The sequence below is a fragment of the Saccopteryx bilineata genome, chromosome 8 (genome assembly GCF_036850765.1).
Source record: "Saccopteryx bilineata isolate mSacBil1 chromosome 8, mSacBil1_pri_phased_curated, whole genome shotgun sequence".
In the NCBI taxonomy this organism is placed as follows: Eukaryota; Metazoa; Chordata; class Mammalia; order Chiroptera; family Emballonuridae; genus Saccopteryx; species Saccopteryx bilineata.
This window is the reverse complement of record NC_089497.1, coordinates 36,853,038-36,997,216: the sequence shown is the minus strand read 5'-3', so window position 1 is coordinate 36,997,216 and position 144,179 is coordinate 36,853,038. Positions and strand designations below refer to the sequence as shown.

Here is a 144,179-nt window from a genome sequence, read left to right as displayed (position 1 = left end):
CGGAGATCAGCTAATTCAGTCTCTCCGAAGAAGTGGATACAGTTGGTTATAAATGTGTTTTGCTTCACAGACAAGAGTGCTGTGATGGAAAGGTTAGTCCATGAGTCTGAATAAATGAATAAATCACACACCTGTTAAATTGTGTGCTGTACATAGTGAGAGGGTTGTGATGTATGTGTGTTCAAAGCAAAATGTGGCTTCTCCCCATTTGCTTCTCTTAAATAATTTCTAAATGAAATGTCTCGTATATCTTCTCTTTTAAGGAAGCTCAGAGTACCTTATGGTGTTTGTACATATAAATTCTAACTCTACTTATTCTCCTTATCAATTCTTAGAATTGAAAATAAACACTGCAATTTGGCACATGAGAAAAAATTAAAATATATTAACATCTTGGACCAGTTCATGTTGTAAGTCAAATATGGAAAAAGAAGAACAATAGAGTATGAACTGGTGCCATGGGCATGCCACTCCCTAGGGTGGGTGCCCTGTAGAAGGGTATCAGGTGCACAGGATCCTGGAGGAACCCATCTAAGCCTTAGAGCCTCAGGCACAAGCTCAGGCACACTCACCATAGCTGAGCTCTCCGTGCCAGGGCTATGACCATTATGCCCACTAGCTCGGGCCAAAGGAAGAAGGAAAACTATGAAGCAGCTGGGTTCTTCTTGTGCGTGGATAGCTTCTGAGTCCTCACTTGGCCCCTGTAGCTTCGAAAGCTAGAGAGGGGAAATGTACTCCATTATGAATGAGCACATTACATCTTTATCCCAGCTAAACAATAATTACACCATTGATTTTGTTCTACTTTGTACCTATTATCTGCCAAAATAGGCAAGGGAAAAAGTACAAGCTTTGGAGCCAGACAATTCAGCTTTAAATTCATGATCCACATTCTATTTGTTATTAGCCAAGCTGCTTAACTTAGCTGAATTTGTTTACTCAACCAAAAAATGGACATACAATCATTATAGCGTAGGGATGATGGGGGGGTTCAATGAGATTGTGTGTGTGTGTGTATGTGTGTACATGTAACACATTCAGATTGAAATACACCAGTAGAAGTTAGATATTTATGCTGGGTTTGGTCATTTTATGTGCTAATTTATTTATTGGTCCACCTGATTCATTTATATTTTTCTGTTACATCAAAAGAGCTTAACTCAAAATATCATAAAGACAAAAGGAGATGTGTGTGTGTGTGTGTGTGTGTGAGAGAGAGAGAGAGAGAGAGAGAAGAAAAAAGAGAGAGAAAATAAAAGCATTAAAATGACCGAGTGCCATATTACTAAGAACTACATACAGTGGATTCAGTTGCATTGATATACTGCATGTTGTCAACAGTGCAGTTCCGATGGAACGCACAATTCTACCTCACAAAGAACTGAGGAAGAGACCCAGAGGAAAGATTAATAGCGCGGCCTCTGGTCTGGGAGTAAACTCTCCCTTGCTCCTTGTGTTAACCAGCTGAGCCTTGCTGGCATGCGTGCAGAGGCTCATTCTTCTGGCTGCCCATGTTCTCAGCGTTGTCTCTTTCACTTGCTCCGAGCTTGCGTTGCTCGGAAAACAGCTCTTATCACCGTGTAGCTAAGAAGGGTCTTAGACTCTAGTAACTGAGTCGAAATGCTAGCTAGCCACTCTTTCCTCGGAATATCCATTGAAATGCTTCTCTATTTAGTTTTGTTTCCCTGAAGGCACCTCTCTCCTTTTTATCTGAACATTCCATGTCCTACCATAGGGATGAGGAAATGTTCCTTTAGTTTCTCTTGTACTTCTCTGCTCCTGTTGGTGGGAGGAGTATTTTTCATATTGCTTTCAGCCTGAACAATAGATTCCCTCACTGAGTAAAACCTGCCTACCGCTGCTCTTTCTGTGTAATTTCTGTACATTAAAGGTTCTTGTGGCTGTAGTGTATCGGGGCTATACTCCTTAATTATTTATATCCACTGTTGAGTAGGTTTGTAAAGTATTGAAAGGGCTACTTAATTCTGTGTCTGTTATCTTCCAGGGGCATTTGCACCGGTGTGTCAGCAGGGCCTTCCAGCCTTATAAAATAACTAAGTAGGGGGGTCCTTTCATTAAAACCATCTGGCCTCCAAAATACTGCTTTCTTTTTCCTCATCCCATCGTTTTTCTATAGCTTCTGAAGTTCTCAGCGTTGTCCATTTCTTCTTCAACCCACACATATTTATTGAGGTCCTTTACGTATTCAATCACAGAGCCAGGTGGGGGAATGAAATATTTACACACACAGCCACGATCTTGTACACAGGCAGGGCTCACAGTCAGACCGGAGGGGGTGTGGCTTCGCAAGGCTGGGAGGAGCCTCCTGGATAAACTTGGAATCAGCCGCTGTATATGGAGGGCAAGGAGAAACCAACAAAGGAGCAGACCGCTCCAGATTAGCAGGAGGCAGTTTTAATAAACAAGGGAATTTACATGTGAGGTTTGTCCAGGGCGGCGATCAGATGGGTAGATCCCTGCAACCAACTGCAAGAATCTTATGATTTTTATACGAAGGCCTTAACAGGATTCAGACATGTATTCCATCCAGATGGCTCCAACAACACCTTCCTCTCTCAAGGCTGTGTCTTTTCTGTGGCTTACCGCGCAGGAAAATGGGCGGAACGTACATTTCAAAGACGAGGGGTTGAGAAAGGTACCTCTCTGATTGTCCGGGTCTAACCAGTGAGTCAATGAAAGGTGACATCCTGTTGATTGCCTGCTCCAAAAAGGGGTACAATTAAACAAGTGATCACAGGCCCTGGCCAGTTGGCTCAGTGATAGAGCGTCAGCCGGGCATGCAGGAGTCCCAGGCATGCATTCGATTCCTGGCCAGGGCACACAGGAGAAGCGCCCATCTGATTCTCCACCCCTCCCCCTCTGCTTCCTCTCTGTCTCTCTCTTCTCCTCCCGCAGCCAAGGCTCCACTGAAGCAAAAGATGGCCCGGGCGCTGAGGATGGCTACATGGCCTCTGCCTCAGGTGCTAGAATGGCTCTGGATGCAACAGAGCAACGCCCCAGATGGGCAGAGCATCGCCCCCTGGTGGGCATGCCGAGTGGATCCTGGTCGGGCGCATGCGGGAGTCTGTCTGACTGCCTCCCCATTTTCAACTTCAGAAAAATACAAAAAACAAAACAAAACAAACAAACAAACAAAAAAAACAAAAACAAGTGATCACAGTAATGGGTACTACGTACCATGAAAGAAAAAGTATACTTCACTTAGGAACCTTACTAGGAACTTCCGACTTGTAGCGGAACCAGAAGGCTGGATAGAGTAGGGTTTTAACAATCCCATGGTGCCAGTCTTTTGAACTAAAATGTTTATTTACCCCTGTTCAAATGCAAACCACTTATTTAGAAGAATAACACTTTTTGATTATAAGAACTGTGGTATTAGCACAGATAAATGCCCCCCCAATATTAGAATTATTAAATTTTAGATGGTGGCAAAAGGTAAATGAAGCTGTGGGCACTGTTTGAAGAGCAGAGAGTCACTGCTGTGGGCGATTTGGGGTGCCCAGGGGTGAGATTAGAATTTAAACTCAGGACACTGAAACAAAAGGCAGCCACAGCAATAACTTACCCCTGCATTACAGGGCTAGATTAAAGCCTATACTTCTCTTGAGCTAGACCTTACAAGTCCCACTCATCAAAGAAAATATCTCAACTTGGCTTCTGGATAGCAAAAGGGGGGTGTAAGAGGAAAACTATCATTATGAAACCTGGCAATATATCTAAGGTAGTTGTGAACCAACACAAGTTTGGCTGGGAAATTCCATATTGCTTTCATACAGGTCATCTCCACGTCCCCTCCTTCTGTGTGAATTATTTTATAACGTGCTTCTGCACTCAACATAAAAATAGGTCATTTAATATTTCGTTACATTATGTGAACATGTGCTGGCACCTATATGTCCTCATTCTTATAGCATTTCAGGCGTAAATATGACTTTAAAAAAGAAAATATATACACTAAAATATTAACAGTAGTTGAGAGATTATGGGAGAGTTTGGTTTCATGTTTACAACCAAAACACAAAATTTTGTCATTATTCTGTGAGAATGAATTGCTTTTACAGAACATGGAAATTTAATTGGAGATAATAAATGGTGGATGTTTTAATGTCAAAAAAAAAAAAAGAAGAAGAAGAAGAGAAAGAAAAAGTGCCAGGACATGAGCTTCCTGTTTATGATCTAGAAAAGCTCCACTAAACGTCACTGTAGCGTCACTTAGGCGGGTGCTCCAAGCCTTACGAAAAATCCTTAGTGCTAATTTCAACCTGGGTTATTGTTTAATCCAATTCAAAATATTTGTCAAGTGATCTGCTTCCTTATATGAAGCAAATAGTAGTGAGTGGTTCCTTGTGAAAATAGGGAGTTTACAAGTAATCAGCAGCCAGGAATTTTGTCCTGACTTGCGTGCTATGCTTGGAAGGAGGAGGAATTAAGCTTTAGTGGTCCTACCTTTGTTGTGGACAAAGATCTGTCCCTGGTGTTTCAACATGGAAGTGTGGGAAATGGGGACTGTTTCACGGAAATGAAAACCAAGATCTGAATAAGATTTTACAGTTTCACTTTCACTTTATTCCAACAGCACAGCTGTGAAGAAGGTAGGTTAGTTACAGTCACTCTTCTGCTTACTGACTTTCAACCCATGGGTGTGCATGATAGAAACAGAGCTCCCGGGGAAAACACGCTACGTGGTTCCAGCAGATGATGTTGGAATGTAAGCTGCTGCTTTTGTTCTCTTAACACTATATTGTTTGCCATCAGTGCATTTTGCTTTGTGTTTACTTAACGCCTTTTTCCAAGCATTATTAACCACATCAGGTCCAAGAAGTCCAAAAGCACCGAGTATTAAAAGTTCTTGTCAAGATATACAATTACGGTGGAAACAAAAAGATTTTTTAAAATGTTAAAGTGGTGATAAAAGGAGATGAATGTATTCTTCTCACAAAAATTAGGGGATATTTTATTGCTTCACATTCATCTTCAAATATCCCCTAATTTTTGTGAGCAGTATAGAATGAATTATTCAAGAGTAGAAATAATTCCGAAAGACAAAGAGCAAATCGTGTAATGTACAAAAATGTTGTGCCTGCACCAATGAACGTTATCAACAAGAGAATGGAAGAGACACACAATGGAGCAATTTTTAAGTGGGCAGCTAGACACTGGATGGGTAGGAACCTCATGTTAATTCTAGGCACTGGATACATTTAAGGATTAACAGAGGGGCCCTGCTGAAACTCTAGTCCAGGGGTCCCCAAACTACGGCCCGCGGGCCACATGAGGCCCCCTGAGGCCATTTATCCGGCCCCCACCGCACTTCCGGAAGGGGTACCTCTTTCATTGGTGGTCAGTGAGAGACACAAAGCATGGCATCGCTCACATACAGTACTACTTCCAGTGACATGGGATGCACGCCTCACGGCTCCGGAAGCATGTCACATCACTTGTTACATCTAGCAGTGACAAATATGGAACCAGACATTGACCATCTCATTAGCTAAAAGCAGGCCCGTAGTTCCCATTGAAATACTGGTCAGTTTATTGATTTAAATGTACTTGTTCTTTACTTTAAATATTGTATTTGTTCCTGTTTTGTTTTTTTTACTTTAAAATAAGATATGTGCAGTGTGCATAGGGATTTGTTCATAGTTTTTTTTATAGTCTGGCCCTCCAATGGTCTGAGGGACAGTGAACTGGCTCCCTGTGTAAAAAGTTTGGGGACCCCTGCTCTAGTCTCTAGCCAGAGAGAAAGCCTCCTCCAATCTGGCTTACGTCTACACGAAAGGTGAGGTGGTGAGACTGAAGACTGCCTGTTAAGGGACAGCACAGGACATCTGCAAGGAGGGCGGCTATCTGCCTCCACAGACCTCCAGTAGACGTAAACAAGGATAATTTGGGGGATAGATGTCGTTCACTTATTTAAAAAAATATATATTCAGTGTCTCCTACATGCCAAACATTATTGTCTCAGCTAGGCATATTAGCAGAGGACATGTATGAGCAAGAACACTGACCTTACTAAAAAGTTTGAGAAACTGACTCATGCCCTTATTCTTGGAAAAGTATTTGGTACGGCAAGCTTAGTCACTTTGGACTTTCCAACAAATAGATTCGCTCAAAACTTGATTATAAGTAGAGTTTCTGTGTTAGCATTTTTAGTCTAGTGATGAGGGGGAAAAAAGCTTTGAAGAGGTTAAGAAGTATGCCCATCAGAGGTGAAATAAAAATTTAAATCCACTGTTGACTTCAAAGCAGTGATCTCTTCTACTACATCATAATTCTTTGAAATGTAGTCTAACATATTATCCAAAAATAGACCAAAAAGTTATCCACAAACTTCTTTCTTTCAGTTCTTGGACGCAAATGCCTTAGGTTTTCTTATTTTACACATAATAAGCACTATTTTTTAGCAACCTGCAAAGTATGTTACTGAGGATTCCTAAAACATGGTGTCATCATCTAAAATTAACACATTAGAGTTTCAAAGATTTAATTCTCTATTCTACTAAGAAGATTGAAGAATACCAAAGGATTGTCGACCTTGGCATGTGACCTACTTAAAGACATGGAGATAGCTTGGAACTTCTGTAATTTTTAGTAAATATGTTGTGCCTTTTGTTTATTATCATTAGTGGGCTAGAGATCTCAACTTCTGCCATTCTTACCCTTAACTATAATTCATTGTTAATTTAGTTTTTAAATTCTCATCTTAGTTTATGATAACTTGTTGGGTTAATCCTACAGCGAATAGTAATATATTAACAGCATTTTGGCACAAAATTATCTGATGGCTAGATTTTAATACATAGGTCCTTTGAGGCTTAAAGTAGGCATTTATTTTGCTATATTATAGCACATACATATAGAGTCCACTTTCACCCAGCAAATGTGCTTGTACAATAACATTTTATTTTTTTATCTGGTAATTTTTTTATTGGAAAGTGAGCCCAAGGAGAAGAGTGAGCAGAGCATTTTCCACCTGTACTCTAACCATCTGAGACTCACTTTAACCTCTTACTACTATCCTTTGCGTGTAAGTGCCACTCACTACTGTTTAGCTATTTAGAGTTGCTCCCAATCCGTCTCCCCGCTGCCTCCCACCATAGAGGCTGGAAAGCAAAATCCACGTCTTTCCATTTTTCTTGAAGCTAGAAACAATCACATGACCTTGTCAGTCGGAGTAATGAGAGGAAATGGAAGTCTTCAGGGGGAGACCACTTAAAGACTTGGTCTTTCCTGATGAATAGGGACAACCCCACTTACAAACTCTTCAGGCATGGAAGGCAATGCCTGAAGCAACAACAGCCTTTCTATAAGGCGCAACAGAGTCACAGGATGCATTGTTGAAACCCAGAACCTCCGCTGACGGTTGCCTGTCTACAAATTTCTTATTAGGGGAGAAAAAATAAACCCTTACTCGACAAGCCCAGTGAGCACTGAGTTTTTTGTTAGGATACAAGAATGTTTTCATTTGAGGTGGTGGACACACAATACAATATGCAGATGACATATTACAGAATTGTACACCTGAAATCTCTATAACTCTAGTAACCAATGTCACCCCAATAAATTCGATACAAATTTTAAAGATAAATAAATAAAAAATAAATTTATAAATAGCATTTTTTCTAATACTTCTGTATGGGAAAGTAAGGATTTAGGTGCTGACCTTCATGTGTAATTCTTATTTATAACATTGTTTCCGTGGGGAGGAGCAGTGTTCCGGGTTCAAACAAACTTATACATTTTTTTAAAAATTTAAAAACATAATTCCCTAACTGATAAACAAGTTCAAGTGCTCAGTTTTTGTTACATCTCTCTCAACGTCGTGTTCTTGCTAGCACTCACACACAGATTTGTGTACACACACCTGTTCAAAGACCTATATTTGCCCCTATTATATTGTGCTGGGATGATAAATTGGTTTCATCGCAAGTGCCAACATTGATAGATGGGTAGTGGCTGTCTGGATCACTATGCTGACAATAATTTGAGGCAGACGACACACCTCATGAGGAAGAGTATTGTTATCAGTTGGCCAAGTCCACCATGAATGTAAAAAACGGGAGTGGCAGCACCTCTGTTTTTGTAACAATTGACCTATTCTAGCATCAAACTGTAATTACTCAACCTACTGTAATCTTTTCTCTTAACCCTGTAGATAGGAATTCTGTAATTTCAGACTGGGACATTTATTCTTGGCGTTGGCTAGAGTTTTTCTAACTAGAAAGTCAGGGTACACTAATAAAACAATATCCAGGTAGGGTACTTAGGTTGGAGAAAGTAGCATGTCTTAAGAAAAATTTCATATATGCTGTGCCGGCCCTGGGCACAGCATATATTGTCTCTCCCTTCAAGAAAGAGCTTGCTATTCAGCTGTAAGAAGAACAGTTAGCTGACAGCATCCAGGTGCTATGTCTGCAGAATCCACTTCAACTCTTAAGCCAAAGCTACATGCTTGCTAGGCAGACTCAGACATTGACTGAGCACGGTGAGGGGTCATGGCCTGGCCATTTCTATCTAATGCAGGGCTCCACTATAGGCAATCCTTGTTCTGGGGATTCCCGTTGTGGTGTTCGTTAAGACTTCGTCAGAGCTGCATCATGGTCTGAAGCACGCCAGCTTCGCTTCCTTCCACCTGTCCTCTCACAAGTGCCACGTCAGGCTCCTGGCATCCTCCTCTCTGTGTTTCACAGGTGGTACCTCTTCTCCTCACATACTCCTGACGGCATCAGTATCTGCTTCCCGTGGGACCCAAAGTGCTACCCGTACCTACTATGGATATGACCACTTAATTTACAAAGCATTTACATTAAATGCACAACATTTCATAAGAGACAATATGCTCTATTGGCTTTGGCATCTGAAAGCATGGATTAAAATCCCAGCCACTTATCACCGAGTGCCATTAAACTAGTGCCCTCATGTTTAAAGAGGATGCTAATGATGGTACTTGATGGGACAGTGTGAGGGTTAAATGAGACAATAGCCATGAAATTGATTTCTAACTATTAAACGCTGCATAAAATGTATGTATCGCTGTTATCATTCCAAGTAATATTAAATATAAAGTGCCAGTTGGACAATGAACATTCTTATACAAATCTTTATCTTGCTCTTACCAGGCTGCTGGTGCAGAGCTAGGAAACAGGGTGGGCAAAGTCCCTGCTCTAGTGAGGCTTGCATTTTCTAAATTAACCAAGTAAATGTGAGTTTAGTTTAAAAGATACTAAAGTAGCAGCAGTTCACTCACAGGGGAGGCCATTTCTCTGGCTCTCTTCAATTTTAATAGCAGTTTGGTCTTGTCCCAGGATTTGTCTCTGTTGATTTTTCCCACTGAACTGCCTTTCTTTCTTTTAGTTTCCCCATCGTGATGCTGTGAATCTGGCAGGGGGCTAACAGAGAGAGTGATAGCTTCTTCCTCCACCCGGGGCTCAGCCAGCCCAGCCACTTGCCTTACACACCTGCTATTTTTCTCTCTGCCTGTCTCTCCTTTCTGAACCTACCCCCTTTCCCTAAACACTTGCTACATTGTAACCTCTCCTCCACCCTCCACCCCCGCCCCATATCTCTTGTCGTCACTTTTGCATTTACGCGTCTGCTGTCATCCTCAGTGGGAGAGGCTCTCTCTTTCCTCAGATGGCCTTGCTGTTCTGGCAGAAAAGAACACACTTCCTGGCAGAGATAACAGGAAGACACACCTCTCAGGAAACAGACCACAGCTTCTCACACTTCCTGGGGCCTTATGGCCATAGAAATCAGCATGTCTCTCAGAGGTCTTTTCGCTTTAAATGAACTCAGGCCTCAGCAAGGCAGAGAGGGATGTAGTCATCAGGTATGGCTGTGGTCAGGGCAGCTAGTCACCAACATCCGAAAGGCTAGCTGGAATGTAGCTATGTGGGGTGCCGATGTCAAATGTCTGCGTGAAAGCAGAACTGTTGGTCTGGTCGAAAAGATAAATATTTCACTTTATTCTATACCCATTACTTTTTAAATTGGATTTTAAATTATTTCCCTTAATGTCTAGAAGCCTATAGAGAGATCAGCAGCTATCAAATTATTTGACCATGTTCTACTGTTAGAAATAAATATGTGTATGTATAAAAATATATATGCATACACATGTATCCATATGTGTATTTGTACAGACATACTTGTTTATCTAAAACAATAATTTCACAAAATAATATCCTTATTACATGCAGAGCTTAATTTTTTATATTTCTTTTAAATTTAGTCTATCATAATAACTTTTTTGTGTGTGACAGAGATAGATAGAGAAACAGAGAAAGGACAGACACACAGGAAGGGAGAGAGATGAAAAGCATCAATTCTTCATTGTGGCTTCTTAGTTGTTCATTGATTGCTTTCTCATATGTGCCTTGACCGGGGTCTACAGCAGAGCAAGGAACCCCTTTATCAAGCCAGCGACCTTGGGCTGAAGCCAGAGACCTTGGCTTCAAGCCAGCAACCTTTTGGGCTCAAGCCAGCGACCATGGGGTCATGTCTGTAATCCCACACTTAAGCCAGCGACCCCACGCTCAAGCTGGCGAGCCCATGCTCAAGCCAGATGAGCCCAAGCTCAAGCTGGCAACATTGGGGTTTCGAACCTGGGTCCTCTGCATCCCAGTCCAACACTCTATCCACTGCACCACTGCCTGGTCAGGCCATAATAACTTTTTTTTTTTAATTCTAGTCATGACCTAGGGATTTTTATCCTTTGTGTGTGTATGCCATTTCTATTCAGTGTGGTGAAGCTTATGGGTTCCTGCTTGGAGTGATGTTTTTAAATGCATTAAAAAGATTCATATGATTAAAGTCCTATGTTTTGAAATTCATAAAATAAAATTCATAGGATTATATTGAAACACGGTCCTACCTTTGGGCCTCTGGGGGGAAGGAGGCCATGTCCATGGACCCCAGATTAAGAACCCCTGCATGACTAAATTGATTTCACAACCAACTGCTGAGCCAGAACCTGCAGTTTGAAAAGTGTGTTTATAGACAAAGCCTCAGCACATTTTGTAGTAATTAAATATTTCAGGTGCTTATTATCCTGCCATGGTTTTAACGCTCTTTTCCCTGCCTTTCCCCATGCTTCCCCTCCTAGCCACACCTGCCCTGCCACCCCCCAACCCCACCCCCTATACATGCAGATTTTAGGTCGTATATTTAAAATGAGAGGAGGCACTTAACCACGGGGCCGGCCCCTTCCATCTCCCCAGTGCCCTGCATCCAGCCCCTCTGGCTTCTGCCTCAGAACCATTTTGGTGGCTCTTTATCTCTGCAGGCCAGTGCTCCCAGCTGTGGCTGTCTTGGTTTGCTTCCTGGCATTGTCATCCAATAGCTCTAGAATAAAAGTGGAGGCTGGTAGTGAAACAGCCCAGAGCCCTCAACCTTTATTTTCCTGTTTTGGCGAACCTTCCTTCTGTGACAAGCGTTTTGCTTGGACAGGCAGAGGCTTGGCATCTCCGCACCAGGCCGTTGCTCTGTGTCACACCCAGCCTGCAGCTGAAACCCTAACCTGGCCCACGGTAACCATGCTGAACACGCTGCATCCCCCACACAGAGCAGCGCAGCGAGGGAAGAAAAACAAACGTAGTTACTGCCACCCTGAATTATGCAGGTGCTTTCTCCAATGTGGTTTTTCACAGAAATGTGCACACTTCCACGGACAAAAAGGAAACGAAAGAGGAAGACGAGCCCACGATCACTTCTTTGTTCTAACAAAGTTCTGACAGGAGAACAAGTCAGACTGCTCTAGAATGATTCTAACGAACATTTTCACTAAGCCTAACGCTCATACTTCCAAAAATAGATTTTTCTGGATTTTATCCTAATGTCTAGCAGCCAAATAGACTAGTGACTAGAAAATGTTTGGTGTTTTTTTTTTTTAACCATGCTCTACAATTAGAAATACAAATTTATAGAATAGGGCATCACAGGCATTCAATCCAACTAACTTCATGCAGATATGAGGACCTTGGGGCCCTGAGAGGGGATGAGACTTGCCTAAGATCACACAGCGAGAAGGGATAGACTGCAGCCTTCAATTTTGCAGAGGTGTCCATGGTGCATCCCGCTGAGGAAGTTTCTACTATAAAATTCACAACATGAAAATTAAATGTTCTTACTACCCCTCCCTGCAAACAGCATTTAGAGGTTGAATGGTCACAAAGGCATCATAAAAGTAACCAGAATAATTAAAGAGAAGATGATCTCAGAGTAATGGCAATGTGAGAGATACTCCTGATCTCTCCCCTTGAAATTTCAACAGATTGAACAACTATAACACAGCAAAGAAACCCCACCTGGGCTTACAGATGTGCCTGAAAGATTTACTGAATGGACTAATGCCCACACTAGGCAGAGACAGAGAAAACCAAAGTGCAGCCCCCCAGGCTCTCAGATCCTGCTTCCCTCATCTCCTGAGTATGAAGAGTAGCAGAGACAGACCCCACGACTAGCTCTCCAAAGACACTCTCTCCCTGAAGAACAGAGGTGCTCTGCGTCTAGTTCCCTGGTCTGTTGAGATGTGGAGAGAAATGCCAGGGGGCCTGAAATTGCGATTGCTAAAGCCGTAAAGCTGTAAAGCCATCACTACTCGCCCTACCCACCACCATGACTCCAGTCCTGCCTACATCATTGTGACAGCAACATCTCAGCAGAAGACAGCCTATGAATTTCACAGAGCTAAAACTTGAAATACAGCAACACATACTGAAAGAAAACAGGAAAAACACAAAGCTGTCTACTCTCTTCACTCTTATTCAACATAGTTCTGAAAGCTTTAGCCAGAGCGATCAGGTAAGAGAAAGAAATAAAAGGCATCCATATCAGGAAAGAAGAAATAAAGGTATCACTTTTTGCAGATAACATGATTCTATATATAGAAAACCCAAAGACTCCACCAATAAACTATTAGAAATAATAAACCAATACAGTAAAGTCAATACAGTAAAGTCAACAGGATACAAAATCAATATACAAAAGTCTATTATTTTCCTATACACCAATGATGAAACTTCAGAAAATGAACTAAAACATTCCTTTTAAAATAAAATACCTAGGCAAAAACTTAACAAAGGATGTGAAGGACCTATATACTGAAAACTAAAAAGTGACATTGAAAGTAATTGAAAAAGACACAATGAAATGGAAAATACTCCATGTTCATGGATTGGAAGAATCAACATAGTTCAAATGATCATATTACCCACAGTAATATACAAATTCAATGCAATTCCTATCAAAATCCCAATGTCATTTTTTAAATAAACAGAACAAAGTCACTAGACTTGTATGGAAATGTAAAAACCCCCAAATAGCCAAAGCAATCCTGAGGAAAAAAATGAAGCAGAGGTATCACACTACCTGACTTTATTTATTATTTTGTTTTAATTTGTTTTGTTCTTCTGAAGTGAGAAGCAGAAAGGCAGAGAGACAGACTCACACATGCACCAGACCTGGCATGCCTACTAAGGGATATTACTCCGTTGTAACTGGAGCCACTCTAGTACCTGAGGCAGAGGCCATGGAGCCATTCTCAGCACATAGGCCAACTTTGCTTCAGTGGAGTCTTGGTTGCAGAAAAAGAAGAGAGAAATAGAGAGAAAGAAGAGGGGGAAGAATAGAGAAGCAAATGGGTACTTTTCCTGTGTGCTCAGGCCGGGAATCAAACCCAGGACTTCCACACACCAGGCTGACACTCTATCACTGAGCCAATCATCCAGGCAAGGGTCCCCAAACTTTTTACACAGGGGGCCAGTTCACTGTCCCTCAGACCATTGGAGGGCCAGACTATAAAAAAAAACTATGAACAAATCCTTATGCACACTGCACATATCTTATTTTAAAGTAAAAAAATAAAACGGGAACAAATACAATATTTAAAATAAAGAACAAGTAAATTTAAATCAACAAACTGACCAGTATTTCAATGGGAACTATGCTCCTCTCACTGACCACGAATGAAAGAGGTGCCCCTTCCAGAAGTGCGGTGGGGGCCAGATAAATGGCCTCAGGGCTGCATGCGGCCTGTGGGCCGTAGTTTGGGGACCCCTGATCCAGGGCCTACTACCTGACTTTAAATTATACTATAGAGCCATGATAATCAAAACAGCATGGTATTGGTAGAAAAACAGATACACAGACCACTGGAACAGAATCAAGAGCCCGGAAATAAAACCACATATATATGGACAAATCATCTTTGACAAAGGTGCCAAAAACACATAATGGAGAAAAGAAAACCTCTTCAATAAATGGTGCTGAAATAATTGAAAAGCCATATGCAAAAAAAGTGAAGCTTGACTACAGTTTGTCCCCTTACACAAATTTTAATTCAAAATGGATCAAAGCCCTAAATATAAGATCTGAAACAATAAATTACATAGAAGAAAACATAGGTACTAAACTCATGAACCTTGACCATAGAGAACAATTTATGGCTTTGGCTCCAAAGGCAAGGGAATCAAAGGCAAAAATAAATGAGTGGGACTAGATCAAACTAAAAAGCTTGTTCACAGCAAAAGAAACTGACAACAAAACAAATAGGCAGCCAACCAAATGGGAGATGACATTTGTAGAGAGCCACTGCGTCTGAATGCGTCCAGCCTACGTGCAGCTGAGAGCAGAGGAAGGGCCCTGCTCGGCCTTGAGGGACCTGGCAGGGCAGGACACTAAAACAACTTGAAGGCTGTTCATGGTATTGACACCAAAAGCAGGGTGGCAAGTTGGCCCTGGCCGGTTGGCTCAGCGGTAGAGCGTCGGCCTGGCGTGTGGGGGACCCGGGTTCGATTCCCGGCCAGGGCACATAGGAGAAGCGCCCATTTGCTTCTCCATCCCCCCCTTCCTCTCTGTCTCTCTCTTCCCCTCCCTCAGCCAAGGCTCCATTGGAGCAAAGATGGCCCGGGCGCTGGGGATGGCTCCTTGGCCTCTGCCCCAGGCGCTAGAGTGGCTCTGGTCGCGGCAGAGCAACGCCCCGGAGGGGCAGAGCATCACCCCCTGGTGGGCAGAGCATCACCCCTGGTGGGCGTGCAGGGTGGATCTCGGTCGGGGGCATGTGGGAGTCTGTCTGACTGTCTCTCCCCGTTTCCAGCTTCAGAAAAATACAAAAAAGAAAAAAAAGCAGGGTAGCAAGCAGGCAGTGCTACCACAGGCTCAGGATGTGCTGATATGCTTGTAGGACAGAGCGTCACAGAGTTATCACTTCTACCCCCCAGCACAATGCCCTCTTGTTTAAGCACATAAAATAAATGGGTTTTCCAGGCTCGGGGTCATTGTGTCTCCAGCAGAGCACAATGTACCACCTGTCCCAAACTCTGTCTATGTCTCTGTGTTTTCCTTCATCCTCCATCATCCCCACTCAGGTCTTCACTTCCACGCACTGGTCGCGGCAGGTGGTGCCCGAACAGGGACCTGAGTGGGGGGGGGGGCGGCGGGCACTGCAGACGTCAGGCGAGAGGACGCTCCTTGAGGAGGACGCGCGTTGGATACAAGTTGAGTTAAGGAGCGGATTTTCACCAGGTGTAAAATGTGGGCAGTTCTAATTCTCAAGAAAGAAATCTTTATGTGCAGAAGCTTAAGGCAATGTTAAGAACCTGTGGATGGACTGTCCGCGGAGTTGGCTTTCTGAATTTTTACATTTTGTACGGGAAACATGCCCCTGGTTCCCTGCAGAGGGGACTGCTAATGAGAAAACCTGGGAAAAGGTTGGTGAGCCACTGAAGGCTCATTATACAGCAGAAGACCCAGATGAGATTCCAGTTATGGCCTTCTTGTGGAATTTAATCAGAGATTGTGTTGATTCTACCTGAGAAGACAAGAGATTGCCGTCCGGCACTTTAGCTGACCATTTGAAAAACAGTGAGAAGTTATCAGGATCTTTGTACTCCCCCCCTCCTTCTGCACCCCCTCCTCCCGTTGCAGCTATAGCGGAGGAAAAGGAGGAGGAACTTCTCCTGGAGTAGAGTTAGAACAAGAGGGCATTGTGCTGGGGGTGGAAGTGATAGCTCTGTGACGCTCTGTCCTACAAGCACGTCAGCACATCCTGAGCCTGCGGTGGCCCTGCCTGCTGGCCACCCTGCTTTTGGCGTCAATACCACAAACAGCCTTCAGGTTGTTTTAGTGACCTGCCCTGCCAGGCCCCTCAAGGCCGAGCAGGGCCCTTCCTCTGCTCTCAGCTGCACGTAGGCCGGACGCATTCAGGTGCAGTCGCTCTCTACATCTCCCCCTTTTTTATTTCTTAAATGAGGGCATTTCTTTATCTACTTATCATAAAGTTTCAGTGCACGAGGTAATCATCGTCTAGTAAGCACATTATCTGGGGGAGATAGGAGGTGGCAAAGAGAGTACAGAAGCCTCCTGTGCAGATAATCATGTCAGGGACCCGGCGTCCCTGAGTCCGCGTGAATGACATCTGTTTACGGCAACATTCCATTCTCAGGCCACTCTCCTACAGATATTTGCAAACAATAGCTCTGGTAAGGGGTTAATATCCAAAATCTATAAAGAACTCACATAGCTCAGCAAGAAACAAGCTAATAATCCAATTAAAAATGGGGAGAAGCCCTGGCCGGTTGGCTCAGTGGTAGAGCGTCAGCCTGGTGTGCAGAACTCCCGGGTTCCTGGCCAGGGCACACAGGAGAAGCGCCCATTTGCTTCTCCACCCCTCCCCCTCTCCTTCCTCTCTGTCTCTCTCTTCCCCTCCTGCAGCCAAGGCTCCATTGGAGCAAAGATGGCCCAGGCACTGGGGATGGCTCCGTGGCCTCTGCCTCAGGCGCTAGAATGGCTCTGGTCAACAGAGCGACGCCCCGGATGGGCAGAGCATCGCCCCCTGGTGGGCGTGCCAGGTAGATCCCAGTCGGGTGCGTGTGGGTGTCTGTCTGACTGTCTCCCTGTTTCCAGCTTCAGAAAAGTACAAAAAAAAAAAATGGGGAGAAGACCTGAACAGACACTTCTCCCAAAAGGACATACAAATGGTCAACAGATATATGAAAAGATACTCATTTTCATTAGCTGTTAGGGAAATGCAAGTCAAAGCTACAGTGAGATATCACCTCACACCTGTTATATTAGCTATTATCAACAAAACAGGTAATAATAAGAGTTGGAGAGGCTGTGGAGAAAAAAGAACGTTTATTCACTGCTGGTAGGAATGCAAATTAGTACAACCATTATGGAAGAAAGTATGGTGGTTCCTCAAAAAAATTAATAGTACTACCATATGATCCAGCAATCCCTCTACTCTATATCTACCCCCAAAATTCAAAAACATTGGTAGTAAAGACACATGCAGCCCCATGTTCATGGCAGCATTGTTCACAGTGGCCAAGACATGGAAACAACCAAAGTTCCCTCAATAGAGGATTGGATAAAGAAGATGTGGTACATTTATACAACAGAATACTACTCAGCCATGAGAAAGGATGACATAGTGCCATTTATGACAACATGGAGGGACCTGCGAACATTATACTGAGTGAAATAAGTAAATCAGAAAAAGCTAAGAACTATGTGATTTCACACATAAGTGGGGTATAAAACTGAGATTCATGGACATAGATAAAAGTGAAGTTACCGGGGGAGAGAGTTGTGAGGGAGGGGTGTGTGGGGGAGTGGGTGGAGGTAAAGGTGTAAAGAGGGACAAATACACAATGATGGGAAATGATTTGCCTCTGGGTGATAGATATACAACATAATCAACAGTTCTAAAACTATAAAAACGTTTACCTGAAACCTAGGTACTCTTTCTTATTAATCAATGTCACCCTGTTAATTTTCTAATTAAAAATTAAAAAAAATTAAAAACATATTTGATAACAGCATTTCAAAATCTGGTTTTCATGAAGACGACATTTTTTCTCAGATAAAATTAATCCCCCCCAACACACACACAATATTCTTCTAATTGTGCCTGTGCCTTCCTTTTTAAAAAGTATTTGCAATAGTTTTTTCATTCTGTACATTAATGACCTTACAATGTTCCCTTGTTTTCAGCAAAGAAAATTCTAAAACTTTTTTAATACTCGTTTTTAACCCTTAGTTCTTCTTCCCACCCTGTTTAATAATCATACAATGAATTATTTGCTCAGCTTTCAAATGATTTACTATTGTGTATGTCCTAGTTTTCTTCTTGATAGAAAAAAACCTCTTATTTCACACAATAGTGCCATTGCTTTTATTCTTCTTCTTCCTGTCACTGCAAGGGGAAGAGATCAAGAACGAAACAATAAGACTTTTCTTTCCAGTCACTGCAGAGCTGTCCTAAAGGTCACGACAAGCCTCTGCCATTGTGTGTGCTCATCTTGGGAGAGTCATCGGAGATGCACAGAACGGCAGCAGTCCTCCAGACCAGGATTCGAATCCCTTTATTCCCCAGAAGAAGAAACTGAGGCGACCCAGGCCACAGGGCTATGTAGTGGCAGATCCAGAACCCGACCTCGGACCTCTGACTCCCAGTTCACTCGCTGTCTTTTCCACTGCCTGGGTAGTCCCAGGAATTCCTCCTGAACTCCTTGAATTCATCGCAAGTGAGGATGGCAATCAGTAGTGGGATTCAAGTAATTGAACATCCGGTTCTCTGCCCTACTGACTGTTTTAAGTATATATAAAAAAAGATATCCTGAAAGGTAGTTTAGTTCTCTCATGCATTTAAAACTTAAATAGGAACAATAAAAGAGGTACACAAAACTAGATTATGTTGAAAGGAAGTTTTAAAATATTGATGAAAAATATTAAATAACTGATAAAAACCAATAAAACTTATTTAAGATATTTCCATATTGCTTTTTTTTTAAAGTGATAGGCAGGGAGGCAGAGAGACAGACTGCCACAAGCACTCTGACAGGGATCCACCCGGCAAAACCCTTACTGGGTGATGCTCTGCCTGTCGGGGCGTTGCTTGACAACCGAGATATTTTAGTGCCTGAGGTAAGGCCATGGAGCTATCCTCAGCACCTGGGGCCAACTTGCTCCAACCAAGCCATGGATACAGGAATAGAAGAGAGAGGTAGAGAGAGAGAGAAGGGAGAGGAGGAGGGGTGGAGAAGCAGATGGTAGCTTCTCCCATGTGCTCTGACCAAGAATTGAACCCGGGATTTCCACATGCTGGGCCAATGCTCTACTGCTGAGCCAACTGGCTAGGGCAATCCCATATTGCTTATTGACTGTCATCCTCACTTGCAATTTTTTTTCACCTGTGGACGAAATGAACATTACTATGGACACTTAGAATACGCTGTTGCTTAGATGAACGTTAAAAAAGAGTAAGGAATGTAAATTTGTGATTTCCACATTGGGCAGCTGCCCAGGCTCCCACCTTAGAGAGAACCCTGATTACAAGTGCCATTGGAGCAACAGGTTTGCCAAACTCATTAAAAAATTGTTACCAGTTCTGCCGAACTGGTGTGAACCAGCTGAATCCCACCACTGACTGCTATCCATCTGTGTTCTCAGCAGTATGGAGGAAAGGGATTGTAATGGCTGCTGGCTCCACAACGTTAATTTACAAAATAATCTGCATAAACTTGTTGATTAGTTTCAAGTTGCTCCAACTCCAACTTTTAGTCTATCTTCAGAAGTTCTTTCATGTAGTCAGATTCAGGAGCTGTCTGCAAGATCCTACACACAACCTTGTGGGGGCCAGAAGATGGGCTCAAGCATCAAACCTGGACAGCTTATTAGCCACACCCTCTGGCTCAGTTTCCCCATATGCAAAATAAAGATATTGAAAGCACCTGCTCCCGCTGCTGTTGTTAAGGTTTAAATGAGATAATGCATCAAAAGGGCTTGATAGGCCCTGGCCGGTTGGCTCAGTGGTAGAGCGTCGGCCTGGAGTGCAGAAGTCCCGGGTTCGATTCCCGGCCAGGGCACACAGGAGAGGCGCCGATCTGCTTCTCCACCCCTCCCCCTCTCCTTCCTCTCTGTCTCTCTCTTCCCCTCCCGCAGCGAGGCTCCATTGGAGCAAGGATGGCCCGGGCGCTTGGCCTCTGCCCCAGGCGCTAGAGTGGCTCTGGTCACAAGAGAGCGATGCCCCCTGGTGGGCAGAGCGTCGCCCCCTGGTGGGCGTGCCGGGTGGATCCCAGTCGGGCGCATGCGGGAGTCTGTCTGACTGTCTCTCCCCGTTTCCAGCTTCGGAAAACTACAAAAAAAAAAAGGGGGGGCTTGATACTCACAACGACTCAATAAATATTGCTAATGACTTCTCTACCTACCCATAAGGACATACAACCTGACCATGTTTTAAGAAACACTTATAAAGAAATGTAAGAATAATTAGTGCAACTGCAGCAGTGCAGTGTGGTGGAGTGGAAATCATCCTGATTTGGGAAATCCGAGCACCAGATCCATATCTGCCACTGACAAGCTCCATGGCCAGCGAGAAGCAGGTTCATCTCCATGGGTCCCAACCCTTTAATCAGCAAGTCTAATTTTAATCTGTAAATGGGAGAACAACTTCCTGAGAAGGACAATTTAAGGCACTCCAAACCAGTCAAAGAAACCCCTTCTCAAACCAGCAGAAGATGAGCCTCTGCTAAGAGTTACTGCCGTCTCTAAGAGTGAGGAAGCCATTCTTGTGGTCGCCTACACGAGAAAAACAGTCGCTGGACATCACTGAAACACCCAGCCCAGCAGAGATCCAGGAATAATTCCCTCCTTGCCTTCACCCAGGCCACCTGCCTGAGCTCCAGCCCGAGAGGAGAGTGAGCGAACAACGAATGTCATAGCCATTAGTTTTGGCAATTAGGCAGGCAATTAGTCCCGCAGCATGCAGAGTGGGAGAAGAAAGTCAATCACTGCTGAGAGGTGATGGGGAAATGTGATTAGGACGTCAGGTTCAGGTGACACGGGGTGGGAAGGCGTGCCCAGACAAAGGAGGCCTTCGAGAACAGCCGCTTTAGGGGGAGGGGCTTTCAGCCCACTGTCCCAGTCTCTTTCTCAGGGTCACCTCACTTCTCCAGTGTGCACTCCAGACTAGTTTCTCAGCGGGAATTCTACTCACTGTGTTAAATAAAGGGACCAAGAGCTTCCTGGGGACCATCTTCTCTTAACTGAGAATGTTTGCTTTCTGGGGGGTTTATCTGTTTGTTTGTTTTATAATATTGGTAATTCTTCTCTAGGGAGAAATTAATTTCACCTTTTGCTTGGGTTGAAAGGGAGATATTATAAAATTGTATTCTATGGTGAAGGGACCGGAGTTTTAAGGTCACAGACCTAAACTTGGATTCCAGCTGTGCTGCTTGCCCTGAGCTTTAGTTTCCCCAGCTTCAACATGCATAATAACAGGCTTGCCAGGTAGTAACTCTTCTTCAAAGAGAAATTAATTTCACATGGCGGGGCATGTTTATATTAAAAAGTACTTGTTTTTATCTGAAATTCAAATTGAACTGGGCATTCTCTAGTTTATTTGCTATATCTGGTGACGCTAGGTAATAATAACATATAGCTCAGAGATTTACTGTGAAGATTAAAGCAAACACTGTATTTAAACCCCTTGTGCCACTCCGAGGAAGGAAGCAGAGGCATAGCTTGTTACCTTCTTCTCATTCACCTCTGCCATTGTCATCTGAAAGGTTAGGCTTGTACTGAGCCCATTAGCAGAGAGCAATGCCAATCTTGACTTCAGACAAGGAAAAACCTTCCTAATCGGTTGCCTCAGGCAGCGGGTTGAAGCCCGGGCCCCATGCTTTGAAGAAGAGGGGTGGCTGGACAGGACCTTCAGGGGGGTCCCTAACAAGCCTGCGAGTCTGCACTGGTATCTGAGCTGATTAAGAACTGAGAAGAGCTGAGGAGGAGACAGACATGGAGTCAGGAGGGTGGTGATGTATGAACCCCCAAGAAAACAGCAGTTTGTCTAACGTTTTCACAACAGTTCTGGGAGAAAATCAGGACTGGGACTCAGTGGTAGGTTTCACCCTTCACATTGCTCCGTTGGTGTTCTGTGACCCACCCCATCAAGGGCACCTTTAGATTTTGCGAAATATTATACGAAGCTGTACAATTATGAGAGCCCTCTTTAAGAAAAAAGAATGCAGATTTAAAGAGACAAAATTAAACATGAAGTGACTATTTACTTGGAATAAAAAAAATAGACCATGACAAATTAGAGGAGTGCTGAAGAATTGGGTCCCTTTCTCCTGAGATCTCTTCAAGGGGTGTACCAGAAAGGCTGACATAGACATGTTTCTGAGGATAACTCCGCTCCTCTCTCCACCTGGAAAGCGCTACACCTGTTAGCTCCTCGGGCGCGCACGGGGCCATGCAAGTGAGGGGACCTGTAGCTTACATGTTATTAATTTCATGGTATATCTTCTCCTGCACCTAACTAGATAGTTTCCAGCTATGCTTATTACACAACAATTTGAGAAAAGTGTTAATGAAAAACTAAAAAAAAACAAAAACGAAAAACTGGGAGGACTATTATAATCCAACAATTTTAACCCACCTTCTGTTTCCTCTTTCAATCTGTTTTAATATATGCATAATTTATGTACTTAAAATCATGGTATGAATACAACTTCATTTTCTTTTTCACTCAACATGTCGTCATTTCTCTAGTGTGCTTCATTCTTAATCAGCGTGATATTTCAAGGTTACATAGTAATCCACTATCCTAACATTGTTAAAAATTTGTATTATACAAATGAGAATTGTGAAGATGGGAACAGAATTTTAGCCTGACTATGGAAAATTCTAATCTCCAAATTTTTTTTTTAAGGAAGAAAGACCTTAGCAGCCTTGAAATTGATAGAAGCACAATCTGTCGATTTAAAAGAACAATCAATCAACCTAATTATTAGGTATGGGTAGATAAAGAAACTATCAGCAGGTTGAATTTCCACTTTTCAGCTAATTTCTTCAGTGAAGCAATTAAAAATCCAGTGTGCATGGCCCTTCTCATGGGGTCACTGAATAGAATAAACAGAGATTGCCACGTGACAAGGATACCAAGTAGACATTTTTTTTTTCCTAAGGAACATTTCTTAATGGAGAGTATTCCTACTGGAGTCATACCATGCCAATTTCATAGCAATAATTTAATTATGCCAATTAGAATACAAATAATTCCACTAAACACTGTGAGGACCTCCTCAAACTTCTGAACAAAACATTTTAATAGTGCTCAGTAGTGTTGCCTTCCCGGGTGGAACTTAGGAGTCGATTATAATATGATTCATAGCTTCGTGGAGCGGTTACTGTGGGTGGACTCCTGTCACTCACATCCCCCTTTACACCCATGGCTACACCTCCTTACCTTTCACTTTCTCAGCTTCTTAGTGGGATGTGACAACCCAACCACCCTGCAGAGGGCTGACTTATTTAAACTCCAGTGGAAAAAAAACACACAAAACTTGGTGGTAAAGATGTGGCAAGAAAAACAAAAGTTCCTGTTCTAAGTTCTTTGAGCGACATCTCAGGTGGCAAGTTCAGGTTTGAAGTGCCTTTTCTGTGGTTCGGATCTGTCTCCATAGCCCACTCAGTTCATAAGTAAGCATGATTACAGCTCAATACAGTTCATGTATAGCATTATCTCAAAACAGGCATAAGCTACCAAAATTATGGCTAAGTCATAGTTAGAATGAACCTTCATTTTAATCGGCATGACTCACTTTATTTTGAGATTCCTACTCTATCAAGGGTTGTTGCAAAGTTCCCTTATGGGGTTTTACATCTGCTTCTCTCATGTTCTCATATGTAGGGCAGGATGAGGGATCTGAGGGCATCTAAGATGCTGATGGTGTCTTGAATTCGATGACGGTGTGATAACATCGAGGCTTAGAGCCTCAGCGCGCGTCAACCCGTAACCTCCCCGCAGATGTTATGGCTTTGCCGCCTTGTCATGAGAAGGAAGAGCTGGGTGGTAACTACAAAGAACTGATTTCATAGCGTCTCTTATGGTATTGACCTTCCTTCTGCATCAGTGACTCATCTAATGTCACAGGGATGGTGACCATCAAAGGGTTTTCTGTCTGGCAAAGACAAAAATATGTACATTTATTATTATTATTTTTTAATTTCATACAAGCCAACATCTATGTGAACCAAAAACAGGGAATGACATTCTGACCGGCCAATTTTCTCACTGAAGCTTTTGTGAAATGAAATTTTCTTTGCTTCCTATTTTTATGCTGTCTTCTAGTGCTGCTGGCACGGGTAACAATCACACTTGGCGCTTCTGTCATGCTTTTCATCCGAAGATTTCAAAGTGCTCCACACAGGATTTCATCCTCGCCGCAGGGCAGGGAGGAAGGTCAGCTCTGTTATGCCTAGTGAGCAGATGGGATGCGGGAGGTGACGCGACTGCCATGCACCGTGCAAAGCTGCAGGGGCAGAACCAGGTGAGAGAGCCCTAGCTTCCCAATTCCTGACTCAGGCTGCTGTTCACTGGTTCAGGCTGGTGTGGCCTCTCCTTTGAAGGGCTGAACATCAGGCTCAGCAGGACCCATTATGAACAGCTTGTTAAGTGTTTTACTGGAAAGCCACCATGCCATGGGCACTGACCTCAAGGAGAACAAGAGGCCCAAATCAAAAGAGGTTCCATTTGTTTCTGAGAACTGTTTTTCAGTCTTTAAGAACCTGGACAAATAAGTCTCAAAAATTAGTGCAAATCTCCTAAGTAAAAAATAACAACCAGATTTCAATACTTGAAAATATCAAATTATTGGCAAGGAAGGCTAGCCAAAAATCTTATCCTCTTATCTGCCGTTGGGGATGTAATTAGTACAACCACTCAGGAAAACAATTTAGCGATAACTTGTAAAATCGAACATGCTCAAATAGTTTAGCTCAGTAATTTTATCCCCGCACATATACAAGTAGGTATCCATATACATTAAATCTATATGTTCATTAAATGAAATATTATCCAGGGTTGAAAATGAATTATATCTTCACATAAATGTGGCTATATCTTATATATAGTACTTAATAAGAATTTTAAAAAAAAAGCAAGACTGAGATGAGGTAAAAGATAAATCTATTTTTGTAAAGCTCAAAAATATGAAAACTAAACATATGTTTAGAGGCATAAACATATACAAGATAACACTTTTTTTAAAAGCAAGGGGATGATAATGGCAAAAAGCAGGATGGTAGCTATATCTTAAGAAAGGCAGGGATCTGAGATTGGGGGTGTATTAGTCGTATTAGTCAGGGTTCTGCAGAGAAGCCAAGCCAATGGTATATGTACAGGAAGAGATTTCTTTTTAAGAATTTGCTCATGCAATGATGGAGGCTGGGAAGTCCTGGGTTCTGCCATCTTGCAAACTAGAGACCCCGGAGAGCCAGTGGTATAATCCAGTCCAAGGGCCTAAAACCAGGGAACCAGGGGATAAATCCCAGTGCAAAGACCAATACGTTAGCTCAAGTAAAAGGCAGGGAGCAAAAGAAGTGAGTTTTTCCTTCCTCTGCCTTTTGATTGTATCCAGGCGTCCAACACATTGGATGCTAGCCACCCACAGTGAGGGAGGCAATATACTTTACTGAGTCTCCCAGTTTAAATGTTACTCTGATACAGAAACACCTCCAGAGACACACTCAGAGCTACTGTTTCATCTGGGGCACTTCACAGCACAGTCAAGGTGGCACATAAAATTAGTCAGCTCAGGGAGGAAGACAGGGTAGTCGGTATATGTTCTCAGGTTCGGGGGTGATGTTTTACCCTTTTTTTTCCAAAATTACGTAGATGTTATCCATATTCTTTTCAAATATTACAGAATAATTTTAAGTCTGACAAGCTAAGGGTAAAAAGAAAGAATTAAGGGTAAAAAAAGGGAATTATAAGCCTCCCCCAAGAGTTGTGTGTGTGCATATGTGCAGAGTTTAACATACTGTTTGAAGATCATAAACATCTAAGATTTTTCAGAGTCAATATTTTTAAAACAGCTATCTAACAATAGATCACAAAAAGTATTTGAAGATTAAAAAAAGCATTTGAAACAAAGTGTGACATAAAAAGAGTTATTATAGTTAGTTTGTAGTTCATACACAGGGGGTCCTCGGGTGACGACAGTCTCAACATAGGACATTTTGAGTTTACGACGTTCACTTCCATAAACACTTTAAAAAACTGATATGTGAGAGTTTCAGCTTAGGCCGTTAGCATTGTACTTTTTTCACACTCATTTTTTTCTGTACAGTGTGCAGGATAGTATATTTATTTTATGTCCTTTTCTTTTTTCTGTGGCTTAGCTGTGTTTTATGTTCTAGATTATGATTTTATAACTGTTAGGATAGATAAATGACTTAGGCTAGGGTGTGCTTCGACTTACACCGAAATTCAGGTTACTTCACTGTTGTAGGTAGGAACGGAACTGTGTCACAACCCGAGGACCTCCTGTAAATTGTGAAGACATTAAAACTAAATATAAAAATTTGGGAAAAATAGATGAACAAAATTTACAGGAAAGTTCAAATGGGAAAGATATGAAAGAGGTTTGAATTTCATAAATAAACAAAGGAATCAGGTAATTTAGGTTCTTTTAAATCTAAACTCTTTCATTGAAAACATTGCGGAAGGCTGAAAACACACTCCGTGTGTGGCAGGAATTCAGCGGGGCAGGCATGAACACCGCCGACGAGATAGGACTCAGTAGCTTTAACTAAGCCCATAACTTTTCACCCAATAAAGTCCTGGAAACATTTCTAAAAGAAATCATTAGAAAGCCAAAGATTTGCAGCGTAACACTATCTTTAACAGCGAAAATTAGCCTAAATGTTGAACAACAGGAGAATAGTTAAGTAAAGTATCCCCAGTGAAAATTATGCCGCCATTAGCAATGTTGTTTCCAAAAAATATTTGTTGAAATGGGAGAATTGCTCATGCTGAGTGGAAATCAGGATACAGAATAGTTTGTACTACACAATTTTGGTTGTAAAAATAGATGTAAACACACAGAGAGAAAAGGTCATTGGTGTCAAAAGGTTTATGTAGGGATCTTGGCATAATGAGTTCATGTATAATTTTTAGTTTCTCCTCATTTCCTTCCATTGTTTCTCCCTTTTAGTTTAATAATAAAATATAAGTATTTTTTGAGATAATAGAAAGCATCTATAATAGAGGGGCAGGTGTTTCTTGTAACATAACCATACTGGGTCACAAAGTGTCCATTATAGGATGATCAACTCTCCCAGTTAACCTGGGACTCTCCCAGTTACGGCAAAGGAAGTGTCATACTCTGGTACTGTCTCAGCCCCAGGAAAAACCAGGACAGCTGGTCATCTTACCATTTGGCCCGAAAAGCTCATAGGAGGGGAACGATATCCTAACTGTAAATCGCACCAGAAGTCTTGATTGTTTCTTCAGTCTCCCTACGGAGGTGTCTATTTTGAACTTGCAGATTTATGAAGATGGCTAAATAAGCCACATCTTTAAAGAGCTTGTTGAAAGCACAGCAGATTGCATAAATGCTGGATAGGCTGGTTAAGCTACATTATACAAGCTCTGTGTGTGTACTCAAATAGGTCAGGAACAAGAACTTCCTCTTGGCTTAGGGAAGAGAAGCCCATTGAGCTCTCCTCTCTCTCTCTCTCTCTCTCTCCCTCCCTCTCTCTCTCTCTTTGTTTTGTTTAGTTTTGTGCATATTCTTTCCTTTTGCAAGAGTGGGAGTGGCAGCTGTATCATGTCACCAGAGGAAAACTGAGCTCTGGGGTAGAGAGGGCGAAGTGAACTCCCTGGTTAAGGCTAAAGCCTAATAAAAGAACAAAGATTCAAGTTACAACTGTTTTTACCTGTCCTTCTTACACTATTACAACAAATCTTCTCCCATGCTCAATCTCCGGGAAATTTGTCTGCATCTTTGCTTAGAGAAGCATCTTGAACATACTATAGATATGATAGAACTAAGAGATTGCTGAGAGCAAGCTCTGTGTCACAGAGAAGAGCCATGTGTTGGCAGGTCAGGGGTGGCAGGGACTGTGAGATGCCTGTATTTGAGTCAAGACTCGCCACATCCCAGCTGCATGAGTACCTCCGGGCAGTGACTTAGCCATAGTCTGTGCCTCAGGTTGCTCACATACAGAAGGGGATGCTAATAGCACCTATCATACAGTGTTGTAAGGATTACATTATTTACAGGTAATAAGAGCACAGTGCTTGGAGCTGGGCACATGGGCAGGTTATGAGGAGTACTCCTAAAATCAGCATCAGGTGTAGCTAAAGGAAGGAAATAGAATTAAGCAGAGAGAGAGGTGGAGCTCTGTGTGACAGAGGCTCCATGTGGACCCTTCAGATCTGTCCTGAATTAAGGAGAGTTACTCAGCCTTAACACCCCTGCAATCGCTCAGATGAGGACCACCTAGAGAAGGAAGGGGGTGTGATCTTGGTGTGACAGCCCACGAGTCACCTCTCAGGACTCTGCCAGCAGTCCTCGGAGCTGGGATCGGAAATCCACTGCTGCGTTCTGCTCGCGGGGAGGCTCTCCCGGGAGGCCGGGGACTGATCCGATGGCTGATTTCATCGAGAGAAATCCCTGACAGCCTTGCTGAAACCTTCTTAGTTTTCACAGCATTCTAGGATGATCACACCCAGCCTTCTGTTGCTCTCTCTTCTAGCATCTGATTTCTTAAAATCTGTAGTGAACACTGTGACGTTCCGCCCCAATCCCCCTTTAGGAACACATTTTAGTTTGGTATCTTTTAGTTCTTGTTAATTTTATCTTGTATTTTGAACATGTAAAACTTTGTGATTCAAAAGCCAAACTAAAAATACTAAACAAACAAATGAAAACAAGACGTACACTCAGATAATACAGATGCCCACTCTGAGAGGCAGAAAACAGGGAAAGAAATTGTTCTAGACGAAGAGTCTGAAGAAACATGGTGACCAACTGGTTCAGAGGGGGAAAATCTATCTAGCTGTAGCTAGATACAAAAATAGGGCAGAATGCTAATAATTGTTGAATACAAACATTGCTTTATTCTTTGAGTCTTTTTGTGGATTTTGAAAGTTTTCAAAAATATTAACAGGAGAAAGTAAAACATTTCTCGGGGTTGAAGTACCTAGCACTTATTTATCCACAAACATGTTAAAACAGAAAAGACAACTTGTCCTGAAGGGGGCAAATGAGTCAGACACTTACAACCTAATTTCTTATAAATTAAGCAGGAATTAGTAGAGGGAGGTATCTGGGTTTTTATATTAAACATCCTTTAACTCTCAATGAACTTCTAGACAGAGGAATTAAACACAATCTGGGAGCACTTAGAAAAGAAAGTAACAATCACTAGAAGACAAGCTATGTTTATGAAGAACAGGTCATACAAAATACACCTTTCCCAGAGGGGAACATCAAAGATACGATATAATTTACTCATAACAAAGTATTTGAAAAAGTCGGTCATACTGACTATGTGATTAAAATGGAAAAATATGAGCTGGTTATTAGGTGGAGGCTTTTCTTCCCATCCTTCGCTTCTTTATCCCTTCATTTATTCAGTATATTTTTTTTCTTAAGTAAGAAGCAGGGAGGCAGAGAGACAGACTCCTTCAGCTACTCTGACCGGGATCCATCTGGCAAGCCCCCTATGGGGTGATGCTCTGCCCATCTGGGAACATTGCTCTGTTGCTTGGCAACTGAGCTGCTTTAGTACCTGAGGCAAGGTCATGGAGCCATCGTCAGCACCCAGGGCCAACTTGTTCCAGCTAAGCCATGACTGTGGGAAGGGAAGAGAGAGATAGAAAGAGAGAAGTGAGAGGGGAAGGGGTGGAGAAACAAATGGTCACTTCCTCTGTGTGCCCTGACTGGGAATCAAATCTGGAATACCCGCAAGCCTGGGCCAATGCTCTGCCACTGAGCCAGCCGGCCAGGACCTCATTCAGTATTAATTATGTGTCCAGCATTATGCTAGACAATCACCCTGTCATAATTAATAAACACATTACTGTCAACTTAGACTTAAAAAAAAATTTCTAAAGATATTTCTCAAGTGTGACCTAGAACCAAAAACATCAGAATCACATGTGCTTGTTACAAATACACATTCCTGGATTCCCATTCCACACTTACTGAATCAGAATTTCTGAAAATGAGACTCAGAAATCTGCTAATGTTTAACAAATGTTCAGTATAATTCTTTTTTACACTAAAGTTTGAGACCCACACTAAAGGTCTCTGCTCTCTGTCCTGGATTCTTAAAACATATTCATTAGTGAATTAGGCGAATTCCAGAATAAACATTGCCTAAAAAATTTGGAGATGACTAAAAGTTGGAGGAAAAGCTTATAAACCATATTAAAAGATCAAACTTGAAAAAGACCTTGACAAAGGAGAAGGATAGAATGAAATTAACAATATACAACTTAATAAGGTTAAATGTTAAGTTCTGCATCTGAGTTCAAAGAATCAACTACTTAAATACAAGGTAGGAAAGCCCTGAACTGACAGCAGTTCACTTGAAAAAAGATTCAAGTTCACTGAGAGTCAAAAGTGTGGTCTTCTTTTTAAAAAAACAAATTTAATGATGAACTAATAGAAACTGAAATTAAGGAAGGCAGGGGAGAGTTACACCCACCATATTTTGCATTGCATGAACACATCTATTTTTAGATATTTAAGTTACTATCTTTTAAAAAGACATTGTCAAATTAGAGTGTGTCCAAGGGAAGGTGATTAGATAGTAAAGTATCTTAAGCCCACATTTTGAGAATTAATTAAGGAGTAGAATGTTTTACAGAAAAAGGTGAAGGTTCACATGTCATTATAGCTAACTTTATGAGATTGGAAGGCTATCTAGTTGAGAAAGGAATTTATTTTTTTCTGTATGGTTTCACAGAAAATACCTGGAAATTTTGGGGTAAAGTTATAAGGAAAGTCATTTTTGGTTTAATGCAAGAAGGAATTATCTAAGAATGAGAGGGTTCTATATACGGCACAGGCTGTTTCCTTGAGCAATAGTTTCAGCTATAGGTTAAAATATCCATCAGAGATGTTGAGGAGAAGATTCCAATTAATCAATAAGTCAATCAAGGGCCAATAGTGATGGTGGGCTAGGAGCTAAGAAATATGTTTAACTCAATCCTCTGTAACTGCAATACAAAACATTGATTTTAAGAAAAAGAAAAATAAGAAAGGACACCTTCATTACATAGGTGGTCCCTTCAAATAAAGATCCAGTCTTTAAATTTCTATTTAAGTTTACTCAGAATTTCAGTTTCAAGAAAACTTTTCAGATCCTTATCTGGTTATATCCATTGTTTATCTTTCCAAAGGAATTCATTGCTGGCATTTTAGGAAGGATTGTTTTGGACAAGACAAGAGTCAGAATGGCCATGACACATGTTATTCTGCAGAAGAAGTCTGACCACAATGAATCCTTAAGCTCAGTGGTCCCCAACCTTTTCTGGGCCATGGACCAGTTTAATGTCAGAAAATATAATTATATTTTCACGGACCGGCCTTTAGGGTGGGATGGATAAATGTATCATGTGACCGAGACAAGCGTCAAGAGTGAGTCTTAGACGGATGTAACAGAGGGAATCTGGTCATTTTTTAAAACTAAAACATCGTTCAGAATTAAATATAAATAAAACAGAAATAATGTAAGTTATTTATTCTTTCTCTGTGGACCGGTACCAAATGGCCCACGGACCGATACCGGTCCGTGACCCGGGGGTTGGGGACCACTGCTTAAGCTGACATACCATATTTCCCCATGTATAAGACGCACACTTTTTTGAAAAACTTGGGAGTCTAAAAACTGGGTGCATCTTATATAGTGGTTGGTTGGGTTTTTTTACTTGCATTTCCCACTTTTCACGCAGGTGAGGAGTTGTATAAATTTTTTGATGAATAAAACTTGAGTTCAATAACTTTATGTAATACATTCTTTTTTAAAATTTCGGGCCCCAAAATTAAGGTGCGTCTTATACATGGGAGCATCTTATACTTGGGGAAATACAGTCATTTTAATCCTTAAACTGTATTTCCTCTCCTGACACAACAGCAGCCAACCTCACCAGAAGTGGGAACTGAACTCGATGGCAAACAAGACACAGGCTGACTGGTGCTCTATGAGGCAGCCCGGCACAAAGTCTATGTCAAAATAGGGATAATGGTGATTAATGAAGGAATTATATTCCCTCGTTTGGAAAGGTTTGCATTTAACACACAAATTGGCTTGGACGTTTGAAAGATGGAGCAGCAGCAAAAGCTCCCAAGTAAGAAAGTAGGAAGTAGAGGCTATTTAGAACCACGGGATATACTGAAATTATTGGTAGGCAAAAGACAAAACAGAAAACCAAAGATACACAGAGGAGTGGGGAGGGTGGTTGGTGGTGGGAGTAAGTACTGTCGAGGCAGTCGTACAGACCCGTGGCCAGATTTATCTCAAAGGCACAGGATAAAACATTCAGCTGCTGAAGTGATGTGAAGATAGCTCATTTACCAGAGCCATCTTGGATTTTTTAGCTAACAACTGTTTGAACGATATCCCAATCTCTAACAGGAGCCTTTGTGTGGCTCTTGCTATTTATTGCCTTTATTTCTATGTGAGTCCTGTACAATCTTTCTCTGACTTTTCCACTTACCCAAAGAAAAGAAATGAATGTGTACTACTAGCAATCTGGGACTTGGCCCAAGCAGCTTATCACAAGTTCAACATTTCTTTGCAGTTTCATGTTATTTTTATCTTGAAAATTTCATGAGGAATTTGCATTTTCCTTGTTAAGAGATCTGTACTAATTTTTGTATAAAAATTCATGTTTAATCCATTGATTAAAGTGAACATCCTAGGGAGATATGACACATTTTTTTTTCTAGTTGTTTCCCATAACTCCTGGCTGATAACTCATGTAATTCTCTGAGGTATGGCCTACATTTAAGAAACATGGGCTTACAATAAACTCATATTACTTGACGTTATCTGAATGACTGTTTCCTGAAGATTCCAACGAACGCAGAGGTTTTAGGGAGATAAAAATGTGTGTGTGTGTTTGTGTGTGTAACCCATTCTAGAACCTCTTCTTAAACACAAAAGCCAAGAAAGCATTCTACATGTTTTAAGTACTTGATAATTCATAGTAAAATTAATCATATGCTACAGAAAAATGGAATTTAATGTTCAAACTCAAACATGCTTGTAGACATTTTAATATCTTCTTGTACATTAAAAGAATATTTTCTTTGTTTTTATTAAGTCTGTTAATTTCACTTGCTTTACTGTGATTTATCTTCTTTCACTTAAACCTCAATAAAGAAACGATAGGGGGGGGAAAAAAAAAGAATGCTGCTGACAAGAGCAATACCAAAACACAGGATGAGAATTGGAACTAAAATTCGGTTAAGGTATAGAGTTGCTAAAAATTAAGTGTTTTTATGCTGAGATGTCATGCTGGTTATTAAAGGTTATTACTTATTAAGAACCTAATAAGAATTAGATTTTTAAATTAAATATTGACTCCCAATAAGTTTAAATAATTAAGCCTAATATTAGTGGTGAGGTATTATAGAAGAAGAGAAAGTCCATTGTGAAGCTACTTTTTAAAAATTTTTTATCTATAAATAATGTGTTTAAAAATTATGATTTTCCAACACCTCTCCTTTTTTTGGCCCATCGCAGCATGCATACTTTCTTTAAAGATTGTTTATACTTCCCAGGCACCATTACATGTAGTAAAATTTACTGAGAACCCACTGATGCCTGTACGCACTTGTTCAAAGGCTTTATTGCGCAGTAATCTGTACCCGACACAGTGAAGGAAGAGCATGAAGAGATGGCCCTTCCCTTCAGGGACCTGCAGTCTGGAGAGAGGGATGGCCAGGTAAACACAATGACAGTGCAGCACGGTACCTGCAAGGTGGGAAATGTGTACAGGGCATCGAGTCAGGAGGTCATGGGTAGAACTTTGACAGTTGAAGATCAGAGAGGAGGACTCCAGGCAGAAGCAGTCAGTAGGTGCAGAGGTGTGAAGCAGCAGGGGGTGCTCAGAGGGACAGCTGTTATTTCAGTATGACTGGGAGAAGTTACAGGAAATGAATTGTAGTGTGAGAAAAGAAAGGAGGTCAAGGCTAGATATATCATTTCTTCTCTTTCTGTGACCTTAGGCAAATTACCTGACCTCTATAAGCTTCAGTTTTCTCATTTATAACATTTCTTTAGAGTTATTGTGAAAATTGAATGTGATAAAGCAGTTTAATATTACGAATAAGGATTGGCCCTTACCACTCAATGAAGACTAGCTGCTCATAATAATCATGGAGTTTGAAACAATTAAATAGAGAAATGGGACTCTAGGCCCATAACCTCACAGGACCACCTCAAATTCACTGCCATGCCAACATCTGTAAACTGGGAGTAGAGCAAAGTAAGTGTGTGTGTGTATGTGTGTGTGTGTGTGTATGTGTGTGTGTGAGAGAGAGAGAGAGAGAGAAACCTTAGAAAGCAGGAAATTCATTCCACCTGTGTCTTCTACTGACACCCAGGTGATTATAACATTTAATCCACTTTCTATAATAAAATAAGTATGTTAGTACATCACCTCGTCTGGATAAGCACGGAGCTTGTAGGGACTGCAGATGTTCCTGTTCCCTACCCTTGGAAATCCCCTAGAGTATGGCAAATGAACACGCTTGTATGAATGATGCCTGTTAGACTGAAATACATTAGACATTTTTAAAAAATTACTTTACTGAAGTATGACTGGCATACAAAAAGTTTCACGTAATTAATGTACATGTCTTGATGAGTTTAGAGATAAGTATACGTCTCTAAAACCGTTACCACAATATATGCTATAAGCCTATCTATCACTTCCAGAAGCTTCCTTCCACCCTCTTATTTATTATTATTTTTGTGATAAGAAATGTTTACATAAGATCTAGCCTCTGAGCAAATTCTTAAGTATACAATACAGTATTGTTAACTACAAACACTTTGCTATATAGCAGATCTCTAGGACTTACTTATTTAAAATCCTTTCAGGGTGCTCTGCTCTCTACAAAGTGAAGTCTGAACAGGGTGGACAAGGTCCTGCTTGCTCTGACCCTGCCTCCTTCTCTAAGCTCATCTCTCACCAAAATACACCTTGCACTTTGTGACCTGATTATACCAAGTGACCAGTTGTTTCCCAGAAAACTCTTCCAGGACTCCGTATCTTCACTCATGCGACTCCCTACAGGGGTCACCAAACTTTTTACACAGGGGGCCAGTTCACTGTCCCTCAGACCGTTGGAGGGCCGGACTATAAAAAAAACCATGAACAAATCCCTATGCACACTGCACATATCTTATTCTAAAGTAAAAAAACAAAATGAGAACAAATACAATATTTAAAATAAAGAACAAGTAAATTTAAACCAATAAACTGACCGGTATTTCAATGGGAACTATGGGCCTGCTCTTGGCCAATGAGATGGTCAATGTCCGCTTCCATATTTGTCACTGCTAGCCGTAACAAGTGATATGACGCACTTCCGGAGCCATGACGCATGCGTCCCGCGTCACCGGAAGTAGTACTTACTGTATGTGAGCGACACCGCCACATACAGTGCTCCTCTCACTAACCACCAATGAAAGAGGTGCCCCTTCCGGAAGTGCTGCGGGGGCAGATAAATGGCCTCAGGGGGCCGCAAGCAGCCTGCGGACCATAGTTTGGGGACCCCTGGTCTAGAACTTTGCTACTGAATGTGTGGTCCACAGACCAGGAACATCAGCTCTCCTATGAGCTTGTTAGAAATGTAGGCTCTCAGTCTTCACCCCAGACATAATAACTCAAAACCCACATTTTAACAAAATCCTCAGGCGATTCTTGCACACATTCAAATTTTAAAGTGCAGTAAGTCTTCACATAATGTCATTGATAGGTTCTGAGACTTTAAGCAAAATCATGTATAACAAAACCAATTTTACCGTAGGCTAATTGATATAAACAAGAGTTAAGTCTGTACTGTATCTCCTCAAAGTTATAATAGAATGGTGTTCATTGAGGACCTGCAGCTATAATGCCTAGAATGTTCTTCCCACCCACTCTGCTCATCTCACTGGTTCTCAGCCTTAGAGATTTAATGCCCTCATTTTAAATATTAAAAAAATATGACCTACCCTTTACTCTCTTGAAATAAATGTATTGGATAACATATCTATACTCATAATGTAAAAAATCATTATAATATTTTAACTGTAATCATTAAAAAGGCAAGTAATATGAAACAAAATGTGTATTTCTGTATGTAAATGCTAAGAGACAACAATTCTCAAAGACATAAAGTAATGAAATGTTTACCTACAATCATTGGGGATTGACAGATGTAAATGAAGATCTATCTATTCAGGTGTATTGTATTGGTGACACAAATACCTCGGGCAATAAGACAGTCAGTGATAATGACCTTTCAAGATGGTGAACAACTCCTGACAAAGTTCCAGATAGAACAAAACACAATCTTCCTTGGGCTCATAAGGGAGTCCTATTCCTGGAAAATGCAGGTTTTATTACAACTGTGCAAAGCATACTTGTGTTTACATATTATAGGAGTTTGAGGCTCAGATAATTCTAATAACCAGAATTTCACCTATGGAAATGTCGGAGGGGGGACACTCAAATATCATCTTGGATTCAGGAGGCTCTTTGTTATATAGGGCTAACCCATGCATAGCAGTACATCTAGCATCTCTGACCTTCATCCACTAAATGCCAGAGCTGCCCTCTCAACAACCACCACCAGTAACAAGGTTTCCAAACTCCCAGAAGGGGCAGTACCTCTCCTGCTGAGAACTGCTGGTCTGTTTGATCCACTTAAGCTTCCTTCAAACCTCACTTCACACAGCCACCCCTCCGTCCCCAGTGTTTCTCTGTATCTCTTGGTCCACAGCGCTCTCTTAGTTTCCTGAACCTCATTCTGGTCTGCTCCCTTCTGGTGCCAGGGGGCAGGTTTGTAGGGAAGGACCGTCTCTTAATCCCCTTCCTACCTCCCAGGGGAAGCACAGTCTGAAACTAAGTGAGTCTTCAACAAGGATTGTTGAATAATGACTTTAAAATAATAATAATTAATAAATAAAACAACTCTGAGAGCTTGTAGATGAGCAGTACTGTCTGTCATTCATATTGAACGAATGTTTTCTAATGTATCTACCTTACCCTGAAGATAACATGATAAATATGGACAACATTTGGTAATCTTTCTTTTTTTTCTTTTTTATAACTGCAAGTATTTATATTTCTGCACAGTCTTTATTCTTTCATTTGATGCATTCAGTGCCAATAGTGTGGGGCACTGAGCTGCACACTCCTTTGAGGAATTCTCGGTGTATCAGGAGAAGGAGCAAAGTACATAACTTGGTATATTTAAATCTGATGCTGCACCTCCCTGGTGGCATGGAGGAAAGGAGTGATGAATTCTGACCAGGCGATTTGGGACCACATCTTCTACATATACTAGAGCAACAGATCACGTATTAGGACTCTCATATAAAGGCAATTATGAGGAAATATGTGATTTATTCATTGATGGCACTTTTAAAAATCTCTCTTTGAAAAAAAAAAAAAAACAAGAAGAAAAAGAAACCCAGAAGGCAAGCATTTTCCCAAAGGTTCATTGTTATGAGTAAACTATTTGCTCTTTGTTGCATGACTTGGGGACCTTCTACAGACCTCAGGTCAACGTTTAAAACTGGCCTTCTAAATGGGATGGTAGTCTCCCCAGCAAAGGCTCCTGCTCAGCCTGCTGCTGCAGGTCTGTCCCTGGCTATGGGCAACGTCTACTGTCTGGGGCCACCCTGGTGCTTTGGGGCTGTCTGGCTGGCACACCTACGTTCTGCAGCTTTAACTTAGGAAAAGGCTCATGTGCCCCAGACAAGGGTGCCCTGTGTGGGGGACACGGGTGGAATAGAAAGGGGACTCTTCATCTTCCTCACTCATTTTCTCTGTGCTACAGCCCTGAGTCCCGCAGGTGGGGCAGCACACAGTGTGTACTCCCTCTTGGGAGAGGCCACCCCAACCACAATAGGATTCATCTCCTCGGCCAGGGTCCTGACCCACACTGTTTTTCTCCAAAAACCCAGACTCTGTCTATCTCTCAGCACACTCAAATGTAAAATAAATAAACAAACAAACAAACAAACAAATAAATAAATCCACTTAAAAATGGACTCAGAGCTGCCATCCCAGAGGGACTACCTTGCATGTCTTATGCCTCAAACTTTTGAAGTGTTAAGACCCAGCAAAATAACCCGGGGACTGGGCCGAAGGTAACATTGTGTCCCAAAGAACTGTGTGCAATGATAACAAGAACGCTGATTTTATGACTACCAGGCTGAAAATCAGAAACGTTATGCAGAAGTTGCTCACTGTTATACTTCCTGTATGGATAGGAATGCCTTCCTTCTGTGGGGAGAATTGTTCCCCTTCCCTTTCTCATCAAAACCCCTTGCCTTTATCTCCCAGTCAGAACACTATTTGGGCTTCTGCCTGAATCAGTGCTTCCTGAATAATCTTCTTTTTTTAAAAATCTCAAATAAGTGCTTGTTGCCTCTCAATAGATACATAGAGAGAGAGAGAGAGATGGGATGACACTATTGTAGTACTCTTGTCAAATATGCAATTTGAAATTAATGTCATTGGTATTTTCCCCCACTAATATACTGAGTTTAGTACTTGTGCTATAAAAAAAAAATTACCACTAAAAATATACTTTTAGTTCAAAAAGTATATAAAAATATACTCTTGCCTGACCAGGTAATAATGCAGTGGATAGAGCTTCAGCTTGAGGCTGAGGACCCAGGTTCAAGACCCTGATGTTGCTGGTTTGAGTACAGGCTCGCCAGCTTGAGCATGGTGTTGTTGGCTTGAATTTGGGAATATAGACATGAACTCATTGTCCCTGGTTTGAACCCAAGGTCACTAGCTTGAGCAAGGGGTCACTGGCTCAGCTGGAGACCCTGGTCAAGGCATGTATGAGAAAGCAATCAATGAACTAAAGTGCCTCAACTATAAGTTGATGCTTCTCATCTCTCTCCCTTCCTATTCGTCTGTCCTTGTCTCTATCTCTCACTAAAAAAAAAAAGTATGTATATATAATATTGATATATACACTCTTTAGTTCAATAATAAATTGAATAGGGCTGGGTTTTGAAATGGCGGTAAAAAATTAAAACAAAAATACTTTTGACATTTCTAACATTTAAGAATGACAACATATATATCTGCCTGGTCCTTCTCTGTCCCAAAGTGTTCCTCGGCTCCTGACATGTCTGAAGCATAGAACAAATATTTGTCAAATGAATCAATCCATGCCTACATCAATGATATAGTCTGTGTTTCTGTTCGTTCTGAGCTTCAACATTTTTATTAAACTTACTAAGCTTTAGGGAAGTGAAAATGTTAAGGAAAGGGACAGCGGAAGGGTTTCCTTCTCACCGGGCATGAATGCAGCCTTTGAGGCATTGAGGCCTCTCTCGGTCAGGGAACGCTGTGACCTCCCAAACCTAGCACAGAGGTGGCCTTTTTTTGTTTTCCTCCCTCTCTTCAGCGGTTGCATGAGCTGGTGCCAGCTGAGTCTAGATGGTGCAGGCTTTACACTTGAATGAAACACTCCCTGCCCTCGGTTCTGGGAGCTCCACTCTGCTGCCTCCATCTGCTGCTTCTGATAAATGCTCACATTTTAAATATATTCCTATCAGCTCACTCACAAAGTGGTTTGCCAGCTCTGCGCACAGCAAACAACCCCACTGGCACGGAGCCCCTTCTTGGGAGGAAAAAAAAATTGGGGCAGAGAGAGAAGACCTATCTCCCAGTGAGGAGAGACGAGAGAGAAGAGGGAGGAAACGGGCTAGAGAAGCTGGTGACAAAGACCCCGTGCGTGCCCCGCGGGTGGCAAGGGGCCGTGGGGATGAACGAACACGGGGCCGCGGGCTCTCTATGCCGAGGGTGAGTGGGTCTGATGTGTGGCCGTTTCCAGAGTGAACGGGCTGGAGGTGAAGTGGAAGGAGATGCTTTTTCTTGAAAAAAGAGTTGAACCTTGAATGTTCTTAGCCTGCTTGGCTGACAACCCCCCATGGTGAGTGGCCTCCAGGAAACAGAGACGCAGGGGAATTCGCCTGCAGCCCTCCAAGCCCCCTCGGGCACACAGCACCACCGTGAGCGAGCGGCCGTCCAAGTCCCCTGCTCGTTTCCGCTGGCAGCGCCTCCCCGTCAGTGTCTCTCCCTTCCAGCACCCGCTCTCTCGCCAGCATAATCGCCGACCGCCTTCGGGAAAGATGAAGGGAGGCGGCGTGGAAGGTCTCCCCGAAGAGCGCGCTCGCGGCAGAAGCCAGCAGGGCGCGTGTTGATTCTCTCGCCCTCGTGGAGACAGAGAACAGGAGCGCCAGAAGCGCGGGGTCAGGGAACAGCTAATCCTTTTCCTTTATCCGAAAGGCATCTGAAACTTTCAAGCCTGAAACTGACTTCTAATATTTCTCCCCTCCCACTTCCCCAACACACCTCACCTCTCAGTTTGTCTGCCCTGTCCGTAACCGGGACTTTATTTCTCCGGTTGCTCAGAATAAAAACCTTGAAGTCATCCTTGGTTTCTCTCACAGCCCACATCTGGTCTGACCGCCAATCCCGCAGGCTCTACCTTCAAAATATAGCCACTCTCTGACCCCTCCTGCCATCTCCTCGGCTGCCACCCTGTCCCAGCCTCCCTCACCTCTCCTCTGGATTGTAACAGCCCAAGGATCAGCACGGGCCAACCTGGCCTGCCGCCTGGTTTTGTAAATAAAGCTTTATTGGAACACAGCCATGCTCATTAGTTTACCTTATGCTGCAAGACCTCATGGCCGGCAAAAAATATTTACCGTCTCTAGCCAACCCCTTCAATAGACTATTGAATTGCATGTTGAATAAAATATCACTGCGCTGCTCAAACCCTCTCACTTTCAGAGTAAAAAATTAATTATTATACCGTTCTGAGTGAAATGGATCCCCCCACGATCACTTGACCTTATCCCCCCCACCACCCGGCGCATGCTCCCTGGCCTCACTGTGCTCTTCCCCCTCCCAGGTCCCTCTGCCTCCACCCACCCCTGTCCTTCCCCAGATAAGCCAGGCATGTTCCTGATAATACGCCACCGCTGTCCCCTCTGCTGCAGATGATTTCCACACTGACATCTGCCTGGCTTGCTCACTTCTTATTCTCTTTTTACGGTTTAGTGAGCCTTCTCTGACCCCCTTATTTAAAATGGCGCTTTCTCCCCTCTCCCTGCATCGCTTTATTTTTCTCCGTGGCTTCTATCACCATTTAATACAGGTACCACATTTCCCCTATGTATTGTGTCTGTTGTCTCTCCCCACCTCCCCACTAAAATGCAAGTTCCGTGAGGGTAGGGGTTTTGTCTGTGCCTCTCTCGCCGCCGTGTACTAGGTAGGTGTTGAATGACTCTTTGAATAAATAAATGTGTTTTTGGAAGTAGTGATGCTACAGCAAATATGAAATATATCAGCGAGTCAGGAAGAATTTCTACAAACACTCTTGCTTAGGAAAGAATTGTCGGAAGCTCCAGGCATAAATGGCCCGTGGATTTGAGAAGGCACCTCATTTTCATTTTCCCACGTATCTTTATCCATCTTTTTTTTTTTTTTTTTTTTCCTGAAGCTGGAAACGGGGAAAGACAGTCAGACAGACTCCCGCATGCGCCCGACCGGGATCCACCCGGCACGCCCACCAGGGGCGACGCTCTGCCCACCAGGGGGCGATGCTCTGCCCCTCCGGGGCGTTGCTCTGCTGCAACCAGAGCCACTCTAGCACCTGGGGCAGAGGCCAAGGAGCCATCCCCAGCGCCCGGGCCATCTTTGCTCCAATGGAGCCTTGGCTGCAGGAGGGGAAGAGAGAGACAGAGAGGAAGGAGGGGGGGGGGGGGGTGGAGAAGCAAATGGGCGCTTCTCCTATGTGCCCTGGCCGGGAATCGAACCCGGGTCCCCCGCAAGCCAGGCCGACGCTCTACCGGTTGGCCAGGGCTCTTTATCCACCTTATTTCTTACCATGTAATCAGTGCCCTTGTGCTATTCCTTGAGTCTATGGCTATAGTTTTTGTAGCATTGCAGATCTTGCTCTTTCTTTTCTACCTATCATTATTAAAACATATCACTCTGGCTTCTGTTACCCAAAGACTCTGGCCCATTTCCTTCTAAGCTGATAAACTCATTAATGTCCAAATATTAATGAATAATAATGTTTCTACCGCCTAGAAAATAATTTGCATTTAAACAACTTTCAGTGTCTGAATCCAAACAGGCCAGTGATGTAGGAATTCCCAGCAGACAAATGGCCTGGGCCAGATGGAGTGGCCATGGAGAGGTCCCTGCAGCAAGATCAAATCATAGCCCCTCGGCAGCTGTCCACTTCGCCTCTACAGGGTGGGTCCAGCCATGTGGATTTCCATCAGATTGTGTGAGCCCACAGATACACAGGGCGTCAATTAGAGGCACTGAGAACATCTTAACTTGCATGGAATGAGCCTGTCACTTATGATCTATGTACTTGCTTACATATATTACTATTGATTCCTTCCTTTCGTGCTTTGATAGCTTTTCATCTAGTTTACAGTCCCACCATATAAAGCCACTTCTTGGGAAGGAAGAGGAAGCTAGATACAAATGGGAATCATCCCCCAAAGAGGTGAGAGAGGGAAAGGGGGGTGACTATTGCTGCATGAATAATCACAAGCATGTCCCATTGGCCTGCAGGGGCCATACAGACTCCGCTCTAAAACACAGTGAGGGTTCTGAGGAAGAATATACTAAGGAGTGCAACCTTTTCTCCAAAAAGAATTAAAAAACAAAAACAAACAAACAAAAAAAAAACCCTGGCTTACAAGATTTTGTGCTATGCAAGGAGATAGCACAAAAAAGTAGACTTTTCCAGGCAAAATTAAGAGAATCGCCTGAACACCTGAAGAAGAGGAATATATCCATGAGCCTATTGGATTGATTGTCTATCAAGAGCTGTTCTTATATCTCCAGAGAAAGAGGCACTCATGCGTACCCCATGGACAAGGATACCACTTGCCTTTTGAGGACAGTGCCAGTTAAGGCAAGCCCTTTACCTGAATTTACCAAACACAGCTCTGGGAGGTCTGTCTAATCCACATGGTTGCTGTAAATGAATAAATCACTTTCTTTTGAATCAGGGTAGAGTATAAGGCGTTTCTCCCCTACTCCAGGTACTGCCACCGAGGTGCCTCTGAATTTGTCATGTGGTGAAATGGATATTGATCTATCATTCCTTCAGAGAATCTCCTGGTTTCTTTACTTCATTCTCTAGACAAAGAGATGCAATTATGTAACCATGTGAGAGATTTGTGCATTTTATCAAAATGGCAACTTGTAAGTGGAAACTCACAAGAGATCAGCACAGATCTCAGATACTAAGTGCCTTGATGGACACACAAAAAAGGTAGTTTGTAAACTACAGTAAAACCGGTTTCTTACACCACTTCGACACTCACTAAATACAGGGGGTCCTTGGGCTACAACACAGTTCTGTTACTACGATAGTAATGTAACCCGAATTTTAGTGTAAGTCAAACCATACCCTAGCCGAAGTCACTTACCTATCTTAACACAGTTGTAAACTCATAGTCTAGAATGTAAAAACACAACTAAGCCACACAAAAAGGAAAAGGACACAAATATACTGTACTCTGTATTCTTCCACGACATGCTACCAAATTCGTTCGCCCACGTAATTCATAAGAACGAGGCTAACGGCATAAACTGAAACAAACACTCAGATCTCAATTTTTAAAATTTTTTATAGGAGTGAGCATCATAAACTCAAAATGTCATATGTCAAGACTGTCGTAACCCAAGGAACCCCAGTATAGGACTAAAGAGATCCTTAAGCCACTGGGAAGTGCACATTGGTTTCTATCAGAAGAGAAGTCAGATATGTGTTCCTACACTGTGAGATGTTACAGCATTTCTGCTCCACATGAGAGCTCCTCTTGGAGACGACAAGTTTCTGTCTTCTGGGCAGTGCCACCACCGGGTGAGCACTTGTGACCACAGCTGATACAAAGTGCCTGGTAGTCCAGGAGACAGCCAAGCTTCCCAGGAACTGTCCATTGTACTATTAATATATATAGGTGCGCCTTTCCCGCCGTATCGAAGGGGATAGAACTGTTGATTATATTTTCAACAAAATGGATCACCTCCTCAACAGGGCATCTGACCCCAAGGCAGTGGCTCTCAAACTTCAGTGTGCACCAGGGTCGCCTGGAAGACTCCTAAACCACAGATTGCAAGGCTCCACTCCAGAGCTTCTGGTTTAAGGGATTTGAGATAGGGCCAGGAGTGTGCATTTCTAATCCATTCCCAGGTGCTGTGGATGCTGCAGATCCAAGTATCACACTGTGGGAACCGTCCCTCTGAGCCCGTGTCTCTGACCTTTTCCTTTCCTCACACTGCCGTGGTTCTTGGAGCCTATGTTTTGGGGAAGAGAAGGTGGAAGTGGCAGCAGCTGGCATGTGGGGACCTTAAAGTCCAGGCTGCCCATTCAAGACAGACAGATAAGTGAGGCTCCAGGGACAAGGAATCAGGCAACCTTTCTCATGATCCCAAATATGCACCTCTGTCTTGCCTGGCAGTTTGATACTAGCTTATCCACTTCACTTTGAAAGTCCATTTATGATCGTTGGAGTCTGTTGGCCCACACCCATAGCAATTAGACTGGTGTTAGAGAAAAGTAGATTGGCAGATGTAGCCAGAGAACTATGTAGCATCTATGAACAAACCTCACGAGGCAAGCTTTTGCACAAGTGACCCTGGCAGGGCAGAGAGGAACACACCTGGAGAGCCCTGGTTCAGGCAAAGAACAAGGGTTTCTCAGCAAACATTCCTGGCTGCTGCAGGTGGGGAACTCTTCTGAACCCCGGGATGAGGCCGTCAGCCTGAAGAGCAGAAAGCTGCCCTGTAGCTAATTTCAAAGAACACCCATGCACTCATATTCATTCTTCTTTTTTCCTAAAAATTTGCTCCTCTAAAAATACAAAAATCTGTCTTTAAAATCTATTTCTTTCCACACCTTGTCCCCAAAAAGGAAATATCATGCAGTGAAATATTGCCAATGGAGTTGGGGCTAAAAGGGAACAGTAAGCCTGCAGACTGGGTTTGGTTGATGCGAAAGGAAGGAAGTGGGAGCTGTCTTAGCTTCCGGGACTATCTCCGAAGGGCTGGACGATGGCTGGTGAATACCGTCCACGATATCTGTCAGGAGAGACAACACACTTGTTTCTGTACTTGTTGCACTTCCTGTGTAGGGCAGCTCGGGCTCTGCTATGCTTCCTTCTCACCGCAGGACCCAGGCTGAGGAGCGCGGCTGCTTGCGGGGGGGGGGGGGGGGGGGGGGGGGAAAGAGTGGCAAATTGCATGCTAGGTCTTGATGTTTTTGCCCAGAAGTAACAGAGTTACTGGCTGTAGTAGGTTGAACAGCATCCTCCCAAAATTTGTGTCCCTGCCAGAATCTCAGAATGTGACCTTATTCAGAAATAGGGTCTTTGCAGATGGATTTACTTAAGGATTTGGAGATTGTGTTAGACTGGATTTACTATGTCCGTATAAGAAAAAGAGAGGACATGGGCACAGAGAAGAGGGCCCCGTGAAGATGGAGACAAAGGTCGGAGTGTTGCAGCTCAAGCTAAGGAATCCAGGGATTGTCAAGATTTTCCAGAAGCTGGAATATTGCTCCACTGACATCATTTTTGTTTGTTTATTTGTTTGTTTATTTTGTGACACAGAAAGAGAGAGACACACACACACACAGAGAGAGAGAGAGATAAAGACAGACAGAAAGGGAGAGAGATGAGAAGCATCAATTCTTTGTTGAGGCTCCTTAGTCTCCTTAGTTGCTCATTGGTTGTTTTCTCATATGTGCCCTGACCGGGAGGCTACAGCAGAGCGAGTGACCCTTGCTCAAGCCAGCGACCTTGGGCTCATGTTTATGATCCCACGCTCAAGCCAGTAACCCCATGCTCAAACTGGTGAGCCTCTGCTCAAGCCAGATGAGCCCACACTCAAGCCGGCAACCTTGGGGCTTCGAACTTAGGTCCTCTGCATCCCAGTCTAATGTTAGAATCTATCCACTGCACCACCACGTGGTCAGGCATTCCGCTGATATCTTAATTTCAGAGGTCTAGCCTCCAGAACTATGAGAAAATAAATCTCTCTTATTTTAAGCCCCGTCTTCCTGGTAATTTCTTAGGGCAGCCCTAGGAAAGTAATATACTGGGTTGCGCAAGTGACATTATCATACCCGATTTCAAGGGGGTCGGGAGGGACAGTCCCGCTGTACTGAATAGTCTCCCTCAGTTTCACTCCCTACTTCCCTATTCTGAGTCTGGAAAGCCAAACTTCAAGAACTGCATAAACAGACTCCTTCCCATCTAGCTTCTGGTCGAGATTTGCCCCAAGTAGGGTTCAGAAGGTGGGAGGAGTTTGAAGTCAGAGTACTTACTTGGCCGCCTTCCTTTCCGCCAGGCCGGCGGTGGCTGTTTCTCTCGCAAAGGACACAGGCCCTGCCAGGCTGCCCTCGTTCAGTTTCTCCTTTCTCTCAGGGTCCTTGTAACCGTTCTTCTCCTTGCCCCCCCCCAGAACTAGAGACCAGGGGATGACAGGTGTTTGGAAGCTAATACACTTCTCCGTTCCTTGTCATTCTCCCCTTGCCCTGCCCACACCCTTGTGAACGGTTCCTTTATTAATCTCCTCTCAGTATCTTCATTTGAGCATACCATCTGTCTGCTGCTGAGACCCAGTGGATGCACATATCACGTAATCAGGAGGGGAGCTGGAAGTTCGGTGGACATGACGGGGACGCCCTCACTGAGTTGAGAAGCCGTACTAATGAAGCAAAAGTGGGACCTGCCGAGAGAGTGACAGATCACACAACTGCTTCCACCGTCCCTTCCTTCTAGCAGAGGACAGAGCCTGAGCTCAGAAGCAAGACAAACCCCACCATTTATTATCTGTGACAGGAACCTCTCTGGACCTGAGATTTTTCAAAATGCACAGTGAATATAACAAGGCTTCCCTCATTGGGCTGTTTAAGGATCATCCAGGGAGATAAATAACTGTGGTAGGTAGAATAATGCCTATCAAAGACTTCCAAGCCCTCATCCCTGGGAATTTTTACTTTACATGGCAAAGGAGAGTTGTGGATGTGATTAAGGTTACAGACTTTAAAATGAGGAGATTACCCTGCATTCCCTGAGAGACCCAATCTAATCACTTGAGTACTTAAAAGTAGAAGGGGAAGCAGAAAGGGAGGCAGAACAGGAGACAGCTCTGATGTATTATTGCAACTGCTGTGCTTACAATTACCCAAAGCAAGCCTGTAGATGCTAATCCCCACCAAGATGGCAACCAGAAAGGAAATGGGGACCTCAATCCCACAGACACTGAATTCTGCCAACCTTTGCCTGAATGAACCTGACACTGGATTCTCCCCTAGAGCCTTCAGAAGGGACAGCAGCCCTGCCAACGCCTTGATTTCGGTTGGCCTAAGAGACCAGAAGCAGAAAAACCACCGGACTTCTGACCCACAGAACTGTCAGATAATAATTGGATATTGCTTTAAGCCCCTCAATTTGTGGTAATTTGTTCTGGCAGCAAAAGACAATAAATACGCTAGCATGGTAAGGTCTTGGTGGATAGTATGCACCTACTACATGTATGTTATCTTGTCCTCAAAGAGGAGAGTTAGTCAAGGTACAAAGATGCATTCCCAGGACCCCAAACAAATATGCCTGCTGCGATCTTACAACTAACCTGGAAGCTGGCCTTCTCTAGTGCATTCCGGCTGTCACGAGTATGAGCCCCTCCCTAAGTAGCCTCCAGCAACAGCGGCAGGAGGAGGGGAAGGAAATGCTGTGCTTCTCCCTGACTCAGGCGAAACAAGCCTGGCATAAGGACATCTAGATGGAAATTCATGCCAGATCAGACTGTCATCTCTCTGGTAGGATATCCCCTACTTGAAACCCTCAGTCTTACCATCCTCCTACTTAAAGGCAGTTTCTGTTTCCAGTATTTTCCCCGAAATTAAAGCACAGTCTAGGAAGAAGATCATTTCCTGTTGCGGGAGCCTTCCTTCTGTTTCCCTAAGCCAAATTCAGCTCTATAGGCACCGGTCAATATCTTCCAGCTGCGTAACCACCTAAAACCAGCCCTTGTCTACTAAACACAGATACTCATTGGTATACTGCTTCGTTTGATGATTGGGGCAACTATGCTTTAATAAGTAGGTCAAGTTGAAATAACACCCTAGGACACTGGGCCCTGAGCCAGTTATCAGAGACGTGGGGCCCTCAGCGTTCAATCGCCAACAAAGTGTAGAAGAACATGTGGATTAAGGGCTGCTCACTGGGCTCAGACTTGTGCCTCTAGCTTGAATCAAAGTTGTAGACACTGCCAACTCACAGCGCCTCTTTATGGTTTCAGACCAGCAACTGGGGATCCTTTAGATCAGTGGTCCCCAAACTCTGGGCCGCGGACCAGTACCAGTTCGTGGGCCATTTGGTACCGGTCCGCAGAAAAAGAATAAATAACTTACATTATTTCTGTTTTATTTATATTTAAGTATGAACAATGTTTTATTTTTTTTAAATGACCAGATTCCCTCTGTTACATCCGTCTAAGACTCACTCTTGACGCTTGTCTCGGTCACGTGATACATTTATCCGTCCCACCCTAAAGGCCGGCCCGTGAAAATATTTTCTCACATTAAACTGGTCTGTGGCCCAAAAAAGGTTGGGGGCCACTGCTTTAGATAATATTCTCTGTTCTAGGAGACTCACTGTACAGAAGACTGTGATAATAGGAGTTAATATTTATGATGTGCTTACTGTGCACCAAGCACTCCTCTGTGTAGCTGTAAGCGTGTTAATGTTAAATTCTCAAGGCAATTTAAAGAGTTAATTTCTATTATTTTTATAATATAGCTTTATAAATAAGAAAACCAGGGCTCCAAAGGGTCAAGTAACTTGTCCAAGGTTAACCATAGTACGTGGCTTTAAGCTGGAACTCAAACCTGGGCTGAAGTGTTTCTGCACACTACATGTCACAGTGGTTTTCAGCCTTTCTACAGCTGGGGACCAGTGAAGATAGGAGAATTATTAGGGGAACTGCTAAGGCAGAAATCACCCTGAGCATAAGCGAATTTGACTAAGATCATTGGGTCTGTAATCTTCATACAGCATCACGGTGGTTAACTCTTTCACAGACAGGCATGAAATTTCTGGCAGACTGGCTCTGATCCAGACTGGCGGTTGAAAAACACTGTCATATATCACACAGATGTTCTTAGTTGATTCAACCCACACAGAGCCTTTAGGTCTCAATCACTTTGACAGAGACTCTGGAAATACATATATATATATATATATATATATATATATATATATATATCTCCAGAAAATTTTCACTTTCTCCTAGCTAACATGACAGGAGACAGATGTGCAAAGAAGTATACAGTATAGATACATTTTATTAGCAGCATAAACAAAATACAATGGAAGAGGTAATTAGATGTTCCAGGGTGAAAAGAGAAAAGTAAGAAAAAGAGAACAGGAAGATAGACACACAGAGAGACACACAGAGAGATGCATCACATATAATCACAGGCAAAGTGCTCATTATCCCTCTTTCTCTTTGTTTCTCATCACTAAAATGGAGATCATAATACCCGTTCCAAAGGCAGTTATGAAGATTAATTTCGGTAATAAATCGAATGTGTATTCTCTCTGTTCAAACCATTCTAATACGAATTACTCTTACACCTTCTACCCAAGAAACCCCTTATATAAAGATAAGATGAGCTCAAAATCCAAATAAAAATGCTTATAAATGTTAAAAGGGAAACAGACATGAAAGTAGTAAGTGAAAGAAGGAACACAAGGTTACCTCAGCAAGGGAACCATCAAATCATCAAATCTAGGCAGCTTGCTTTGGATTCTGTCTCCTAGAATAGGCTTCCTTTTGCCCCACTGACAGCCCCACCATCAAAACACGTCCCAGCTAGATTCCCGAGAGCAGAGGTGGTCAACCGCATAGCCTCAGTCTCCTGACTTAAGACTACCTTTTCTGCACAAAGTTACAGTAAGTAGATAGCATCAGCAGCTCCCAGTATAAACAGCATTATTCCAACTCTACTTTTCAAAGTTGGTTGGTCTCAGGGACAGATGACAGCCTTAATTGGCCAACCAGCTGCTCTGTGATACACAATATCCCGGATGCTCCGAGTCTGGTGGATGATTCTTTTGTATCCATATAAGCAGCAGTTTGAAGAGAATCTATCAGTCCTCTTGGTAGACTCAGGGTGTTAAAACTGCATTCAAATCATGACCACCATAATTATTAACCGTTGTTTTAGTGAGATATGTTTTCCTTTCTTTTTTTTTTTAATCATTAAAAAACAATCAAATTTCACTGGAGCTACATCAACACATTTATTTAACCCTTCTGTTTGCCCCTGTGAATGGGAGCGCTTAGAGGAGGAAATATTCAAATACCCTCTCTGATTTTAAAGAATTGATAATGCTGAGAGAGAGAGGTTTACACAAGAAAACCGTTACGCAAGAAAACCATTAAAAAGTTACATAATGTATATAATGCACTGCTACAAAATGTCAGAGGGTGAAAATGTTATTTCCTGGGTTTTATTACTATGGGGATGGGGTGCCATAGACATGCCAACGGTAGAGGATTTGAAGCGGGATGTTGTGGGAAACTGCTTTCTTTCCAGCAGGTAAGAGAAAAACAACTAAAGGAGCGGACAGGACGTGCAGCCCATTAGAGTAGCCACCGAGCCCGACTTCATGACGAGAGAGTTCATCATTTAGAATAAATGTCACAGGTAGTTTTAAAAAGGCTTTTGCTTCAGTTTGAATGATGTGGTTTATGCCATTCCGTGAGACATCCACAGGCCTTGTTCATGCTGTGGCTTGGGGCCACATTTTGAATCCATTTTTCAAGCTGAAGAGGACAGCGGAGGGAGGAGAGCAGTGGGGCCCAGGGCGGTGCGGGAAGCAGGAAGGGCACCGCGGAGAGGAGCGGGGGCAGTGAAGTCCCCAGGGAGCGTGGGAACACTTGCCCGGGCTCCTGTGGCGGGCAGGGACACGGACCAGGGAGTGGCGGAGGGTGCGGCGTGGCGTGTCCCGGAAAGCCCGGCCTTCGCCACCTACAGGGAGCCGGCTCTGGGTCTCAGCGGAGTCGGCGGGAGCTCGGGCAGGAGTCCACGAATGGGGAGGATCCGCGTCAGCAGCCACCGCGGCGGCGGGGCGGGGGCGAGTGCGCGTGCGCGTGCGCGGCTCTCGCGGGCCGGGGATCGGGCGCGCAGCGGCGGGAGCTCGCGTGCGCGCGGCCGAGCTGTCTGGGCGGTGGGTCCTGCTTGTGACGGGCGGCGGCGCCGGGTCCCGACTGTGACGGCGGTGGCTGCTCCCAGACCCGGGCGGCGGCGGCCCCGCAGCGGGCGCCGAGATGTGGCCCCTGGTGGTGCTGCTGTTGCTGAGCTCGGCGCGCTGCGGTGAGTGGCCCCTCGGTCCCGGTTCTGCAGCTCGCGTCTCTCCGCCTCCGCGGCGCCCCCGCGGGCGAGAGCGCTGTGCCCGGCCGGCCCCGCGGCGCCCGGGGAGGGTGGCCGGGGTGCGGGGCGCTCTGCACGCTCCGGTGCGGACGGGGGAGGGCCCCGCGGGTAATCGGGCGCCCCCTTCCTCCCCTCCCCTGCTCTCCATCTTCCCCGGGTGACAGCGGGGCTCATCTTCCCCCGTTCTCCGCCCCCAGAAGCACACCCGGACCAAGGCTGCAAACCGTGCGCCTCGCGCGGAAATTGATTATCGAGAGAAAGGGCGCGATCGGACGCGAAGGGGTGGCCGTTGTGAGGGTCGCCCCCGCCCTCGCACCCCTTTTCCTCTTCAGTGCTTAGAGGCGTCGGGATGAAGGAGGGAGAGGGGGCGAGTCCGGGCCTCCTGCGATGGAAGTGCGCATTTTGCCGAAGTCTGCAAGACAGGTTTTTTTGTTTTTGTTTTGTTTTTTTTGCCTTGTTTGCCCTCCCACATGAGCATAGGTGTTAGGGGGACAAAACGGATACAATAACTTTTATTTTCAACCCACCGTTTAATCAGAAGACTCTTCTGGCCGCTTTTTTTTTGAAATTTATTAAACCCTAGAAATAAGCTTCCTGAAAACTCTCGCTACCCCCCACGCCCCACTCTCCACTTGAATACAGTCCATATTTTACATTCAAGTTTCCCCACTTTATTTGGGGAGCCCTTTGACAGGAATACAGATTTCGCTAGAAATATGAAGACTAGAAGCCCCCAAGCTTTTGGAACCTATTTTTTTTTTTAAACGTGTTTGTAGTAGAAACTGAGGAAGGAATAGGATTTTTTGTGGCTCTGTAAGCAATGCCTGGCACACTTCACATTTACCGAGCCTTTTGTGAGCTTTTTGTACGATGAAATGTGAGTTTGAGTAACAGCAATAAGCAATTGTTATATTTAATCCTAAGAATGCTAGATTACTTTTAAAACATTATTAGCTTCACTGTGCCGTTCACAAAGGCTCGTGACCAGCTATTTTCAAGATGCTCTTTTAAGATCCTGCTTACTTACCGCTTTCCCCATTCTCCACGTCCTGGGATGTTGGAGCTGTTAATAATCACTGTATCTATTATATAAAGAGTTGATATTAGATAAAGTAGCGTTTCCTGTCATTATCTTTAATGGCTTGTTGTGATTGCTATCATAATAGCTAAAATAATACTGCTTTCAGAAACCTGTTTTCTGATCAGAAGGCATATTGAACCGGATTATAAATTTGTGATACTATATCCCTAATTCAGACTGAAAGTATCAAAAGCTAGTCTGAAGAATAAAAACTATAAGTCATGTACTGTTTTTAAAACAGAGGTCCTGATTTCAAGGAGATTAGAAAGAACTGCTAGAATGATATTTTGGGAGACAAGAATTCTGTTAGGCCTCCTTTAGTAATAGTTAAGCTCATGTATAATTAGCACTCATTTACATATAATATTAATGTTCTCAAGTCTCTAGCAAGTTATAGAATCCAAAATTTATGGTATTTTATTGTACTTAGTTAATAACCTGGAAAAAATACCAGAATAGAGACATTATGCATTTGAGTCAGTTAAGTGTTGAATATAAAGAGAAAGTGATAGTATTTGTCATAAAATACGATGGATTTTTGTGTGTGTGTTTAATATTTAGTTTTAATAGGACATGTGTGAAGAGATGTTGACAGTCTCACAAAATAATTAGTTATAAACTAAGGTATTTGAGAGACTGAATTTAGAATCTAGAATGAGAAGAAAGCCCATGGATTTGTATGTTCATTTGTACTTGAACTTCGATTTTGCTATCAGTTTCACTTATAAATGACTGGTAATCAAAGGCCATTTCCTTGTAGCCACTACAGTTTCAGTTGACCTTTATAATAAAATAAGTTATCTAAAATGCCCATTCTATCTAATTACAAGCAAACTGTAACTCCCTGGGTTGGTTTACAAGGTGCAGAATGAATTATTATGTTCCTTTTCTTCCCCTGCCCCAATATGTCCAATTATACTTTGTTTAAAAGCACGTCAACATTTTCAGTGGTATTCACAAACTGGTAAATAAAACCTTACCCAGATAGTGACAGTATTTGAACTGTCAGTAGTTAAATGATTCTTCAAAGTGAATTTTTAAAATCATGATTAAAAAAACCATGTTTATTGTCTAAGTCTAGTACTAATTTGGCTTGCTTAAGAAAATGTTTTTTTTTCTTTCTTCCTAACAAACATATTACTTTTAAACACAAGTTGCCATTTTAAGGAACTAAATGCCTATTTAAAAGTACTTATTTATGGGGCCGCCCCAGCAGTCTAGAGGGAGTGTGTTCAAGCATTACACTAAATGCCTGCCATTAGGACATTTGCTCATGCTGTCATCTGTATTTTGGCAGATGTTTTATCTTTGCCACTGAGTTGTTAATGGAGATTTGAAAGGCCAGGTTCTAAAGATGAAAAATAGATGTTTTTGTTCTGAAATGGATAAAGAATCTAAATCCAAAATTATCACATTTATTAAAGCTAAGTTTGTATTCCTTAATGTCAATTCAACTATTGTTATTACAGGCATTGTTTTTAATATATTAATATTATTTTCGTGACAATTTTCATAAAGCCATGTATCCATCTTTTAGGTTTTTGTTATCATGGCCTGTTTTATACAAGATAAACAATTCTATATTTTTATATTTTGTGTCTTCTGCCTGATATAATGCACTCCTGGGTTGTCCTGAAGCTACTTTTACTTGTACTAGTGCAGATATTTATTTTCTATGATAAAAGAACAAGAGTAATGTAGAATCAATTTTACTGAACTCATTGTAATACTAAAGGAAAAAAAATAGAGAGCACCCAGGAAATTGGATTCTGACAGACCCAGACTAAAACAATGGAGCCTGGATTTCTTCTCTCCGTGGAACGTGGAGGTGAAACAGGCTTTAGAAGCTACACCCTCTATCGCATTCTACATCCATACCGCAGTTGTGGATGACTCAGAAGCTCATCCATCCCAGGGTTGGAGAATATTTGTATACATTTAAATACATGTCACACTTCTAGGTTAAAAGACAAGGCAGGGACTTTGACAAGTGCAGGGTCTTTTCTATTCAAGCCAAGTATGAGCCCTTGCTATGCTCCAAGCACCTTTGCAAGTTGCTTTTTGGACATACGGACAAATTTCAGTTTCTGCCTCTTAATGTAAAAATGTAGTTTGTGGATAGTAGGGATTTTTCGTTTTTTATTCTTCAGTGATACTTAATATTTATTTTTAGTGCTTGATAAGGCCTTAATTCTGAATGTTGCTGACTTCAAACTGCCCTTCCTCTATAATTCTAGGTCAACCGCTTCAGTTCTTACAAGGCCACGTTAGAATTTAGTGGGGAGTTCGGGTACTTTGAGTCAGAACTAAACGCTTTGTGGACACCCCCACTTTACCACAGACCTTATTTAATTTCTATTGAGGAAAGATCTGACTAAATCTCTGTGTTGTCCCTAATTCTAACCCAGTTCAGTTTGTGGCTCCAGTTTTTCATAGCAGGTGCAAGGTCTGATGGCAAAAAGCATTCATTTCTAGCAGGTATCTTTACTTATGAGCTTTGCCTCATTTACCTTAGTGACTTCAGGGGCCTATTACCCCATTCCTGAATAACCATTCCAAGCAGATAATTAACTTCCTATTCTGCTGGAAAAAAAAAAATAGCGATGTGTGGCTTAGACTCTCTCAACTTCCCTCCTGCCATTTCTAAAGTTCTCTTAGGCAATCGTCTCTTTCTCCTTTCTCACCCAGTTTCGCAAGTATACCTATTCACCTTTTTAAGGAAAAGATCACTTGTCTACACTCTTTCACTTCCACCATCTTGGAGACCTACCTTCTGGGTTTAAGTCTTTCGTCTTGTATCTTAGAGCTTTCCTTCTCTATTGGTTCTTTTGCCTTTGTTCGCAGACATGCTCAAGTTTCACGCCATATTAAAAGCAAACAAATAGTAACTAAATAAAAACAAACAAACAAGAAGAAACGAAAGACCTTGCCTTTGTTCCTGTCTCCACACTCTTCCATTATCACCACCTTTATCTGCGCTTAGACTGCCAACTGTTGAAAGAGTAACTGCCTCTACTTTCTCCCCTCACATTTACTTCCCAAATGCAGACAGCTCTTGAGTCCACAAGTCTGTTGACATTGCTGCAGATAAAGAAGCTGAGGATGTAATTTTTACTCTAGAAACTATTTGTACTGACCCACGTCACATCTGTTTTGTCCTTATCAAGACCCTTTTCTGGTGTCTGCAGTGGAGTTCTTTGCTGCCTCACCTACTTCTCCCACTACTTCTCAGTTCCTTAGTTTTTTCCTTTTTAACTCTGCTCCATAAACATCGCTATTCCCCAACATTTAATTCTCTGGTACCTGTTCTGTTGTTTGTCAAGGACTCTGGGCGGTCTTGTTTATGTTCACAATTTGAATTATCAGCTATACTCTTGGTGATTCCTAAGTCTTTGTTGCTTCAACCTTTCTTCTTAAATCTATTTCCTATATCCTGGGATCTACTGGACAGCTCCATTTCATTGTACCCCAAGTACTTTAATACTCAGCCTATTAAATAGTAAAATAATGTTTCCCCCTAAATCTCCTACATCTCTGTTTTCTGTAGTTAATCCACAATTGAACTGGTTACACATACTGTTTAGGTTACTTTAATTCTTTCCTCTTCTTTCCCCTCGCCACATCTGACTTAACGTCGATTTTACTTTTTTGTTTGTCACTGTAATTTTTGGCCCTCTCTCCTGTTGTCATTTATCTGGGCTGTCACAGTGATCTCTTAACGGGCCTTCTGTTCTTATCTTCCTTCCTGCCCTTAATTCACCCTTCATATACTAGATCTTTATTATTATTATTATTATTATTTTTCTATTTTTCTGAAGTTGGAAACAGGGAGGCAGTCAGACTCCTGCATGCACCTGACTGGAATCCACCTGGCATGCCCACCAGGGGGCGATGCTCTGCCCATCTGGGGCATTGCTCTGTTGCAACCAGAACCATTCTAGCGCCTGAGGCAGAGGCCATAGAGCCATCCTCAGCACCCGGGCCAACTTTGCTCCACTGGAGCCTTGGCTGCGGGAGGGGAAGAGAGAGACAGAGAGGAAGGAGAGGGGGAGGGGTGGAGAAGCAGATGGGCGCTTCTCCTGTGTGCCCTGGCCGGGAATCAAACCCGGGACTCCTGCATGCCAGGCCGACGCTCTACCACTGAGCCAACCAGCCAGGGCCTTTATTATTATTGTTTAAGTGCAAAGCTTATTTTTTCAAGTCCAAACTTGTCATAGTTATATCCAAGGAAGCCTTTCAGTGTTTGTTAACCATCTTTTCCAGAGCGCGCCTCAATGGTCTGCTTCCAGTTACTCATTTTCGTCACTCCTCTGTATATGTTGTTACTCTGCCTAGAAAGCCCTTCCTTTTCAATAACATTCCCACTCGTCCTTCAAGACCCACATCGCCCTCTAGGAAGATCATTCCAAGGTACATTCAAGTAATTGAGATTCTCCATTGAAATGTATAGCTTCACGATTCCATAATCAGGTCTATAGAAGTGAGAAAAAGCAGAGGATTCTCTTGAAAAATAGAAGAAAAGTGAGTCCTCTCTGTTATGATTTTTGGATTTTCCTTTCTTGGCATTCATACTTTAAATGTTTTACATTCTTAAGGAATATATCGAGTCCTACTTGAAGGACCCTGGGTTAAATCCATAGGGAGCAAATTGACAGTGTCCGGACTTCTCTACCTTTGAACCTTACGGGCAGATCAGTTAAGTCAAGCGTTAATTACAAGTTACAGTAATAGGGGGAGTGACAGCACTTGAGTAGGGGATGATGAGAGCAATAAGGAGAGGATGAACACAGTTGAGTAGAGGTAGGGAGGGAAAACAGGATTAAACATCTCGACTGTGCTCTAGCAGGAAGAGCGAGGTTTGTCAACTCTAGCTGCTGTTTATTGAGCATTTGCTATGTATGTGAAAGACACCGCAATAAGAACTTATCAAATCTTAACAAAATCTCTATGAGGTATATACTGTCATTTTTCGCATTGTATACATGAGGAAACCAAGGTGCAGAGGTAAGCCGATTTGCCCAAGGTTATATCTCAAGTAAGGACTAAGCCCTGAGCCAAGGTCTGACTCCCAAGTGTGTGCTCTTACGTGTACCCCCAGTGAAGGATACACGCCCCTTCAGGATGGGGGAACGTGTGCAGCGCAGGGACAGGAGAGTGCGGATGCATATTCATAGCATTTCAAGAGGCCGTTATGATTGGACCTTAGTTTGGAAACGAGGAAGGACAGAAGGTGAGGCTGGACAGGACCCTGAAGGCCTAGGTTTGTATTCCATGCTAATACACTGAGAATTTGGCCTGAAAGAAGGAAGAGTGTTGTTAAAGTGTATTAAGGAAAATAATTCACATTTGCATCTGAAACACTTATTTCGGGAACTATGAGAAATGTATTGGGTCTGGGATGGGGAAATACTGAGGCTAGGATCAAGGAGCTACTTAAAAGGCAGTAATTCAAAGGAGAAATAATGAATTTCCAATTCATTCATACAACAGACATTAGTTTTAGGAACTGTTAAATAAACTGAGTCTACCAAAAATTCTCCATGGCTAGAAAGAGAGAAGAATCCAGCGTGATTCTTAGGCCCTGGTCTGGTTGATTGGTAGATAATAGAAAATACTAAAGGGGAGGTGAGGATTTGGAAGAAGAGTAGAGAGAGGGTAAAGTGATTTTTAGATTTGTTGACTTTGAAGTAACAATAGTCCAAGTGGAAATGCACAGCAGATGGTTGGCTTTCCCAAGTTTTAAGGACGCTGGGATGAGTGAACAAAGCAGTAGAAGAAATTCCGAGTCCAGAGGGATCATAGAGGTCAAGAGACAAGCCCACTGGCTAAAGAACCGTAGAGAAGTTAAGATAGGAAGTGAACCATGCATATATAACTTTGCACAAGGGTTTATTGGTGACACTGACAAGAGAGATGGCAGCCAGGTGGCAGACATTTAAGATGAAATGGAGGCCCTGGCCTGTTGGCTCAGTGGTAGAGCGTCGGCCTGGCGTGCAGAAGTCCCGGGTTCGATTCCCGGCCAGGGCACACAGGAGAAGCGCCCATCTGCTTCTCTACCCCTCCCCCTCTCTTTCCTCTCTGTCTCTCTCTTCCCCTCCCGCAGCGGAGGCTCCATTGGAGTAAAGATGGCCCAGGCGCTGGGGATGGCTCCTTGGCCTCTGCCCCAGGCGCTAGAGTGGCTCTGGTCCCGACAGAGCGACGCCCCCTGGTGGGCAGAGCATCGCCCCTGGTGGGCGTGCCGGGTGGATCCTGGTCGGGTGCATGTGGGAGTCTGTCTGACTGTCTCTTCCTGTTTCCAGCTTCAGAAAAATACAAAAACAAAAACAACAAAAAAAGAAATGAAATGGAAGTGAAGAAATGCTTTTAGATTATTATTTCAGGATGTTATGAAAGAGAGACATAAATATGAGAGATTTCTTAGAGTTGGTGAACAGTCAAATATTTTTTTCAATGTTAGAAAACAAAAACCTATGTAAATGGAACAGGGGGATGTGAAAGGCCAATATCAACTGGGAAAGGTCCTTGAGGAGACTGATGGGTGTGGAGGCAGAAGTGGAAACTAGATCTCACTTGAAGTGATACATTTCTGAAGAGAAGTGTAGGTAGAGAGGTGTGGATTGTTGGGGTTGTAGGTAAATTTATAGATGGGTTGTATTTGAAGCTTCCGGCTTCTCATCTGAAGGTATAGAATTAAGAATTAAGAAATAAGAGAGGGCCCTGGCTGGTTGGTTCAGTGGATAGAGCACCTGCCCAGCATGTGAACATTCCAGGTTTCATTCCCAGTCAGGGCACCCAAGAGAAGTGACCCTCTGCTTCTTTTCCCCTCCCTCTTCCCCTTTTCTCCCTCTTCCCGCCTGCAGACAGTGGCTCGATTGGTTTGAGCACTGCCCGGGACCCTGAGGATAGCTCAGTTAATTTGAACATCGGCCCCAGACAGGGGTTGCTGGGTGGATCCCAGTTGGGACGCATGTGGGAGTTTGTCTATCTCCCCTCCTCTCACTTAAAAACAAAGAAAAGAAAAGAAGTAAGAGAAGACTGCTTTGGAGAGTATAGGATAAGCTCTTGCAGAAGGACAGTGATTTCAGAGCTGTTACAAAGGAGAGAAAATTTACCTGGAATGTGTTAAAAAAGGTTGACAGCCACCCAAGTGGGTAGGGGACTATGACAATTTAGAACTCTTTAAGACTCATTACTCCGCTGCCCTTCCTTAGCACTTCGTTCATACGGGAAGGATATCACTTATATGACCTTGTGTTAAAAAGTACATTTCAGCCTGGCCTGTGGTGGCGAAGTGGATGGGGCGCTGACCTGGAGTGCTGAGATCCTGGGGTTGAAACCCCAGTCTAGCCTCCTCAAGGCACATACATATGAGAATACTACGAGTTGGTGGTTCCCGCTCATCCCCCTTTCTCTCTCCTCTTTTTAAAATCAATAAGTAATATCTTTAAAAACAGGGGGAAAAAAAGGTACATATGATTCTCCAAAGTGAGAATTAAGGTTTGAAAACAATTCATACATTTCTTTTCATCATTATACCTACACATTCTATCACAATGTTTCAGATCAGGTAATTCTCCGTAAATGTTTGCTGCAATTTTTAAATTCTGAGCTGGACCGTGACTTCCATGTATCGAGTCTTCTCTGCAACTCCATATTGGCTGTTTTCAGGATGTGGAAAGAGATGGTTTAGGTTGGTGGTCTGTAGTCACAGAGAATGTAAAATCCAATATTTTTGGCATTCAATATAAAATAACTTTCCCATTCTTTAAAACTTACTGTTAACCCTGGCATGATTATATTTCTATTTATCTGATTTAGACTGCTTTAATAAGGGAACATCTTTATTATTCAGAATTTTCTTATTCATGTTAATTGTCTATGTTCCTTTATTTGCTCTCTCTATATTTCAAATCTTTTCTTCACTTTGTTGTTCCATCTGAATGCAGTAGGCAAAAGAAAGAAAATCCAAATCAGATAATTTTACTACTTAACACTTTTTTAAGAAGTGTTTATAGAAGATGAAGTTGTGGTTAATAGCTGGTAGAGTGACATTTTTGGACTACTCTTATTTAGTAATTATTAGTGCATAGGTTATTCCAGTTATGGTTTATCCAGGTCAATTTTATTTTCATTTTATTGACAACATAAATTCTACTTAAATTGCTTCAGTTATAAGATTTTTTAAATTGCCACAAATAATGTAGTGCAATCAGTACTTACTCTATTCTGTAGAAAATTCATTCTGTAAGCGAAGTTATGAAATTGTGGAGTGTTTGCCGACCACTTTTAACTTACCTAGAGCCTTCTAAAAATGTTCCCTAGATTAACTGAGCTCTTCACTTGTATCTCTTTTATTAAAGGATAATTTTTAGAAAGTAATATTTTGACTCAAATATAAAATGAGTATGTGTCAAAGATTTTATTTCACTCATTTATAAGCAAACCACCAAGATGGTAAGACCATCTTGGTTTTTAAAGAAAATTGGAAGAACAGACGCATATATAGGCAATCAGGAATGCTGAAATGCATTTGTGAATATATGCAAATTGGTCAACATCCTTAGGGCAATAAAATGTAATTTTTAAAAATTCTCTCTTCCACCAGGCAGAAATCAATTGCAGAACAAAGTTTATTTATCTCTCTATGGGCATGAATCATTTGCATTACCATCAGTTTTCTACAAATTAACAAAATTGTAAAGTAGCTCAATAAAACACAGTGAAAGGCACAGGCTCTGATAGAATCAGATGTTCCCCAAAGATCTGTCAGACAGTACCCAGAGCCCCACTGAAAGGACACTCCATAGTTCTTTTGTTTGTTTCAAAATTGTTCACCATATTTACCGACACTTTTCTTCTTTTCCAATTTCAACATCGCAGCCCCTTTCTTCTCTCCTTCTTACATACTATAGCCTTCCCCTCAGTGCTTCTTTCTCAGGGGAAATAATTCAGAACCTCAAGGTTTTGAAAACTGCAATTGGAAGTCCAGGTTTTGCCTGGGGCTTCCTACTATTTGAATGGCCAGAAATGTAGAGAAATGGGAAGAAGTGAGCTGTGGATGCCCACAAGCTTGGTTCAGACTGCAGATTCCCAGAAATATAACAATTTGCACCTGCTAGCCAGAATGTCTAGACTATTACATTAAAAAAAAAAAAACAAAACAGTTTTGCCTACTTTTTATAGTCTTACCCTGCTTATCTACAGCACGGTATTGTTTTTAGAGGGCCCTGGCCCATATATTTTCTCCTTTGTTGCTTCCCACAATTCTGTGAAATAGTTCGGCATTCATTTTTGATCCTCTTAATTAGAGTATATACCAAGGCATAAAAAAGTTAAGTGAATTGCTTAAGGTCACAACTGAAAAGTGGCAGAAAGGATTTGTACTTTGGCTTTCTCAACATTGTCCAGTTCATACTTCACTATGCATCCTAGCATTCAGTACAGTGGGTATTTAGTTAGTTAGTTAGTTAGTTAGAAGCGGGAGGCAGAGAGACAGACTTCCACATGCTGCCTGACTGGGATCCATCCAGCAAGCCCCCTAGTGTTCTGCCCATCTGGGGCCTTTGCCCCATTGCTTGGCAACCAAGCTATTTTAGCACCTAAGACAAGGCCATGGAGCCATCCTCATAGCCCCGGGGCCAATTTGCTCCAACAGGGCCATGGCTGCAGGAGAGGAAGAGAGAGATACAAAGAAGGGAGAGGGCGAGGAGAGAGAAGCAGAAGGTTGCTTCTCCTGTGTGCCCTGACCAGGAAATGAACCTGGGACATCTACACACTGGGCCAATGCTATACCACTGAGCCAACTTGTCAGGGTCAGTGGGCATTAAATAATATGTTCCTAGAGTAATACTATTCTATTTTATTTTTATTCCAAATTTATATAGAAGAAAGAAATTGTAAGAATGAACTATTAAATTTGATATTTTATTTATATTTGTTAGTGCTTTGATTTTTCAGGTAAAAGCCAAACACTTAGACAAAATTTGATAAAAAGCTGAAAAACATGGAAGACAGCTACAGTTTCTCCACTCTTCCATATTTTAGAAGATGGGTAATTACATTTACCTTCACAATCCCTATTTCATAAGACAACTGGTAGTTTATTCTGTTGAGAAGAATTTGATAGAATACACTCTACTCATAAGCAGTATCTGTTCTTGTTTTCAACCTGTTAGTTAGCTTTATTTTGAATGATTTATGGTTTTTAAGAGGAAGGAATACCTGTAATATACATTTGGAAATTGTTGTTCTGTAGTTTCATTGAAATGTGGGGGGTTAGAAAATGCCTTTCAGTTGTATATAATCCTCTATAATACTTGCATACAAAATGTCTATTACTGTCTGTATTTTGCAATGGGAAAATAGCCACAGAGAATATTTTTTCTCCTTAGCGTTCTAAGACTTTCCATCTTAGTAGAAAGATGTGAGGTGATTCGTATGATTTACTTTTTATATTAAAGTACAGTATAGCTCACGACGTTTCTTGGAAATGCAACAGAAGATGGAGATAAAAACTTCATATCATATTGGTTTAGGAACTTCTATTTGGAGGAAGTATATAGAAGTTGAGGCTGAATATGATATTTGGTTTGATTTTCTGTTCAAATATTTTCCCATGGTAAGGACAATATTTTTCTACATACATCAGTAAATAATAGTGGTTACTTCAAAGCTTCCAAAGCCAGATACTGTACTCTGTATGCCTGTATGTTCCAACCAAGGTGGCTGAGTTCTTTTCCAAGACACCTAGTAATGGGGTAAAGCATATTTTGTATTACTGAGAATGAATGAGGAAAAGGTGGTGGTGTCTACCAGCTGTGCATGTTAATATTAAAATTGTTTCTCTTTTTCACCTTGCCTGTCTTCTCTCAGTAGCTGCGCTGCTTATTTAAAGCGAACAATTGAAGCATGGCTCTTTTATCTTAAAGAATTGTAACATACCTAAGATCTTATAGTATAGAATTCTATAATGAAATTAAACTATTTTTTTTCTTTTCTAGGTTCAGCTCAGATAACATTTAATTTGACCAAATCTGCAGAATACACCGCTTGCAATAAAACTGTTGTCATCCCCTGCTTTGCTAATAATGTGGAGGCAACTACCCTTTCAGACATGTATTTAAAGTGGAAATTTCGAGGAAAAGAAATCGTCAACTACGATGGAGATAAGAAGGCGTTCAGTGCCAGCGATAACTTCCAGAGTGCAAAAATCGAACCAGAGGCATTACTAAGGGGCATTGCCTCTCTGCAGCTGGATAAGAAGGATGCCATTCCTGGAAACTACACTTGTGAAGTAACAGAACTAAGCAGAGAGGGTGAAATCATCGTAGAACTGAAATACCGTACTGGTAAGAATTCTCTAAAAGTTTTTGTATTTGTCCTGCAGTAACCAGATCCTTTCAATGGAGCAAAATGGGGCTGGAAACTCCTTTGAACCCCAAACTGGGCTCTTAGTAATAAATATTTGTGTAATGTTGAGCAGCTGTAAGATCGTGAGTTTTATTTGATCTTCTACTGTTCACAGCACAACTCCTTTGCTGTTTGTTATTTGTGTATTGGTTGGTTCTCAGACTTTTGGTCTGGGAGCTGTTCTATTGGCCGGAGTCGCTCTGGGGCCATCCACTCTGCATTTCTGTTTGCTGCTATCAGAAGTACTCTCCTTCCTGTGATTAATTTTCCATGCTCTTTCCAATTATTTAGCTGTTTTGTTTTTGTTGTTGTTGTTGTTTTTGTTTTTTATTACCTACATTTTGGTGAAGGGTTGACAAGTCCCAGCCATGCTCCAGCTGGAAAGAACAGACTAGAAGGAGAATCAAGAGATTAAACGTCAGGTTATAATGAGGTTTCCCGTGCTTCGCCATGTTGCGATGTTCCTTTTCTCGGCTAAGATGTGGTGGCAGAGCTAGGGATCCAGCTTAACTTAATTTGAATTCAGCCTTAGTTGTAGCACCACGTTTCTGCCCTTTCTTCACAAACTTCGGTTGGTGAGGTACATAGAGCAGTAAAGTTAGCTGAAGTAAACAATCTGCTTTCTTTTCTGTTCCTTGCTACAGCAGCTGATTACTGTTGTACCACATACAAGTGCGTGCTGACTTTCTATTTTGAAAGCTTTTTTCAGAACCACTAGACATGTTACTGATCTCAGGATTAGACAGTCCTTAAGAACCACTGCTTTACTGTCTGTCCGTCCCTGTCTCTCTCTCTTGCTAAAAAACAAGAACTGCTGCTTTAGATGGGACTGGACAGTTCAGTTGGATCAACTGTTTGCCTTCTGTTCTTCTGCAGCCTAACCCTTTGCCTGTATTGAACTTGAAAAGTTCAATTGGCTGCGTCCAAGTTACCTCATCTCTAAAATGGGGATGAAAATAGATTCTTGCTTTTATGTATTCTATAGTCTAAGGGGCATCAAATGATATCCCTCGTGTACAAGTTCTTTGCAAATCAAAGTTCTTTGCAAATCAAAGTACTTTGCAAATGTTAGTTGTGTTCCTCGGATGTTTATTTTACACCAGGGGTCTCAAACTCAACTCAGCATGTGGGCCGCAGAGCAAGATCACAGCCCTTCAGCGGGCCGCACTAGGTCTACAAAAGGCAACTGTTACGCAACACTTTTCTCACTGCAGTTGAAAACAAAAAAAAAATCAGTACAACAAGCACAATCGTACATGCAGTTTACTCAGTGTCACAAAACGACCAGAAACTGTAGTTCGCATCACAACTGCTGTTAACTAAGCTAATATCTAGCTAGGATGCTAGAGAAATGAAAAATACAAGTAGGCCCCTAGGCTTACTTAATTTTATCCAAAATATTTTGAACTTCGTGGATTAGTCTGCGGGCCACACAAAATTGTTCGGCGGGCCGCATGCAGCCCGTGGGCTGCGAGTTTGAGACCCCTGTTTTACACAGTAAGGTATGGAGTTGTTGACGCTAGGTGTTACAAGAGGCATGTCTGTGGAGTTAAGAATGCAGGGGATGGCTTAGAGCAGTCTAGCAGAACTTGGAAGGCTTTAATGCTCAAAAGTCTCTCTTACATTATAAACTTCATTAATTTGATATTGGGCTCAGGAACTTTTTTTTAAGTGTACTTTCCTTTTTTTTTTTTTTTTTTTTTTTTTTTTTTTTTGTATTTTTCCAAAGCCAGAAACGGGGAAGCAGTCAGACAGACTACAACATGCGCCCGACCCGGATCCACCCGGCACATCCACAAGGGGGTGTTGCTCTGCCCATCCGAGCATCGCTCTGTTGCGACCAGAACCACTCTAGCGCCTGGGGCAGAGGCCACAGAGCCATCCTGAGTGCCCGGGCCAACTTTGCTCCAATGGAGCCTTGGCCGCGGGAGGGGAAGAGAGAGACAGAGAGGAAGGAGAGGGGGAGGGGTGGAGAAGCAGATGGGCGCTTCTCCTGTGTGCCCTGGCCGGGAATAGAACCCGGGACTCCGGCACGCCAGGTCGACGCTCTACCACTGAGCCAACCAGCCAGGGTTTAAGTATACTTTTTAGCAGTGGTCTAATTGTTCAGTCGTATTCCCTTTGAATGACTAGAATTAGATAACTTAATATCTAGTTGAAATTTTCCTGAGGGGATGTAAAGTTTCATGGGAATAAAAAGGAATAAAAAAAGACCTGGGGGAGTAGTAGTTCTGGGGTCTAGTTCAGGTCCCTGACAGGAACATTGTAGACTTCAACGACTTACAAAGCAGAAGATGGGATGAAGATGGATGGGAAAGGAATACCCATATCTGAGATACAGATGTTTATAATTTTTATATGTGATTGCTTTATCCTTATTTTCAGTGTACTATTTAAAAATATGAGCCATGCTTACTTTTGGGGCCATTGAAAGGAGAAGGCGTTGTTTTGTGGTTGAGAATGTAGAAAATTCTACCAGAGGTCTCAGACATTCAGCTTTGTTTTCTGAAATAATTATAGAGTCACAGGAAGTTTCAAAGATAGAACTGAGAGGTGCTGTGTACTCTTCATTGGGCTTCCCCCAGTGACCACAGTTTATGTGACAGTAGGTAAATGTCAAACCCAGCAAGTTCACGGTGGCACAGTGTGTATATATTTCTTTGTCGGTTTATCACATGTGTATGTTTATGTAATTACCTCTGCAATCAGGATGTAGAACTATTTCATTAACACAAATATTTCCTCCTGCAACCTCTTTATAGTCACCTCCCTTTCTAGCCTTAACTTGGCAAGCATAATTTGTTCTCCATTTCTATGCTTCCGTCATTTCAAAAATGTTGTATAAAAGTATATAACCTTTTGAGATTTGCTTTTTTTTTTACACTGCCCTTGACATCTGTCCATGCTGCAGCATCATGGTTTATTCTCTCTCATGCTTATGCATTTCTGCTGAGCTGTATTTCGTGGTATAGATGTATCACAGCATGTGTAACCATTCACGTACTATGGGGCAATTTTCGTTATTTCTTGTTTTGGGCTATTACAAATGAAATTGCTATGAACAATTATGTAGAGGTTTTTATGTGGACATAGGCTTCATTTCTCTAAATAAATGGGGCAGAAGTGCCATTACTAGGTTGTACATAACTATAGGTTTAGTTTTTAAAGAGACTTCCAAACTCTGTTCCAGAGTGGTGTTCTGTTTTCACATCCCCATCAGCGACCTGTGAGTGATCTAGTTCCCCCACATCCTTGCCAGCATCTGGTGGTGTCACTATTTTGTCCAAAAAAAAAAGCCCCCAAAACAAAAACTCCTCTGCACAAAAAGGTTAACTGAAGCAGGGCTCTTGCAAATTCATTGTAATAAATTTACTTACCCATTGTGTGAACATTGGAAATTTAGGCAATAGAGTCCATTTTTACTGTGTTGTGCTTTTTTTGCAAATATAGGCATAAATGAGAACTAGAAATTGCTTAATAGAGAATTATTTTTAGAATGTGGATTATTGGTAGCCATTTTTATTCCCTTTTGGGGAGCACAAGGGCTGAATATGTGAAATTATCATCAATGAGATACAGTTTTCTGTACCTCTGGTGCCTGTGTAGAGTATAGTACCATGGGAGGAGCACCGAACTTGAATATTAGGAAGCTTTTTTCTGTACTTCACCACTTTCTCATTTAAGAAAACTTAGATAAGAAATTCGACCTATCTTGCCATCAGTTTATATTTGTAAAATGAGGATACCATCCTCATCACAGAATTGTCTGAGATGTAAATATATTCATCTGCCTTACTTTAAAAAGATTTATTGAGTGCCTGCTGTGTACCAGGCATTTTGGATTTAGTGGTGACAGACACCATCTCTGCTTTCAGTGAGGTGATAACAGTACAAATAAAAACAGTAAAATAGCCTCACATTTATTTGAGCACATGCCAGATATTTTATGTCTATTGTGTCCTATGATCTCAGGAACTCTAGGAGATAGATATAGGTCTTACCATTTAACAGATGAGAGATTAAGGTGCTTGTTCAAAATTAGTCATAGCCAGGATTTTAGCCTAGATCTGTCTTCAAAACCCAGTATATTTTTTATCCCGAAAGTATAGAATTTCTGTTACAATACCTTGTAAACAACCAAATACTAAATATAAATAAGTTATAAAATTAGTTATTAAGGTCTATATTTATATTATTAATTATACAAAAACTTCAAAGGTTAAGATTTTACGTTTTTCCAAGTAAGTGATTAGGATTTTTTTTAAAAAAGGTCACTTCAGCCTGACCAGGAGGTGGCGCAGTGGATAGAGCATCGGACTGGGATGAGGAAGGACCCAGGTTCGAGACCCCGAGGTCGCCAGCTTGAGTGCAGACTCATCTGGTTTGAGCAAAGCTCACAAGCTTGGACCCAAGGTCGCTGGCTCAAGCAAGAGGTTACTCAGTCTGCTGAAGGCCCACGGTCAAGGCACATATGAGAAAGCAATCAATGAACAACTAAGGTGTTGCAACGTGCAATGAAAAACTAATGATGATGCTTCTCATCTCTCTCCATTCCTGTCTGTCTGTCCCTGTCTATCCCTCTCTCTGACTCACTCTCTGTCTCTGTAAAAAAAAAAAAAAAAAAAAAAAAGGTCACTTCAGGTTCAGCAGTTACTACCTCTGTTATTGTCAACAAGATATGCATGATGTTGATAATGTTGACAGGAACACATTGCAAGAGCTTTTATTAGTGTTCTAGTGCTGTGTAATAACCACAAATGTAGCAGCTTAGACAGCGCTCGTTTATTAGCTCACACATTTAGTCATGGTGTGACTAGGTTCTAAACTCAAGGCACTGGATAGGCTGTATTCTTATATGGAGTTTGGGGTCCTGTTCCACGCTCACGTGATTGTGACAGAATTCAGTTCCTTGTGGTTGTAGTACTGAGGTCCCTGTTTCTCAGGTGGATGTCTGCTAAGGACTGGACTGTTGGGAGCCGATCAACAACTGCTGGCTGACAAGGTCACAGCAGGAGAAGACCCACAACTGCTGGCTGACAAGGTCACAGCAGGAGAAGACCCACAACTGCTGGCTGACAAGGTCACAGCAGGAGAAAATCAAAAACTGCTGATTGACAAAGTCACCGCAAAGGAAAGGCACAACGATACTTCCCCCTTTGACTTTTTGAATTAATCTGGCCTTATATCCCCCCTTTTTTGGGTGTGTGCTATTATTTATAGCACAGGGATAATAGTACCGTGCTTTCCCTGTAGATTCGTAGTAATTTCTTTGGAAATGAGACAGAGGGTGTGAGTTCCACAGAAAAGCCTGTAAGCCCCTTGAACTGGGCTCATAAACATAAGAGGCTGGCTATGATATCCCTCGTAAAGGGTTAAGTTTGTAGGAGAATTTCTTCTTACTAATCATGTTAGAAAGAATAGATTGTGACTTGTGAATGGGTAGGAGGCAGTGGCTGTGCACAGAGCACCTTTCGGCCTTCACTTAATTCATCATTTTTCCTCCCTAGCCTTTTCATGTGGTAGAGTAGAGAAACTTTCCTTTCTTCTTGCTTACCTGACCTGCAGATGGTAGAACACTCTGAGAAGAATATAGTTAGAACTTAACTAGTGTGTGAATATAGTAAATAAATAAAATTTGACTAGACAAAAGAATCTTAGGAAAGGAGTAATGGAATGGCCCGTTGCGTGGCCTTGGATGGGAGTGCAGTCGGCAAGAAAAGAATGTTTTGCTAAGAGACTTGTTTTATGACTGAAGGCAGTTGCTGGGCTTTCTCAGTGAGACACTCTCATGAGGTTTGTATACTCCCCAAGATTCTTTCTTCAGATAGATAATGAGAGGAATGTGGGGACATCCATAGAAGCAATAGCAATTAATGTCTTCTGAAATTATGTTGCTACTAAGCTATCTTGCGAGTGCACTCTATATATCTTTAAGTAAAAGTTACTCTTAATGTTATGTCAATTTCTTAATGGGCAAGCCTTCTGTTATCTTGTGAGAAAAGTCAGGACACTGCATAACCTCAAGGCCATTTGCCTGAGCAAGCGGTGGTCCTTTGCTAGTCCTTAATGATTTCGTCTGCTAATCTCTCTCTGCCCCTTGACTCACAACAACAGTAAAGTTGAGTTATTAGTTAGTACTAATCCTTTAAAAACTTTTACCAATGTTGTTATCGCTATTCAAGTTATTTTTTAATTGTACTTTGAATGATTTGCCACCTGATTTGTAGTTTATAGATATAAATTAATTATTATCTGGAAACATGTAAACATAGTGAAACAAAAGCAATGATTAATACCATGTAATTGTAACGTGGTGTGTGTGTATAAAAAAGAAGCTGTACTAGCATTTGGCAGAGATGCCTGGCAGTAAATGCTAACTAGAGAATAAAGAGAAAGAAAAGAATTCGGCTCTCTCACTCGATTTCGCCGACGCCGTCTCCTCCTGGGGGACCCCTGGATTCCCCCCCGGGGCTGGACCCCGGCACTGGACTCGGGTCCTAGAGGTTGACCCTGTTTCTCACTGCGCAGCCTCTTCCATACTGAAAGCCAGCAGAGAAAAATCTTCCTCTTGTTGAACCCCTCTCACATGTGGGAACTCTTTTGCCAGGAACAACACAGACCATTTTTAGGGCTCGTTGGATTGGGTTAGCCCTCTCCCAAAGGCACTCTCTTTTCTTAAAGTCAGCTGATTGAGGCTTTTAATTACACCAGCAAAGTCCCTTTGTCATATGACACAACAATCATGGGAATGAAATCCACCCTGTTCACAGTCCCACCTCTCCTCCAAGGGGAAGAAATTATAAAAGACTGATGACAGGGGCAGAGATTTGGGGAGCCACCTTAGAACTCTAGATTTGATTAAAGAACTGGGGCTGTAGCCAAGTCAGTACCTCAAAAAAGCCATCACAATCCTAAAACATCAAAAAATTTGGCTTGAATTTTAGTGTTGTGAATTCTATGGTGATCTTTCTCCAGTTTCTAACAACATTAATGAAGCAAAATGAGCCAAGCACAGTAAAACAAGGTCTGCCTGTATGTGTCTGAAGGACGGGCACATTCAATTGATTGGAGTCACTTCTTTGCTTTTTTGGGGTTCTCCCATTTTGTACACAATGATAAGAAAAATGAAGTACTGAGTTGTTAGGATACTTAGGCTTGGGAGCAAAATAAACTCATCCATATACCTGCCACACTTTCTTCATATAACTTCCTTGCCTTTTCCCTAGTACGGTTTTCTTTCTGGGAGCTGCGCTGCCTGACCAGGATGGCGAGACGGTGGCACCGCTGTTAGCGCAGCTGGAGTGCGATGAGAGCAGGGATAGATACCTCTCTGGCTTAGGTCTTTAATCCTGAGCTGGGGAAACATATGATACTGTTCTTAGTTCATGTGAAACAATTTATTTTCTTAGTGCCATAGAAATTTAGAGCTGAAGGGAACCTTCGAGAAGTATCTTGTCTCTTCCCCTTAGGAAACAAGAGTTAAAGTCATCTGACAGTACTGCCATACCAAATCAATAGCTTAATAGGCATATAAGTGGTTTTATAGAAAACATTGGGTTTCTCTCTGTCATCTCATTTGGTTCTTGAATGTCCAATTCAATGATCCTTCAACTCTACCCCCCTTAACAAATTAGAGGGACAGTGAGAGAAGGTAACACATCCATATAAATTCCAGCAGAGGTCTGCAGCAGTGATTTTAAACTGAGAGAGTCATGGACAACAACCCCCCACACACACACACACCCACACACATATACACACTTATTGCAGGGAACAATCTAAAATCTTGGGGTCAGAGCTGAGAGAGGAGAGTCTATGAAGTTGGAATAAACCCCGATGATTCTGCTAAGTTTTATTTATTTATTTTTCTTTCTGAAGCTGGAAACGGGGAGAGACAGTCAGACAGACTCCCGCAGGCGCCCGACCGGGATCCACCCGGCACGCCCACCAGGGGCGATGCTCTGCCCACCAGGGGGCGATGCTCTGCCCCTCCAGGGCGTCGCTCTGCCATGACCAGAGCCACTCTAGTGCCTGGGGCAGAGGCCAAGGAGCCATCCCCAGCGCCCGGGCCATCTTTGCTCCAATGGAGCCTTGGCTGCGGGAGGGGAAGTGAGAGACAGAGAGGAAGGAGGGGGTGGGGGTAGAGAAGCAAATGGGCGCTTCTCCTATGTGCCCTGGCCGGGAATCGAACCTGGGTCCCCCGCATGCCAGGCCGACGCTCTACCGCTGAGCCAACCGGCCAGGGCCTCGCTAAGTTTTATTTAAGAATCACTTTAGACAATAATATTTTGTGTTCTATAATCTCACCCTCTTCTGTTATTGAAACATCTCTTAAACTTATTATTTCTGCACAGAGGCTTGTAGTCATCTAGTCTGTTTTGTTATATAATTCAACAATTACTTCAGTCACATCCCAGGTAATCGGTCATTCAGACTTTTTACCTAAATGTTTGACGTGATGAGATGGTTACTTCCTAAAGGTCTATTATGAGGCATTTCTAGTTCTTCTGTAGGTCAGGCTAAAGTTTTCAACCCTGCAATTTCTCTCTCTCCAGGAGGGCTCTAGTATTTCTCTCCCAAGTTTATTCTCTAAGGGAGGAATCCCCAGTTTCAACCATTGCTCATGGTTCCATAATCCCTATTCTGGTCACCTTTCTTTAGAATGATTCCCTGTTTATTTTTACACGTGACGAGTAAAACTGAAGTCGGGACTGCATTTGTTTGCATGTCCTGCTTCCTGCCTCTACCTGATTGCTGCAGTTACTTTTTCTGATAGGTCCTGCTTCTCTAGAGATTCTCCATATGGCTTCCAAAGAAGATTTTAAATAATTCAGGTTATTTTTCTTCCCCGTTTAAGGCTTTCCAGCCACTTGTCATTGCTGTTAGAATAAAATACAAACTCTCCTAACAAGCGGTTAGGCCCCAGCATGATCTGGCCTCAGCAAAGTCTTCCCATCTTAATCTTGTTTCACTAAATTCTGGCCACATTTCATTGCTCAGTGTCTGTTCCTTAGGAGTCTCTTCTTCCCTGTCTTCTCATGGCCATCTCCTTCCCACCCGGGGCTCAGATCCACTTCCTCTCCCCAGAGGCTTTTCCTTACTACGCACCACCAGGCTCTGTCTTCAACCACTTCCATTCCTCATGCTCATAGCCCCACCTGCTTTGTTCACTGCTGGACCTCAAATACCCAGAAGAGTATGCTACCCGTGGCAGGCTTTCAATAAATGTTTGTGTAATACGTACAAAATGAGTGTTCAGACCAGGGTCAAACATCCCTCCAATTTTCCCTAGTAGATCCTAAGGTTCTGGAAGACTGTTCTGTTGTGTAGAGAGAGGGGCCAGGGAAAGAACATTTCATTGTCAGCTCATGTTGAACAGATGATCAGATACTGGCCGTCTTTTGAAGGTAGAGCCCAGAGATCGACTGTTGGACCAGAGATAAGGTATGAGAGAAACAAGGAGCCGAGGATGACCAGATTTTTTACCTGAGCACCTGAACAAATGGAGTTGCCATTGTTGAAGTGGTAAAAACCAAAAGCAGGGTTTGGTAGGGAGGGGAAGTGGGGGTGTCAAGAATCAGTTTGGGACATGCAAATTTAAGATCCTTAATTCACTGTGCCTCAATTTTCTCAGTGATAAGGAAGATTCGTTAATAATTCCTCATGTCATAATTGTAAGAATTTGAGGAGTTCATGTGCCCAACTCAAAAGAAAATAATGGAAAAAGTGGATAGAGAAAAATAAGTTGGTTAAGAATAGTCATTAGATCACAGAGCTTTCACCAAATCCTTCAGGCATATGAAAACCTAAGCATAATTCACAAAGGTTTTTCCTGCAGGATTTTAGGCAGAATTGAAAATGGGTTTTCTTTGGAATAGGAAGATATTCGATAATTCAGTTGGAAATTAAGACTGTATTGATTCAGAGTACCTGGAAACATCAGCCTCCTGGTGGAGGTCTGCAACCGTCTGGGCATCAACCACCTGTCTTCTATTCACTCACTGAACTACCTACCTCATGACATACTGCAACCATCAACAGCAAACCTATTGAGTCTCTGCTATGGACAGGGCAAACAGCAGACTCTGGAAAGCTAATATCTCAAAGATAAGAATTTATAGTTTTGTTATATTCTGGGGGTTGCTGTGAACATTCACCAGAGTTTATAAGCTTAACACGAGAGTTGTGTGGCTAGCATTATGATTTGAAAGCCCACAAGGTCCCTCACACACTGATACAGTGGAGGATTTGAACATTCTGCAGTACTCAGAAGTGTTCTTCACTCAGCAAGAACCCATGTAGGCAAACTCTGAAATGCTTTCATTGCATTTACTTGGTGTTACTCTAACAGGAGAAATTTCATAGATAAAAGTATGGTCTTTAGAGTTGATAAGATACAATTAAACTTAATTTTTAGAAGTTCTTGACAAATATCATTTGAAGTCTTAATGTAACAATTACCTTTATATAGAATGGGTGGCTATATTTTTACTCTTTAGGTAACATGTGACCCACTTAATAGACGCTTCCTTAATACCTAAAGCTCCTCATGTTACTTTTTATGTAAACAGTCAGTTTAAGCCAAATTATTTACAAATACATCTTCAGTTCCAGAGTAAATTTCAGAAAAGCTTGGGCTCACATCTGTCTCAGTCCTAAGTCATAGTAAGGAGAGGGTCCCCAGTGTGCAACTTCCTCACTTTTGTCCCCTGAGTCAGTCTTTACAGGAAGACTTAACCCTTGCTTTAGGTAAATTCTTGGCAGGCATTCACTATAGAAGCACATAATAATCACTGCAGTTAATGTTTACTGAGCACTTTAAGTGCCAAGCTTTGTTTTAAGCCCTTTTTGTATCTTAACTTTGTTAACAGTTGCAACAGCCCTTCAAGCTGTAGGTATTGGGTTGAATTGAGTGCAGCTATTGAAGAACAAAGAGGTGTTAAGACTGTGCAAAGTGAGAAGACTGTGAGAACTGGGTTTCGAATCCAGGCAGCTCCTGAGGTGTAGTCCCTTCTTCCAGAAATCACAGGGTAGGGGGAATGTGGTGGAAAAGGCTGTCATTAGTTCTTTATTTCGGAAATACTTGTTATATAAGTAAATGACATGTATAATTATATATTTATTTAAGGCCAGAGTTTCAATTAATTATTTTTATTTTCCATCTCCATAATAAAATATATTGTGCATGCCTTAGCAGGACTTAAAGTTCTTATCGTAATATTAACTGTGATTCTGTTTTCTTTCTTCCCCAGTTACATGGTTTTCTCCGAAAGAAAATATCCTTACTATCATTTTCCCAATGCTGGCTATACTTCTCTTCTGGGGACAGTTTGGTATTGTGAGTAAGTACTTCTTTCTGCTTTTCATTTAGCTTTAGTGATAAAATTGTTATTTCTAGGAGGCAATATTAGTGGAATATTCTAGTTAAGTCATATTAGGAAGTGTAATAATGTTATACATAAGAATATACAGCCTTAACAGTAATGTTCTCCTTGACACATATATTGTCCCCCATAATTTGCTGCAGTTCCTAAGAAGTATTTTTTAAAGAATGAATAACGGGAATCCTAATAATAACATAGCTAAAATTTATGCTGATTTTAGCGTTTTCAGAGAGTTTATACTCACAGTATTTTCTTGGGTGAGGAGATGATCACAGCGTACACTATGGTGTTAAGATAGGATTTTGCTCTTCTGAGCATTAAGACTTCCCTCTGTTTTCCCAGTTTGCACCTCTCTGTATACGGGTGTTCATCCTTGGAAAAGCCCAGTGTGAACCATGTTTGTCGTCCTTACTGTGCAATTCTGCAGCCCCCAAGGAAGTAGCCACGGGGGAGTTGTGTTCTTTGCTCATGTTTTGCTGGAATAAGCATGTGACCAAACTTCTCAGGGCAGATCTTGGTGCTGCATCAGATTTCTTACCAACAGCCTAGAATTGTCACTGCTAAGTAGAAAGTTTATGTGCGTTCTGGTTGATGGTTATATTCAACCACACAGTTGACCCTTAAACAACACAAGGTTAGACTGTGTGTGTCCATTCATTTGTGGGGGGTTTTCTTCAGTAAATACTGTACATGTATTTTCCTTACACTTTTCTTAATAACACTCTCTATTCTCTAGCTTACTTTATTGTAAGAATACAGTATATAATACATATAACATACAATATATGGGTTAATCACATGTTAATTTTACCTGTAAGGCTTCTGGTCAACAGTTGGTTATTAATAGTGAAGTTTTGGGGGAGTTTAAGGTTATATGTGGATTTTTGACTGTGTGGGATGGGGTTGTCAGCTCTCCTAACCCCTGTGTTATTCAAGGGTCAACTATATTTTCATACACCAATTTGGTAAAGGAAATTGACTGAATTAGTTAAGTTTTGAGGTGACAGTCTCAACTTTCAACATGGAAGATTTATTCCTTCTCTCTCAGTAGTGCACTGAAATAGTTGTTGGAGGCCAGTTAACATTTAGGCAAGGCAAGAAATGAATAACACTGATTTTATTTATTTATTGCATTCGGCAACTCTGAAAAAAAGTGGAAACTAGTAAAATATTGTAGTGGATCGGCCTGTTGTATGTTTCATGAATTTTACTTTTACTCAGAAGTTTAAGGTGTGTAAATCTTAAATGATTGTATAAAAATGGAGAGAGAGATGACTGGTTCTATATTTTAAGGGTTCTTCTCAATGTATGGCACTCTGTAAATGCTTGTGATTCTAAAGCTGTTCTCAACATTGTCTAAAAGGCAGAAAGGGGGAAGGAAAGGGCTAACAGTGACAACTGTCAAGACATTTCACAACTCTCACTTTCAAAACCGCGTCTGAAATTCCTGTGGAGATTTTCTTAGAATTTCGAGGAGCTTTTCTATCAAGCAGAAGACTGATGGAGTATCAAGCCGCCATCAGTCTGCCCTGATATTAGGGAAGGTCTGGGACCCTATTGGCGGACCCAGGTGTTAAGATTTACATCATATAATTTAGGTAGGAAATTGCCTTTTTTTTTAAGATCATGAAATTATTTCACAGAGTGTGATTTGTTGCTTTTGGATTGATTGCAGTTTGCTGATCATGGCGTTCTCATTAGTAACGTTTTTAATGAACTGAACCAGAAGTGAGTCTGTTCCTGTCAGTTGTGTTTTGACAAAAGAAGATTTATAGACTTGTGCAGCCTGAGTTCCTCGTGTTTTCAGAAATCTTTTCGTAGATGCCTGTGTTCTGCTTTCATGGATGGACTGTAATTTACTTCACTCTCATCTTGCTGGATATTAAAGATGTTTCCGGTATTTTTTTTTCTTTTTAGACTATGAAAGTAACTCTGCTAAAGATAGGTAAGACTGGAAATGGCAGAGCTATCTTAAGGTTTTTGATACATACCCCCAAGTGTTTCCTGGAAACATTGTATCAGTTACTATTACCGATGAGAATACCTGCCTTTTACCTCACAATGTTGACATCATTATAATTCTAAAATCTTTGCTAATTTGTTGGGTGAACAAAAATCTTGTTTTAACTTTAATTTTTCTGTTAGTGAGGTAACTGCTCTTTTTTTTATGTTTATTCTATTGGTCCTATTTTAAGGAAGGTGGTTATAAACCTAAATATTTTGGTAGTAATGTTTTATTTAGGCTCATCTTAGAACAAATAACCGTGGTGTGCGTGTGTTTATAGAAGACACCTACACATTTGATTCACTCAGTCTGGCCTCACAATTAAAGGTGTTTATAAAAATAGCACCAAACCGTTTGTGGAGCTCTCACGCTGTACGACAGGCAGTGTGCCAAGGACGATCCACCTGGAACCGCGCTTTCCTCTCCTCGGAGCTCGGTGGGGGGAGGTGCTGCTGTTATCAGGGCCATTTGATAGGTTAGAATCCGAAGCACACGCAGGTTAGGCAGTTTGCCTACTCTCACCCTGCTGTTTCTTGGTATTACTAGAGTTTTAAGCCAGCGTTATTGACCACTATTTTGTACTGTATCCCTGTCTTGAATTTACTTTGAGATTATTTTGAGACTGTATTTTTCCATGGAGAGTGAACCTATATCTGGGTACACAGACAAAGTGAAACTGTTATTGATAGAACAGAATGTGGACCTGCTTTGTTTATATATTCAACAAATGTCTGTTGACGAGACGCCTGCTAATTGCTAGGATCGGGCTGTATGCACAAGATGCGGAAGTGAAATGCATATTGTCCCTGGCTTTGTAGCACTCACAATTCTGTTGAGGAGACAAGTGAGCGTACATGTTCTGTGCCTTCTGTCACATCTTTGGCATAGACATAAATCTAAATCTACTATTATTTTTTCTTCTTTTGGTACCCTTTGTAAAAGGCCTTCTGTTAATAGCCTGGGGATTCAACCAGCAGGATAGTCCCTCTTTTTCCATTTGCTGCTTGATTATACACTTTTTTATAAAGTCCTAGCATAAAATAGTACCTTTTTTTAAAAAATGATTGTTTACAGAGCTATTAAGCCACATAAAAATAAACGTTTTACTAAATTTGTCTCACCTTTTATTACTTGTCTGTTGATTGTCTTTGTCTTTATTGGGATTTTAATATTTAGTTCCATCATTGTCAACTCCAGGAGGCCAGGCAGCTATGTTTATAATCTAGAGGTGGAACACTTTTTCTTTTTTTTAATAATATTTTTTATTTTTCTATTCCAGTTGATATATAGTATTTTTTTTATAGATCTCACATCTGGCATTTGTCTTTCTCTGTCTGACTTACTTCGCTCAGCACAATAACTCCTGTGGTTGCGCAGCTGCAGATTTCATTCTTTATCACCCAGTGATAGTCCACTGTATATATGCACCACTTCTTTATCCGTTCATCTGTTGATGGACACCTAGGTTGCTTTCATATCTTGGCTATTGTAAATAATGCTGCAATTAATATATGGGGTAGATGTCTTTTCAATTTAAATTTCTTGGGTTTCTTCAGATAAACACCCAGAAGTGAAATAGCTGGGTCCTCTTTGTCTTTTGTTATAGCCCTTGTTTAAAAGTCTGTTTTGTCTGATACAATTATTGCTACCGCAGTTGTTTTTTTTTCCATTTTCATGAAATAATCTTTTCACATCCCTTTACTTACAGTCTGTGTATGTCTTTGGATCTGAAGTGAGTCTCTTATAGACAGCATAGATAAGGGCTTTGTTTTGCTGTCCTTTCAGCCACAATATGTCTTCTGATTGGAGCATTTAATTCATTTGTGTTAAAAGTGATGGTTGATAGATAAGTATTTATTCCACTTTATTATTCATATTTCTCCTCCTCTTCTTCCTCCTTCTTTTTCTTCTTCTCTTCTTCTTCTTCTCCTCCTCACCCATTCCCCCCTCATCCTCCTCACCCCTCTCCACCCCCTCCCCTTCTTCCTCCTCTTTCTCCTTCTTAAAGAAGACCCTTTAACTTTTCTTGTAATACTGGTTTGGTTGTAATAAACCTCTTAAACTTTTTCTTGTCTGGGAAGTTCTTTATCTGACCTTCAATTCTAAGTGATAGCTTTGCTGGGTAGAGTAATCTTGGTTGTAAGTCCTTGCTTTTTCATCACTGAATATTTCTTGCCAGTTCCTTCTGGCCTGAAAAGTTTCTGTTGAGAAATCAGCTGACAGTCTGATGGGAGCTCCCTTGTAGGTAATTAATTACTTTTCTCTTGCTGCTTTTAAGATTTTCTCTTTGTACTTAACCTTTTGCATTTTAATTATGATGTGTTTTGCTGTGGGCCTCTTTGGGTTTGTCTTGTTTGAGAATTTCTGCCTTCCTGAACTTGAGTGTCTATTTCCTTCATCAGGTTAGGGACCTTTTTCATTATTAATTTTTCAAATAAATTTTCAATTCCTTGTGCTCTCTCTTCTCTTTCTAGCACCCCCATGCTGCAAATGTTGATATACTTGAAGTTGTCCCAGAGGCTCTGTACACTGTCCTTATTTTTTTGGATTAGTTTTCTTTTTACTGTTCTACTTGGGTATTTTCTGCTTTCTTATCTTCCAAATCACTGACTTGATCCTCTGCTTTATCCACTCTATCATGAATTCCCTATAATGTAGTTTTCATTTCATTACTGTATTCTTCATTTCAGACTGGCTCTTTATGTTTCCTATTTCTGTGTTTATGTTTCCTATCTCTTTGTTAAAGTTTTCACTGAATCATTGAGCATCCTTATAATCAGTGTTTTAAACTCGGCATCTAATAGATTTTTGCCTCTGTTTTGTTTAGGTTTTTTTTCCCTGGAGTTTTGTTCTGTTCTTTCATTTGGGACATATTTCTTTGTCTCCTCATTTGGTAGCCTCCCTGTCTTTGTTTCTATGTATTAGGTAGAGCTGCTATGTCTCACAGGCTTGGTAGAGTGGCCTGATGTAGTAGGTGTCCTTTAGGACTGAGTCACACAACCTCCCCACTCACCCAAGCGGAGTATTCCAGGTGCACCCCTCATGTGGGCTGTGTGCAACCTCCTGTTGTAGTGGAGACTTGGTTCCTGTTAGCACATCAGTGGGAGGGATGTACCTCTAGGCCAGCTGGCTGTGAGGGCTGACTGTGAACATGTGGAGGATCTGCTCTGTAGGGCCAACCCCACAGAACAGGACTCACTTCAGCGGGGCTCTGGTGCTCGATGAGTCTGCCCCTTGAGTGTGTCTCTGGTGGAGGTGGTTAGGTGGTACTCTGGTATGGTCTGAAGCTGGTCACAGGGCACACTGGCCCTGGGGTCTCCTGTGAGGTACAGGCCAAGATCAGCTTCTACCTGTATGCCTGGGGTCACCCAGCATGAACTACAAAGCAATTTGCAGATGGCTGCTACTTGTGTTGGGCTTGGAGGTGCCCAGAAGAGGCTAAGCTGCTGAGGCCAGCTACCACTTGTGCCAGAACTGGGGCTATTTAACAAGAGGTGTGGGGCATACTGAGGCCAGATGCTGCTTGTTTGGAGTTTGTGAACCCTTGAAAGATTTAGGAAAGTCTGGAGTATGAGCTAAGAGAGGCGGTTTGTATGGGAAAGCCACTGGAAAGGGCTTAGGTGGACCCACAGGTTGGGTGGGCTGGTGCCTCAGGCAGTTACCAGGTCATGACTAACAACGTGATGGAGACTCAGGCGTGGTGCCTGCTTGCTGGTTCTGTGAAAGGAGGTCTCAGCAGAGAGACAGTGGCCTCTTCCAGCACTTCTGTCCGGAGAACACTGGCCCTTCAGCCCTTTCCTCTAAAGCCAGACAGTTTATAGTAGTTCCTCCTCGTATGTCCCTGACACACTCTTCAAGCTACTGCCCTGTGCTGGAGCTCAGAGCCGGTACGTCCATGTGCTGACCGTTTAAGAGGGGCCCCTAGGACTCCAGTCGTCCTCTGTCTCGCTCAGCCACAATCCCTGTTGGTTTTCACAGCCAGAAGTTATGAAAACTTCTCTTCCTGGCTCTGGAATCCTGGGCTGGGGGTCTGGTGTGGGGCTGGGACCCCTCACTCCTCAGGGGGCCTCCACAGCAGGGATCTTTTGCCCAAATTTAACCACCACACGTGTGTGGGACCAGTCCTATCAATGTCGATGTGGCTGCTGCTTTACGTCCTTAGTTATCAGACTTCCGTTGGCCTGGATCTCAGGTGGTTCTCGATAATGGCTGTTCTGTGCTGTCGTTGCAGTTTTGATCTGGTTGTAGAATCTTATCACCTCTAAGATGTGAATAGTAACTCTGACTCATGACTTTCTAGATTTCTAGTTCTCCGTAACCTTTTCTGATTACCATTCGTGGTCTGTACCTGACCACAGGGGTTCCCCTCAGTACTTTTTCTATCTCTGCATGCCGGGCTTCTAGAGGAAGAAGCTTGAAAAGACTTCTGAACTCCTAAAGCCAAGCCAGGGGCTCTCAGACGTGCTGAGTCCTAGACTACCTTATGCAGACAAAGTCTTACAGGAAAATGTCCTCAGCTATCTTTGCCTTGAGCTTTAACTTAACTTTTAAGCAGACTCTTGATGCTTAACAAACAGCCCCAGAATTACTGGAATCAGACACTGAGCTTTAACAAAGTAACCAGTCTCTGATAGTATTGCCTTTCAGACACCTGTTTTGTTCTGACTCACAGCTTCCCATTCCACTGACTGATTTTCAGGGTTCTTCTTCCTCATTCTTTGGTAATCTAACAGGTACTTTCCACCATTGAGATGTTTGATAAATGATTCAGCGCTGCCTACCAAGATCTCTTGTTCCTATAAAGTTAAAATTTAACTCCATGTCAAGAACTGGCTAACGTTTGAAATTCTTTAAGCTAGAGCTATCCAGGTTTACTTTTCCCTTCTTGGAATTCTTTGTATTCAAGGAGTCTTCGCCTTACACAGACCTGAGAGGCCATAAGGATGACCTTGTCAGTTGAAACTCTGTAACGCAGTCTAATAATAAAGTATGAAATATTATTATTGCTCCATGGCCTCTCAAATTTTTTATCAAAACATTAAAAACTCTACTGTGCATCTGAAACTAATGTAATATTGTATGTCAGCTGTCATTGAAAAAATAATTTTAAACTCTCTGTCAGTAATAACTGTATTAGGAAATGAAAAAAAAAACTAATATTTAGTACATGGTAAATTAAAACTTTACAAACCTTGAAAATGAAAGAGTTTTTATCAAGAATAGTTTTAATAGTGCTTGCTTTTTTGTCGTGTAACTTTGCGTACAGAGCAAGCATCTTTGCTGTGCTTTGGTGAGTTGTCATACTCCTTCTGAGTTTAGATCAGCTTCCAGCATTTTATGCTTTGCATTTTCAGTGTCATGGACTATCTGTAAGAGTTCTTTCCTGTGATCTTTTTTTTGCTGGAGTCACTTCTTATGGGGCATCTTTATTCCTTGTGTCACAACCTCCTCACTGCCCTAAATTATGCCAATAAGCTCACTTTTACTAAGTTCCTGTGGCTGCATATCGAGCGTGTCTTGAATAGCAGCAGTGTTGACATTCCCATAGTCAGCTCTTTCTTCTATAATGTCATTTATGTTCCATTCGAATTTCACTTCCCGCATTATCACTTTTCATTTCTTTGCTCTTTCATCTTTATTGCTCAGTTTCCTCTTTTGATTAGCCATTGTAAAATGTCACCATGGTTTATCACTGGGAAACAGGAGGTAACGGCACATGCTTTGCTGTCTGTGCGTGAGGTGAATAACAGATGTGCGGTGACCAATCCCCAGCAGTCTTTGAAAGAAATGACATGATTAGTCACTAATCATGATGCACATCTGTTATTTATGTAGTGATTTGTGGATGGAAGAGATGGCGGTGAAGTTTGCACTGTATGCAATTACTCAGTTAATATTAATATATTGTGGTACTGAAATTTGAACTGTGATTTTAGGAGACTTGTATTATTTAAATCCTGGTAACTGAAATTCATGTATTTAAGAACTGTGCAAAGGCAGGACTGCTATAATTTATTTCAAACTTGTGCGTTCTAGGCATCTTTCATTTTATTTCCTAACTTTCTAATTCCTGCACTAAATTATTCCACAAGGACTGCATGCTAGCCCTGCCTGGATAGCAATTGGTTGGTATGTCATCCCAAAGCACAGAGGTTGCCAGTTCGATCCGTGGTCAGGGCACATACAAGTAGGAACGGCTTGGTGCTCCTGTCTCTGTTTCTCTCTCCCTTCTTCTCTCTTGGAAGGAAGGGAGGGAGGGAGGGAGGGAGGGAGGAGGGAAAGAGGGAGGGAGGGAGGGAGGGAGGGAGGGGGGAGGGAGGGAGGGAGGGGGGGAGGGAGGATTTTGGTTGCTACTCAGAAGTCTTCGGTTACCTGTCCCTGTAGAAAGCATGGTTGGGAAATTCGAAGGAAAACATTCTCTGTCACAACAGCCTTGCGAGCCTGCTAAGTCCTTGAGTTCAATCTTGAGGACTAACTTAATATTGAAAGTAATTAGGCCATGAACGCACATTTTAAAATAGTAGAACAGAGAATTTCTTTGTATATTAAAAAAAAGCATTCTGAAGAAGTGAGGACATGCACTAACCTGCACTAAGAAATTTCTTTCCAAGACGGCAAAATATCGTCACAATCAATATTATTACAAAGAATCATTCTTTGACCTGAATGATGGCTCCTATCATAGGACTTTGTTATTAAGTTTACTCTGGGTTATATTAAATAATATTGAACTCCCAGTGCTTTTCCTTGGTCCTGTCCACATAATTTTCACATTCTGTTCTTAACCCTTTGAGTATCACAAACGTTCATGTACGTCCTCGTGCCTCCTGACCATCCAGAGTATGATCGTACAGAAATTTTTATTTTAAAAATGTGTAAAGCAACATTAAAAAAGGCAAATATATGATCTTGTTTCTATAAATTGGTTATTAAACAGGCATGATTTTAAGTTAATAAAACTGGAACTGGAACTAATTTCATTTTTTGAAAAAATACTCCCGGGGGTCAGCAAGCATGAAAAAAACTCACTACCCAAAGGGTTAGATAGCCTGACCAGGGGGTGGCACAGTGGATAGAGGGTCAGACTGGGATGCAGAGGACCCAGGTTCGAGACCCCAAGGTTGCCAGCTTAAGCGTGGGCTCATCTGGTTTGAGCAAAAGCTCACCAGCTTAGACCCAAGGTTGCTGGCTTGAGCAAGGGGTTACTCGGTCTGCTGTAGCCCCACAGTCAAGGCACATATGAGAAAGTAATCAATGAACAACTAAGGTGTCACAACGAAAAACTGATGGTTGATGCTTCTCATCTCTTCTCTGTTCCTGTCTGTCTGTCCCTCTCTCTGACTCTCTCTTTCTGTCTCTGTAAAAAAAAAAAAAGGGTTAGATAATGTTTTATGCACTAATATTATCGTGGGAGGAACTAAATAAAACCATATCTCAACAATACACTCTTGTAGAAATGTAGTTGCTATTCCATTGACTCTTTCCAAATTCAGACATCCCAACTTCCTGCATCCGCTTGAGATTACGGCATCATCCACAAGACCAGGGACGCTTGGAACCAAGAAAAGTAAATGAGTTTGTTGGACAGCCTCCTTAATCTTTTACATTCAAAGTACTTGCTGTACAAAGCCTGGGCTCTTTTATTTCTGGGTCCAGTAGACAGAATATGATTTCCAGTTATTATTTATTCTGACAAAATTGTGTCATCAAAGCAAGTTGGATGGTGTATGGAGTTTATTATGACATTATTTTACTTGCCTTCTGGCAAATAATCAGTTTATCATTGGTATTAACACTCCTTTTCCCCAGCACCAGTGTCACAAAGCACTCTTTGTTGTTGTTGTTTTTCTTAATGAGTATTTTAACTATTTTTTAAGAGGAATTTAAATTTAACTAAAGAATTAAAAATTTTAAAATTATAATTTTAATTTTTTAAAGATTTTATTTTTTGAGTTTAGAGAGAGGAGAGAGAGAAAGGCAGGGGGAAGGGAGGAGCAGGAAGCATCAACTCACAGTTGCTTCTCATATATGCAGTGACCAGGCAAGCCCAGGGTCTTGAACTAGCAACCTCAGCATCCAGGTTGACACCTTATGCACTGTGCCACCACAGGTCAGGCTGTGATTTATTTTAAAAGTTATATGTGCTTTATCCTGCATTGAAGACAATATTAATTTTCAGCTCAACAGATACTAAAAAGATCCTAAAATTACTTTCCTAGAATTATCAGAAAATAGCAGTATAATAATAAAATCAAACATATCAACCTTTTATGATTTATTCTTAATCTGATATGCATTATACCTCACTGGTTAGTCTTCATGATCATAACTAAGCCACTGGCCCTGGCCGGTTGGCTCAGCGGTAGAGCGTCGGCCTAGCGTGCGGAGGACCCGGGTTCGATTCCCGGCCAGGGCACATAGGAGAAGCGCCCATTTGCTTCTCCACCCCTCCGCCGCGCCTTCCTCTCTGTCTCTCTCTTCCCCTCCCGCAGCCAAGGCTCCATTGGAGCAAAAGATGGCCCGGGCGCTGGGGATGGCTCTGTGGCCTCTGCCCCAGGCGCTAGAGTGGCTCTGGTCGCAATATGGCGACACCCAGGAGGGTCGCAACATGGCGACGCCCAGGATGGGCAGAGCATCGCCCCCTGGTGGGCAGAGCGTCGCCCCCTGGTGGGCGTGCCGGGTGGATCCCGGTCGGGCGCATGCGGGAGTCTGTCTGACTGTCTCTCCCTGTTTCCAGCTTCAGAAAAATGAAAAAAAATAAAAATAAAAAAATAACTAAGCCACTAGTCACTTAGTAAGGGACCATCTGAAGGTCATGTCTTTGAGCAGGCATTCAAGTCTTGGATTTTGGGTTTTTGTTCTTAGACTGTGGTCTGTATGGGCTATCTGGGTTTATCAGTTCTGTCTTTGAAGTAGTGTGAAAACTAAGATGATGGATATTATTGATCTCTGAATTGACCTGCTAATAGCACTAGAGTTCATCAACCACCACCTGCATTCTGTCTTGTATGTGCTTCCTGTCAGTGACAAGGAAACAAGAAACCCCTACTGGAGTATCTGTTTCTGACATGACTGTTTCTTCAGGTGGCTAGAGGGATGTGCCATTTCTTCATTCACCTGAATCTGAAAGATTACATTAAGGGACTTTCTCAGGCTAAGGTAGACCCACACCTTTTACTTACCTGGGGAAGAAGATCTGGGGGGACACCTCCCACTCCTTCCCTACCCCACGCACAGATTCTCACTTAGAACGTACGGGTCTGGAGGCAGCGCTTGGAGTAGTGATTGTCATCATTCAATTCTTAAGTAATCTACTTATACCTTGATTTGGTCTAGATCAGTGGTCCCCAACCCCCGGGCCACGGACCGATACCGGTCCTTGGGCCATTTGGTACCGGTCCGCAGAGAAAGAATAAATAACTTATATTATTTCAGTTTTATTTATATTTAAGTCTGAACGATGTTTTATTTTTTAAAAATGACCAGATTCCCTCTGTTACATCCGTCTAAGACTCACTCTTGACGCTTGTCTCGGTCACGTGATACATTTATCCATCCCACCCTAAAGGCCGGTCCGTGAAAATATTTTCTGACATTAAACTGGTCCGTGGCCCAAAAAAGATTGGGGACCACTAGTCTAGATGGAATAATAAAAGGACCTGCTACATTGTAGCTGCACAGTAAATATTTGTAGGACAAATAAAGCAGCCTAACTCATTTCTGACAAGTAGCCAGCTAGGTTTTCATTATTTTATTGATGGTGTAAAGGGAAAACTTTAGAATCCTGAATTTTCTGGCAAAAATGAAATGCTTGTCTCCCAGGATTTTTGTTATTCCTGTGTCAGGTAGCACTCAACGTATAAGTTTTGTTTAAAAACGTAAATGCTGACACCACCTCATGCCAGTGAGGACGTGGACAACAGGAACTCTCGTACGTGGCGGGTGGGGATGCAGAGTGGTACAGCCACTAGGGAGACAGTTTGGCCACTTGTTACAAAATTCAGCATGCTCTTTATGGGATGATCTAGCAGTTGGTCTCCTTGGTATTTATCCAAATAGAGTTGAAAACTTATGTCCAAATAGAAGCCTGCACATGGATATTTATAGCAGCTTATACATGACTGGCAAAACTTGGAAGCACGAAGATACTCTTCAGGAGGTGAGCGGATAAATGCACGGTGATATAGCCAGATAGAAAGAAATGAGCTATCGGAGCCAAGGAAAGACATGGAGAAACCTTAAGTGCATATTACTAAGTGAAAGGAGCCAGTCTGCGAAGGCTGCGTGCTGTATGATTCCAACTACAAGACGTTCTGGAAAAGGCGAAACTGTGAAAACAGTGAAAAGATCAGCTGTTGTTGCTAGAAGCAGGGGCGGGGAGAGATGCACAGGCAGAGCTCAGAGGGTCTGGATGGTGCTGGAGTGCTGGGCACGGGTCATTTTACATGTATCCAACCCCGTAGAACGCACCACACCTAAGGCAGACTGGATGTGGGCAATCATGATGTGTCGATGTAGGTTCATCCTTTTTCGGAATTGTACCGTTCTGGTGAGTGATGGTGATACTGGGGAGCTGTCCATGTGTGGGGCAGGGGCTCTAGGGGAGTTCTCTGTACCTCCCTCTGCCTTTGGTTGTTAAATGTAAAACAGTGCTTTAAATGTATTTTAAAATATACATGCTGTTATTTCTCATATTTTATTTTTTGTATTGATTTCAGTACTTTTTGGTGGGGGAAGTACTTTAAAGCATGCAGGTTTGTAAAATTTCATAGATTGCCTTACCAAGCAGCCAGAAAATTTTACCAGAAAGTTTGGTAAGAGCCTGCTGTTAACACAGTAAATTACCTTAATGTGTTTGTAGAGTTACTTGAATTTGTTTTCTTTGTTTATATTTAAAATGTTTATAGATCTGCTAAATAAGGATAAATCTACCTTATTAGAGGACAAGAAAAGATCCCCAAAAACAGACCCTTGTGATTATTGACTTCTGTACCATCTAGATAGGATTCCAGGTCCTTTAGCTTCACTGAAAAAGACAACGGGCTGCTAAGTGCCTTCTCCCCACTTGCTGTGCTAAAATGTGGCTGTTGTGAACAGAGAAAGTGAGTGAAAAGAACCTCTTTTTAAAAAAAGATTCACTGAAGAAAACATGGAGATAGATACTCTTTCATGGCCTGTGGTTACTCAAGTTGACCTCACTAATATATCGATGAGAAATGGTTGCTTGCTTCAAGGAAGAGTTGGAGGTAGTCTTGAAAGTAAGTAGTAGTTGAACCAACCAACAGAAACTAAAGCTGCCCCATTAGCTCTATGCAAAGGTGTTGACAGGTCATTCTGTGGTCAAACGCTCTCAATCATAGTATTTTATGTTTTTTTGTTGTTGTTTGCTATTGTTGACATTATTTTTCTTCTATAATTCTTCTAAACCTGAATAGGTTGAATTTTATATGAGGGTCAAACTCTTATTTGTATTTAGAACGGTATAAGTCAGCCTTTTTGCATGAACTTCTGCTGTACTCTTAAGGTGAATTCTTGCTGCTTGATCTTAGTCGCTCTTTTATGTATTCAGTTTAATGTGGAAGAGTGTCCTTTGAATGTCTGATTAGTTGTGAAGTGCATTTGAAGCAGCTTCTATTTTATAACCTGTTTGTAGAACTTTCAAACTCTTATTTAGATAACAGTATGCATTGGATTAAACGGAAAACCTGACACGTCTAGAGAAAGTTTGTTTTTCTATGTATCTTTTGTAACCTATACACTGAATTTTATCATCGCCAGTGTTTGAGCCTAGAAAAATAGGCCATCTGTGAAAATCTGTGCCCTATAAAAAGTAGGGACTTGAGGGAGTCGTTGCCACAGCTCAGGATTAAGTTCCAAGCCTGAATGGACCAAGTGAAAGCTCAGGGAGCTTGCCAGGTCGTCTTTCAGTCATTTCTGATTAATGTGGCTTTCAGTTACTCAGCTTCAGGACTGGTGATTGATTAGCTCTCCAGCTCCCCCTAAAGAGAATACAGTGATGTTTCTCATCTAAATAGTATGAGTAGGTAGTGATTTTTTAAAATCTTCAGGTGCCTATATTATACCTTAAATATCTTGACCATATATTATCATATAGCCCTTGGTTATAATACCTTAAACATAGAGTTTAGCATGATCATTTATGGAGTTCTTTGTTGTTTTGTTTATCATTTTAGTAGAAGCAAATTTCATGCTTAAATGCAACAGTTTAAAAATCCCCCCCCCAGGGCACGGACCAATGGCCTGGATGAAACAACAGGGTTTCGGTCCCGCACTGCTTCTGCTCCTCACTCTGTTTTCAGGTTACCTTCTAACAGTGTTCTTGGTTAAAGAAATTAATTTTAATATTAATCAAAACAAAACCCAAAAGGTGAACGTATAGTAAAAGAAATATTTTAGGCTTATCCATTACATTCTTCTTTCAGGAAGGTACCAGATACTTGACAATAGAGCTGTCATCAAAAACAATATGTATAATGAGTCCTGTTGAATATTTATAGTTTTATTTTTTGAAATTATTTTAGGTGAGCAATTTAGGCGTCAGCCGCACCCCCCTCATCCCTGCTCAGGATTTCAGGAGGGTATGATTTGCCCAGAGTTGATTCTACTTTTTCAAAGCAAAATACCTAAGTATCTGGATTTCTAGATGCTTGACTACTTTTATATACATGGAACAAAGTTCTCTTTTTCTCAGTATTACTAATTAGCCAACTGTTTTCCCTCAGTATTATCTACATCCGTTGTAAACCTGAGGCCGTTTTACCCCTATGGGACAATTCACAATGTCCAGAGACATTGTTGGTTGATACAGCTGGGGGCTGGCTGCTGGCCAGTAGTTTGTAGGGAGGCAGGGATTTTACCAAACATGCTGTCACTATGTGCAGAGCAGTGCCCTTCCCCTACGAAGACTTACCTGGCCCTAACTTAATAACAACTCACCTGAGAAAGCCTGATATAGATGACTTCATCTTGAAAGTGTAGAGGATTAAAAACATCACCTATAAATTTGGCATCCATATTTATACCGCCATGCCACTATTTAACCGTTAGCTTACTATGGAAATATCCGAGGTGGCCTGACATGTTATGAAGTTGTTCCTTACTCAATCATAGGAAGTTCTCGGTTTGTTGCTGCATAAATGGCTTCACTTCTTATGATTGAGTTTATAGAATGTCTTCTTTCTTTTTTGTTTTTAAGCACTTAAATATAATTCCAGTATCACGAAGGAGAAAACTATTCTTTTATTTGTTGCTGGACTGGTGCTTACTACATTTGTCATCGTTGGAGCCATTCTTTTCGTCCCAGGTAAGATGTACAGTTACTGTGAGGGAAGTCTGGGGATTGATAAGGTTGAGAATGTTGCCAGGGGTAGGGAGTAGAATGTTAGTGTTTTAGGGCTGCTAGAACAGATTACTACAGACTGGGTGTCTTTGAACAAGATAGCAGTTCTCTCAGTTCGGAAGACCTTAAGTCTGAAATAAAGATCTCATCATGACTCGACTCCCTCCCAAGACTCTAGGAGAGAATTCATTCCTTGCCTCTCCAGTTTCTGGTGTTTGCCAGCAATCTTTGCAACACCTTGGTTTATGGTAGCACCACTCCAATTCCTCTGTGTTAAATCTCCTTCTGCCTTTCTCTTCCGAAGACACTTAACTAGATTGAGGGCCCACCTGGTAAACCGGGATAAGATACTTTTTTGAAGATCCTAAATGTATTTCTATCTTTTGCCATATAATGTAATACTCTTTGGCCATATAAATTAATATTCACAGATCTGGGGATTAGGAGGTGGGCATATCTTTAAGGTCACCATTCAACTCACTACAGAGGCAGACTTCATTGGCCAAGACATGGAAGTGGGAATGAATGGGAGAAACAAATTGATATGAAGTAGCATCTGCATTTGGAGGCTGGGAAAAGGATTGGGAATTAAAGATAATGTGGCACATGGAAAGAACAGCAAAGATAGACTGAGACTCAAAGTTGTTTTTGAACAGAATACTGTATGGGTGTAATTTTTAGGAACCTAAGTTTGGCAGCTCTATTGCAGCTGGAGTTAGTAAGGACGTGGGAAGGAAGGACATGAATTCAGAAGACAGTTAGAAAGAATTACTGTTTTGACTTTGGAACAGATTGAATATAGCAACGGAAAGGATTGGTAAAAAGGGCTACAAGGTAGTTAAGGAGGTAAAGTTAATTCAAGGTTTTGACCTCTTGAGACATAGATGTTGACATTTAGGTATCTTAAGCTTGATCTTAAATTTTTTAAAAAATTGTCACTTATTTTGGGTAAAGATTTGGGGGAAGTGTTTATTTTTAAAGTTTTTTAGTTTATAAAAGTGGTATTGAGATGCATACATTTAATAAATTAAGTACTCTCTATAGAGTAGGAAATATGTATGAAAATATTTTAAATATTATATTTATTTATTAACAGGTGAATTTTCAACAAAGAGGGCCAGTGGACTTGGTTTAATTGTGGTTCCTACAGTGATATTAATATTACTTCAATACTGTATGTTTATGATAAGTAAGTATTTGTTTTATCATGATTATGACCACCTTTGTCACTTAAAAACAGAATTTTTGATTAAAATATTCTTGTATGGTTTTTTTATAATACAATAAACGTTATTTTATCTCCCTAGTTATTCTTAGTGAAATTTTCCCCATATGGATTAATTTTAATTATTTTGCAAAAAGTGAGTTTTATAGATATATTTGCCAGTGAGTAGATTTTTAAAATTATGCTATATATTTTCTTAATGACTATCTTCATATTCTTATTTCAGTTTTTGAAGTTATAAGTAGATATTAAACAATCCCAGTCTCTTCTTTTGCTAAGCTTCTCTTTAAATAAAAAGCAAAAAAAAAAAAAAATACTAACTCTACAAAATAGGATTATAAATCATAAAGAGTGGGAAAAAATATATATTGTTAGTAGTTATTGGCAAATCTTAACATTGTAGTTTTAAAAGATGATATAGATATCCAATCTGTAATTGGTAGCATTTTCACTGTATTTTGGGAGTAAATGACTAAATATTTTGTTATTAAAGAATCTGGGTTTTTTTTCTATTTGTGCATTTAACTCTTGGTTTTTGAGCCTGTCTCTCTGGGTTGCTAAGTATTGGAAAGGTATTAATTTGTTGTAAAAACACAGACTTAGACACAGTATCAGTTATGACGTTTACAATGGCACGCTTGCATAATGTTCTCCACCAGAGCAATTCTGTCTGTGCTTGGCCGAGCCCTACATAATAGCTATTCATATTGTAAAATGCGCAAGTGTGGTAAAAGCAGCATTGTTCTAGGATTTGGGGTAAAAACTGCCAGTCCAGCTCAGCTCACTGCAAAATAAAAGGCTGCTGAGTGTGTGAATCCAGAGCTGACTACTTGTGTGGAAAGTGACCGTGTAGACCGTGTGGAAAGCATCTACCATCTGACAAGGAACTCCAGAGTCAGTCTTTGGTCATAGCATTCTACCCTGGATTGTACAAAATACAAGTCGAAGTGATTGCTTTATAAACACTCTCAACATGCCTTTTTTCTCGAAGCTCCAGCTATTGGGATGTCCTCCTTCAGCATTGCCATATTGATCCTTCAAGTACTGGGCTTTGTGCTCTCTGTGGTTGGACTGAGCCTCTGTATCTCAGGTAAGGGTCACTTTCTTCTCTGGTCCCAGCTTCTCTTCTTGCTGCGAATTTCTCTTGGACAGACCTTTTCTCTTTCTTTGTTTAAGTTTTTTCTTAAACTTTTTAAAATATATATATGTCATTATTTAGAGCATTTTAAGTTCACAGCAAAATTGATTGGAAAACTCGGCAAGTTCCCCTGTAGTCCACCTACTCACAGCCTCGTACACTGTCATCACCCCCGCCCCCCAGAACGGGACATTGGTTACAGTCTGTTGAACCCACACTGACATACCGTTATCCCCCAGAGTCCAGAGTTTATATCAGGGTTCACTCTTGGTGTTATATGTTCTATGATTTTGATAAATGTATAATGACATGAATAATAGTCAAATAGAATATCATATAGAAAAGTTTAACTGCCCTGCCCTCAAAGTCCTCTGTGCTCTACCTCTTCATCCTCCTTATTCTGAGACCCCTGGCCAACCACTGAGCTTTTTACTGTCTCTATAGTTTTGCATTTTCCAAAATGTCTTGTACTGGGAATCATATAGTATCTAGCCTTTTCAGACTGGCTTATTTCACTTAGTAGTATACATCTAAGGTTGCTCATGTCTTTTTGTGGCTTGATAACTCGTTTCTTTTTAGCACCGAATAATATTTCAGTGGGTGAACAGACTGTAGTTTGTTTATCCATTCACCTATTGAGGGACATCTAGGTTGCTGCCAGTACGTTGGAAATGTATTGATTTGTTATAAAGTCACAGATCTAGACACACAAGATAGAAGTGCATGGTTTGTGTAGACATAATTTTTTACTTCGTTTGGGTAAATACGAAGGAGTGCAGTTGCTAAATTGTATGTTAGTGTATCATTTTGTTATCGTATTCCCGAACTGTCTTTCAAAGTGCCTGTACCATTTTGTGTTCCCACCAGCAATGGACAAACATTTCTATTGCTCTGCATTCTTGCCAGTGTTTAGTGTTGTGAGCTTTTCATTTTTCAACTCCTGTTTTGCCCCCACTGAGATCGGTACCTTCCACATTGGCTGTATATGGCTTCTGGGCTGCCTATTCTCGCAGCCAAACTGCTACCCCTGTATTTGTGGAAGAGCATTTAAAATACACAGGCTTCAATAGGTTGGAAGCTTAGGCTTTATAGACTATTTGCCATTAATCTTGATGTGAAAAGATACATGTTATGCAAATAAAGGTTGTTTTTTTTTAATAATTTGGAGTCATTTCACTGGGTGAACATATGTAGGTAATTTTTGTTTTGTCATAATGAGAGAAATAATTACTGTCCTTAAAACTGATATTATTACTGTTATTATTTCTTTTAAAAAGCTCAGTTATTTCATGTAAATTTCTAATATAAAATTTTATTTGTTTTTACAGACTGTAGCCCAATGCATGCCCCTCTTCTGATTTCAGGTTTGGGTATTATAGCTTTAGCAGAATTACTTGGATTAGTTTATATGAAACTTATTGGTAAGTTAACTTTATTTTTTTTAGTCTATGCCAAGAATTTCAAATATATGTATAATTTGGAAAATGCTTTTGGTTAGTTCTTACAGCTTATGATCAAAGAAATGTATTGGTAACTAGTGAAAGAGAATAGAAATCATATGAATTAATGGAAAGTTTAGATGATGGACTAGTTTAAAAAACACTGGCTTTATGTTTTATGCTGTGAAAGCGAAGAACTGGTGAGGATTCATTTGAATAGACAATGGTTTTTAACTGCCCGTTCTGTCACGGAGACCTGTTCCTTGCTCCTCTTGCAGACTGTAGACCTTGACACCCCTAAGTGGACAGGAATTGAAGTTCAAAGTCTGTCACTTTGTTAATTAAAGAACTTGTCCTCTGATACTTAACTTTAAAATATCTTTAGTTAATATACTATAATAAAGACACTGAATTTTAAAATTCAGGCTTTTATTTTTTTATTTTTTTTTTATAGAGACAGAGCAAGAGTCAGAGAGAGAGAGATAGGGACAGACAGACAAGAACGGAGAGAGATGAGAAGCATCAATCATCAGTTTTTCGTTGCGACACCTTAGTTGTTCATTGATTGCTTTCTCATATGTGCCTTGACCGCGGGCCTTCAGCAGACCAAGTAACCCCTTGCTCGAGCCAGCGGCCTTGGGTTCAAGCTGGTGAGCTTTGCTCAAACCAGATAAACCCGCACTCAAGCTGGCGACCTCGGGGTCTCGAACCTGAGTCCTCCACATCCCAGTCTGACACTCTATCCACTGCACCACCACCTGATCAGGCCAGGCTTTTATTATTTTTGATATTAGTTATTACCTAGTGTGGAATTAGCTTATTACTTCTAAATTTTGTATTTAATCTGTCAGTTTTCAGTTGACAGGATTCTGTATGTTATTTTTATTACATATATATAGAGATGCTCTTAATAGTGCCTAAAGATGTTGCCTATAATCTGGTTTATATTAGTCTCCCTTAAAAAAAAAGAAAAACTTTTAAAAAATTATTTTTTTAAAGATTTTATTTATTGATTTTAGAGAGGAGAGAGAGAAAGGGGGGAGGAGCAGGAAGCATCAACCTGTAGTAGTTGCTTCTCGTATGCCATTGGCCTTGCAAACCCGGGGTTTCAAGTAGACTTCGTCAGCATGATTGACACTCTACCCACAGCACCACTAAAGGTCAGGCGTGAAGAAAACTCGTAAACAGTTCTCAAAATAATCAAATGTTACAAACTAATGGAATAAAAATATATCAGTCTTTCTGCTTTGTATTAGGTGAACTTTACTGTATGTTTCTAAAAATTCATACAAACCTTGCACTTTTAAATTTAATATTTTTGACTTTAATAAATTCAAATAGTCAAATAATTTTCCATATGACTTGCACAGAACTTTCAAAGAAATTTTATCTTAATTTTGAACTTCAACTTTGCTGACTGGTCATTGAGATTAATTTGTTTAGATATTCATTGTCTTCCTTTAATTAATGCTTATTAAACAATGAAAACAGTACTTAATTTAAATTTACCTACTGTTTATGTGTTCATAAAATCAGAGTTGTTTCATCAATGCAATTTTCTTAGTTCATGACTCATATGTCCCTAAGATACAATTGAAACTTGTAAAGCAGAATGGCATGCATTTGGTAGCTCTCATGAGCATCCTATTATGAATGTTGATACATATTCTATTGTTGTTGAGCCTTCTAATCACCATTTGTCTGGTTCTTGAAGAGGACACGGCTGATTATGTTGTGTCCTGTGAATGCTTGAGAGCAGTGTGTGAGCCCCAATATCCACACAGCATTAGAAAGCACTAGGTGCCATTGACCGATGATCAGGTCCTTGTCCTTTTCTTTCCTCGTTATATGGTTTGCCCTGCCTCTCATTGCCCTGCGCCCTGTGCCTTCTATTTCTAACAAAGAACGATGTTCAGCACAGTCGCCATTAGGTCTGGAGATGCTGACTCGAGTGGAAACAGGCGTTGTCTCGCTTCCATCCTCTTGACCTTGCTCTCTCCCCTTCTCCATGGCTCCCATCCCTAAGAAGCCTGTGAAACCAGTATAGTTACTGTACAAATGTCCTGTTCTCGTGTTCAGATCAAAGTGAAAGTGAAATTACGAAAATTTCCCCAGGTTATTTTTTTTTATCATAGTTTAACGTATAAATATACTATATGTAAGTTAAAACATTAGTCATGTTGAGACTGTTGTAAATTAACTTTTCAAATTAACTTGTCTGATGCCAGAGATGAGAGGGGGCACAGCTTTCTTCAGATGAAGGGAAGAAGAGAAAAGGTACAGGCAACTTGCTCTTTAGACACTGCAGTAGACTAGGAAAATGGGTGTGTTTTTCTTATAGAATCTGAGAATGTGTAAATTTAAGGTTGCAAATTTGAGCATTTGAATCAGGAAGTAAAAATTGTAAATGTTTCCAAAATAACTTTCACTCATTGTATAGATGCTTTGTTTTAGAAATGGGTAGTGAATTTGTCTAGACTTAAATCCTCAGATAGTTAAAAAAAACAATCCAAGCTCTCTTTTTAAAATTAAGTTAATGTCCCCATGAGAAGTTTCACCTTTAATATTATTATTTCCAAGTTTAAATTTGTAACCTTACTTGTTACTTGAAAGAGTATGATTTTGACTTTCAATTTTTCTAACTATGTTGGATTTCTTTTCATTTTTAATTTTGTAATTCATTGAATTTATTAGGGTACAGTTTCAAGTGTAACACTCAATAAAACATCATCTGCACACTTCTAATGAACAAAATAAACTGACAAACGAGAGAGAAACAGAGGCATAGACGCGGAGAACAGACTGCCAGCTGAGGGGAGCGGGGGTGGGGGCTGGGTGGAAGAAGGTGAAGGGATTAACCAAAAATAATACATACACAACACATGGACACAGACGCCAGTGGTGGATTTCTTTTCAATGGAAGCATTTAAATCTTACAAGGTAAAATGAGGGGCTGGAAACAGTAACAATGTGAGAGCATATAGAAGATTAAAAGGAACTCACTAAACTCCATAAAGTTAGGCTTGTTATTTATATAGGCTGTTTATGTACTTGCTAATTTTTTAAAAGCCATTATCAGTATAAGTATATATCATATAATCGTATTTTGATACAAAGCAACCTACTAGCAGTCAAAACCGTATTTAAACATTGCAGATATAATAGAATGACATGGAATATATAGAGAGAGAGATAAAAATTTCAATGATATTTTCTTGCCCGTTGTTGAGGAGAGGTGATTCTGGTAGCAACAGAAAAAGTCTTTCTGAAAATTCAAAATCTAGAAATATATTTATGGCATGTGTCAAGTGTTTCAGGGAGAGAAGAACAAATCAAGAAACATTGCACGTGAGCTCATCTGACATGCTTAATTTTAAGGCTTAGTAGTTTTAAAAATATGTCGATCTGGCTGTCAATGCCTTGGGGCCATGGTGGTAGCAGACAGATCACAGTCATTCTTTTGTTACATAGGTCATATGCTTATTGGAGAGGACTGACTCAAACAAAGTTAACTTCCACACCGTTTGGTTTTACAGTTTTTGAGGAATCACAGCTGACCCGCGTCCCTTTGAATCAGTGTTAGTTATAGAGCCCCCTTTATTTTTTCTTCTTCTTTTTTTAGAATGGGCTAACTAAAGACGTTCCCTGTGTCTGAGAATTGGAACTCAGAAACTAGTCTTTACACATAATTAGGACAGAAAAGGAGCTTCTTGTCCGTTCTTAATACTAATTCTTTATTTTTGTAAGCGAGAAAGAGAGAGGGACAGACAGAAAGGGAGAGAGATAAGAAGCATTAATTCTTCATTGTGACTCCTTAGTTGTTCATTGATTGCTTTCTCATATGTGCCTTGATTGTAGCTGAGCCAGTGACCCCTTGCTCAAGCCAGCAACCTTGGGCTCAAGCCAGCAACCATAGGGTCATGTCTGTGGTCCCACACTCAAGTCAGTGGCCTTAGGGTTTCAAACCTCAGTCCTTAGCGTCCCAGGCCAGTGCTCTGTCCATTCATTGCACCACTGACTGGTCAGGCGGTTTGAGGATTCTTACCTGTTTTCTTAAAGGCAGGAATTATGGGGGAGGATCTCAATAGCAAATTCAACAGCCTGACCTGTGGTGGCACAGTAGATCAGGTGTCAAACCGGAACGCTGAATTCGCAGATTCAAAATCCCGGGCTTGCCTGGTCAAGTCACATCTGAGAGGCAATTATTATGAGTTGATGCTTTCTGCTCCTACCCTCCTCTTTTAATACTAATTCTGATGTATAAATTTCTCTTACCTCTGACCCTTTACATTATGAATCAGTAATTTACATAGCTGTTTAGTTCTCTTTTCTTGATAGAACATAGAGGGCATGGCTTAACTGAAGTGAGATATGAACATGTAACAAGTCATGATGGTGCCTGATAAAGTTGTATAATTTTTCCTAGCTTCTTTGGAAGCTTGCTAAATGTGATTCCACTTATATTTCCAAACCTCTTCACCCCACAGTACTTTAAAAAGAGGTTTTCTCCTTGTTTGGTTGCAAGGACCAAACCGCTCTCCGCGTGCCTGCAGTCAGGGAGCTTTGCTTTAAAGCCACATGACCATCAAAGAGGTGGGGATCTCGCGAGAGCGGATACAGCACTGGGCCCCACAGCGAGTCGCGGAGGAACTGGACGGACTGAGGCATCCCGGTGCCCCTCGGCCAGTTAGAGTTATAGTACCTAGTTCCTCCCTGTGGTTCTTTACCTTCCAGCCATCGAGCTCATCCTCTCCTTTTGTGTCCTTATTTATATTCTATTTATGTCTTCTCACTGATAGCTTTTCTTACCTGGAGCTCTAAGCTTTGACCTTCTCCTGCTTCCTTCCCTTGTCACCGTCCTTTGCCCTCACCAACTTTCTAGTCTTCACTCTGTCTCCCCCTTCAGATGTCAGCGGGCGAAAGAGACTTCCAGGCCCTTCAGTTCCCCTTTTCCCCGGTTCAGGGCGCCTTCTCGGCTCTCGCTCACCTGTAGCGTGGCTGCCCTTGGATCGTTCTCACTCAGCCGTTTCCCATCAGCTTTGGAAGCATGATAAAGTAGGTATGGAGGACTGGTAGTAAATAAATAGCATAGAAAGCTAGAGAAGTTCTGGGGACCCTGACTCAACCTGCCAATAAGCAAATCCAGTGCTGTCATCTAATTCAGAGAGCAGTGAACTGGCTGCTCCACCAGCAGCGGCCCCCTCCTGTGGGGTCATTCACAGGACGTTGCTGGTTGATGCATTTGTGTCTGTAGGATTCTTGAGCTGATTCTGTGTTTAGGACTGGGTCCTCCTCGCTTGGTTTTTGTAAGGAAGTTCTCCCTTCTCCTCTATATCATACTCTTTATCTTTTTGTCATTTTCTTCATGCCCTTCTATTCTTCTTCTTCATTAACCAGTCCATTCAGAAGCATAGAGAACGGCTTAATTGTAGCTAAAACTAGCTGTCTAGAATAATTATTTAAACTCTGAAGGATCTGACGTTTTTTTTTTATTTGTGAGCTATTTTGGAGCTTTGAGAAATGAAATGATGAAAGAAGAAGACGATGACTAGGCTGCAAGGAACAAGAGCAGTGAGCAGAGGGTGGGCGATAGAGGAGAGGCGGAGATTGGTCACTGCCACGTTCTGTCCACCTAGTGGGAGGGAGGGAGGGAGGCCGGGGGCCTAGACGACAGCGTTCTTCACCACAGAGTGAGGGAAGACACAGTGTGCGCGAACGAGCGAATGTGTGTTTATTATTTGATGTTTTTCTGTCAGTTCACATAATCAAGAATGTTCTGTATTTTTTAATAGGCTATCAAAACTGGAACTTTTTCAGTGGGCTTTCTGGCACCACTAGTTTTAGCCCTGAACGTTTTGTTTTAAAGTTAAACAGTGTATTGCCTTAATTTCTTTCATTTATTAAGTTTACTTTATTTTTTAATTTTACCAGCTTCTAATCAGAGGACTATACAACCTCCTAGGGTAAGTTAAATTTTCTTAAATAAACTGGGTCTGATCACTTGGTGATTTAGGCTGGGGAAGGGTAATTGAGATATTAAACCCTTTTTTAAAAAAAATTTATTGAAATGTATTGGGGTGACATTGGATAATAGGAGATATTGAACTCTTTCGCTGTCTGTTTAGTGTAGCGTTAGATTAAGAGAATGTTGGAGTCATTTCATGACCTTTGCATAAATAGATCCATTTCTGTTTTAAAACATGTGCTTGGTCCTTTAGTAGCAATGGGACAAATAAATGATTTAATGACATTATAAATAAATAAATGAATGACAAATATGCTGACTTCTCATACCCAGAATGGGAAAGTTTATGTGTAAATAAACTGACTCCAATGTATTGCCTCAACTCTTGGATTTATTTGATGTGCATATACAAAACAGTATTTGAGCCTTAAAATGAGGGAGAAACATATTAAATTAATTTTATTTAAAATAATCTATAAAATATTGCTTTAAAATGTCTTTTGAATAATGATTCATTTCCCTCCTTTCCTCATTTTATTAGCATTTTTCTTCCTCCATACTTACTGTAGTTTTCACTCTATTTTAAATATCTATCTTCAAGTATCTGAGAAAATTCCAAGAAAAGAAGTAAATTTAGAGATAAACTAAGAGAAATAAATGGGGTGGGGGGTTATAAAAAAAACCTCTATAAATAGAGATTCATTATGGTGACAGGCACAAAAGCTATTTTATGCAAATAAGACATGGAAAAGACTGTATTGTACTCGGTTTCCAGATCTGTGTCTGGAATGCCAAAAGTGAAACTGGAGCCTGTGGCAGAAAGTGGAGATTACAGGCACTCCTGAATCTGATACACCTCAGCAGACATGCCTGAGAGGCAAGGGCGCAGGGGTGCCTCTGCCACAGGAGTCGATTCGGAGAAGATTGGTGCCATAGCTACACTGGTCACAAACACACAGCAGTGTTTAATGTGCCTCTGATAGAGATAATCCAGCCAGTAGACTCTTAAATCCTCCCACATTTTCTTTCCCTGTTACTGAGTTTAATTTGCATGACTTAAAAGCGATTGTTGGGCTCTCCTCTCTTGTTTAACTGCATTATTTATGTTGCTATTTATTTTGGACTTGAATAATTTTTTCGAGAAGTTAAGATTTCTTGAACTGAGAGAGGCTGGGTGAGGTGGGAAATTCTGCATAGAAAAAGAATGTTAAGAGAATAACAGTTACTATTAAACTATTAGATTTGGCAAGCTTCGCTTTTTAAGCTTTATTGCCTTCTTTTTAGTCTAGGATTCAGTTTACTATATAGTTTAAATATTAGCATACATAAATTTTAGTATGAAGGATATGAAATAAATTCTATTTTTATATAAATATATTTTAAATATTTTCCAGAAAGCTGTAGAAGAACCCCTTAATGGTACGTGGTTATTACAAATTTGTATATTTTTCTTAATTTATTACCAGATCATAATTTGAACTGGTTCCTAAAAAGTAGTTAGAATGTTCTGTTGATGCCTTGGGAAGATTCTAGTCTTTTTCTTGCCTTGACATCTTTTTTTTTTTTTTAATTCTGAATCAAGAATTAAGAATATTGCTTCAGTAATGTCTTCACCTCTGAGAAAAATGCACTACTCTGTGTCTCTCACATAGTGCTTGCATTAACCAAGCGATATTGGGTGAGGAGACTCGTGCCTTTTGATGTTGGCCAAGATGAAGTATAGCACCCCAAATATAGAAGAATTTCAGTGCATTTTAATTTCTGATTTATGAACTTTAGAAAAATACAGTCTATCACCATGGAATGAGACCAAACATTCCACTTCCTTTCTCCCTAAACCTAGATCTATATTCCCAACTGACTTTGTTTCCTTTGTGGGGACTGTGGTTGTGATCCTCCAGAAAGACATTGTAATTTAAATGTCTTAAAATTTAATTTGGATTTATATCTGTGGAATAGTTGGCATGATACTACTGCATATTTGTTTACTTAGAAGTGATTTCTAATTGTGAAAGCTTATTAATTGCTTGCTTGGCTTGTTACTAACCCTTAGCATTTAAAGAATCAAAAGGAATGATGAATGATGGTAAGTATAACATGCACCTACAATTATAGATTGGTTAAAATGTGGACATTGAAAAGAAATAAAATTGCTTCTTGAAAATACAGCTTTTTAAATAAAAGGGACACTGTCAAATCAAAAGATTTATAAAACTTAAATCTACTCTGTGAAAATGGCAACAGAGTCATGTAAGAGCTGGAGGGTGTCGCTAATCAGACTCTCCAGTGATACCGCTCATGGCAGAGAGGAAGGCACTGCTTTTTAAAAAAACGTTTTTCAGATGCAGTGTCTGGTGACTATAACTTGAAAATGGTTTTGATATGACACAGAGTTAATCTGGCACAAATCTTTATAATCTTGACAGAGTTTCTTTTGTGCTTGCGTTGGTGGTTTTGTTGCATTTAACCCATAGAGGCTTAATATCTCTGCTCTTCCATGAGAGAGTTTGGTTCTGTCACCTGGAAGAGGATTTAAAAAGAGAGACAAAAATGTGTCATCACTCCAGCTTTTGCTTCTCTTCTGGGGGGAACTCTTGGCTAACAACTTAAGATTTTTTATTAAATATGTCAAGGACATATACTTTTGTTCTTAAAGTAAAGTCAGAGATATTGAAAGCTAAAAGTATTTTAATTTTCCTTCAATACGCTGATACTTCTGTTCACATTTTAATGTGTTTTTACCTTAACAAAGTCTTCTTCATACCTTTGATATTTACAAACATGACTTGATTGTACAAATGATTCACTTTCCATTTTACTGTTTTAAAGTCTGTGACCTACCTGCTCACCTTTGTAGCAAAGTGCAACACTTAACTCTAGAGGCTCTGTTCCCCTGAGTACAATTAATGCTTGCGTAAGAGAAGACACACCAATTGTGTGTTGGTGGATTGAGTTTAAAACAATGGTTAGGCTGTGTTCAACAAGGAAGCACAAAGAGATCCCACTTTCGTAGATTTGTGTCACAGCCTTTATTACAAAACTGCATGCTGTATTAGACTACGGCCCTCCAAACAGTTGGAATTAGCAGGGATAAATTACATGGCATTAAAAAAGGGACTGGTGCCTGGAATTGTGGCATGGTTTGTTCATGTTTTCATCCTGGTGTTCTATTTTTTAATTTTTTTTGCTATTTCCTTTTCCAACTGTGGAGTCCTTCCTCTGTGGTTTTACAGAGAAGCTGAACTTTCCTCCATGCTCAGAAAACCAGTATAAGAACCTTGAGTACCTCTTCCCTTGTTGATTTCCCTTAAGATGTGAATTGCTTTGAACCACTATATCAGGAGAAACAGCAGTTTTTGTTTGTTCATAGCACATAAAACCTATAACGACCTTTGCAATTTCCTTAATTTTGCTAATATTTACTGTTCAGAATTTGTCGGGTACTGTTAAGTGTCTGGTGGGATCTTCAGCTGGTAACTCACTGTAGGAGGCTCGCTCCCAGTGTGTCTGCCTTGGCAGCGATTGAGGTTCAGAGTGCCTTCCTAGGGGCCGTAGTGCCATTTCTGTTTTACTTATACCTCACCACATGTTTATTTCACTTACAGTGAATAAACGATGTGGATCTAAAGTGAACGTGATGGAGTATTATTTAATGGGCAATACCTTTTGCTTTGAAAAGTCAGCATCCTTTGGCTTCTCAGCTAATCCAGCAAATGAAAGTGATCAGACTCTGTCGATCTTTATTTTCATTTGGCATTGCCCTTTTACTTACTGCAACTAGAAAGGCTGATGGTTTGCCTGGTTTATATCTGTGACCTGTGCAGATCTAAGATGAAATCTTTTTAGATACTATATAGCTGAAACAATTTCAAATTTTCAAGATATATCAACTTGTGAATGCATACAACATAGACATGAATAGTAATTAAATGTTCATTTTTCAATTTTGCAGAGTAACTGAATCGAGCTGATGGACTCTGACTGGGGGAGTAGTAAGATGTGAAGGAAATGCACTTGTGGTTAAGCACCATGGCCTTGATTCACTCACTGTTCAAGAGAAGAAAACAAAGAAAGAAACTGGCTTTCATCTATGTGAGACATTAAATTGTTGACTTTTAAATGGTTATTATGGTTAAGTTTTTATTCAAAACTTTTATAATTTAGTTAATAAAAAAAAATATGACCTGTGTTGTGTGCCCAATTGAGATCCAGTTTTTTATTGTTATTTTTCTTCAGTTAGGAGCAAAAGTAGAGTGGGCAACTTCCAAGAATGAGGCCTTTCAGCTCTTGGGACCACTGTTTAAACCGATTCAACCAGAGCATTACCTGGAACTAACCTGGTGGTTACCCAGAGATGATACCACTGAACCTCAGTGGCTCCCATCGAACTTGAGCAAACTCAGGTTCGCAGCCCTTGGACAGTTATGGTGTTAGCCGAATAATGTGTCTGCCACTTCTGGGTCAAGGGGATAGCAAATTAAACACGAACGGGAATTTGGTTCAGAACATTTGTGTGCTGCTTACATGTGCTGTGATGCTAATGGAGACTGTGGTCTTCATTCTTCGGGGTTGCCATTCACACATTTTTGCTTCAACATACAGTATCGTAGATCCTTTCCAGGTTTAGGGGAATTTTATTGATGGATGTCTTTCTCTGTTATTCACACAAGCCCTTTAAACCTGTCTTGTCCTCCTGGTATTTGCTTCTGCTGTACAAGATGTAGCACCTTTTCTCCTCTTTGAACATGGTCCAGTGACATGGTAGCATCATTGCCGAAGGAGCCAGACTTGTTCTCAGAGAACTATGCTCACACCTTTCAGCAAAAATAGCGATGGTTGTAATATATGTATTCCCTTCCTCGGATTTGAAGGCACAATCTGCGGTGTTTCTTCACTTCTTTTCTGATCTGGGGCATGAAAAACCAAGATTGAGATTTTAACTATGTGTCTCCTGCATGGCAACATAATGTGTGTCACTGTCAGGCCAACAGGCCAGCCCTGGAAAGGGTGGTTTTCTTGCTGTTGTATCTATGTTGCATGGCAAACACTCATCCCCTTCCTTCTGTAGTCCTGCCTCGCTCCCCGCTGACTCTAAGGTTGAGAGTAAAACAGAACCCCCACGTTTTCTCCCGTTAGAAGAAGATGAACGGTCTGGCCGTCGTGATCGCCTGGAGTACTTTTAGACTATTAGCGCTCCTTCTCCTCCTTTGTGGGCGTGTGTCTGTGTGTGCACATGTGTGACAGGCACATGCATCTTCTGTGTGGGCAGCAGTGGGCTGCCAGCAGAAGGGCGGCTGCCAGTTCGTGCTTTCAGCAGAAACATTTTGAAAAACAAAAATCTTTATTGGGTGGAATTATATTTGATGAGTATATCTGATCGTTTAAAACTTTAAACACTTCTAGGTAATTTGCCAAGACTGCTCACCAATACCCTCTAAAAATACTAGCAATCCTTCCTGTTTGTGTAATAATAAGACATTCATATTTGTAGCTGTATTGTGAATGGTTGTTTCTTAGTCCACCGAATGTTCCCACGTGCCTCTTTTATGCCAAATTAATTGTCATGTATCATGTTGGGACCAAGTTTGCCCATGGCAAACCGAAATTTATGACCTGCTGATGCCTCTCAGAAAACTGAACACACTATGAGAACAGCTCTTCTTGAGAAAAAGAGGGAAAAAGAAAAGAATTTTTCCCTAATTGTGTTGATGTCCAAACTACTATCATATGCAAAGGGAGCGGTATTCCTTTTTACAAATCTGCTGCTCTTTTTCCTTCTGAAAGTATTTACACTTTAGTAGTACCGTTTGTTACTTTAGAAATCAATTTTAACGAAGGAGGAAAAAAGTAGATGAACTTGGAAAAAGTCCAAATTCCTATTCTCTATTAAGGAAAAGTCAGGTATGAAAATCTTTATAGTAAACTTTTTTATAAACTAACGTGGTACCTTTTAATAATGTAGCAAACGCTCCTTTATTTGGGGTTCAGTTGGGACTTCCCATCCTTTGTGTTCTCTCTGATGCTGCCGCTCTCTGAGACATTCACTGCCCTGACCACACACGGAGGTAGCAGCAGAAGTGCAGGGAGACCAGCTCTTGCTCTTACGAGTTGTCAGCTTCTCTGGAGAAGGGGCCACAGCAGCAGCCACCCTCCTGCTTGGGCATCGTTGGGCCAGTTCATTTTCTTTCAATCAGACTTGTAAAGGTTCCCAATTTCCTGTCACACCTGATTACATTGCTAACGATGTTTCAGGCATCATATATCTGTTTCCCCCCATAACCTGTTTTTCTTTTTAACTTACTGATCCAATTTTTGCTGTAGACTCTTGTTCAGTATTATTTATTGCAAGTCCTCAATGTGATACCATTTGTCATTTTTGCAACAACCTTTTCAACCTTTCTGGTGAAACCAGATTTGCCCTCTGCCTCAGAACATTAGCGTCCAGCCCTTCCCCCCCGCCTCTGTAGTCTGTTGCCATCTGCCCAGAGGCCCCTTTCATCTTCTCTGCTTACCTTTCCTCCTGCTTCATTTGTCTCTGCTTGGCTCCATTGGTTTGTCTTGCTTTCTCCTCACTTGATTTGAAACTTCCTCCATAGCAAGAGCTTTTTTTTTTTTTTTTTTTGTATTATTTCTCTTCCTGCAGTGTCTTGCATACATTAGATACTCAATATATGTTTGATGATTGTAGATTTCCTACTTTTAATAGGGTGAGCAAGAGAGTGTTCTTTTTTGACAAATTTCACAAGCTCTGAAAACTTTCCAAGGTGATGATTTTTCACCTGGAAACTCCAGGTTTATTCTGTTTAAATTTCTGAAAATGTCAGAATTAAAATAATGAGGCTGTCCCATAATCGGGCATATTGATCTTTTCAGGATGCTGTAGTCGATTCAGTAAGTGACCAAACAAGCTGTGGTTTGAGTTATTAAAGCTCAAAAGGGATGTTTTTCCTCCGTCTCATTAATAAGAAGTAAGCTCTCTATATTATCTTCTAGATTTCTTTTGTCCTAAAACAAGTACTGTATTCAGAAATGGACATCCGTAGTGTGATGTGTGGAAATACATACCCCTTTATTTAACTAGAGAAAGGATTGTTGGGCAAGCCTTTATCTCTCCATTGTGTTTCACCTGGTGGAGAGTGTGTTCAGACAGGTTTACATGTGTCATATTTTCAGAATCACTAACTGCCGTCACCCACTGGGGTCCTTTGTCAAGTCGTTTCGTGGCTGATAGGGATGATCCAGGTAACTTTCAAGAGATGTGCAGTGAGCAGGCAGTTTTCCTGCCTTTGGTTTTTGACAGCTCTTATCATTAAAGACCAGCTTTCCCATAAATTTAGCCTTTTGAAAAAAAGAGAGCATTTGTAATAAGCTTCTCTGTTAAGGCAGCGTCAGTAGAATCTCAGATGTGTTGTTATCAGTGTCAGTGAGAGAGGGAAACATTTTTGTTTTTATTAAATGGAACATTATTTACAAAAAGCCATTGTTGAGAATTAGATCCCACACCAGGTGAATATCCATTATCCATTCTAAGTGAAGAAAACTCCAGCGTTGCTATGTGCAAGATCCTCTCTTGGGGGCTTTTTTCCGTAGCAATTAAAGGTGTGCTATATGTCAGTAGCCATTTTTTGCAGTGATTTAAAGACCAAAGTTGTTTTACAGCTGTGTTACTGTTAAAGGTTGTTCTGTTTTGTTTTTTAATATGTATTAAATCAATTTATCACTGTTGACGCTTTGAATATCTGCAATCTTTGCCAAGGACTTTTTTTTATTTAAAAACATAACTTTGTAAATATTACCCTGTAATATTACATATACTTAATAAAACATTTTAAGCTATTTTGTTGGACTATTTCTGTTGCTACTACAGCAGACCACAGCACATTTCTGAGAAATTTTGTTTATCGATGTATTTTCAAGTTTATATCCTAGGTGACAATGAAAAGGATGATGTAAAATGTTTATTTATAAATTCTCGTTTCAAAGTATGTATAATATACAATAAGTAAACTTTTAATTGGAGCAAAGCTTTTTTTTCCCCCATTGATTGAAGAGTGGGGGATGGGAGAGAAGCATCAACTCGCTGTTCGACTTAGGTGTCCCATTTGGTTGTGTACTCACTGGTTGATTCATGTATGTGTTCTGACCAGGGATCAAATCCATGACCCCAGGGCGCCGGCACAAAGCTTTATCTACTGAGTCATCCTGCCACGGCTTGGAGCAGAGTTTTAATAAAAGGTTTTGAACAAGTCCAGTGTGTTAAGTTTTCCCAGGGTATAGTGAAGATATCACATGAGTAAGCAGGGTTACTAACTAGTAGCAGAGGACCTTGGCAGGTAGGACAAGCCACCTGCCTGTGTCTCAGTGCCCACCCTCTTCTTTAGAATGAGTTGAGCCTGTTCTGAAACTGAATTAAAATGGTTTTCGATTTTAGTTCATTTTTAATTAGGACTATTTTGATTGCAAGCGAAAGAAAACCTAAATCTAAGGAAAATGGAAATTATTGGGCAACATAAATGAAAATTCAGATGCACAGCTGGATTCTGGGCCCAAAATAGTGTCAGAAGGATCGTTTGTCTCACCAGCTCTCAGCTTCTCTCTCCTCCCAGTGGCCTTCCTTCCCAGATCGTGTGTGAGGGCAGAAGGCTGACCGCAGCCAGACTCATCTCCTAAGTCCAGGGAGAGGAGAGAGGAGAAGGAGTGCCCCTCTCTCTCTCTTTCTCTCTCTCTCTCTCTCCCCTCCCCCCTCGGTTGTCCCCTCCAGCCCAGACTGCACCGTGGTGCTCTGACTGGGCCCCTCCTCTCTCTCTCCCTCCCTCTCCCCTCTCCCTCCCTCCCTCGGTCGTCCCCTCCAGCCCAGACTGCACCGTGGTGCTCTGACTGGGCCCCTCCTCTCTCTCTCCCTCCCTCTCTCCTCTCCCTCCCTCCCTCGGTCGTCCCCTCCAGCCCAGACTGCACCGTGGTGCTCTGACTGGGCCCCGTGCTCCCTCACTCGAGCACAGAGGTCAGGCGTCTCTGATGCTCTGCTTGAGACGGACTGGGACCCAGGTCTAGCCTGGAATGGAGGTGCTGGGTCTTATCCGGAGTAGTGTGGGAGGACTGAGGTGAAGTTAACTTAAAGTAAAATCAGGGGGTTATTACCGGGGGATTATTACTGGTTAATAAGATGTCATTAGATTTGGGGGCATGGGGTTCCCAGTCTGTGCTGCGTCCCTTGCAGGCATGTCCTCTATACTCTGATCCCGCATTGTGGTGGCATCGTAGACCATTTGAACGGAAAATAATATTTGGCAGCAAAGTCCTCTATCTCATTCCTTACCTCACAGGCAATTTAATTTTTATGCATTTATGAGGACTTTTTCAGTCTCAGCAGGAGGAGCTAATGGAGTTCAGAAAGCATTTAACGGCCTACCTCCTGCACCGAGAGCCGTTCTGTGTGGACAGAACCTCCCTCAGCCTGCTGGGAACTCCCACCAGGTGGCGGCTCCCAAATGCAACTGGGTTTCATTTTTGTGTGGCTCCTTTCCAGCTCAGGGCCTCGAGTTTGACACCTCCAGAAAGGAATGGATTGTAGTAGTACCACCTGTGTAAGACATGGTTTCACCAGTCGCTCAGAGATTTAAGCACAATGGACAGGACTCGGTGTGAGAAGTGACACGTGCTGGGTCTGTGCGCCCAGTGTTTATTTTGCACGTGTAAGCTTCATGTTCAAGTACCCGTCCACCAGATCAGAGGGAAATGAGGTATTTAACCCTGAGTTATGGGTAATTGGACTGAGGATAATGTTGAAGACAGCTCTGTAGACTGCGTAGGAATGCGAGTGGACTTAATGATCGGAACTGGACTTAGCAGTCATTTACTTGGCCATTTGACGAGGAGGCAGCAGCTTTTCAGCGCTGCTAACAGGCGGTTGGGGAAGGGATCTTTTCCTAGTTTGTACAATAAGAAATGCTTGTTAAGGTGTCCAGCCTGGAGAGAGATGATGGGTGGGTCTGTGCGCTGCTCTCTGGAGTCGGTCTTGACGCTGGTTTGCAGACATGCAGATCTGTAACTACTGTTCTCATAGACCTTGCAACACATTGGCAGGGAACCAGGCTCTGGGATTCTCCTCTTAAAAGAATCCCATTTGATCATAGGCTTGCCTTCCAAAAAAAAGAAAAAAAGAAAGGCAGCTATCATTTTGCTTTATAATTTTCTGTGACTTGCCTGCGAAATTCCTCAAGGTTAAACTGACATGTAAGCTGATACAGTCTCCTGAACAAATGGACTGCCCAATTTAAATGTATTTGTGGAAAACCTGTAGTATGTCTTCCATGGAAGCTCTCTACTTATTTATTTTTAAAATAAATAGTAATTTAGCCCTTTTGATCAATTCATAAAGGCTTTCTTAGTCGTTTTTATTTTAGAAAGCGTTGTTTGGGGGATGATAGAGTTAAGCTCATTACAGGTGAAGTGTGCAAACCAGCCGTGGTGTACGTAACGCATTCTGTGGGGAAGCGTCCCTCTCATGCTGAGGGCAGCTGGGAAGTGCCGGGAACTTTGCTCTTCCCTCTGCTGCAGCTCCTTCCCTGGCATTTGTAGGACTAGCTGTGCCCCCTCCCCAGCCCCCTGGGGTAGGAGCCCAAGGTGGCCACACTGCCCCCTAGCCCCTAGGCAGCTCTGCTAGGAGGGCTTCTCACTCCCCAGGGAGTTTCCACCCCCAGCGCATCCAGACATTTTAGAATGTCACGTTCACAAGCCTCATTTTTACAAGTGAGGATACGTATATTTGGTTATCTGAAAAAACCAAACGAAAAAAACCTTTATTACAGTGTAAAATCACATGTTCAGTATTCACAGTTGAATTGGTGAGTTATACATCTTGGATTTTAAAAAATCTGATTCTCCTGGATTTATTAGGGCCCATGTCTCCTCTCCTTAGCTCTATGCCTCGCTATCAACAGGGATTGTGCTGGTAACACTGATACTGAATGGAACGGAAAATACTGCTCTGGATCCTCTGAGGGGCACAGGGCACAGGGCAGGGAGGGCAAAAGGCGGTTTACAGATCTTCGTATGGAAAATAATGCAATAATTAATAAATATTAATAGAAGAATAAACTGTTTTGCATACAACTGTAAACCACCTTTTGCCCCACCCTATAAATTTGAAAGCATCAACAAATATTGATTTCTCTCACCTGTTTTCAAAGAAAGCAATCAGAAAATTATGGAATCTTTATGCTTTAAGCTAATTGATAGACTGTGGGGCCTGAAAGAGCTGTGCTTGAAATTATACAAAAATATTTCTTTGGTGGCGTCTTTTCAAAAGCATCACATTTAATAAAATAAAATATTCTTGTATTACTATTGTGTGTGTGTGTGTGTGTGTGTGTGTGTCCCTGGAAAAATATTAAATACAATGTCCTGGAAGACATTTGGCTAAAAGATTTGAATAGAGTCGTTACCACCTTGGGACCTTCTGGCTGGCTTTGTTTTCTTGATGAATAGACTAGACTTAGCAGATAGACCAGCAAGCTTTTGGTTTCCGTCCTCAAAAGCAACTAGGATTCTTCAAAGGACTCAATACAAAGTGAGAAGAACGTCTCAGAACAGAGTTTTCCGGAGTGATGAGTCCCCTGAGAGGCCGCTGGGTTGCTTTAACAGGTGTTAATGAAGCCAGCCTCTCTACCTGAGCCAGGTACCTATTTATATGATTTAGTCTTGCTGCTCAAAGGTGAGCTGCTTCTCTCAAGAAAGTCTCATGTTAATACCTCTTGAGTCAGGTATTCTCTCACAGAGAAAATCTGCTTTTCCTGATTCCAGCCCCTTGGGTGTCTGTCACAGGTCGGCCTGGGTGTCCAAGGACAGTCGCGTGATGGTGGATAAACAGCTCAGTGCCAAACCTTGCCTCGAAATGCCTGCTCAGAGCAACCCAGCACAGACGCCAAGAGATCAATTTATTCATATAAAGAAGAGTTCTTTATTTTCCCCCTAAGCAGCAAAACTACCACAATAATTTTCACTATATGCAGAAAACAAATTTAGGGGGGATAAAAATGGAAAGAAGACAAAATTCCTGGGTTGACATATTTCAAGTGCCTGGATGTTGTCCAGATGAACCTGGCAGTGAGGAAAACAGCGTTTTATGGGCCTCCCTACTCTGGTCCTCTGGGTAGTCTTATTCTTCCAACTGGAGACAAAAAATAAGGGCTGACCCCTCAAGGTGAGGTGAGGGAGAGCAGCGTGGGTTCTTCAAAACACTTCACAGGATAATAGATTCTTTTAAAGCTGTTGCTGAGTGTAACTTACTTATGGTTTCACGGGGCTTTTTAAAAATAAAATCTTTGCAAACAATAGTAAAGAAAGCTAGAACCCCCTGGGGTGATGGTTAGAGTCCTGTCAGGGATTTAAATTTAATTACTAGCCTGAAAGTAAAAAAGAGAAAGGACCAGCCAAGTGTCGGCCTGAAAACAATAATAACACCATTAGTGCCTTAAAGGATAGCTGGGCACATTCACTCTTACCCTGGGAGGAAGGCCACAGAGACCTCAGCGTTGTCTGGTAATAGTTTCTGTGCAGTAGAGAGGCTGCCTGTGCTGCTGGATGTTGCCTCTTCCTTGCACCAGGCAGGTGCGGGCTGGCTCACTGCAGGTGCGTGGAAGACGGGCGCCTCGCCCCTTGACTTCAGCATCTGGGTGACCCTGTGCCAGCAACCTCACCTTTCTGTGCCTCCCTGTCTTGGTTTGTAAAATGATTAAATACAGAGATGAGATGAGATAATGCATGCGAAGCATTGAGTGCAGTGCCTGCCTGGCTCAGTGTAAACACGCAGCCACTGTAAGCTATTTCTCTTTCTCTTCTTAAACACTGGGCCAAGGAGGAAAAAGCTGAGCATGACCATCTAGAAATAAGCATAACGTATACTCAAATATGTATTTTCCCGTGCTGGGTTATTGCTAAGGAAGCAAACAGAACATAAAATGACTTGGAATATAAAATAGTACGACAAGAGCAGCCTCACTGCAGACACATCCACTCCGAGCACCGTATTGGTATTAGGACCCCCTCTGGTTACCTCTGAGAAACCAGCCAGCGAAACCAGCCGACAGCGGTGACATTAAAGAAAGGCATCGGGAGATTCTATTTACCCTTTCCTGCAAGGCAAAGCCGACAGAAGCGAAGGCGCGCCTGGCCGCACACGGCAGGCCTGTGGAACCCCACTGCTCCTGCCCGCCTTACCCATTACCCCTCTCGTCTGTTTATTCATTCATGTCCGTGGCTGATGTGGGTGCTTTAACTCCTGACTCCTAGCTTGGCCAGAGACGTACGGTGAATTAATACAACACAGTCCATTAAAAAATGCTTCAGTGTTTATGGGTTTTTTTGCATTTGTCGTGATGTGACAGCTATACCGGAATCTTTTTTTTAGTCTGTCACCTGTCTCTGAGGGAACAGAAAGGAATACAGAGAGCCAATCCTAGTATCATAATTATATCAAAATGTGTGGGTGCTTGTGCCCTTCATTAGGACACACCATCAAATGAAGAGTATTTTGCAGACAGCTCCCTGTCCTTTCTTCCTCCAAACCAATCCCTGCTACTTTCCACCCACAATAAAAGGACACTGTGAATCGTGACATTGTCGGTGAACCCTCGGTGGGAAGGATGTTCTGAGCAGTGAAAACTATAAATGAATAAGTTCTACTCTGGAATTAAATGTGGAACCAGGAAGTTAAACACAGCACAACTAATTGCATCTAAACAAAGTTAACATGAAAGTTGTTTTTTTGGAAAGAGAAAAAATGAACAGCATTGATGAAAATTAAGCAGTTTCTCATTGGAACTAGTAAATAAATAAACATGTTTAATTAAAAGCAACACCCAGTTATGTCTCATTTCTTACTAAGCTGCTTATATCAAGAAAGTCTAATGTTAAATGAGAAAAATCAACTCAGGACATTTTTTTTTCACCTGCATTTAAGCAATATTTCTGTGTCTCATAAGCTTTTAAGACAGGTGGTGGCCAGACTCTTAAATAGAGTCTTATTTGAACTTCCCATGACTTCCAATATACAGATCTATAGATTTACAGTTTGGATATAGAAATCTCCTAGGATTGTAAACACTTCCCTTAAAACTTTTACTCTGTGATTCTCATGAAAAGAGAGCATATCAGGTTACTATAAACAAAGCTTATATCTATAGCTATAGCTAAAATTACTAGCATGTTGCTTTTTCTGATAACAAAAGCAATCCAGAAATGATCAGCTAGCATTTATTTTGTTTCATTTTAGCTCAACTTCTTGTGATCTAGGCATTAAAGCTCTATTATTTTATTTTAGCAAGATAGAGACAGGAAGGAAGAGAGATAAGCATCAACTCATAGTTGCAGCACTTGAGTTGCTCATTGATTGCTTCTCTTATGTGCCTTGACTGGAGGGCTCCAGCAGAGCCAGTGACCCCTTGCTCAAGCCAGCAACCATGGGGTCATGTAAATGATCCGACGCTCAAGTCAGTAACCCCATGCTCAAGCTGGTGAGCCTGCTCTCTAGCCGGGTGAGCCCGTGCTCAATCAAGGGAACTGAGGGCTTCAAACCTGGGACCTCAGTGTTCTCGGTCAATACTCTATCCACTGCACAACCACCAGTCAGGCAAAGGTCAGATTTTGAGTAGTAAACAGATTTGGGGGATTGTCTCTGTAAAGGCAGGAGCCACAGCCAGAGCCACCATCAGAGCAGCCCGGCCCATGCAGGTTCGCATTGGATTCGGACAGTCGGTAAAGAAACAGCGGAGCCAAAAACTGATGGGCCATAGTCTTTAATTCTAGCTTGCACCCGGTGGGCAAGTAAAAATACACACTGGGCTCCAAAACCCAGTCACATTCAGTGCTCACAAAGCTACTGACTTATCCGAGTTTCCTAGAATCAAAGGTTTCTAGCTTACCAGACTTATTCACCTCTGTTCCCCATCTCCTTCCTTATCCCAGATACAAACTCTACACAAACTGGCATCTCACTCAGCACTCCGCCATCTTGGCTGCTTCTCCTGGCCTCCTCCACATGGCCTTTCTCTGCTCTCCTCTGCTCTCTCTTCTAATGATAATCTCAGAAACCAAGAGCACAAACTCCCGCTTCGTCCCCATTTTATAGTGTAGAAATCCAAACCCTTAATCCAATATACAAAATAGGGAAGTCTCTAATACAAAGTCACTTCTCTGAGGCATGATTGGATTGTACCGCCCCACATCAAAAAGGGTGGGAAAGGCTTAATCCCAAAACCAAGCCCCAGGCTACAAGGATTCTCAACACACATTAATATCACCTGGGCAACGGCCTCTTTAACAAAGTGAGCATAATACATTTTATCTGCCCAACAGTCTCCATCTGCTTTGTCTAACTACCTCATCATTGACTAAAAGCCTAAAGTGAAATTTTAAAAAACCCCAAGGTTAATTTTAATGACAGTCCCCTTCTAAGTGATGGGGGTGGAGGATGGGGTGGAAAGCCCTCTCCCCAGGAAGTGCCTGTAGGGAGAGAGAGAGTGCCCTGAAGACCCCAGGGTGCAGGAAGGAGTGGACAGCGAGCAGATGATGGTTAGGTCTCTGAGCTGGGTTTGGCCCTTGCTAAATCATTTCATGCCTCCTGTCCCCTCTCTTGCCAGGAATACTGCTACCATTGATGAAAGGACAAGCAAGATAACTGTCAAAATGCCTCCAAATACTTGGAAGAAAGATGTTGTGACAGATACATCAGGCGTTTCTTAGCTCACTATTAATTATGCAAACCTCTTCTTCATCCTGCAAGGTCTTCTGCCGTCACTCACGAAGGTCTCATCACTCACTGGGTCTCTCGCCCTGGGAAGTAACAATATCAGCAGCTGTTTACTGAGAACTGTACCAGAGCTTAAGAACACAGCCAGCATCAGACACCATCCACAGGCGCTGGTGCATTTATTTTGTAAGTTTCCCTGAGCCTTGATCCCTCATTTGTTACATTAAAAATATATATATATAAGAAATAGTAATCACTGCTTCCAGAAATGCTTTGAGAACCATGTGAAATAAGGAATATAAAAGCATCTGGAGAAAGAGAACTAGGAGTTTAATAAATGTTTCTTCCCCCATCCCTATCCTAAGTTTCTGTGAAGTGAAAATACTAGAGGACCTGGCCACCCTGGGGCCACGCCCCAGGCCCTAGGGGTCAGCGGAGGAGGCACACAGCCACCTCTGCCTTTGGGTGGAGCGCCCCCCCCACCATGTCTCCATAGCTCTTTCCATGGTTGCTAATTAAGCCTTAGTATTTTACTTGTAGAGAAATAATTTCTCTTGCTCCTGAATCCACAAAAAGTGAGAAAACAGATCCTACACTCAGCAGACTGCTGGTTTTACCATAGAGGAAGCATCTTTGTGGAAGGGAGGAACCTGTTTGCTGTGCAAAGCCCTGGCGTGCTCCATACATTTACACTGTCTGCCTGGCTCTCAAAGGCATCTGATTTCATGTCCTCTCTCTGGAAAGCTTGGAGACTGGAAATCTGCAAACAGTCTGCCAGTTCCATCCTGCCCTTCCTCCCTCAGAGCTCTCCAAGGTCACGGTGGGACTGCCTTGGCGCCTAACCCGGGCAGGGGTTCTGTTGCCTTTAGCCCACGCTGGCTTCATCACCTGCAGCGAATTTAACAGATCTCATCCATCAGTCTTCAGGCAGGTAGGAATTTGGGAAACTAACCTTGAACTTGTTTGCTTGGAGTACCAATAACATGAATTTCCATTATGATCTGTTTTCCATACAGATGAAGAAATTCAGGCTCAGACAGGCAGCTGAACGGTGGGATTCCAGCACAGCCGGTGCAGGAGGGAGGGTGGGGAGGGAAGCTTGCTTGCTCCTCTCCCTGGGAAGAGCAAGGTGCCCTTCCCGTACAGCACCCTCCCTCCTAGTGCTTGCGCACACTAGCCCTGGGTTGTAAGCCCGCCAGGTCCTCCCAGCCTCTCCCAGTATCCCCTTCATCTAGCAGATGGGGTGGTGCAGGGACAGGAGCCAGCTGGCGTCTGCATGCTGCGAGCCTGCTGCCGCGGGGCGGCTGCTGCCAGCCCCTGCCAGCCCTGCCGATCACGGAGGGCCGGGTCCTGGAGGCCTCAGCAGAGCCCCTGGCCACGTGGGGACAGAGACGGGCCAGGAGCTCCCGCAGTGTCGCACCCAGGGCTGGCCAGTGCTGCCGGGTTGCCATCAGGGAGGGCATGGGGAAGGGAGTGAACGTTCATTCGTCCCAGCTCTGAAGTGGAACCGAGAGCCGTCTGCCAAGATGTGAGAAGCAAGGTCAGTAAGGACAGCAGGATGCCTGGAGGGCATGGGAACCGCCCAGAGAGAGCAGCCCCACCCGCGTGTGTTGATAGGGGGAAGGTGCGGCCTGGCCTGTGGACCTGAGGGACCTCTCTCCAGTCACAGGCACTCAATCTCTATTTGATGAGCACCGACTGTCTGCAAGGCACCTAGGCGAACACACAGTTTCCTCCACATTTTTGACTAAGACCACGTGATCCACAGAGCCATTTATTTGCTGAGCGTGAGTCAGATCTGGAGATAATCCGGAGAAAGTTCCAGCGCTTCTGTGTCTGAAGTTCCAAGTCAGTGTGAAAACAGCCAATTTCCTGCTACGAACTGAATATGTCCCCCAAAACTCATCTAGTATTTAACCCCTAATCCCAATGTCACAATGGAGGCCTTTGGGGGATGATTAAGGTTAGGTTAGGTAATGAGGGCGGGGCCCTACTAATGGGATTAATGGCCTTCTAAAAGAGGGAGGCAGCAGCTATCTGGAAATGAGGAAATGGGCTCTCCCAGGCACCGAAACCAAAACTGTGGACTCTTTAGTTACCGGACAGGAGCTGGGCTTGGAGCGGGTCTCCCTCTGGCGGGCCAGCAGTGTGGGGTTTTTTGGCTATGAGCAGGAAAGAGAGTTCACAGCACAAGTGCAGGTGACTTTGAGCAGTGGTCCCCAACCCCCGGGCCGTGGACCGGTACCGGTCCATGGACCATTTGGTACTGGTCTGCAGAGAAAGAATAAATAACTTACATTATTTCTGTTTTATTTATATTTAAGTCTGAACAATGTTTTATTTTTTAAAAATGACCAGATTCCCCCTGTTACATCCATCTAAGACTCACTCTTGACGCTTGTCTGGGTCACGTGATACATTTATCCATCCCACCCTAAAGGCCGGTTCGTGAAAATATTTTCTGACATTAAACCGGTCCGTGGTCCAAAAAAGGTTGGGGACCACTGACTTTGAGAGTATGTTTACTACAGCTGGGGACAGCGGAACAGGAAGAGCTTCGGATAGAAGAAGCAACAGGAGAGAGCCTAGGTGGGGCTGCTAGGCGGGGCTGCTATGGCTCTCTAGACACATTGTAAGAAAGAAGTGGGCACGTTGGGGTGTATGGCCTCACTGAGCAGGAGAGGTCACAGTGACAGAAGTGAGCCAAGGCGGGGCTGCTGTTCGCTCACTGGGAAGTCAGAGAAAAGGGGGCCGTGGAGACAGGTTCAGGAGGTGAGCCCAGGGAGAACTATGACTGCCAGCTGCTTCCCTAGTTACAAGTCTGATGGAACCCTTAGAGTTCAGGGGAGCAGAAATACACACCTCAGGGAGAAAGGGGTAGGTTTGCTCTAGAGAGAGGGCATCACTGGGTCCTTTGTCTTGAGACTTTTTATCTTTAGCCAACAGGAATCCTAGGGGAGGTCTCAAGGGACAGAATATTCAGTAGCTTTCCAGGTGTGTCCTTCAATATATGATTCATCAAAATGTGCGTAAAGAAAGTCAGGGTTATTTTCTGGTTACGGTAGTTTCATTATTCAAAGAATGTCATCGGCGCTGGCTGGTTAGCTCAGCAGTAGAGCGTTGGCTTGGCATGTGGAAGTTCCAGGTTCGATTCCTAGCCAGGGCACACAGGAGAAGCCACAATCTGCTTCTCCCACCCTTCCCCTCACCCTCTTCCCTTCCCACAGCCATGGCTCTAATGATCACGTTGGCCCCAGGTGCTGAGGGTGGCTCTATGGCCTCACCTCAGGCCCTAAAACAGCTCAGTTGCCAAGCAATGTAGCAGTGGCTCCAGATGAGCAGAACATTGGCCCCAGATGAACAGAACATCAGCCCAGATGGGGTTGCTGGGTAAATCCCGGTCGGAGTGAATGCAGGAGTCTGTTTCTCTGCCTTCCTGCCTCTCATTTGATAAGAATGTGATTGAAGAAGGACCGGGACAAGGCCAGTGTATTCCAGGAGTGTCTGCAATGTGTAACCATTTGCTCCTAAGTGTCCTTTGTGAGGGAAGATACAACCTTGTGATTCATTAGCTGAGTATAAATGGCTCAAATTGTTTAGTCTTGTTTAATAATTTTGTCTCAGTTTCCCTTATTCTACTTGTCAAGGACTTTTCTTAACTTCTTACTATCCTGCCTCACTTTGATCTCGGACTTCCCAGCCTCCAGAACTGTGAGAAATAAATGTCGGCCCTGGCCAGTTTGCTCAGTGGGTAGAGTGTCAGCCCAGTGTATGGATGTCCCAGGTTCCATTCCCAGTCAGGGAACACAAGAAAAGTGAGCATCTGCTCTTTCCCCCACCCTCCCCCTTCTCTCCCTCGTCCCCTCTGGCAGCCAGTGGCTCAATTGTTTTGAGCACTGGCCCTTGGCACTAAGGATAGCTTGGTTGGTCCAAGGAGTCAGCCTCAGGTGCTAAAAATAGCTTGGTTGATTTGAGCATCATTACCAGACAGGTTGCCGAGTAAATTCCAGTTGGAGCATCTGTCTTTCTATCTTCCCTCCTCTCACTTAAAAAATGCTTTTTTAAAAAAAGAAATAAATGTTTGTTGTTTAAGCCAGTGGTCCCCAACCCCCGGGCCGCAGACCAGTACCAGTCCGTGGGCCATTTGGTATCAGTCCGCAGAGAAAGAATAAATAACTTACATTATTTCCATTTTATTTATATTTAAGTCTGAACGATGTTTTGTTTTTAAAAAATGACCAGATTCCCCCTGTTACGTCCATCTAAGACTCACTCTTGACGCTTGTCTCAGTCACATGATACATTTATCCGTCCCACCCTAAAGGCTGGTCTGTGAAAATATTTTCTGACATTAAACCGGTCCGTGGCCCAAAAAAGGTTGGGGACCACTGGTTTAAGCCACCCAGCCTATGATATTTTGATACAACAGTCCAAGCTAAGACATCGCCCGAACTCCATCCTTTCGCAAATGACCACTTTGCAGAATGACCGGTTAACTGCAGGCACTGGTCAGAAGGTTGGGCTGAAAACTTCCATCCAGAGTATGTGCCTGACCTAGATTCCAGGAAAAACAAACAAACAGTAAGAAAAACCTGAGTTTCTAATATGTCTTACCTAACGCAGCATCAAAGGATATAGTATGCCGTTATTTCCCTTAACTCTCAGAACACTCAAAAGAGGTTCCTCTAGAGATTTTATCTACAAGGCATGTGAGGCTCAGAGAGGGTAAGAAACACAGCCAAGCTCACCCAGTTGGTAACTGATCACCAGGTTTCAACCCAGTCTCTTCTGGCTTAGAGCCCCAGCTCTGTTCTCTGCTGCTGTGCCCACCCAGCAGCCTATGCTGGAGAAAGCTTTTTGGGTTTTAGACTGTTGAATTCACCTTGAACCCTTGGAAGCATTTCAAAGCAGCTGCAAACATAGTTTCTAAAGAGTGTATCCATAGTTTTTTCTTGTGTCAGTATGTTCTTCCAGATGACTGAGATAGGTTTGCTGGTGATAAGACCAGATTAACCTATTTCCACTTGATGGCTGGATTCTGACACAGTGAAAAAGTGAAAAGTACATAAAGGACAAAAATTGCAGTTACACTGAACACAGTAATATTTTCTGCACTGAAACCTTTAGATTTTGCAACCAAAAATTTACTATAGATCCAAAAGAAAATAAGAATTAGCAATTTCCTTTGATTTTAAGATGCAGTTTGGAATGCCTGAAATCAGAATGTGTCTTAAAAATCATTGTGTAGTTTTTTTTGTTTTTTTTTTACAGAGGCAGAGATAGACAGGGACAGACAGACAGGAACGGAGAGAGATGAGAAGCATCAATCATCAGTTTCTCGTTGCGCGTTGCGACTTCTTAGTTGTTCATTGATTGCTTTCTCACATGTGCCTTGACCGTGGGCCTTCAGCAGACCGAGTAACCCCCTGCTGGAGCCAGCGACCTTGGGTCCAAGCTGGTGAGCTGTTTGCTCAAGCCAGATGAGCCTGCGCTCAAGCTGGCAACCTCGGGGTCTCGAACCTGGGTCTTTCTGCATCCCAGTCCGACGCTCTATCCACTGCGCCACCACCTGGTCAGGCTCATTGTGTAATTTTAACATGAAAATCTCTTCTCTTTTTCCCTGGCCATCCCAAGTGAGCTTTGATCTTTGACCTTTAAGTCAGGAGGCATCAAAAAATGCAGTGATAACAATGTGTCTGAAAATCAATGGCATCTAGAAAGAAGAAATAAGAAGTAATGAAAAGACGTCTGACCAGAGAACAGTAATTAGTTTTTATATCCTCACTATCTTGCACACAAGAGCAATATGATTTCAATATGTTTGTTAAAAGGACAAATACCTGGCTTTGGCCAGTTGGCTCAGTGGGTAGAGCGTCAGCCTGATGTGCAGATGTCCCGGGTTCAATCCCTGGCCAAGGCACACATGAAAAGCGATCATCTGCTTCTCTCCTCTTCCCTCTCTCTCTCTTCCCCTCTCGCAGCCAGTGGTTCAATTGGTCAGCTCTGGGTGCTAGGATAGCTCAGTTGGTCCAAGTGCATTAACCTCAGGCACTGAGGATAGCTCGGTTGATTTGAGCATCAGCCCCAGACGGGGGTTGCTGGGTGGATCCCAGTTACGGCGCCTCTGGGAATCTGTCTCACCTTCACCCATTCTCTCACTTAAAAAAAAAAAAAAAAAAAAAAGAACAAATACCTCAATAAAATAGACATAATTGTTTGTTGTTGTTGTTAGGAAATTTTCAAATATTTATATATAGCAAATTGCATAACAAACTCCCGTTACCTAGCTTCAGTGTTCTCAACTCATGGTCTGTTTCTTCCCTCACACACCGCGGGCCCCAGATACTTTGAAGCAAATCCCAGATGCCAGGCATTGCACTGGGAAAGGTCTCACTGTATACCCACAAAACACAAAACTACCATGTTTAAAAACAATAATGACACCATTAGCACACCTCCTTAAAATCAATACTAATAATTCCTCAACATCATCCAACTCTTTTCCCCTGTGTTACTGTTGTTGAAGGAACCAGGTCTCTCTGGTAGGGTTTCCCATAGATTGGCTTCCACTGATGGTGTGCCCGTGACATTGTTTAATATGACTCCTTTTCTCTTACATTTCTTATAAAGTGATACTTAGAGCTGGGGGAGGGGGGTTCTACAAACTTGATTTGCATTTTTTTTTCTTACTTCCATCAGGAGGTACGCAATGCCTGGTTTTCTCTATCTTTGAATGTTACTAGCTATTAATGATGACTGCTTAGGACTTCACCAGCACTTTTGAAATGACTGCTCCATTTACTAAAACTACTGAAAACTACATAAAGAATAATAAATCTGAGATGTTGGATATGGTAACTATCAGTCATAGGTCCTTTGGATTACAGGAAACAGTGATTCCCCTGGATTTCCCCAAGTAAGAAATTTCCATATAGTCATCTGCAGTAATATGAGTTATGTACCCAAGCAACCTAACCTTAACAAACAGCATTATACAAACTTGTGTTTCAGTAAAAAAACACACCCAAAAACAGGGGGACAGAGGGAAGGTAGGGACTATAGGAGTGGCTGTAACAGAGTGATTATTTATAGAGTTGAGTGGACAGCCAGACCACTTTGATGTTCACTTAACATGCAGCTTGTGATTCTGTCTACCTCTTGCTTCAGAGTCCTGTCTCAGGCCACCACCAGCAGCACTTCTTACACATTTCCATTAATTGTAGCAGAACAAAAGGGTTGTGACACTTACACAGCAGGTCTTACCCACTCACTGCCCACACAATCTACTTCTGTATTGGTCACAGGAGTCTAGACATGTCCCCTCGTTAGCCAACCATGTTAAGTCCCACTTATCCACTCATGCTACGTATACACATAGTAATAAGAAACGTCTGGATCTCACAGTCCATTCAGAGGAAGAGCTGAGGGTGTGAGCAGACCTACTGGAGGCCTCAACTGGGTCCGAGGCAGGTGCAGGGACCAGAATAGCCATTATTAGACTCCATGAGTTTTTGGCTTCATCCACTTCTCTTCCAGTATAGACTAGCTTCATCATGCTTTACTCTGCCTAACTTGTGGGTGAGTCAGTCATTAGAATTCCCAATATATACAGCAGAAGATTTCATCCCATTTTTGGCCCCCAAAAGTTTTCATCATAGCCAAGCACATACAAACATGTAGATATGTAGGCAAGCCTGTATGCTGTGATATAGACACACACACACACACACACACACATACACACACACACCATAATTCAGACTGAAGTTTCACACACTGCCATCCTTGCTTGCTTTGTGTGATAAAGTCTGTTATTTTTTTTCTACTCTACTTTTTGTAAAAAAAAAAAAAAAAAAGGGTGGTTGTGACCCACTAAATTTATTTCAAAACCCAATGGTGGGTCATAACTTTCATCTTGAAAACCATACCCTACAGTGAAGACAGAGATTGAAGAACATCAAAGTAAAGCTCTCGGGAGCTAGGCCAATTCCAAATAAAAGAATTAAGAATCTTAAGAGACTGAAGTATCATGACACTGGGAATTAGATTAAAAACTCAAAGCATGTTTATATTTGTCACATAATAGGACATTACAGTTTCAACCTTAGGTGATCAGACAGCCCTTTGGTTGTAAATTGTGATCGGGTTAATCTTGGAGTGAATCCGTCAGGAGAGAGAGGGTCACCGGCCCCCGAGGCCATCGGGGAGTCCTCCTCTCCCGTTGCTTTTGTGATGAATCTGTTCTTCTAAACCAGGGGTCTCAATCTCAACTCAGCATGTGGGCTGCAGAGCAAGATCACAGCCATTCGGCGGGCCGCACTAGGTCTACAAAAGGCAACTGTTACGCAACACTTTTCAGTGTCACAAAACGACCAGAAACTGTAATTCGCATCACAACTGCTGTTAACTAAGCTAATATCTAGCTAGGATGCTAGAGAAATGAAAAATACAAGTAGGCCCCTAGGCTTACTTAATTTTATCCAAAATATTTTGAACTTCGTGAATTAGTCTGCGGGCCACATAAAATTGTTTGGCGGGTCGCATGAGGCCCGTGGGCCGCGAGTTTGAGACCCCTGTTCTAAACCATAATTGTTCGTCACATGAACCCAATTTTATTTTTTTTAGCTTAACAGGGCACACTGTGCTCTCTGGAGCCACAAGGGGAGAAAAGACTCCCTTCCCCACCCCTGCATGATGAATTCTCCCACCTCCACCGACAGCTCTGCGTTTCTGATGGCCCTCCCACCAGGGCAGGAGAGCTGGGAGAAGAACAATGCCCGTGCAGCAGCGGGCACAGGTCGGCTCCCATTCTTCACCTCTTTCCTTGGAAAGAGCTCCCAACTCCAGGGGAAAAAAGACAAAGGAAAGGAAAGCCCAGGCAGTATCAATAAGCTTGTCCTTGAGGTTAAGTCACTTTCTCCTCTGGTGTTTTCACATAATTTTTTAGGCTTTCTGCTTAGATTTTAAGATATTTGGGCAGAAGTCAAATTTTCCTTCAGCACCACCTCCTTACACACACACACACACACACACACACACACACACACGAAGAAAGTGACCACAGAGTCAATTATCATTTACTTGGAGCAGGGAATTTTCTCGCCGGGATGTGATCAACGTAGAGGTGTTCGAGTATGAATAACCAGAAAGAAGGAAATAACCCATGAGTCATGACAAACCTGAAAAGATGATTCGGATGTTTGTTCTTCTTGGACTAAGTTCGCAGGGAAATGAAGTCACTCTGGCAACTGAAACTGCACACTCACATTCTTTTGTATGAATTAATTATACTTAACTGCTCTGTAATGCCCTGATTAATTATTTCCTGTTCCAGTCAGTTGATTGTGCATTTTTTATGTGAAATCTGCATCACGATGAGAACCTTGGACTTATTTCTCATTTTGCTCGAGGCCCCATACAGCTGGCTGAACAACTCGCTTGGGAAAAGCCCACACCTTCCTCCGCGCCCAGAGGGCTGCGCGTGCGCACAGCGGCGCGGCTGTATTGGGGCCCCGGGCTGGCCTCCCCATGAAAGCACGTGCAGCGAGAAGCTGAAAAATTTCAGCGCCGCGCTGAGAGAAACAGAACTCCCCTCACCCTCCTGCACAAACAGTGCTTTCCTTATCTCCCAGCAACAGGCTCTCTGATGGGATGGATTATGGGGCTCTAGAGAGCAGGTGGACATTGCCAGGTAGGAGAGACTGAGTGGATCAGTTTCTTATGGCCGGGGTAACATATTACCACAAATTCAATGGTGTTAACACAAATTGATGGCCTTCTAGTTTTATATGCTGGGAGTCCTACAACCCAGCTGTCAGCAGGGCTGTGCCCCTTCTGAGGGCTCTAGGGAACCATCTGTCTGTTTGTCTTTCCAGCTTCTAAAAGCTGCTTGTGCCTTGGCTTGTGTCTCCTTCTAACTTCCAAGTTAACAAAATACCATCTTTAAATCTCTGCCTCTGGCCGCTTGCTTCTGTCATGACACCTCTTCCTCTCACATTCCTGCCTCCCTATTTTCCTGATTAGGGCCCTCGTGATACATTGGGTTCAGATCATCCACAACAACCTTCCCATTTCAAAATCTTAAACCAGGTAGGTTTATGTAAGATACGCTGTCACAAGTTCCAGGGACACAGACATCTTTGGGGGGGAGGGGGAGCGTTATTTTGCCGTCCACACTGAGTATCCAGACTGGGAGGGGCCAGCGTAGGTCCGGCTCCCTGACAGGGCAGCGTTTGCCAGGCTGGTACCAGGGAGACAGACGTCAGCAGGTGTGAGTTCTTATCGTGGTGAGATGACTTAAATTACAGTGGTCCCTCGTGTATCGTGGGGGTTAGGTCCCAGAACCCCCCGTGCTAGGCGAAAATCCATGAAGTAGCGACCTTATATTTATTTAATTATTTTTATATATGTATAAATAATAAGCCCATTATAAGTCCTCCCCGCTGTCTTATAAACCTTTCCCACACTTATTTTACTGCAAAAAGTAATTAAAATAATAAATATATAAAACACCTATGTACTGCAAAATCCCATGATATAGCAAAAGATCCGCTATACAAAATGAGATATATACAATTTAAAAATCCGCGATACAGTGAGACTGCAAAAAGTGAACCGTGATATGGTGAGGGACGACTGGATACCCCGCAGCTAACCTGCTTGTTACCGGGTTAAAGGGTGATCTGCGTTCAGCTATCCCTAAAACCGCAGATGTAGCTGTTACTACAATGACCCAAGATACTGAATTGGCATGTAACTGTGGATGGAGCACAGCAGAAAGGGGACACCGAGGACCCGAACAATGGGAGAGCCCCTGGAGGTCAGTGACTGAAATCAACACATACGCTTGACTTCGTGAAGGTATGCAATACAGGGGTTAATCCCAAACTACAGTTAGCATCCACACATGTAAAGGAAGAGAAGGAGAATCGGATCCTTAATAAGCTCTGGAGCAGAGAGGTACAAAGAGGTCAGGGTGGGCTGACCCCTACCTTGTCTGTTTCCCCTGACAAGCCCGCTGAACCTGTCCCTGACAAGAGATGGACACATCAGAGACACAGCCCCAAGTCCTGCCGTCCTCGGGTTGTATAACTAAGTGCTCTTTCTTCTGATTTCAGGCTCCCCATGAAACCCTGCGATAATTGGCTTCCCGGGGAGCCCCCACGCAGGGAGAGGACTGGCTGTCAATCTCTGGCCCGCCTGACAGATCGACTGTTTCTCATAGAAAATTAACACACTGGCATGCCGGCTTGCATATATTAATACCTTGGGAGTTTAGTTAGCATGAGTCAGCAGCACCTCAAAGCTGTCAGTCTCTGGCCTATATGACAGATACATACTCGATTTTTTTTTTTTTTTTTTTTTTTTACAGAGAGTCAGAGAGAGGGCTAGATAGGGACAGACAGACAGGAACGGAGAGAGATGAGAAGCATCAATCATTAGTTTTTCGTGCAACACCTTAGTTGTTCATTGATTGCTTTCTCATATGTGCCTTGACCACAGGCCTTCAGCAGACCAAGTAACCCCTTGCTCGAGCCAGTGACCTTGGGTCCAAGCTGGTGAGCTTTGCTCAAACCAGATGAGCCCACGCTCAAGCTGGCGACCTCATGGTCTCGAACCTGGGTCCTCGGCATCCCAGTCCAATGCTCTATCCACTGCACCACCGCCTAGTCAGGCCATACTCTAATTTCTCATGAAATTAGCGAACAGCCATGCTGGTTTATATTTATTAGTGCCTTATGAGTTTAGTTGGCATGAGTCAAGACCTAAGCTCTGATCAGCTCAAGGGGCCCTCCCACCACCCCATTTCCCGGCAGGCCTGTGGCTGGTTTCTTCCCACATCTGCAGAGTACCGTGTGCAAGGCAGCCTGCCACCCTGCGGCCCCACCCTCAGTTACTCCAAGTCTCCTCGGGGCTTCACTCCAAAGTGGCTTCTTTTAAAGCCTCCCCGAGCCCCTCAGGGGTCTTCAGCTCTTCCTGTTCTACATCCTGAGAGTCCTGTGCGGACCTTTCCCTGCACCCTCTCACCCTCCTTGGGCATCTGTCTTCCCCACCATGAAGTGCATCGGGCTTGTTTGCTCACCTTAGATGCCCAGTGCCTAGCCCAGTGCCTGGCACGAAGTAGGTACTCCACAAATAAAGGGATGCTGTCCTGATCTCCCTTCGTGACTCCTTTTCAGCTCCTAGAGACCGGGAAATGGATGCTAACACACCCAAAGATGCAGGAGGAGATACCGTAAAGAGAAAGGTCACATTCAACATCAGACAGAGAATGCCTTTGTGGAGTTAACAGGAGGAGCCCCTCAGAACAGACTGTGACAGGAGAGAGCGGCAGCGTGACAGGGCAGCAGCGAGGCATCTCTAACGAACAGCCGGGCGCTTCTATTTGAGTGTCCTGACATTACAGTGACTCGTATGTCCCAAAGCGGGTCATGGTCTTTTTCATCTCGACTCCCAAGTGTTTCTACGTCTGGATGTTTCTCAGGATCTTAACTTGGGAGTTATTTAGGATTCCTCTCTCTTCTAAGTTCACACTAGTCAATAAATCAACGACTCCCACGGGCCTCTAACAGTACCCCTGGCTTCAGCCAGGTGACATGGTGTCCCACACCCGGGCAACAGCAACAATGAGTTGACTTCCAGTTTCTGGCCTCTCACCTTTCTGTACCTGTAACCGCTCACAAAAATTAGAGGGTGTTGGCCTGACCTGTGGTGGCGCAGTGGGATAAAGCGTCGACCTGGAACACTGAGGTCGCCGGTTCGAAACCTTGGGCTTGCCCGGTCAAGGCACATATGGGAGTTGAAGCTTCCTGCTCCTCCCCCTTCTCTCTCTCTCTCACTCCTCTCTCTCTAAAAAACCAATAAATAAAATATTAAAAAAAAAAAATTAGAGGGTGTTTCAGAATGAATATGGAGCGATAAAAAAATAAGAAGTATTTGATTTTTTTTTATTAAACAAGAACATCAGAAAAGCAAAGGACAAGTCAAAGAAAGTTGTTTGATTATGCAAATGAGATGTCAAACCAAATTGTATTTCATTGGTGAAAATGTACTATACAAAAGGCTGAAAGTACTGGAGTATCTGCACCTTCCCTGATCCCCTAATTTTTGTGAGCACTGTATTTTGTGTCTCAAATACACTCCTTAAAAAAACAAATACCACTTTTTTTTTGTATTTTTCTGAAGCTGGAAACTGGGAGGCAGTCAGACAGACTCCCGCATGCGCCCGACCGGGATCCACCTGGAGTGCCCACCAGGGGGCAATGCTCTGCCCCTCCGGGGTGTCGCTGTGTTGCGACCAGAGCCAGTCTAGCGCCTGAGGCAGAGGCCAAGGAGCCATCCTCAGCGCCCGGGCCAACTTTGCTCCAATGGAGCCCCTGCTGTGGGAGGAGAAGAGAGAGACAGAGAGGAAGGAGAAGGGGAGGGGTAGAGAAGCAGATGGGCACTTCTCCTGTGTGTCCTGGCTGGGAATGGAACCCGGGACTCCTGCACGCCAGGCCGATGCTCTACCACTGAGCCAACCGGCCAGGGCAACAAATACCACTTTTACAACCTCGGCCCGTCGTGCTGAGACTCCTTCAGTGGCTCTGTGACTCTGTGCCATTAGCAAAGCGGCCTGTGATGCCCACTCATCCGCCCATTTCACCCATCCGCACCTCCTGCTCTTGCCTGCCCAAACCCTGATGGTCTTTCTTCTGCTCCTGAACCATTTCTCCCCTTCTCCCTCCTCTAGGGGAGGCACACCTACCCCCTCCCTCAAGGTGCCCCTGCCCCTCCTGCGGACATACTTTCGTTCAGGCTGAACCGTCCTCTTTCCTTCCCCCTGTTCAAGCCCCAGCTGTCCTTCACATCCCCATTGAGGTCCCACGGCCTTCATGGAACTTTCCTCGGTCATTTCGACCCACACGGGGAGACTCACGGAGCAGGACCGGGTGCTGAGAAGACGTAGACCCCGTGCAGCGCCTCTTCACAGCTCAGGACACAGAGGCGGACGGAGCCTCCTTCGCGGCCTTTCTCCAGTCGTCACTCTTCTTAACCATCCGTCCCGCACGTAACCGTGAGCTGCCTGTGTTCTCAAGCCTCCCGCCCTCCTATTAGGAATTCGGCTTCCAGAGGACAAGGGAACCCACTGGGCTTCTTCTATAGCAACCTCAACATCTCACTTGTAAGGAGCTTAAAAGGCTCTCAACAAATACTTGGGATGAAAGAAACTAGAGAAAGTGGGTCATGGAGAATATAAAGAAATGAACATAGAGGAGAAATAATTTAGCTTTGGGTGTTTCCAGTCATCCGGCCACAGGTCTAATTCTCAGTGACCCATCCCAATTTTCTACAGTCCGTCTCGGGGGCTCTCCTGGGGGCTGACCCCTCGGTCCCCAAAGCAGCTGGCAGCAGAAGGCTCTTTGCTGGGCTTACTCCTCACGCTGACAGTAACGTGGGTTAAATAATGGCTCCCCAAAAAGCCATGTCCACCTCCTAAACCCCACAACCTGTAGTTATGACCTTATTTGGATAAAGGGTCTTTGCAGATATTATTAAAGGTCTTGAGGTGAGATCATTCTGGATTACCCAGGTGGGCCCTAAATCCAATGACAAGTGTCCTTCTGGGGGCCAAAAGAACAGATGGGACAGAGAAGAGAAGGCCATGTGAATAGACTGGAGTTATGCCCTTATAAGCCAAGAAAGCCCTGAGCCACCAGAAGCTGGCAGAGGTGAGGAAGGGTTCTTCCCCAGAGCCTTTGGAGAAACCCTTGCCCCACAGACCCCTTGCTCTATGACTTCCAGCTTCCGGAACTGCGAAAAGAATAACTTCCTGTTGTTTTAAGTCCACTGCTTCCTGGGAATTTGTCTCAGCAGCCGTACAACGCTACTATGCACAGCAAGTCCTACCTCGAAGGGAGACCTGGGAAGTGCACCTGTCTCTTCCACACTGCCCTCAAAAACATCAGTGGAGCAGTCAGGCATATCAAGGTCATTGTGACTTGATACGATCAGTGTTGGAATGGTATCCCGGGCAGTCGCGCACACAGAGGAGAAGCACTTATCCAATCAGTGCTGGAGTAAGAGCAGGGCAAGAGGAAGTGGCAAAGAGAGACAAAGTGAAGGAAGCTATGCAAGGCGGGCTTCTGGAAGGAGATCCTGCAGTGGATCTTGAGGAATGAGAAGTTATTTGGGCAAGGAAGGAGGAGATGTCACAGCACAGCAGTCACTGTCAACAGAGAACCAAGTTGCAGAAGGCCAGCAGTCGGGGGTGGGGGGTGAGGAGGACTTTGTAGACCATATTAAGAAGGATGGGCTTTTCTCTTAGAGGTGGTTGTCCACTGAAACAACACCTGAGCATGTCTGAAACTGTGTGTGTGTATTTCTTGACTGTCACAATGACTGGGGGTTTCCGCTGGTATTTAATAGCCTGTATCCAGAAATTCTTTTTTTTTTTTTTTTTTTGTATTTTTCTGAAGCTGGAAACGGGGAGGCAGTCAGACAGACTCCCGCATGGGCCCGACCGGGATCCACCCGGCATGCCCACCAGGGGCGATGCTCTGCCCATCCAGGGCGTCGCTCTGTCACGACCAGAGCCACTCTAGCGCCTGAGGCAGAGGCCATAGAGCCATCCTCAGTGCCTGGGCCATCTTTTGCTCTAATGGAGCCTTGGCTGCGGGAGGGGAAGAGAGAGACAGAGAGGAAGGAGAGGGGGAGGGGTGGAGAAGCAGATGGGCGCTTCTCCTGTGTGCCCTGGCCGGGAATAGAACCCGGGACTTCTGCACACCAGGCCGACGCTCTACCACTGAGCCAACCTGCCAGGGCCCAGAAATTCTTAATGTCCTACAGTGTGAATGGATAGTCCAGCATGAGGGGGAATTTCTTGTCCTTTCCAAACTTTCAAAAAAGCCCCATTCCCTTGAGAAAAACTGCTGGTGACAATAGGAAACCACAAAAGGGGTTTAATCAGGGAAGTGACAAAATAGAAATTGCAGGTTGTTGTGGTGCAATGGGAGTGTAAGATGCAGGAAGACAGGAGTGAAGCCTCGAGAAAAAAAAAAAGAGGCCAGTGAAGGTATGGTGAGGATATGAAGACTGAGCCATCAGACACAGGAGGAATGACAGGGAGAGAGTGGGGAAGGGGATTGGGAGGCAAATTCAAGAGACAATTAGGGCCCTGGCCAGTTGGCTCAGCGGTAGAGCGTCGGCCTGGCGTGTGGGGGACCCGGGTTTGATTCCCTGCCAGGGCACATAGGAGGGGCACCCATTTGCTTCTCCACCCCCCACCCCCTCCTTCCTCTGTCTCTCTCTTCCCCTCCCGCAGCCAAGGCTCCATTGGAGCAAAGATGGCCCGGGCGCTGGGGATGGCTCCTTGGCATCTGCCCCAGGTGCTAGAGTGGCTCTGGTCGAGGCAGAGCAATGCCCCGGAGGGGCAGAGCATCGCCCCCTGGTGGGCAGAGCATCATCCCTGGTGGGCGTGCCGGGTGGATCCCGGTCGGGCACATGCGGGAGTCTGTCTGACTGTCTCTCCCCATTTCCAGCTTCAGAAAAATACAAAAAAAAAAAAAAAAAAAGACCAAAAAAAAGACAACGAGACAATTAGGTTAAAATGCAGGAATTTGTATTTGAATAAAAGACTGAATCTCATATTTCTAGTTTAGAGGTGTCGTTACAGATATTAATAAAGAGTTACTGGATCATAAGTCAATTTGAAATTTGTTGATATTGAGTTGCCTATGAGATATTAAGCAGAAATGCCTAGTGGGCAATTGAAGCCTTACATTCAAAAGATGATATAAATATTGTAATCCCTAAGGAGAGAATTTTCAAACAGACTAGCAGAAGGTAGCTTCTATAAGTCGACAATTAGAAACCTATAAAATTACTAATCTCACCCTAAGTGGATTGGATGCTTATAATTTAGTGCTATTTCGTAAGAACTTGGTTCCTCTAAATAAAGGATAAAAGATAATAATCTTGACCTTCACATGAAGGGCTTTGTTTGCACTCGGATTAGTTTACAAAGGCAGTAAGTGCTGAGTCTCATGCCTCCTCTATAACAACAGGGCACTAGATTGTCTTTATGAAACAAACAGTTGGAAGAAACAAAGCATTAGAGTGGTTTTTAAGTAATTGTTGACTCTTAGCCTTTGAAAGAAAAATTTAGCATTAAAGAAAGTGGTATTTCATTTTCAAAACATTGTTCTTTGCTAAGCTACCCAGAGCACTTGAAACATTCCGGATAGCTTATGTTTTGTTGTAAACATAACTTTGCTATTCTGTTTCAGTTTAGTGGGAATAAAATTCCAGCACTGGTCATTTCCTTTAGCTACTTCCAGTCCATGAGAGCTCCCAAAACAATTCTCACTTTTTAATTTGGCAGCTTTATGGACAATCCATGAAGGAGGGGAACAAATCTGTCTGGTTCAGCATTGAGTCCACAGTAGTCAACATACCACCATACATATGGTAGACACCCTGCAAATATTTAATTAAACCAACAAACAAAAAAAGCTTTCATTCCAGTGAGTGAGGGAGATGGGCAATTAACAAGTAACTCAGCAGTAATTCCTGAATTGCTTTTTGATGAAGTCTTCCAAGGGTAGGTACAGGTAGCGATGAGAAAGGTTAGCTGATCTATTCTGGGAGAGGAAGGCTGGAAGAGAGTCGCTTGAGCTGAGAGATGAAGGCTGAGAGGAGTCGCTGTGAAGACAGGAAGCAGGGGGAGCAGAGGCAGGGGATAGCTGAGTGCTGTGACGGATGACACGGATGAGTGATGTAACCGGGAGATCAGGAAAGACAGAAAAGTTAGGCTCTGTCAGCCTCCGCTTCCTGAGCTGTAACAAGAGGCTGCACTCTGAAGACAAATCCCTTTCAACACTTGGGTTTGCTCTGTGAGTCTGTGTGTACGTCTTGGGACTTAGGCTGGGCTGTGAAGATAGATCAGGCTTAAACAGGGGGATGAGAAGAGAAGATATACGCGGTGGTGGAGATACTCTAAGCAAAACTACAGGAGCAGAAAGGAGCATGGGCCTTCTGGACAGAGGTGGATAGCATTTCCCTGTCCAAGAAGGGGAGAAGAAATTTTACAATCAAGGAAGAGAGAGATTTATGGTAGAAAATATTAGGCTAGATTATTTACTGAGCCAGGAATAGGTGATCTCATATAATCTCACAAAACTCTGCGATCAGGACTGTAATCTCACTGTTGTGATATTACAAACAAGAACGTTGAGGCACAGAGAAGGAGAAGAGCGTTCCCGAGCATACGTGACAATCAAGCGCTGGGGCCAGGAGTGCAGCGTGGGTGTCAGGCGTTAATATCAATATCTTAAAAGGTAATATTGTGAGAAGAGAAATGAAAAATACCGTAAAGAACCAAGTGAGCCTGACCAGGTGGTGGCACAGTGGATAGAGCGTCGGACTGGGATGCCGAGGACCCAGGTTCTAGACCCCCAAGGTCACCAGCTTGAGCACGGGCTCATCTGGTTTGAGCAAAAAGCCCACCAGCTTGAACCCAAGGTCACTGGCTCCAGCAAGGGCTTACTCGGTCTGCTGAAGGCCCGCGGTCAAGGCACATGTGAGAAGGCAATCAATGAACAACTAAGGTGTTACAACGTGCAATGTAAAACGAATGATGGATGCTTCTCATCTCTCTCCATTCCTGTCTGTCCCTGTCTATCTCTCTCTCTGACTCACTCTCTGTCTCTATAAAATAAATAAATAATTTTTTTTTTTTAAAAAGGAGAAGAAACAAGTGTAAGGGGTTAAGTAGACTAAAGATTAGGGGGTACTAATATTGCCCCTTCTATTCTCAGTTCTCTAAGACCCACAATCATGGGCCGTCCGCTGCCTCCAGGGTAGTCATCTTAGAACACAAGCCTCATCACTCCATGTAAAACCCTCCAGTGGCTCCCAACACCCTGAGGTCCACCCTCTATGTGATCATGAGCCTGACACTCTCCAATTCACCTATTCTTGTCTCAGAGAGGTTAAGGACAGGCCTGGGGCAATGCCATTGGAGCACCCTCTGCAAGACACAACCACCAAATTGTTACCAGAGGAATATCTCCTGTCAGAGATTACTGCAAGTTTTTGGAAGGGTTAAGACGCTTGAGTGGGTTGGGGGAAGTTGAGCAGGGAAATTTTGACTCTCAGGAGTAGTCCGGAGAGAATGAATCCCCACGGGGTATGCTGGAGAAAACACAGAAAATGACTAAGACAGATCTGAGGTCTGTTGAGAAGGAGAATATGAAGTAGGAAGATCCTCGTTACCCATAGAACCTCTGCTTGGCTACATTGTACACGAGGTTTGGGATCAGAGCTAAATTAGGACAGTGGAACAAATGAGCACAGTCTCTTCTTCTGCCCTTTCCTCGGGCAGAGATCAGCCTCTCCTTTAAACAAATGTTAAGTAAATATTTAAAGCACAAAGTTTCAAAGGATGCTAAGTTCTTGGACTGCAGAACTAGACAACATGTTTCAGTCCAGCCTTGAGCCTCTCTCTCTCTCTCTCTCTCTCTCTTTCTCTCTCTCTCTCTCTCTCTTCCCCCATGCCACTCTTTTCTCAGTCCCCAGAAAAACGTGACCTCAGGGGGCTTCTCAGAGGCTCTTTTCTCTGCCTGGAAAGTACTTTCCTTTCTCAGCATTGTGGTGGCAGAATCACACAGACAAGTCATTGTAGAGATGGCAGGTATGAGGCAAAATAGGCTTCTCTCTAATTCCAAAGACTCTAGAGCTACAAAGAAGTAAAAAAAACCATGACGGAATCTGGGTTCTTGCTATGAGTCATCTCGAAGGACTGTGAGATTTTCGATGCTGGAGCTGGTGCCTCCTCATGACCACTCGGTCCTCCCACTCCCACTGGCTCGGCTCCTCCCTCCCTCGCAAGGCTCACAGCGCAGGCTGCCTAGTTGGCTTCCTGGTGTCTTTGGGTGTGACTTTGTTTTGTTTTTGTTTCTTTTTCATGTATGAGCCTGGTTCCTCATCTGGGAAGTTAAGAAAATAGTAGTGCTATACCAACTACAGAGCCACTAAGATTACATGAGATCATTCATTACCTGAAACCGTACTGCATAAAACATTTTAATGACTAACACAGTGTCTGACTCTTGGTATTGTTTTGAACCGCTCAACCCAGTGAGTGCTCAGTACCTGTTCTTTGCACTGAATTGAGTCCTAAGTCAATGAAACTTATCACATCCTTACTTTTCCCTAACCCCGCTCTACACCCAGCTGAAATCCCATCTCCAGATAAAAATAAAATCATCAAAATTCTCCATTCTTAGACCTTATAAAATATTTTAAAATGAAAATAGAAATAGAATGTTTTCTGATGGAATACTCTTATAACGTCTGGACTCTTAAAATATTAATTGCCCTTACTTAATAAAAGAAGTCCATTTTGCCAAGCAGGTGAAAAATGTTATCAAGTTCTCAGCTGAGCAGTAGAAGTGTATCAGTTCCATGGGAATTTATTATGTGCAATTCATGGAGCCCCAGGGCTGTGATGATGGCATTTAAATGTTAGCAAAAATAGCGCTGGAAGCAGAGTTGACACGTGTCAGAACGAGGGGCCCCGGTGCTGCCTTTTCCTTCTTTTGGAAAGACCACAGCGTAGCAATGGGACTCTCCCTGCTCTTCCTCAGTGGCTGCCACGCCAGTCTGAGCACATCCTAGATCGGGGTACCCAAACTTTTTACACAGGGGGCCAGTTCACTGTCCCTCAGATTGTTGGAGGGCCGGACTATAAAAAAAAACTATGAACAAATCCACTGCACATATCTTATTTTAAAGTAAAAAAACAAAATGGGAACAAATACAATATTTAATATAAAGAACAAGTAAATTTAAATCAACAAACTAACCAGTATTTCAATGGGAACTATGCTCCTCTCACTGATCAACAATGAAAGAGATGCCCTTTCCGGAAGTGCTGCAGGGGCCAGATAAATGGCCTCAGGGGGCCACATGCGGCCCAGCGGGCCGTAGTTTGGGGACCCATCCTAGATGGTCTATTTGATCATAATGAGATCATTTTAACAGGGCCTGCCTTCTCTCCCTCCTTCCCTCCTTCCTTCCTTCCTTCCTTCCTTCCTTCCTTCCTTCCTTCCTTCCTTCCTTCCTTCCTTCTCCCCCTTCCCTCCCTTCTTCCCTCCTTCTCTCCTTTAATCATTTTTTCCCTTCCTTCTTTTTTTTCCCCCCTTTTCTTTATTAACTCAAGGATATTTAAAGGCCATCTACCAAGGGCCAGGCAATACACCATGTCAATCTGATACCCTCATGAAGCTTACAGTCTAGCATGGAATATAAACACTGAACATTAGTAAATTAAAAGTTGCCATGAGCGGGAGAAGATAGTAGACTCAACCTGCTTGGAAGGTGAGAGAGAGCCTCCAGCAAGAAATAATTTTCTTCTGAGAGCTGAAAGCTGACTGGTTCAGCTAAGAGAAACTGGTTGGGAAGAGAAGGGTGTGGGAGTCAGTAGGGCAATGGGAGAGGGCCCGGAGTCCTTCTGAGCTAGAGGGACACGAGGCCCCACGGCTTCTCTGGGAACCACCAGCGCCCTTCACTCCCGCTACATCCTGTATTGGGGAGGGCTTTGCTTTCAGGGGAACTCAGCTGCCACCTTCTGCTGTGACCTGAGGGGATGTCGTACCCTAATCTGGGCTTGGTAATAATCACCGATCACTTCCAGTTTACACACAAGGAAGTCTAGTCTCAGAGAAGCAGTGCAGCTTGCCCGAAACTCAACACTCCAGGAGGCAGAGCTGAACTCGAAAGCCAGTATTTGTGTCTCTGAATCACATGTTCCTCTCACTGTACTAACATAATTCCCAGGGGGGTCTTCTTAGGTAAATCTTCCCACTTGAAAATACCGTCTTCACACAGACGCCTGAAATTCTGTGACCAGAAGAAGTTCAGTCCCTTAGAAGAAAACATCACCCTCATCCCAGGCCCTTGTTTTAAAAACAAATACCGAGCAAGCTTTGGAATGTTGAAAATGCTCACGAAAAGTGGATTAGAAGCTACTTGAAGTTGTCCTTACTGTTTCAATCATGAATACTTCCATATCTTGAGTTCTTCATACCTTAAACAAATAAAAAATAAAAAATATATATTTAGAAAGCAAATACCCCTTGGGAGGGCTAACGTATTAAGTATGTCTATGTTTATTGGAAAATTTTCATCCTAACAAGAGAAATGAGGGCGGCACATAAATTATGGGTGGCCACCAAAGTTTGAGAGAGAAGGGCAGAGATTACAGTGTTATATATAAACATGCTCTTCACAATGTTGCCTCATACCAACACTTCTGAGTTATATAAAATAGTGTGCATTCCCCAAGCTTAGCTCACACCTCCACTGGACATTTGCTCAAAGTGTTCTCTTTGGGTAAAATATATTCTTACCCCTTGATGTTAATTTCACCTCCCCGATAAATTTTTGCAGATCTTTTTAAAGATCCTAACTTAAAGTTAAAAATCATCCATGCCCCTCTTTCTTCCCATTGATAGATAAAATGGCTACTCATCCACCATCTTTCTTAAGAACAACACAGGCCTGGAAGAGGAAGAAGGACTTGCCTTTTCACAGACCTCAATTGCAGCTGGACGCTGATAAGGGACGATTGGATCAGGGTGCAGACAATTTTGAGGAACTGTGGTGCCACTCCCAACCATAAACAGAAGAAGTTCTCTGGCAGCTGCCTTAGCCCAAGGCCCTTTGGTGAATCCATATAACCCCTGTCCTGCGCCTCCCTCAGGGCTGACACCCTTTGCTGGTCTCAGCCCACTTGCATTCAGACGTTTCTAAAATAAATCTTCCTTTTGGAATACACTAACCCTGTGTTCTTGGTTCAGCCTGCGGTTTCTGCTTTTCACCCATACTGTGTGGAAATATCACTGTTACTAAACTCTTATTGCATTAGTGTTTGTCTCAAAGTTAATTAAACTTTCATTTGATTCCCTCTTCTGAGTCATGAGTTCTCAAGAATCATAGTTAATTTGTTTGTCTCTCACAAGACTCAGCTTAGTGCTGCGGACATAGTAGGGCCTTCATAATTAATTACAGACTTGAAATAAAAAAATATGTCTTTTGCAGTTTGATTAATCGTGGGTAAGAATTTCTTCATAAATGACCACAGCGAAGAGTTTTTTAGTTTGAGCCATTTGCAGGATTGCTTTGGCCTTGATAAATTTTATTTGATAGGAAATAAAGAAAAAAAAAAAAGTAACCCAACTACTCTTTCCTGTAATGAGTTGTAATTGTAAGAGATGGAAGTGTTCATAGGCAAACATTTTAAATTCCGTACTATGTTCTGAGCCAATTAGAAGCAATTGGATTTATGAATTTTTTATTTTTCTGATTGATTTTCTATTTAGTTTCTCCTGAATAAGTACTTAAAAAAATCTTTTTCAGAACATTCACCCTTTTTGTTGATTTCCAGCCCAAGAGGACCAAACTTTCAGCAATTATACAAACCCTTCACACATTTTTTTTTTTTTTTTTGCATTCCACTTCTTTTAAAGTAGTGGAATTATTATTGAAATCCTCTCCAGATAAAAGCCTTGAAATCATTAAGCAGATCACTGTTCAGAACCACATTAATCCTTCTATTTTTCTCCTTAAAAGAGATGACTGGTAGACAGCCTAGACTGGCAATGAGGTGTGGTATTTATCTATAACACCTCTTGAACGATGAATAACTAATTTATTTAAAATCCCATTACTTGGGACATTTCAATCATGGTAGGATGAGGTCTCTGATTCAGGTCTTGGTTAATTTAGAAATGGCCTTTTTCCCCCAGGGGACATTGAGAGCTGCTGATGCCAGCTGCTGATGAGGTCTGAATTTAAACACTGCAAAGCTAGGAGTGTGAGCAAGGGCTTCTGAGGTCCTGGTCTAAAAACAGGCTGTGAGGTCTGGGGCCCTGCCCGCTCCGTTCTCCCCAGGGATTTCAGCACCCGTCTCAAGGATCCTCTCCATAGCCGTCGTGGTGTCCTGATGGGCTCGGGGTGTCCAGGGAATGGGGCTTTGTGAGCATTTAGTTCAACTAGGAAGGGCTCAGGCTCCAGGAATTCTCTCATTATCTACATCTTCTGGCCTGGCCTTGGCTCTGAGAAGCCAATGTCACAGCACCCACCATTTCTTTCTACTCATGGAAGAGCTGTAGGGTGTTCATGCTGGCCAGGCCCTTCGAGAGCACCCCTCTCAGGGATTTTAGCCTGAGGACTCGCTCTTTGACTGAAATTGTCCATGGAAGCCCCATAAGAAAGAATAGACAAGGCCAGAGCTTCTGTGACTAAACATGAGTGTAGACCTCAAACTGCTTGTCACGTCTCTGTTCTGGTTTGTGAGATCACAGGATGGAGGCCTGAACACATGGGATTTTGAGTGAATGAGTTGTTAGTTCTAGGCTTTTATTTCTACTGGAAGTGCAAAGCCTTGGCCTCCAGCAAAACTCCCTTTCACAGTCACCTCTTCCCTAATATTCTTGCAAGGCTGCAGAGACTATCTGCCATATGAATGAAAAGTTTCTCTCATGAATGAAAACATTTAGTTCCTGTAAAGCCAGTAGCCACGGCCACCATCACAGCCACCTGGCCCATGCAGGTTCGCATCAGATTCGGACAGCCTGTAATGAAACAACAGAGCCAAGAACTAGTGGGCCATTACCTTTAATCCAAGCTTGCACCTGGCAGGCAAGAAAAACACACACTGTGGCCTCCAAAACCTACTCATTCAGTGCTCACAAAGCTACTGACTTATCTGAGTTTCCTAGAATCAAAGGTTTCTAGCTCACTAGCCTTATTCACCTCTGTTCCCCATCTCTTTCTCTCTGCACACAAACTGGCTTCTCCTTCATCATTCTGCCATCTTGGCTGCTTCTCCTGGCCTCCTCCACGTGGTCTTTCTCTGCTCTCCTACAGCATGGGCTCCTCCTAGAATGTAATCACTCTTCTCCCGGAACATCTTGATCTCTCTTCTTTTTAAAATCTTTTGGGATGAAAGCCCTCCCCCAACACATATTAACATAATCACGCCCATCCCAAGCAATCACCTGGGCGACAGGCTTCCACATGGGCAGCGCCATCTTTAACAAAGTGAGCATAATATATTTTTTCTGCCCAATAGCTCCTCATGTGGGTCCACGGTGCCGTCTCTACTCTCCCCTCTCTTCGTGCCCTGGTTGCCCGGCTCCATGCAGGGCTCCTGAATCCCACAGGCATTGCTGCTGCCTTTGCTGGGCATGTTTGCCACCCCCGGCAGGCACCGCTCAGCTCTGGCAAGAACCCTCCCAGGGCACTGGAGATGGGGGACCTGTGGTTGACCTCCTCCTTACGGATAACATTCTGTCAGAGGGGCACCAACGTAATCTTTTAGAGAATCATTCATAAAAGTAACATTCTATATTTGCTCACAGCCTCCTCTCTCCAATGACCTGAATGTCAAGTCAGTAGAAGGCGGGGATGAGGACCCACCTGTGTTACGAGAACTAAGGCTTTGGTCTTGAGCCCGGCTTATCAGCTGGATTCTGGCTCAGCGATGAGTTCCCGTCTGCAGGCTCTTCCGTTCCTCCAGCAAATCCTTCCTTCTGACAGTTCACTAGGTGCACTGACTGGCAGCAATGGAGAAGGCCCAGACGTAAGCTGGGCCGTCTCTTCTGGCCCAATCTCTGACCTCCTCCCTCCTTATTCCTGCTGCCAAACACTCAGTAGAAAAAATAAGTAAGGAATTTAATTTAAATCAGATTGATTGATCTTTACCAAAATGAGAGATCAGGGTATCAGGAGAGAAGACATGTTTCCCAAAGTGAAAATTATATTTATCATGGCTATGCATCAATGAGAACTGATACCTGAGCAATTAATGTAGAATTAGATCAAGCAAACCAATTATTGTGCAAGATCAGAAGACAACACAAGATGTAGCTATTTATTAGAACACATGAAAAACATGTACGCACACACACACACACACACACACACACACACACACACGCACACTCTTCCCTGAACAAGAAAGGAAAAGGAGGGAACTTACCTGTTCCCATTTTCTCTCCTCAAGACTGGTTTAAAACTTGGCTACTAATAAGAAGTACATGTATTTTCCTCCATCCCTCACAAGGACTCCTGCAACCTTTGCAAATTCCCAAGTGACAAGAGCACTAGGAGCCCCTTTTGTTCTATTGAGGTGACTCTGAGGGCTCCTGAGTGGGGGCTGGTCACCAGGAAGACCAAGCCATGACTAGAAGCGTGATATTTTCAGCCCCAGCCTCCATTCTCAGAGGGGAAGAGGGGCCAGAGATGGAGTTAATAGCTGATCACTCCTACATGATGAAGCCTCCATTAAATCCCGAAAGTTTGGGGTTTAGAGAACTTCCAGGCAGGTGAACACATCCATGTACCGGAGGGTGACACATGCCAACGCCGCTGGGACAGAAACTTCTGCGCTTGAAATGGTCCCACACCTCGCTTCATCTGGCTGTTCATCTGTAACCTTTATTATATCCTTTAATAAACTGGTAAATAGAATAAGTGTTTTCCTGACCTGTGGATAAAGCGTCGACCTGGAGTGCTGAGGTCCCCCCGTTTGAAACCCTGGCTTGCCTGGTCAAGGCACACAGGGGAAGCAACCACGACCTGGTGCTCCTGCTTCCCCCTCTCTCTTTCTTTCTCTCTCTCTCTCTCTCTCTCCCCTTTCTCTAAAATGAATAAATAAAAAAAATATATTTTAAAGTGTTTTTCTGAGAGCTTCAAAAACATTGAAACCAAGAGGGAGGAGGTCATGGAAAGCACTGATTTGCAACCAATTCAGAGAGAAGTGGTGGCAACGTGGGGACCTACTACCACTTGCCATTGGCATCTGACGTGTGGAGGGGTAAACCCAAGGGACTGAGCCCTTAACTTGTGGGACCTGACTCTCTCTCCAGGTAGATAGTGTTAGAATTGAGTTAAATTGCAGAGCACCAGCCCTCCTGGTGCTACGGAGAATTGCTGGGTGTGGGGGAAATCTAGACATCTGGTGTCAGAGATGTTATGAGTGCGGTAGTGGAAGAGTAAGGAGAGACACAGGAGAAGGACCGGAGGGTTTTCCAACACACTGCTCAACATGTGTGCCCAGACCAGCACGTCAGCATCCCTGAGAGTCTGTTACAAATGCAGAATCTCAGAGCCCCCCCCCCCCCAGCAGTTGAACAAGAACGAGAATTATTATAGCACTGCAGGGGGCTCAGACTCACTTTAAAGTTGTGAGCACTGCTCTAGATATGATCAACCACTTACACACACAGACAGGTGTCTCAGATCCCTTCAGAGTTTGCACGTGGATGAGATACAGGAAGGAAGACGTCTTAGGGAACTTGGAGAGGAAAGAGGAAAGGTGATTAAGAGGGATGCTGGGAATGTTAGAGGGAAACAAATTTCATACTTCTCGGTGTGCCAGAGATCGGCTCTGGGCACCAGCCTTTATAGTTGAAGCCAAGAGAAACAGCATCCAACTATATAACCTCAAGTAGGAATTGCAGGTTTTTTCCAACCCCAGCGCTAAGCTGACATCAGGGAGGCTGGCCCGGGTGACCAGGACCCTGGCTTCCCCATTGCTGACTGATTACAGCCCGGAAGTACGGTTGAAGAAATTGGTAACTGACTGGCTTGGGAAAGAATAGACATATTCATGGTTGCTTTTTCTTTTAATAGAATCAGTGAATGCTCTGCCTCAAGATTTATTTCCAGCCACTGACAACAATGTTCAAGACACGTAGGTGGGGGAGAAAAAAGCTTCATTTGAGCAGGTAACGATGAGGCACCCCGTTCTGTGTAATCTCCTTTTGCTAAGGCAGTCAGACATCTGCAAAGAGAAGTAGGTAAGTAGCTGGCTTTGCAG

The 144,179-nt window shown here is 42.6% G+C and overlaps 1 protein-coding gene and 1 non-coding gene across 4 annotated transcripts; both read left to right on the top strand.

Annotated features, from left to right (window-relative positions):
• Positions 1-19,813: 19,813 nt before the first annotated feature.
• Positions 19,814-19,889, top strand: TRNAS-GGA (transfer RNA serine (anticodon GGA)). Its single transcript has one exon. It is a non-coding gene; the product is annotated as a tRNA-Ser (tRNA).
• Positions 19,890-51,260: 31,371 nt separating this feature from the next.
• On the top strand, positions 51,261-108,399 carry CD47 (CD47 molecule). Of its 3 annotated transcripts, XM_066241935.1 has the most exons (11): positions 51,261-51,500; positions 63,639-63,986; positions 75,300-75,389; positions 90,653-90,760; positions 91,893-91,985; positions 93,013-93,111; positions 94,488-94,580; positions 100,530-100,561; positions 101,958-101,982; positions 102,617-102,649; positions 104,516-108,399. In XM_066241935.1, exons 1-11 carry the CDS (start codon positions 51,455-51,457, stop codon positions 104,518-104,520), a joined length of 972 nt encoding a protein of 323 aa, XP_066098032.1. In that variant the 5' UTR covers positions 51,261-51,454; the 3' UTR covers positions 104,521-108,399. The 3 variants fall into 3 exon arrangements, with proteins under 3 accessions (XP_066098032.1, XP_066098033.1, XP_066098034.1); XM_066241936.1 differs by lacking the exon at positions 102,617-102,649 and having other exon boundaries at positions 51,262-51,500; XM_066241937.1 differs by lacking the exons at positions 101,958-101,982; positions 102,617-102,649 and having other exon boundaries at positions 51,262-51,500.
• The last annotated feature ends 35,780 nt before the right edge of the window (positions 108,400-144,179 follow it).

Excerpts from the sequence above, each read along its gene's own strand:
- CD47 (XM_066241935.1), top strand. The coding sequence starts at position 51,455 with ATGTGGCCCCTGGTGGTGCTGCTGTTGCTGAGCTCGGCGCGCTGCG. Across the intron at positions 51,501-63,638 it reads GCTGAGCTCGGCGCGCTGCG|GTTCAGCTCAGATAACATTT; the intron begins GTGAGTGGCCCC and ends TTTCTTTTCTAG. Across the intron at positions 100,562-101,957 it reads GGACTATACAACCTCCTAGG|AAAGCTGTAGAAGAACCCCT; the intron begins GTAAGTTAAATT and ends AATATTTTCCAG.